This window comes from Sciurus carolinensis, chromosome 2 (genome assembly GCF_902686445.1).
Source record: "Sciurus carolinensis chromosome 2, mSciCar1.2, whole genome shotgun sequence".
In the NCBI taxonomy this organism is placed as follows: Eukaryota; Metazoa; Chordata; class Mammalia; order Rodentia; family Sciuridae; genus Sciurus; species Sciurus carolinensis.
This window is the reverse complement of record NC_062214.1, coordinates 82,157,563-82,300,487: the sequence shown is the minus strand read 5'-3', so window position 1 is coordinate 82,300,487 and position 142,925 is coordinate 82,157,563. Positions and strand designations below refer to the sequence as shown.

Here is a 142,925-nt window from a genome sequence, read left to right as displayed (position 1 = left end):
GGATTGTGTCTTGCCATCCATCTCTGAGTCCCCAATGCTCAGCAGGGGGTTTGCTCATAATGTACTATTTTGGGATCTGAATTGTCAAAATCTCTTCCTATAAGGGGATAGAGACCTTTTAGAAGAAGAGAGAAAGATGGCGTATGTTTGTAATCCCAGGCTCAGGAGGCTGAGGCAGGAGGATCATAGGTTTAAAGCCAGCCTCAGCAACTTAGCAAGGCCCTTAGCAAGGTCTCAGTGAGGCCCTGTCTCTAAATAAAATTATAAAAAAAGGGCTGGGGATGTGGTTCAGTGGTTAAGCACCTCTGGCTTCAATCCCTAGTACCAAAAAAAAAAAAAAAACCAAAAAAACAAAAACAAAAAACAAAAAAAAGAGAGAGACTGATAGCATTAGTCCAAACTGCAGCAGGTGCTGGGCTGTGGCTGCCTTGTCTCTGTCAAGATCAGCCCAGTGACCCTGGCCCAGGTTATCACACGTGTGCCCACCAGCTCAGCTCACACTCACGCTGGCCTGCTACCTGCTTCCAGTTTACCACTTAGCCCTCTGGCTACAAGGTGGGGAGGAGAGCCTCTGGGTCTTTTTGTCTGCCACAGGGCTTGATATCTGGAGAAGGACCCTGGACCAGGCCCAGCCTCCTTGGGTCTCACTTTAGACATCTGCAGAATGGGCATGGGTAGAGATCTGGAGCAGGCAGGGGAGTTTCAGTTGGGATACACCCTCCTGACATCCACTTGACTTGCTACAAGTCCCAGGAATCACCCCTCACATATCTCTGCCTTTCTTCAAACCCTTCCCCACCTTTTATTTTATCTGATCCTTATGATGACTTTGTGGGGGTGAAAAAAAAATCCTATCAGGAATTGCGTTCATTTTAAAGAGGGAGAAACTGAGGCCAAGAAGCAAAAACTAAGCCTGGAGGTCCCCCAGCAACCTGGGGCTAGACAGAACACTCTCCTGCCTGTTGGGCCAAACTTGCACCAGCTCTGAGCGTCTCAAGGGCCACAGCAGGGGACCCTGGGGATGCCACTGCTTCTGTTTGGCCTCCCTCCTGTGGGGACTGCTGGTCTCTTCTCCCTCTGCCTTTTAATTGCTTGGAAACAGAGCTGACGGCAGTGGGAACAGCTCAGCGGCTGCTGGTCTCATGACTGGAGGCTTTTGTTTGTTCACAGAATCATATTTTTACACTCTGGCTTCCGCTAATTTATGCCGCAGACCGAGCTCTCCCTTGCTGAAGATCGCGTTTGGGAGAGCGGAGAGTCGATTCCTGGTTTTATTTAGTCATCTTGGAGCCTATCAGAAGCCAAGCAGGGGATAAATTAACAACAACAAAAAGTAATAATAGCCAGGCTTGGTGTTTATTTTCTGGCGGTTCCCTCCTCCAACGGTCCCGCCGTGCTCCCCTAGAGCATCCGCTGAAGGAAGCTTTGCTGGGAAAATTAAATGGCTTCTCATTTAAGATGGAGCTATCAGCCCTGCACTAGTCACAGTTTGGCATCTATGGGGGCTCATCTTGGCTCAATACCAAGGGGCGTGGAAGGTGGGGAAGCCTCAGAGCACTGCCCACCACACACACACACACACACACACACACACACACACACACACACACACAAAACCTGCTACCCTTGTCTGTGTGTGAAATGATAAAACTCAGGTGCAGAGCTGTATCATCCTAGAGGAGACTGGGCAATCACAGAAGGCTTCCTGGAGGAAAAGACCTGAAGATCTGAGAATGGGAGGGAGAGGTCTAAACCTGACCCATAGTGGGCAAGAGCAAAAATGGAGACAGAATTGCTAAGAAGAAAGAAAGAGGGGAGAAGGCCAGCAAGGGGACTGGGAGGCCATTTTGGAGACCTGATTTGTGGCATAATCTCTGCTCAATGCGTTTTGCCCCTCCAAATGAGGTTTGGAGCAGAACACGCTGCACCTGCTGCAAATACAGTGTGCACTGGGGCTGATGAGAGGGTGTGGGTGGAGACTTCAGTGACTCCTAAAAGCCCCAGTAGCGAGTGTTCTTTTAATTTGTAACTGAGCCAGGAGGGGTCTGAGTAAGGCCTGTGAAGGTCAAACTCATGACAAGGTCATGAGTGCAGGGTAGAGGGGAGAAGGAGCCAGCGCTAGGCCTCAGAACTGGCACGTGGTAGGAGTCCAATACGTGAGTCTTTACCTCTTCCTTTCCCCTCACGGAGCATGTGTGCTGCCCAATCACCTGCCGGGCCCACCAGAGACACACTTTCCAGTGGACACAGACCTGCTGTTTGCACCCATCCATCCTTCCACTCAGTCTCCCTTCCATCTCCACACCACATTCATCACCCAGCCATCTACACTCAGCCGGGGATTCAGCGCCTCCCCCATGGTGGCAAGGTGGACAGTGGAGCACGCCCAGTGACTCACCAGCACCCATTGGCCTCCTGCAGGCCTCTCAAGGTGGCATCTACCTAGGGAAAGTACCAAGGGCTTGGCCACCAGCCTCCGAAACAGGAGTCTGCTGATTGCGAAGGAGATTCATCTTTCTGTGACAGACTCACATTTACCAAGCTCACAGGGACTGATATTTATACACACCCTGATGCCAATTTATTAATTTATCATAAGAAATGCTACTCAAGTGGAGCGGATGTTTGTCTTGGCAAAACAGCTTCTCTCCCAGTAGGCAAGCCTACATGGGAAGTCAAATTATCATCAAAATGCTGAGTTAGTAATTTACAAGGAAAACTAAACTACACTTTTCAGGGGTCTGCATACTTGTGTATTCCTGGGCCCATCTTCTGTCCCTAAAAACAAGTAACAAAAGCAAATGAATGGAAACTCTTTAGGGAACCTGAATGGGAGGGCTGGAGTCGGACAGGGTTGTCAATTGTACGATTTGCTCTCTGGTGGTCTGATCCATCTGTCCCACCAGGGACCCAGGTCTGTCTCAGGTATCCTCCAGGTCAGGGTTCAACCAGCGGCAGCCCCTGCTGGTTTTTTTTTCTTTTCCTCTCCTGCTGTTTTTATACAGCTTGTGAGCTAAGAATGGTTTTTACATTTTTAAATGATTGGGGGGAAAGTCAAAAGAAGAATAATATTTCATGACATGAGATAATTATACAAAATTCAAATTTCAGTGCTCAAAAATAAAGTTTTAATGGAATCCAGCCACATTCATTCATGATGTCGTATCTCTGACTGCTTTTGCTCTGCAACTGCAGAACTGAGTGGTTGCAGGCCTCTTTAGCTTAGGAAGCCTCAAATGTTTACTATCTGGCCCTTCCTATGAGAAGTGTGTGGACTCCTGCTTGAGGCCAATCCCTTGCCCTTCTGGGGATTTTATCCCTTCACTGAATTGCTGCTACTCTCCAGCTCTGTTGACCCAAGACTGTCCACAGGTCATTGGGATCATGGAAGCTGCCTACATTTATTGGAAGGAATTTTAGGCAACCTCTTGGTGTATGAGCATGCATTTGCACACCATAACCACCGTTTGAGGATGTTATTAACTCAGCCCACGGCTGGTATACGGGCACCTCCATGCACTGACGATGCTGGACACTTCTTTCCATTTTCCATTCTCCAACTGTTTGTCCATTCACCCCCAGCGTTCCATCCAGCATCCCTTCATCTGCCAGTCAGCCCCCTCGTTCATTGATGGAGTTGCCTCCTTTCCATCTCTTGAGCACCCCCAGTCACCCACTTTGTCTCTGGTCTAACCAGGTGGGGTATGGTGGTGGCGGTGATGTATGTGTGCACATGTGTGTGTGAGCACATGCGACTGCATGTGTAGTGGGAACAGGTGGGTGACTTCACAACTCTATAGATTTCCAGCTACATCTGAAACTTTGCTTAGAGGTAAAAGGCTGGAGAGAAAATCCTGGTCCCTGAGCACTGTGGTTTGGGTCCCCTCAGTGGGGCGTATTCCTCCAGTGAGAATTTTTTGTAATGGAGAATGAACAGCAAAACTGCGACCCTGCAGCTTGCTTGGGCTTTGAGAGTTTGGATCAGCGAAGCATCATCTGGTGTTCTTAAGAGGCAGCTGTGTGGGAGAGAGAAAGAGAGAAAGAGAGAGAGAGAGAGAGGTGGGGGGGGGGGGAGCAAGGAGATAGAAGGAGCCCTGGGGAGGGAGAGAGGGAGGCAGAGGAGAGAAATTCATGCCCTGTGGGAAGTGTTCAAATACTAGTGGCTCAGGGCCCACAGATTCATTCTTCGAGGGCTCCTTTGTCCTAAGCCTGGGTGGCGTGGGCGGGCTTGTCTGGGAATACCCAGGGGCAGCGTGGGCACAGCTGAGCAGTCAGGCAGCCAGCATCCTAGGGCATTGCCTCCCATGTTCCTCCTACCCAGCTGGGGACTTGGGTTTCTGGATCCCCTGGAAGGGCTGGGGATACCGCATAGGATTCAGCATGAGCTTCAGGGGCACTTGGAATGTTGGGCCCTCAGAAGTTGAAAAGGAAGGGTTCCCTGCATTCTCTGTGGCCCTGGAGCTGGCTCAGATGTGCCTCAGTTGGCTTCCATTGGCCTCGGACAGACCTCAGGCTGGGCAGCACAGACCACACAGAGGCGCCTGGGTGAGGAGGCCTGAGCCCCAGCGTCTGAGATCCCAGCTTCAGAAGCTGTTCCCTGATCCAAACTTCTTCAGAGGCCAGGGGTGGAAGACTGGCATTAAACAAGCAAAGTAGAGAGAAAACTACCTTTAAAACAAGATGTGGACTTGAAAGCATAAGATTGCCTTTCCTTCTTCTGGAATAGATCTCAGATGCCAGACGCATCTGTCCTCCCACTTTATGAATGGAAAATTAACGTCCCCGGTTACAAAGAGCCAAAAACAACAGTCTGTATGGGTCTCAGGCCTCCTGACCTTCCAGAACTTCCATTTCCCTAGAAAGGCAGCATAGCATATCACTTCAAGCTCTGGTGTCAGAAAGACACAGGTCCAATGCTTGCCTCTCTTCTGGGACTGTGTAAGTTTCAATCTCCTTTATGAATTTGGAGAACTGATCCATAGGTTGATTTGAGGAATAAAAGATGTATTACTTGTAAAGTTCCTGGTCGCTAACATGTCTTAATTTCAAAAAGACTCTTCTATGCCCCTTACACCCTGGGATTAGAGGGTACAAGGGAGGAGGAACAGAACACCACTGTGGAAGGTGCTGTGGGCGTGACGAAGGCAAGGGACCAGAGGCAGCTTTACAGAGGTGGCAGGTGCACTAACACCTGAAGGCAGAGCAGTTGTTGGATTGTCAAGGGGGGTGGGAGAACATTCCAGAACACTCTAGGCAGAGGGCCCAGCTCAGATGAAGGCAGAGGGGAGTGGGATCTTCCCAGATGGGCAGTCAGGAGAGGGTTCTCCCTGCCAATGAAAGGTCCTAGGCTGGCCTGCCATGGGCCTGAGCTCCCCACCACCCTCCCTCCAGTATGAGCCCTGGGAAAGCAGACTGGCTCAATATTTGCTGAAGCCAAACACCATTTTGCTTCAGCAAATTTCCTGATGGAAAAAATAATTCTGTAATGAGAGCCCAAGCTAAATAGACTTGGCGCTTGGAATTATCTAGTCTCACTCTTTGCCAGGAGAGATAGAAATGGGGTAGGAGATAAAGGGGATTAACCCAGGAAAGAGTCCAGGAATGAGCATGTGTGAAGCCTATGTCATTGTCTCCTCCTCCAAAATGTCTCCCAGCTTTCACTTCATAGGTGCTATACTTCTAATAATCTTCCAGATGCTGGAGAACAGTAGGATTGGAGTGGGCGTGCTGGGCCCAGGACTCACAATGACCCCAGTCTGCTATTTACCCCTATCTGCTCCCCACCAGGTTGGGAGGGCCAGTGATATGCCTCTGCCCACCCTGGCATTTACTGAGCCCAGAAGAACTGCAGGTACTTGCTCAGATCTCAGAGAGCTGGGTGGGAGCTCTGAATATCCTCTGTGGCCAGAGCCTAGAGGAAACCCCATGGGAGGCAGAGGGACCTGGAGTGTCTGATTCAGAGGGCCCATGGACTAAATAATGTCACTGTGAAGCTCCATGGAGATGTAATCGGGTCTGACAGTCCTTGACTAATCTGTGTTTGTCCTCCTCAAACCCCTGTCACTCTGCCCTCTGCCTGCCCAGCCACCCACAGCCCTGGGCACCACCTCAGCTGAGACAGTCAGGAGGGGCAGGAACAAAGGCAGGAGCACACCAGAAACCCAGCTCCAGGGCCAGAGAAAGACGCTACATCAGATACACAGATCCAGATGGGCCATGGTCTCCAGAATTAAGTTTGGGAAATTTGGGCTCTGTCTGTCTACCCACCTGCCTCTTCTATCCCTCCCAGCCCCAGAAACCTCTGCAGATGGGTGCTCATGTCCCCTGCCTGGAGTCAGAGAGGAGGGTGTCATCCACCCTGCAGATGCAGATTTGCACTCATAACCTGTCACCTCACAGAGTTGCTGTGATTGTGCAGGATATTTTTGTGGGTGAAGGTGTGATGTCACAGGTACAGGGACTTCCTGGTGCCTGCAGGGAGCAGCAACTGAGGGAAGGGGCCGTGATTACTTAGCTCAAATAGCTGGCACCAGGGTAGTCTCCAGGGTCACTACAGCTTCCACTTTGCATTGGCTAGTCTGTCATTCAGGGGAGGGGAGTCAGCATTTCCTGACATCCCAGTGTGTTTAGACCTGATCTAGAATGCTCTGGAGACAAGGCTTGAAAACAGAAAGGTCCTGGACCAGATGGTGTACAATCAGATGCCCAATCCTAAGTGTCATGGGAACTCTGAGATAGGATTGTTCATGGTGGTGCAGTGGTCAGGGAAGGTCAGGAGGAGAAGGATTGGACAAGAGAAGGGCATTCTAGCTCAGGGATGGTGTAACCAAAACTCAGAGGTCATGAGAACAGTGAATGCTTCCTGAGGGCTTACTGAGAGCCAGGCATTGTTCCAAGTGCATCTGCATGTCCGAATTTATTTAACTCTCACAACTAAGGCACAGAGAAGTCAAGTAACTTGTTCAAGGTCACACGATTAAAAAACAGCAAGGCTAGGATTTGAACCCAAGGTACTCCATCTGTCTAGCTCCAGAGACCATGTTTGTAACTGCTCTGCTCCTCAGGACATTACTTGACTGGTAGAAGGGTTTGGGGTGGAGGAAGCTGGAGAGGTAGAAGTCTGGAGGGTGTGTGTGTAAAGGGACTTAGATATCAAAGAGAGGATCTGAGAGCCGATCTGAAGTGACAGCTCTTGCATGTCACCTGTACTTTTTCCTCCTCTATACCACCACAACTTCTAGTTTCTGCCAACTCAGAGGAGGAGGAAGAGATGGTGCAGGTGATCTGAGATACCTCTTGTTTGTCTGTCCAGCCTCTCTCCTGCCTCTTCTGGTAAAAGTTCCCATTCTCAGAATCCTGCCAATCACAGAGCAACTCCCTGCCTCACCTGGGATAGGCATATGATTCAAGCCAGGCCAGTCAGCATCCTTCCTGGGATTTGTGCTGGTAGCTCTGGGCAGAGGGAGTTCTGCAGCAGCCAGTGGGTGAAACACTGGCCTGCAGAAAAGGTGGCTTGAGAAAAGGAGGCCAACAGCCATGGGAAGCAGAAAGGAAAGACTGAGAGGAAGGCCTTGAGGCTCAGGAGTCTTATTTCTGGCCTTCTGAGGTGAGTTGCTGCTCCCTTTCCCACCACTTGGTGTTTTTGATCCAGTGACATCCCCTTTGTGCCTAGCTTTGTTTCCATCATTTTCTACCATAAGAACCCTAAAAGCCTGTGCTACCTAGATTCTGAAGGAGAAAGGATTCTTGGGAGCATCTCGTGAACTTTCTGTGCAAGAACCCAAGTGCCGCTGATGGGGATCCACTCACCTCCATCAAGATGGGGAGAACCCTGGGTGCCCTTTGTTTTTGAATCTAATCTGGCAAAGCTGGGGTCAGGATGGATGTGACAGTCCCTGACCCTGAGGCACTGAGCTTGACAGGGAGACAGACCTGGGGACTGTAAGCACCCCACATAACAGAAGAAACTGGACTGTGGGGAGGTGCCACCCCTGAACATGGAAAGAAGTCACTGTTCCCTGATCACAAGCTGTCTCCGTTCAAGTTTTTCAGGGAGTAAGGGGAAGACTTCAACTGGTTGCCCAGGGTTCACCTGCCCTGCTTGCTAGAAATCTATCCCTGCTCTGCTCTGGGAAAGAGCTCTGAGTGGAAGTGCCAGCTTGAGCAAGGCATAGCAAATACCATTTCCTGGTCATCCTGGTCTGGTCAACATCCCATCAGCAAGGCCCGCTTCCAGACTCTTTAGGGAGGTTCTGGAAAAACACCAATGGTACAATGATGCAACTTCAACCCAGAATCATCTTAACTGTCTTCCCTTTCCCTGGAGCCAATCCTTCCTCCCAGGATGCCAGCTGAGTTTCCTTTTGGCCCCTGCACACCAGGTGCCTATGCTGATGTTGGCAGCTTCCTATTCCAAGTCAAGGGACCAGGGGTCCCTTCCTCTGTGTGCCTTGCCCTCAGCTCTGTTCCAGGTGTTGGCCTGATTTCCTTATGTATATGTCTCCCCCTACCAGAGGCAATGGTCTTTGTGGGATAGATGCTGGAGCCCAAGCCTGGGCAGTTACATTCCCCAGGTCATTTGCTATGCCAGACCTTCTCTTCCTCCTCTAAGCTCAACATTTCTCTCTCTCCTTAAAATTAAAAAACAAAACAAAACAAAACCCACATATTTCCTGAATCCTGGCACATTCGAGTTTGGCGATTGTTCACTGAGATGTGGTCAGCTGTTCCCAGTGCTGGGGCAGGTCAATGATCGGGGAGGGGAGGGGAAGTCAGGCCCAGGGAGGGAGGGAAGCCTGCGGTAGGCTCGGCAGCAGGCCACTAAGAGAGGAAGCTCTGTGACTTCCTGCCATGTTGCATTTCATGCTAGGGATCTAGGTTCATTCAAGAGCCGTGATGCCAGGAGAACAAATCGTGGCAACACGCTCCATTTGGCTTTTGGACTTAAAGTGTAACCCAAAGGGCAACTGACAGATTATGAATAGCTCTCCCTGGCTGCCTAGGCTTGCTTCCAGCCTCCTGTGTGCATGCCTCTGTGTGTGTGTGTTTGTGTGTGTGTGCATGTGGGAATGTATGTGAGTCCCTGACCTGATGTGTGCTGAGCACACATGTGCACACAAGCACGTATACCTGCTAAGACTTGGCTACATCTGCCCATGTCCTCTGCTCATGGCAAGGGCTAGTCCCCAGCAAAGCTGAGAAGGTTGAAGATTCTGAGGCTGCTGTTCCTAGTCCTTGTCTCTTCACCAGCTCCCCTGTCCTTTCCCTCTGCACTGTTTTCCTGCCAGCTACCTCCCTGACTGACAGGTGCCTACTTTAATTTTCATGTAGGGATTTATGAAAGATACTAGTTGTAAAAGCAATCTTTTCCTTAAGGCCTTAGAAACCAGATGTGATACTTCTTAGTGTCTGGAAGTTACTGTTCAGGAAGAAAAATACCAGAACATCTGTATCTTATCTACTGGATAACCTCCAATCCCTGGGGTATGTTGCCCTAGGCTTTCCCTAGCCTGGCTCCAATCTTACCTTGCTGTCTCATTAGACTTTCTAGATCCTCTTTTCCCCAGGTAGGAGAATAAAGCATAGGAGAAATTAGCCCGAGGCCATGGGAGGGGTTCTTGTGTTCATTTTGGTCTCTTCCAGTAACTTCCTCTGTGACCTTGAGCAAATCTCTGCCTTTCTCTGTATCTCAATTTTCTTCTCTGTAAATTAGATACTTTAGACAACATCAAGCTCTCAGCTTGAAGGACTATCACAACCTCCAAGGGTGGCACTCTAATTTGTTTTATTATTACTATTATTTTCAGTACTGGGGATCAAATCCAGGGCCTTGCACTTGCTAGGTGAATGCTCTACTCTTGAGCTATATCTCCAGCTCTCTGATTTCTTTTAAATCATTGTATTAGTTTCCTGTGGCTGCTATAACAAATTACCACCAACTGGATGGCCTAAAACAATGGAAATGTATTCTCTTGCACTTCTGGAGGCCCAGTCTGAGATCAGTAGCACTGGGCTTAAATAAGGATTTTAGTACAGACATGTTCCCTCCAGAAGATTGAGGGGAAAAGCCATTTCTTGCCTCTTCTGATTTCTGGTGGAATGCTGACATCCTTGACTTGTGGTCACATTGCTGCAATCTATGCCTCCTTGGCCATATTGCCTTCTCTGCCTGTATGCCAAATTTCCCTCTGCCTCCTTCTTATGAGGATATATGTGATAGCATTTAGGGCCCACCTGGTTAATTCAAGATGACTTCCTCACCTCAAATTCTTCACTTAGTCACATCTGCCAGAGACCCTTTTTCTAAACAAGGTAATATTAACAGACCCCAGGGAATGGGACCTGATATCTTTGGGGCCATATTCAGCCTACTCCAAGCATAACCGTGAAATAATTTAGAAATGTCATCTACCACTAAAGGAAAGATGGAGGCTTTTATATTTATCAAAGTGTGGAAGGAATTTAAAAGAAGCAGTAAAAATGACCTGTAAGTGTCCTTCTGGGTCTATTACTGTGCAATTTTAACTGCCATGTGCTGAGGGAAACACAAGTTAATTGAATTTTGACCAAAGAAAAACACAATCAAGGACTGAAATTCATTGCCACTAGATAAAACCCATCTCAGGGACGTGGTGTGAGGTAGCCCCGTGGATAAGATGCTCTCTGGATCTCAGAGGGTCTTTGCTGCAAGGCTGTTGGCTGTGATTAGGGCCTATCACAAGGGACCCCTGTGTGTCCCCATGCTTGCTGCACAGCTACCTGCCACCTTACAACAATGACCTGGGGTGGAGTATTGCAGGGAGGAGATTTGGGGGTTAAACATTCTTGGCTCTGCATTTGCCAGTTGAGTTTGTTCCAGCAGTTGGTTTCTCCTCTCTAACTTTGGTATTGCCATCTGTAAAATGGGGACCATACTCCTGGGTGATTGTGACAAGTAAGATTAGAGCTGTGCCCAGGAATGGTGGTCATTCATTATTCTGCTGGGGAAAGGATTCTTAGAGCCTGGGTTTGTAAGCAACAAAGCTGGCATAGAAAAGCCAGGAGGAAAGGCTGGGTGGAGTTGTGTGCAGTTAATGGCTGAGCAGAGGCGCCATTGAGGAAGCAGAATGCCGTTGGAGACAGGGCGGAAGGAAGCAGGCAGAATTACATCCTAATGTCTTGAGGGGTCCACTAGTTCCTACATGCCTCTCCTGCTCACTTCTTCGGTCTTTTCCCTCCCTTAACCTCCAAATCTGCCATGCCAACCTCACCTGCCCTTTAGTTTTATCTGGCTGTGTGCTAAGCTCCTTCCTGCCTCTGGGCCTTCCCACAGCATTTCTCCAGCACCCGTAGGCTAAGCCTACTTTGGGGTCTCAGTTTAAATATCCCTTTTTCAACGTAGTTCTCCTACAAGGAGGCATCCCCAGCTATGTACTCACTGGCCCAGGTCACCTGCTCATTAATACTGGGCACGTGCCTATCTCTGCCCCAACAGCGGCAGTCAGGTACTGGAGGGACAAAATGCAGGGCTCAGGGGCTGTGGCAGGGAGACCTTTCTTAGAAGAAGCTCTGAGTAGATGGGCACCATGAAGTGTGTCCAGATACACAGAAAGGACAGGGAGAAAGCCAAGGTCAGCTGGTAACACAGGCTGGGTGACTTATGAGTCCACACCCCCCTTTGCTAGGGGTGCGTGATCAGGAGGGGAATGATTTGCCTAAAGCCACTCAGCACAGGGCTGGTCTCCCCATCTCAGCAGAGGGTTCCTGCCAGTGCCCTGGGCTGCAGAGAGAGGAGATGGGCTAAGGAGAACGGGGTGAGAATTGGCAGTCCAGGGCTTGGGGCTGGGAACTGAGGGAAGGGGAAGACGGGGCTGTGTGAGGTTCATGGCAGGAGTCTCTTCCTGGGCCATCTTGCTCCCTGGGCACCTACTCAGAGCATTGCCTCCTCCTCAGCCAAGCCAGTCATTCAGGAGCCACTCCTGGGAGACCCTGGGTGCCCAGACCTCAAGCATTACAGGCTGCTAGGTGGAGGTCTCTATGGGGAAGCAGGGGGGCTGAGGGAGACTTGGAACCCTCATTGCTCAAGGCAAGAGAGTCTGGTGTCCTAGATGGGGCAGAAGATGATAAATGTGACATGGGCCATGAGGCAGTTGGGCCAGTGTTCAGCCCCTGCCCTGCAGCCCTCCTGGAGGCTGTGGCATAACTCTCCTATATGTTGGGCCTGGGGTTGGTTTGGGGTATAACTAATTGGCACAAATAAAGAGCTTTTAATGTGTATTAGGTTTTCTGTCCACTTTGAGGATCCATTCTGCCTTCAAATTCCTTCAAGTTCAGGCAGAGATTTATAATAGCCTGCCCCTCCCTCCAGGACTAATGATGGCCACTGCTGCCCCTCCACACCTCCCTCACCCTTTGGGGACCAAAAGCCCAGTGGTGGGTGAAGTTGGTCTGGTTATGCCCCTTATAGATAGAGGGAGGAGATCTAGAGTGGACGAACTGAGCCAGGGACTTTCTAGCAACCCCACAGTCTGACAGTGGTAGGCTGGAGCTAGATGGACCTGCTCTGCTCAGACACAGCCAGGATGATCAGAAACCTGTGCTGCTGTGGAAATCTCCCAGGCCAGCAAGGAGGAGAGGCTGCTGCAGGACTGGATAGTCCAGAGAGGGGCCTTGAGTCCAGCAGAATCACTGTGGTCTAGATGGCTGTCTTGTTCCCTGGGTAGCAGTAGGACTGGCAAAACTGGAGGAGAAAGTCACACAGGCCACCTCTGCTGGCCTTGTTAGCCATGGAGGCAGAAACTGACTCTATAGCATCCTGGGTTATCCCTCCTCTCTCAGGGACAGGGTGTATCATCCTGTTTCTGACCATGTGCTGAGCCACCTGAAGGTGGTTATCCTATTCCATCCCAGCATGGTGCTCCACAGCTACCCTATCCTTCAGGGAGGGCTGAGCCCAGAAAGTGAGACTGGGCAGCTGCCAGGAAGAGGCAGACTAGAGTTGTCATGTAAAGGATGGAGGGACTCTGGAGAGGGATGGGCACAGGGAAAGGATCCCAGGTAGGAGGGAAGGTGAGGAGGTGGAGCCCAGGCTGGGCCTTCACTCTCAGCAGGAAGGCTCCCCCAGCAGAAGCCATACAGGGGGAAAGGAAACCTGTCTGAGCAGGGCCCTGACTGATCAGCAAAGAACAGACTTTATCTTTCAGAAGAAGAGGGTCACCCTGGGCTCTCTCAGAGCTGGTGGGGACAGTTCCCTGCTTTTCTCTCCAGGGTTGCTAGCTAACTCCCTTCCTGGGACTGCTGGGCTCAGAGTCCAGCTCCTCTATACAGAAGTGGGTGTATAAATTTGAGTGGGTACTTCCAGCCAAGGACACTAGAAGTCACTAGGGTGGGGTGGGATGCAGAGACCAATTCCTAGGTCACAGTCTGTGCTCCAACCAACCTCTGTTATTGGCTGTCTCCTCAGGCAATAAGCGGTCACCATCTCTGGGCTGCACACTCCCTGTGACATCCTTCAGGATTTAAACTCCTCCTGGGGCCCCACCAGCCTGGCACTGGCTGCTGGGTATAGACAGCTGCTCTGCCCTGCAGCTGTTCCACAGAGCAGGCTCCCATCTTGGGGGCAGGGTCCAAGCAATCTCTGTCTTTTTATCTCAGTGTTTCTCTGCTTCTGGTTCTCTCCACGTTTTCCTCTGTCTCTTGATATCTGCTTTGTTCTTTTTCTTATCTTCCTCCTGGACTGGTGAAATTTCTGTAATTCTGTTGTCAATCTTTCCTTCTTCTTCTTCTTTCTTTCTTTCTTTTTTTCTGTGCTGGGGTTGCCAACCCAGGGCCTTGTACACGTTAGGCAAGGGCCCTGCCACTGAGCTACCTCCCCAGTCCTCTTCTTCCCTGAGTTGTTTCTTTTTCTACTCTTTCCTTCAGCCCCAATCATCCACAACCAATTAGCTCCACAGCCTGCTGTTCTTGTTGCAGAAACAGCTCTCACTGTCCCCTTAGGTCCACTGTCAAGGCTGCCACCCAAGTTCAGACACCCAGCGACCTTGGTCTTAAACTGCTACAGAACTCTCCAAGTGGCTCCTCTTTCTTCCTTGACATCACTGCCAAAATATTTTCCCACACATGGTGTTTCTTCCTGTCTCTTCCAGATCAAAACCAAGTACAGTTCCCTGGTGCTTTTAGTGCAAACCAGTCCTCTTACTACTCAGACCCTCTGTCTCTGTCTGGCTTTCCCCAGTGTGACTGGGAGCAAGGAAGAGGTAGACACATGGCCTCTCTGAGGTAGGGGGCCACAACAGATCAGAGGTTTTAGGGAATTGACCTGGCTCCTCCAGCTAGAGAGCATGCTGTAGGCTTGGCTGGAACACATCTTAGGCTAGGGACAACCTGAGACTGAGTCAGCTCAGCAATCCAGTAATGCTTCTCATTTGTGTGGTCAGTGCTGAGTGGAGGTAGGAGGCAAAATCAACGACCCGAGGAGACCCTTTTCTTGTACTGCTCTCTTGTACTTTCTTTCAAAGAACTCTGTTTTGATGTTGGCTGTCAGGCGTAAAAACTCAATGGAGTCACATTGAAAAACAGTGATGTACAATTAGAGCACTCACTACGTTTTGGACTTCTTGCTAAATGCTGGGATCCAAAAGGTAATGAAATACTCATGTCCTGTGTACAGTTGAATAATGTAAAGTTGCCCATTTTTTATGAAAAAAAAAAAGATCAAATATTGGAAATTTCATGTTTCACCTTAGTACTTGAGAAGACCAAAGATGGATAGGGGAGTTCAATAGGTAAAGAGGCAATGGCTAGATCCCGTGACAGCTCTGATGGGAATAAGTTATGGAAATCCCAAGGAGAGAAATGAGCTTGAGCCAAGACATAATTGAAAGCTTCCTGGAGAAAGTGCCATCAATAAGAGCTATAGGATGTGTAGGGTAGTCAGTTAAGAACGGGGGTGGGAAAGGAGACAGGGGATATGTAGGGCATAATACTACTTTGGACAGAGAAAATAGCATGCAGAAAGGTTTGGGACATGCTGTAGGCCTGGCTAGAATGGTTCTCAGGCTAGGCACAGTCAGTCACTAAGTCAGTCCAGAAATCTGGTAATGCCTCTCACTGTCAGGAAGAGAACCTGGCAAATTGAGAACCTGAATAAGTTTCCATGTGGCCAATGCACTGAGTTCAACAAAGAGACAGGTGAGAGCTGAAGCTTGAGAAAGAAGCAGGGCAGGATGTTCAGGATGTTTGACTGGGTTTCATCTTGAAGGTAATGGAAAGTCATTGTCATTTTAACAAGAGAATTATGTCCTTAGGTTTGTGCTTTTGAAAGATCATTCTAACTTCCTGAGTGGAAGCAGGAGATGAAGAGGAAGATTTTGAAGGGGGGAAGGGGAAGTTAGGAGGCTCTCAGACTAAGAGCTGGTAGTGGGTTGACCCTGGAAAATATGGTGAATATGGAAAGAAAAAGCAAGAATGATTGAGTGGAGGGATGGTGGAAAGTCTGGAATTTGGAGGCATTAGTCAACCCACACTCGAGGCCATGGTTTCTCTCCCAGAGTTCCTGGGGGGAGCCTGCAGTGTTTTCCCACACATTTCAGTCTATTGTCAAAGAAAACACCTAAGAGGATGGATTGTCTGGGCTGCAGCTATGGAGGAAAGCTTGTGTGTACCATAAGAGGTTGGGCCTGGGGTCACCAGGACTCAGCCCCTGGGCTTATCCCCTCAGAAGTAAGATGTCATTTTGCTCCTTTTTCAAAATCCCCAGTCTAGTCTTGTCCTGTGACCTCATGTCTTGGCTGCTGACCTCTGAGCCTCCTTTTTGTCTATGGGTCTCTGAGCTGGGGTTCCTACTCTAATAAAACTTATCTCTTGCTTCTACTGACTCAGAGCTCTTGATTCCCTGCTCTAGTTCTCCCCAGGAAGGAGTCCTGGGCCTCCCTATGGCCTGTCATGTCACATCCCTACCTCTAACTCAGCCACTTCTTCTATGCTTTTGAGCATCTGTTGGCTGGAAAAGTTTTATTTCTGTTCAAGGAGTTCCTGGATATAGTGGAGCCAAGAGGGACTGACTCAGAAACAGTGTTTCCTTTACTCTGGTCGTGGGTGGAGTTCTCCACTTCAGATAAACCCATCCCAGACCCAAGATGGGATGTCAAGTCTAAAGGCCCAAGTCCTGGCTCTGTGCTCCCACGGGGCAGATCCTAAATGCCAGCTCTTCTTAGGCACATGCCCTATGAGCCACAAAGTTCTTTCTTCCATTCTAGGTCAAAGTCAGGTAAACATTTCTTCTCAAATGCTCTGCCCCTGAGCTCCATATACATGGAGAGAGAGTTTCCATAGCTCTGGAGTTGGGAGACAGGGGTCACACTTCTCCATCACTGGGCCTCTGAGGACTAATGAATGATGAGCTCAGACCTGTGGAGAATACAACTCATCAGTTTTGTTTCCGGTGTGTGAAGCTATGAAAAGAGGATGGAGGGAACCATGGGTAGAGGGAGAGACTCTGGAGGAGGGGGTTACTGCTGAGAATCCAGGGTTCTCTGGCTTCCTCATCATGATCAGGCAATCACCCATGAGGATGCCCTGGGCTGTAGGTCAATTGGTTAAACCAAAGTGTTTTTACTATCTCACAAAACAAGGAGCCCAAAGGTGGGGCTGGCTCCAGGAGCTCCAGAAGCAGCTCTGGCTCTGCTTACACTCCCAGGTTCACTCCATTCTTTTGAGAGAGAGCAGCTCTTCCTGTATGTACCTTATTAATGTTTTTAATCAATGCAAAATCATTATCCAGCCCTCCCAAAAGTCTCTCTTTCACATCCCATTGGCAAGAATTGTTCCAACCCCTTCATAAAACAACTGGAAAGGGAAATGGGACTACTGTACTGTCCTAGAGAAATCCCTCACCTGCTAGAGAAAGTGGTTGTCCCTTAACTCAGTCAAGTGTTTTGCAAGTGGGAGAAACAACCAGAGGAGTAGATTTTGGGTGTGTGGTCAACAAGGTCAACTGTGGTAAGCTGGAACTTAACCTGACTCCTCCTCATCACTTGGCAAGAAGAAGGTGATTGTTTTTAGCAATAAAAAAGAAAGGGATTTGAGTCATGGCAGGTCAGGGGCTGAGCTGGACATTTGGACTCAGAATTCTTCCCAACTGTACTTTTCGCTGCTCACAGCACTTTTCTGTCCACTGTCTTGTTCAATGATCATAATGACCCTGTGAGCAAGGCAGGGAAGTGATTATCTCCATTTGACAGGTGAGGAAGAGGAGACACTGAGAGCAAAAGTGACTTTCCCAGATCCCTTCCAGGCATCCCTTTAAATCACTGCCTAGATAGATCAGTGTGTAATGTGGCTTATTTTTAGATCTCTTAGGGAGAGAGTTCATTCTTACTGGGTATATGATCTAGTTGTGGAGTTTACTGTCCAGGACTCAGAGAGTTTCTAAGCTATCCAGGACATTTTTTTCTCATCCACCTCCGGGAAAGAGATGCAAAGACTGCCTTCCCCACCTGGAGCACAGGCCTTTTCTATTATCAGTCAGGGAGCAGCTTCTTAACCTTGCATTTCAGGGAGTAGCACTGTCCTTGGTACCTGTCTCTGCTTTCTACTCTCTGCTGTCCTTGATAGTTCCTTTTTTAGTGGTGGAGGCTGAATTCTTAAATTAAGATCAGGAGGGAATAAGGGAAGTACAGTCTACCCTAATATCCCCCTGGCAACCCCATTGAGGACTTTCGCTGTGGCAGGCAAGTAGGAATGAATTAAAAAGTGATTTGCAAGTTTCAGACATAGCTCTCATGGCTCTGTTGGCTTAGCACAAGTCTACCACCCTGAACAGTGTGTTGTTTATGTTTCTGGTTCAGGGTTCAGCAAACTATGGCCCACAGGATAAGTCTGGTCCATCGCCTATTTTTGTAAATAAAGTTTTATTGATTCTTGGTCATGCTCATTTGTTTACTTACTTTCTATGGCTACTTTTGCTCTAGTAGCAGAGTTGAGCAGTTCTGACAGAGATTCTATGGCCCACACAGGTTAAATATTTATTACCCTGCCCCTTACAGAAAAATTTGCTAACTCCTGCTCTAGTTTAATCCATCATGGGCAGAAGACTTGTTCTGAGCATATTCCTATATTATTGATAATTCCCTTTAGTTCTATACTTCACACCTCAGTACAGAATGGGGTCCCTTCCTGGCTCCTCAGTTGCTGGATAAATAGACTTCCTTACTCATGTGGGTCCTAGATCAATCTCATCTTTTTAGATCCAAACTAACTCACTGGTGCTCTCTGGCCTCTTCCCACAGATGTTTCCCCAACCCTCCATCTTGGGCATAAAACCTTCTGCTTAGCTCCCCAAACCAAACCTCTAGTTTAGTGAACACCAGCAGTTAACCACTATTCTCCTCTAGGAAACTTCAACCTCTTTATAACTGCTTTCATTGTGTTAGGACTTTTTCAGTTGCAAACAACAGAAACCTGATCCAACTTTTCTTAATTAAAAAAAAAAATCTGCTTAAAATTTCAGAAGTAGATCTTATTGCTCTCAGCACATAGGTGATGCCATGGCCACTCTTGACTCATTCCTCCATATTGGCTTTATTCTGGCAGACCTTTACCATACAGTGGGTGAAGATCTACTAACAGCTTCATATCCTTTCAACATTCTCATGTCCCAAGGAAAGGGACCATCCTTTAGTTCTAACAAAAGAGCCCAGAACTGAGTCGTAGTGGCTCAGATGGGGTCATGTGATCATATCCGAACCCATCACCATGGTGGGGGAGCGAGATGTTGTGATTGGCCAGGTGTGGCATAGAGGGTGGGGTGGATGCCAGGAGACTGCTAGGTACACAGAGTGGAGGAGGAAGAGGCTCCTACTGGAAGAGGGGAGAGTGGATGCTGGCCAGGCAAGGACAACAGATAAACACTTGACACTTGCTGGGTTTGTGTTACTTCTTCCTGGTGGACTGCCATTTTCTCCTCTGCTTTCTTCTCAGGTGACTGTAATGATGGCCTCATCTCTTTCAGCTTAAAGGACAAAGCCTGTGCTGCTGCTTTGGCTAGAACATATCCTCTTGACTGCCTCTCTGGCCTCATCTCTCCTTTATCTTGAGTTTGGGCAAAACTGAATTTCTACCAGCAACTCCCCAAATGTCCCAGGTCCTCACCACATCTTTGCCCTTTACTTGCCCTTCTCACTTTGTCTGCAAGGCACACTTCTGTCAATAACCCTTCCCCTGGACAGAAGAACACATCCTCTCCCCTATGCTATCACAGCTCCTATTCTCATGTCCCACTGCCTCCAACCCTGCCCTGACCCTGCTTGGTGGCCCTCTGTTTGTCTTTGTCTTCTTTCTTAGACCATAAGCTCCTTGAGGACAGGGATGTTTAAGGCAAAGTTTGTTGAATAAAAACGTCTTCTCTGGGCGCTGGTCTTTGTGTGGCTTCTCCAACTCCGGCCTGATAGCAATGCTGTGTCCACTAACATCCCAAAGGTCCAGTGTGAGACCACAGGCCTCCAAGAAGGATGAAGTCAATTAGATGAATCCCCAACTAATTCAGGAGACGCTTAGTGAATGCTTCATGTGCCGAGTACCATGAAGGTGACTCAGGCATGTCCCTAACCTCAAGAAAGTCACTGTGTGCTAGAGAAATGAAGATATCTAAGCTGCTTGTCCTTCCCTTGCTCTCACTCCAATAATTAACTTCGTATCTGACACATAGTCAATGTTTAATAAACAGTTGCTGAACCAATAAATGAATAAATGAGTAAGTGAAGACGCTAATGTCATGGAAGGCACAGATAAGGTGCTATGAGAGTGTGGGCAGGAAGGACTGCCAGGAGGGGTCGTGTCGTCATCTCACATTCCCTGAGGAACTGTGCTGGCACCTAGGGATTCAGAAAGAAGGGGCATTTGTCCCCTGTTCTCAAAGTTTCCACAGCCCAGGGGATGAGACCAGATGAGAAAAAAAATCAATTCTTACAAGACAGTGTGGGAATTACTAGCGATATGCCAAGAGCTATGATAAGAGAAGGAGGGGGAGGAGGGGAGGAGGGGAAGCCAATGAATCAATTGATTGACCAACCAGTGTCCTTTGTAATGGGATCTCTATGTTCTCAGGCCTTCCCTGGTGTTTCTGAGGGAGTCCTAAGGAAATACAAATCCATTTGCTCACAAAGATTGTAATCAATGTGGAAGGACACTAAATAAAGAGTCCAAATACTTCATCACAGGTCAAAATCATGCCAAAGTAAGTCATAGAAGGGGGAGCTCAGGTGGACAGTCAGCATCCCCCTCTCCCACAGCCTCCTTGGCTAATAAACCATGTGCTTCTTTCATTTTATCCCATTTAATCCTGATCCCCAACAGAGCCTAATGAGGTGGATGGTGGTGCCCATTATGCAGTGATAATGTGTGGGCAAGGACTCCCTGGGGCGCCACTGACAATGACTTCCTTTAGAGGGCACTGAGGCAGGGGCAGCTGTGGGAGATGCTGCTGTGGATCAGGAGGGAGGTGTGGAAAGGCCCAGTCTTACGCAAGGGGAGGCTTCTTGGATGCCTGACTTGGTCCATAGGATTCACCAAAACAACACGGATAGCCATAGAATGCTAATCAGACTCAAGCATCAGGACCTAAGACAATAACTGTGATGCAGAAAACACACAAAATAACCAGGCAGCCTTTGTAATTAACTTCCGCTCCCTTCCAGCAGTCATTTGGAGTTAATGGTTTCTTAATTCAGTGCTCATTTGGTGACTTTAATTTCCAATTAATTTTGCCGATTTTCCTCTGAGGCATTCATGGTGTGATAGAAAATTCCTGCATGGTGAAGTCCCCACCCCAAGGGACCTAGAGGGAGTGGTGAAGAGAGGGGTCAAGCTGCCAAAAGTCAGAAGCTCTTGGATTCAGGGAATCCTCAGGAGTTCATGGTGCTCAGGAGAGCCTTCCTCTAAGGGGTAACAGCAAGATCTGATAAGGTAGCATCCAAGATGAGGATGTCCTTGAATTTCTCTAACTATTGGGGAGAGTTATGGGTGGGGGTAGGGGAGAAAGCCTGGTCACCCTGCTAGAATTAAGAGATGGATGTGAACCAAGGACAGCACCTTCCCTTCTGTCAGGCAAAGTGAGGAGGGTTGAGAGGGCTTAGTGTTCTGGGTCAACACCAGTGGCTCCCACTGGGATTGGGTGAGTGCATCCATGCCAGTTGCTGCAAGTATCAGTGGCTAACAGCTCACAGCTTCCCTCTTTTCTAGAATTCCCTTTGGCATATGGGATCTCTTCTAGTTATACTTCCTGCCACTTGGGGAGTGGTATAGGCAAAAGGCTCTAACCCCTCTCCTTAGCCCCTTCCTGATCCCCTCCCTCAACATGAGACTTATCTTGTGGGCAGTTGGTGTTGAGACCCAGTTGAGACACATACTTATCAAAATCTCTCTTTCTTCTCTGAGGATGCCCTCAATAAATCCCACCCTCCTGCAGTCTTGAGCTCAGCTTTTAGGAAACCCAAACCTCCAACAGTTCTTTATTAAACTCTGGTCCAGCCCTTACAGTGTGCCAGGGACTTTTCTGAGTTATTTACAGAAAGAAATTCATTTCATCCTCATAGCAATCCTACAAGAGAGCATACCTATTTTGAAATAAGAAAATGGAGACACCATAACATTAACAGATTTGCCCAAGGTCAACTAGGTAGTAAGTGCAGAATAGGAACATGACCCCAGGCAGTCTGGTTCGAGACTCTGTCCTTAAGTTGTGTGTTGCCCAGGAGGGAACTACTGGCCTCCACCAACTGACCTGGGCCAGGTAGCTGAAGAGCCTGAGCCCTGGGGGGTGAGTCAGAGGATAGAGGACCAGGGAGATCTGAAGCCCTGGAGCTCTTTTAGACAGACTCTCCCCACTCCCCTCTGGGGTTGGTTCTAAAGACCAAAAGCGTGGTGCCAAGGGACAAGTGCAAGCCGGACACCAGATTGTGGTGCTGACTGGGTCCCCAGCTCCCTGTGATTTGCATCAGCCACACTCTCCTGCAGGCTTCTGCCTCTCCAGCTCTGTGGTGTGCATGAGAGTTAGTGGCGAAGTCCTGATGAGCCCCAGCTTTATAAAGTGGAAATGTGACCCTTCCCAGGGGATTCCCCATCAGAGGGTAAGACTATGGAAAGCAGAGGAGGCACTTCCCACAACCTGCAGATGTCAGGGCTCCATCCCCAAGAAGGGTCCACAGGGCTACAAAAGAACCAGGGTCATATTGCCTATATATGGACCATTCGTTTGTCAACAAGCACTTGCGGGACGTCTACCTTAAGTCAGGATCTCTGCACATGCCATCATGTCTACCCAACGATGTTCCCAACAATGGAGGCACATCCACAGCAACTGCCATCAATTCATTGACTGTTGCTCTGTTTGCCACTGGAGGACCCATACCATGAAAAGACACTTTGCCCCAAACGCACAGTGACTTTTGGACTCTCCATGGGATGTTCCCATTATGCTCAGGGGTGTTTTCTGCTATCAAGTGGGGATGTTGAGGCTGTGCCGTGTCCTTGCTCTCCTATCTGAGGAGCCAAAGGAGGGGACACCACACCCCTGTGCTGCTGGTCTCCAAGCTGCTGGTCCACGGGAGCCACAAAATTGATGTTCTTTGATCTTTATTTCTCCTCCGAGGAAGAAAGCCCCTTCTTAGTCCCCTGAGGCAGGGTTGGGGCAGGGGCATGTGGTGAGGGAGGGCGAATAGGAGTGACAAATATTTTTTTCCTTGCCTCTCACCCTCACTTTCACCTTCTCCAGACTTTAATGAGACCACGTGCAAGGGCAGCCTCTTCCCCATAGGCCAGGGAGGGGGCAGGGCAGCATTCCATCTGCTGTTATCACCTCCCAGAGTTCCACCCACCTGCCCACCAAATCTCAACCCTCAGAAGGTTCCATGGCAAGAGTTGCTACCGGATCAAAGCCTCCACTGGGAAGCTCTGGGCCCAAGGCCCTGGAGCATGAGTATGGCTATTACAGGTCCTAAGCCCCCAACTGTCAGGAGCTGCAAAGTCCAGCCAGCCAGCCAGGGCAGGGTTTTTTCTTTTTTAAATTTTTATGATGCTGCTAGTAAAACAAAGAGCATCTTTGTCAAGCAGAACAACTTTACTCTTAGACCCAGGACCCCAAGGTGGCAAGTCATCTCACCCATCCCAGGATATGCAAGCTCTGACAATGACCCTTTCCCATTCAAAAACCTTCAGAGCCTTCAACCCCTGCTGGATGAAATCTGAATGGGTCACTTGGCATCTAAGGGCTCCCATGCTCTGGCTCTGAATCATCTTCCCTCTTCTTATAGAACTGGTGGAACCTGGAAACCTACTCTTTCCCAAACCTGCCATACCCCAGGACCTTTGCACTTGACATTCCTTCTGATCCCCCATCTCCACCTGTGGAAATTCACTTTTTCCCTGGGGAACCAGGGACTTAAAAGAGACCCTGGCTCTAGGGTCCTGACACCAAGACTGCCAATACTCCTCTCTCCCTGGTACCCATGCTCTCCTTTACTCCCTTGGCTTTTTCTCCCTGGATCCCACTGAACATGGTTGAATTATAGTTATCAGAGAGTTCCATGTCCTCTCATATCCACATCGACCAGTGATGCTCAAACTTTGGGGTCACCAAATCAGCTGGCAGTCTTGTTAAAACACAGATTGCCGGCCCCTACCTTCAGAGTTTTTGATTCAGGAGGTCTGGAGTGGAGTTCAAGAATTTGCATTTCTAACAAGCTCCAGGTGGTGACAAGCTGCTGGCCCAAGGAGCACACTATGGGAACTGCTGACCTAGATTTGGGTTCAGAAATTAGCCTTGTATCTCTGTCTCCCCCGGAGTCTCCAACCCACACACCCACTCCCCGATTTTGTTACCCAGTGATGCCTGCAGTTGCCGAGGGGATGCAGGGCTTCCAGGAAGCTGCCACTCAGAGCCCTAGGGAAGGGCTGAGGTTTTATTATTACAACAAAGTCACTGACAAGAACATAAAATTCTCTTTAGGGAAAATAATCACTGTGATCTCTAAAGTAGCATATTGTAACAATATCAATAGTGGTGATAATAATAGTAATAACATGATTATAATATAATGTCATCTGCCCTAATGTGCTAAATCCAGATTGATCTGAGCATTATAAAAGAATTACTGACACACACAAATGTTCAAAAACTCTAGCTTAGACATGTTTGGGGCCATTCGAGTGACGGCAATGATGGCAATGACTATAATAACAAACACATTTGCACACAGCTTCAGGGTTTCTAAAGTGCCTCTCACCAGTTTTATTTCAGCAACAACCCCAGGAAGTGGGCGAGGTGGGCAAGCTTCTCTGCTTGCAACCGAGGCTCGCATTCGCTCTTTCTATTAGCCTTCACTCAGTAAGCATGTATGGGGCACTTCCTGTATGCAGGTCTGCGAAGGGGTGGCCAGCACCCCAACAGAGCAGGTTCCTCCTCGGGAGGTGTGAGCCACCTGAGAAACTAAAAAGTCTGAAACAATAAGTAAAAGAGAAAAGACAAAGCCAAAGATTGGATTTAAAAAGCAGAGCGCCTGATGGGTCTTCCGGTTCTGATAAGAACTAGAACTGAACCACTGAAAAAGGCCCCAGTTCTTTATTTAAGAGGGAGTACATCGAAGGCAGAGATAAGGCTCCAGTGGGAGGAGGTTTTTTCAGTGCTGGTTTCTTGGTGTGGCAGGGTCTTGCAGTAAACAGGTTGATTGGCGTTTGACAGGCTGCACCCATCTCTGGGAGGCTGTTCTTGAACTTGAGTGGTGGGCAGTTCAGGGTGCCAGCATGAAGTGGGTGCTCTCACACCTTGGGGTTTCTGCCTCGGAGTTCCCAAGACAGCGACTTTCCTGCCTATGGCTCAAACATTGCTCAGTTCAATCCACATGGTTCATAGATGGCTCCCAGCACAGGTCAGGTGCTGGGCTAAGATTGTAGATAAGACACAAACTAGATATAAATTTAATATAAACAAAAATGCAAATTAAATTTGGATTTCAAAGAAACCACGAGTTCTTTTGTGGGATAACTATGTTGCACAAATATTGCATGGCCATACTTACCCTAAAAAAATGACTCATTATTCATCCCAAATTCAAATTTAATGGTGTGTCCTGTGTTTTTATTTGCTAAATCTGGCAACCCTACTGCAGAAGGAAGGAAGGGATAAAAAGAATAAGAAATGTTTTTCGCCCTCAGAAAAAAGATCACACTCTGGTAGGAGATAAAAGACCAAACAGATGATTGCAATCCATGCCATCAGTGGTGTGGCAGTGGCACTTCCTGAATTTGGATGTGTACAGGAATCACCTGGGGATCTTGTTGAATTGCACATCCTGATTCAGCAGGTCCACGTGGTACTGCAGCTGCTGATCCCTGACCACACTTAAGGAGCAAGGGTGATGAGAGAGGCAGAGAAGCTGGGGTTGATCAGAGGGAACCTTGACCTTGGAAGAGGCAGTTGGTACCTGGTGGGCTGTGGCTTGTAAGAATTGGGGGAGGAAGGTACAGGAAGTGTTCCAGCAAGAGGGAGCATGACTTGTAGCATCCCAGAGACAGAAGACCCTGCAAACCTGGGAAAGGCAGCGGGTAGAGTGTGGATGGAGGCTGAATTTGGGGTTGCAAGCAGTGCTGGACTCCGGCTTCACAAGTTAATTAGATGGGGTCCCTGTCCTCAGACCCCACCACCAGCCCATTTTATGGGGGGAGCAGGACCACAGACTGACCCGCAGAATCTGTGGTGGTGACATGGTCTTAGGGTGATTCAGAGCTGGTGTCGGCACTCACAAGGCCTCTCCTGGTCTTCTTGGGGTTTATCAGAGCACCTGATTGCTACTGTTCTGTGTCCATCATTTCCCACTTCCTCAGTAAATAGATGCCTGCATGTTAACTGAGCACATGAACTCTCAGAGCAAAATCTACATTTCCTGGCTTCTCTGGGTGTGGTCCTGCTGCCTGGTTCTGACCAATAGGGTGACCTGGATATAACCTAAGAATCAGCTCGGGTACGGTACAGGACGCAGATCCCATTCTAGGTATTCCAACTGGCAAGTGATTTCGTTGAGGGGGTTGGGTACTTACAAAATCATTGGCAGGGTTGGAAGCTTGGAGGTTATGGGATGTTACTAGAATTTCTGGTCACAATGTGGAAGTTACAAATAAGGGGTCACTGTCCCAGCTGCCACCAGATGGCTAGGTGACTGCCAGACAGGGGATTGAAGGATCTAGCCTCTGTCAAAGCTTCCACAGGCCAGAGGCAGCAAGTCTGGTGCTTCAGTGACCTCAGCCTTCTTTCTACCTTCCGAATAGCAAGCAAGTGCAAGTTATTGGCTGGAACTAGTCACGTACAAAAGCCTAGTGGCAAAGTAGTCTAAGAAATGCAGTACTGAGCCAGGCACAGTGGTGCACACCTATAATCCCAGAGGCTCAGGAGGCTGAGACAGGAGGATGGTGAATTCAAAGCCAGCCTCAACAACTTAGTGAGGTCTTAAGCAACTCGGTGAGACCTGTCTTTAAATGAAATATTGAAAAGGGATGGGGATGTGTCTCCGTGGTTAAGTGCCCCTGGGTTCCACACCTGGTTACAAAAAAAAAAAAAGAAGGAAAGAAAGAAAGGAAGGAAGGAAGAAAGAAATGCATATGAAGGTTTCTAGGCTTTGTAATAAAGTGAAAGCATAGTTGGGTAGGCGGAGAGCATGCTAAATGCCACCTCATGGCAGTCACCATCACCCCTTCCTGTCATCTGGGATAAGGACAAGGTACCAGAGAACCATGGCAGTGGTCACAGAAATGCCACAGGAGTTGGAACCTTTTCATGGATGAGAAATAAACTTCTAATTTTTTGTAGTCACGGTTGGAGTGGCCAAGCCCATGTCTACTCTTCAGTGTAAAATGAGTCACTTCCAGCATGTGAGTGTTGTATTGACTTCACCTGGCCAGCAGGAGACAGCAATAAATATTCCATTGTCAGACAAAGCAATATTCAAGGTTGCGGCCAAATGAGGGTCATTGTGACTGTGGTCAGGGAGGTGGGAGAGAGCTGAGAAGGGCAAGAGGTGTTTGAGAAGACTTCAGGAGGAGGCATTGCTGGACATGGAGCGGAAGCCACTTTCCTCTCCCCTCTCCAGAACTGCATCAACTTGCAAGCTGCCCTGCCCTGCCCAGCCCTGCCCAGCCCTGCCCCTCCGTCTCTGGGTAGGAGGAGGCAGGCCTGGTGCCCACAGTTACCAGGGAAGCTAACTCTCCAGCCAGGGCAGGACAGGGGCCAGCAGCATGTCTTGGGGAGTGGGATGGAAAGCAGTTAGAATTACCCCACAGGGAACGATGTCTCTTGAGACATTTCTCATCTGTGTCCTGAAGACTCTGAGGGCAAGGAAGGGGATGAACATACTCGAGAACTGCCTCAGGATCATGAAGTGGCTCCTACTTCTGGCTTGCCCCCTCCCTCCTCTGCCTGTGGCTCCTCCCCAGAAAGGAACACTGTGTTCACCCTTCCAGTGTACTTCCAGTTCCCCTGCAGCCTGGAGAGTCAAGGAGCATTAAGTTAACCTTGGGTGCATTTAATTTCATTAGTCCCCCAAGTCAAAACCCAAACAAGCCAGGTGTAGTGTCACACACCTGTAATCCCAGAGCTAGGGAGGCTGAGGCAGGAGGATCACAAGTTCACAACTAGCCTTAGTGATTTAGCAAGGCCCTAAACAACTTAGTGAGATCCTATCACAAAATAAAAAATAAAAAGACCAGGGATGTGTCTCAGTAGTTAAGTGCCCCTGGGTTCAATTCCTGGTACAAACAAACAAAACCTGAAAGACTTACATAGTAAAAATGTCATTTTTCCTTTACATATTTAGCCTTCTCTTGCCTCCTGATCCTCTCTTTACCCTTCCCCTCAGCATGTCTCTGCTCTTTGGGTGGAAGAGGGTGTACAGACACTGAGAGTCAAAATGAGCCACATGCGCCCATACAGCAAGTTCAGAAAGGGATGGTGCCAGGCAAGAGGCCAGCTGAGCAGGTGCCCAGCATCGGGCTGCCCGGTGGACTAGCAGCTTCCTGTAGTGTTTTGGAGACAAGCCCCAGGTCACCCTGAAACCCACGGGCAGGCAGCAGGTGGGTGAATGGACAGCAGGCTGGAGGAGTTGGCAGCGGGCACATCCCAGATCAGGGCCTTGGGCCTCAGCCAAGGCTGTTTAGATGGGGTAGAGGGTGTGGGTGGTGATTTACTTATCCTCTTCTGCAATGAGCCCCAGGGCAGGTGCCAGCAATTTGCCAGTCCTGAGTGATGCAGCCAGGAACCACTGAGTGGCCTGGAAGGGCAGGAGCCCCCAGGCCCTTGTGGCATGCTCAGCAGCTGAAGGAAATACAAAGTGACGGTAAGTGACAAAATCGAAAATGTAATTAAGACAGATGGAACTAACTGGCGGGGATGATAAAAGCCATTCCCCAGGCTCTGATATTTAAAGAGAGGTCACAGGACGACCCCATCCTGGCCACACAGCTGGCAAAGAGGAGGTGAGGGAATGAGTTTGAGGATAGGAGCCAAGCTCTGTGGAGAACAGTGAGCAAACTGGGCTTCAGCTGCACTGAAAGAGATTTAGGTCAGATACAAGGATGAACTTCCTGGAGATGAGGGTGGCTGAATATTGGCATAAGTGTAATGTCATCTCCTTTTCTGAAGGACACATACATCCCTCCTGTACAAGCTTGAATGCATGGATCTGGGCAACTGGAACTCACCAAGATCTGTGGAAATAAGAAACCACTCAACTATCGAGAAGCCTGCTAAGGTAGAGGTGAATGGCATTTGGGAACAGGACAAAGGATAGGGGGTTCAATGTGTACCAATCCCCAGAGGCCTCCTGCTGGTCAGAGCAAGCTGCATGCAGGTGGATGTCACAATGCTTGCACCTGACCCATGAGTAGGTCTCTGAGGGACCCCTTCTTTTTTCAGTGGCACTGTCCCTCAGTTGGAGCAGGAACACAGTATAACGACTATGCCCTGAACCCACAGAGGAAGCAACTGCACTGCCTGGTCTTGGGCTTTCCAGAAGCTCTGGTGTGGGAAACCCAGTGCCCGTGGTGACATTATGCCTGGATCTTCACAGGGAGTGGGATGCTGGGACCTGTGGGGAGATTCATGTAAAAATCAGGGAGCCAGGCACGGCGGTGCACTCCTGTAATCCCAGCTACCCCAGAGTCTGAGGCAGGAAGATCGCCAGTTCAAGGCCAGCCTTAGCAACTTAGCAAGGCCTTAAGCAACTAAGCAACTTAGACTCTGTCTCAAAGGGCTGGGGATGTGGCTCAGTTGTAAAGTGCCTCTGGGTTCAATCCCTAGTAGCAAAAAGAGAGAGAGAGAGAGAGTGAGAGAGAGAGAGAGAGTGGGGGGGGAGGCAGCTTAGCACCAACATCTGGGCAGACTTGCTCTGCCAACCATGACTCTCAGAGCCAGCTTAGCTTTGCTTTGACAGATTGGACTGGCCAGCTTTTTTGGCCCACATTCTTCCTACATCCTGTGCCAGTTCCCTGTACTGGCAAGTGGGACAGGCTGAGAAAGTGACTTCTTTATGTTTGGTGAGCTCCCAGGTTGGCAGGGAAGAAGAGACTCATATTCCAATTTAATGCAGTCATTCAGTTCCCATTTATTGAGCATCTACTCTATGTGAGGCTCAGGCAGGGCAGGGGATCACTGTGAAGCTCAAGATATTACATTAAGTTTATAGTTTTGTTGGGAATTGAAACTTACAAAGCAATCAGACATGGGCAAAATACTTAACTCAAGGGGCTGGGGTTGTAGATCAGTGATATAGCACTTGCCTAGCACATGTGAGGCACTGGGTTTGATCCTTAGCACCATAAAAATAAATAAATAAATAAAACAAAGGTATTTTGTCCATTTACACCTAAAAATATTTTTTAAAATGCTTACCTCAAGGTGATGTGTGGTTCATATGGTGAGAGCAGAGGAGCTGGCAGAAAAATATGGTGCAGCCTAAAGCGATCAGTGTGGACTTCTTAGAAGAGGCCTGACTTGAACCTGACTTTTGCAGCATGAGAAAGAATGGCTTGGAAGATCAGAAGAGCCAAATGCATCCTGGGTGGGCTCAATGCAGAAGTGGTAAAGACTATAGAGAGAGTTTTTCTGAACACTAGAACAGAACTAAGGTTAGAGAGTGACCCAGCAGATCTGAGACCACTGCAGGGTCAAAGGTTTCTCTGTAAGAGAATGACTTACCTTCCCCACTCTATAAGGTGAGATCCCCATGGCCTAGGACTCAGCCTTCTCTAGCCCTCACTCGTGAGTCTGTGGAGCAGGTTCCCAAGACCACAAGAAATGAAACCAGACTGAAATAAATGATACCCCTCTGCTGTGCTGATGTGAGTCAAATCACTCTGCACCCACTTCCCATGGCCAAGAGGTGGCAGGATGCATGTGTGAGAAGGAAGTCCCATTGCCTGTGCTCTCTCCGTGCACCAGGAGCCGGGTGGTAAGCTCCTTTGGCTCTGAGGCCAATCCCGCACACACCATCTTCCTCTATAACCAGGGAAGATGTAATGGAGACAGGTCGATTCTGCCATCCCTGGACTATCTTTCATCATAGGACATGTCCTTGTTATGGATACTGAGCATAAAACAGGCCAGCATCATCCGGGAGTTTGGAGAGATGCTCCATCATTTCAAGCACTCCATCCATCCATCCGTCACAGGCCCAGCATTTATGCCTGCAGCCAGAACTCTGAAATATCAGATCAGGATTTATCAGAGGTGTTAAGTCATAATTTATGCCACTCTTCTTTCCTTGTAGGGACAGTCTTTCTAAAATATCTGTCTCCCTAACTGGCCATTTCTAATGTCCCAACATATTTGTGTCTGCTCACCCACCTACACCCCTCTTTGGGGAGTGTTTTCTCCATTATCTCCCCCAACCCTGTGTGTCAGACTCTCACCTTGGGGAAGCCTTTGTCCCTGACCTAGGAGAAAGGATTCCATAGTATAAACTACATGGTGATGGGAAGATAAGTCCCTATCTTGATTTTCTGCAGATTCCCCAGGCATATGAGTATTCAAGGACAGGCATTCACTCATGATGGTTCTTAGAGGAAGCATGGCAATTTCAGGCCCAAGCTATGTATAACTTGGAGAAGTCACTTGGGTCTTGCTTTTCTTCTCCATAAAGGGACTTGTGGATGAAATCTATTACTTCTTCCCACTTGATTGATTGATTGCAATGCTGGGGGACAAACCCAGGGTCTTGCACACACTAGGCAAGTGCTCTACAACTGAGTCACATCCACAGCTGCTTCTTTCCACTTAAACCTGGGGAACCAGGGATCCTAGATGCATCCGCTCATTTAGGGTTAAGCCTGGCAAAGAGGGGGTGTTCCAGAGTTCCAGAGAGAAATCAGAGCCAACTACTGAGGCTGGATCCATGAAGATAAAGCTCCCAGGCACCCGTCACATTGTAGGGATCTCAAAGGAGATCTTCTTTGTGGGGAGGGGTGCTGAGGCTTCATTGCTGATTCCCCCAAAACCTTTTCCTCTGCTCTCTTATTTTCTTCCTCGCCCTTTTTCCTCCTTCCCTCTCCTTTTTCCTTCATCTAACTTCGGCTTTGCCATCACACTTTCCCACCAATTATTTTAAGCCACATCTTAAACTGAAATGTGAGGAAATAACTTTCTCTGGTTTAAGCGCCCAGTCTGTGATATTCTGTTATGGTGGCCCTGGAAGAGGAATGCATGGCATTTAATGGTCTCAGAGTCTATCACAGTGCAGGTAGCAATGATGGAGAAACACTACTGAGCTGGGCGCTGAACATCAAGGGAAAGTAATGGCACTCTTTGTACTTTTCTGCAGTTGTAGCTGGTTCTTTTGAAAGCATGAGCTCCAGAGGCCCTTTCAGAGGAGGTTGTCCTGGAATAAAGTGGTGTGAGGTAAGGATTGACAGAGAAGAAACTTAGGGGCTCCAAACACCTATCTTAATAAAATAATTAACATTGTTGTGACTATGCTATCTTAACATATGTTTAACATATGCTAACTGTGTTAAGAATAGAGTGTCTTTTGGTTACATATTTAATTTTTTGAATCTGAAATATATTCATGTATGAAATATTTCACAGGGTTCAAAAATGAAATAATATAAAGTGAAGATGGTAAAAGATTCTCTTTCACTCCATGTAAAATGCACCCAGTTCTCACCTCTCCTCACATGAACTGCTATTCATTTATTAGGAAGTCTTCTGGGGTGTTTTTACACCTATGTAAGTGAGCAAAATATATAGTCACACCTTCCCTTATTTTTCACAAAAGTTAGCCTTCTGCACATGCTATCCTGCTCCTTTATTTCTTTACTTGATGAAATATCTTGGAGGTCTTTTCATTTCTTAATAAGCTCCCTTGTTAATTTCCACAGTTGCATAGTATTCCATTGCAAAATTTGTTTATAATGCAAAATTCCCCTATATTCTATTGTAGAAATGCATAACAGGGGAAGTTAGACCCAATTAGGTACCATCATCAGGAGAAAATCATTATTAACATTATGATGCACCTTTAATGACTTTTTGAGAATAGTCATCTTGGTCTATTAAGTAATTTTCTTTCCTTTTTTAAAATGTTTTTTTAGTGTTGCTAATTAAACCCATGACCTTGTGCTACATTGTAGGCAAGTGCTCTACCACTGAGCCAAATCCCCAGCCCTAAGTAATTTTTAAAGTTACGGTTCCTAATTCTTTTTCTGTGACTTTTTAATAACACATTTTTAGATTCTTTACAGTAGACTTTGATGTATTTTAAATTTAGAACTTACTTCTAAATTTAATTTTATCAATCATGTATTTTTAAGATGGGGTTCAGTTACTATGTGCAGAGGTTTAATGTTATCACTTTCATTTTTCATTGAACAAAATTAAATATATCCCATACGTTTAAAAAAAAATCCTCTTGCATCCAAATAGCTGTTGAAGTGTTTTATAGGAAAGCATACCTGCAATGGAAGGCATTTGAGATAAAAGATCAATATGACCATAGCAGTGGATCTCAGACTTCTGTTTGCATAAGAATCAACTCAGGATGCACAAGGCTCCCTGCCCCCACCTCCTGCCAGGATTTTGATCCATTAGATCTGAGATTGGACCAGTAAGCTGCATTTTAGCAAGTTGATTCTCTTCCAGGCATCCACAGTCTTCTCTTTGAGAAGCCCTGGTGAATGGGAAAGGAAGCAAGAGCTACATCCTACACTGAAAATACTAAGGTTGTTGCAATTAATCATTAAATTTAGCTCTGAGGTTCCTGGCAGCTCAGACCAAAGTAGAACCAAAAGGATATAGTGTTCTCCCTGCCAGAACAAAAGGCCAGTTTTTCAAGAGATATAAACATGTTTCCTGGCATTAAATTCTAAGCGGAATTTATCATGGGAGCCATTACTTAAGGTACACTGAGTTATACAACAGGCAGCATCTTCCCTGAGTCCCATAGAAAATGCAGACACGTTCTTCACAGTGGCTCTGCAGAAGTCACAGCCTGTCCCCAAGCACGGCTCAGGACAGTGTTTCTGAATGCCAGAAACTCAGTCCACCTGGGCTAAAAAGGTGAGAAAACACTCCAGCTAAGAGAGACAATATGAACATCTGTGACACCACAAGAAATTCAAATGGGGTGCTCAAGGTGTCTGGGGAGACAGAGCAAGGAGCTATACCCCACTCCTGGGGCTCCTAAACTCAAGGGGAGCCAAGGCCTCCTTCAGCTCTACTCAGGTACCTCTGGATTCCAGAAATGTTGGAATGATCTGTCTTGCCCTTCCCACTAGAGTGAGCAGAGAATGACCACACCGGGAAATAGTAGACCCCACACACCTGCTGAGGGTTCAAGACTTCCATCCGTCTCTACTTGGACAGGAATCAGCTCTCTGGAACCTGCACTGATGACATATATTTCTGAAAAGCGCAGATTGCAAGATTTTGTGTGAAGGACAAGCTGGCATGGGCTGGAAAGCCCCTTTTTCCTTTCCTCAAAGGTGGGTGTCCTACGTGCTTGGATTCTCTGACTCCTTCACATAGGTTACTTTATGAGAGTACACTGGATTGCAGGCCCAGCCTTTGGATCTCTCTCTTCAGTACGTGAAAAAAGGACCCAGGAGTACCTCATTTGCCAATTTGCACGGCTTTCCTCAGCCCAGTTGCAGGCTTGAGAATGAGTCCAGGGGCAGAAGGAGCCCCAGCATGGGCATGCCTCCATCCAGCACCCAAACTCCCCAAACTGCAGGTGGCATATTTTCCTTCCTTTGCAACCAGAGGGGACTGGCAGCTCCTCCACTGTTCTGGCACTGTTAGATGAGGATTCGTGCCAGAAAGGGCTGGGGTGGAATGAAGAGGACGACAAGGGCAGGAAACTAGGAAGAAATGAACAATCAGAGAGCTCCTACTTTGGGTTCAGAACTGTGGAGGCACTCTGCAAGCATTTGTTCATTCTTTCAATTACTAATCCATTCACAGATTACTTCAATCAACACACGAACACACAGTGAACATCCACCATAGTCAGGTCTGGTCCTGCTTTTCAGCAATCCATAGAATCACAAAGGCTCTGAAGGTGACTTCATTTGCCTTTTACTGGCCCTGTCAGATAGATATTATTTCACTTTACATATGAGGACTCTTGAGATCAGAGAGATTAAGCAATTAGATCCAAGTTTACCTCTGTATGTGGTAATGCTGGAAAGCAGCACCTGGTTTTCAATTCTGTCACTACCTCCTCTTCCTACCTATGGTGTGTCTTCATTAGTAGAATGGAGTGCAGTCTCCTGTTTTCAGGGTGGTTGTGGAAACAAGAACAATGCTGTTAAGCACTGCTGTGATGTAGATGCTTGGGAAGTGGTTCACGATGCAGCAGCTCTTGTGGCTCCAATTCTGTGCTCTCTCACTTCCTCACATGCTTGCTGGAGATAGGCCATCACAAAGTTGGACTTAGGAGCTGGGAAGGAACAAGGGAATTAAAGACTTGGGATAACCTGGGTGCTGTGGGAGGTACCTTCATCACCAAGTAATAAATGAGCACCAGTTGTATGTCCTCAGGATCTGAGAAAGAGAAGATCCAGAACATACAACCCCCCGCCTCAGGAACTCTCAGCATAGTGGGAATGGACACAAAACAAACACATGAAGTAATGGGGGGCAGAAGCCTAGTTGAGTGTCCACAGCATAGCACTAACAGGGACTCAGAAGTAGGCATGAATAACCAGGAAGGGTCCTGGAGAAGGAAAACCCTGATCTGGACTCCCAGGGTCTACATGGGTGAGGAAGAGAGAACTGATAAGAAGCTCTCAAGCAGGCCCAGCCATCAGGCACCCCGTGTTCTGGAAAAAATGTTATTTTGGAATAATTAGGAACTTTGAGAAGTTGAAAAAATAACAAAAACATACCAAGTACCTCTCACCTGGCCCACCTGCCCCAAAGGTGTGGGGAGAGGTGAAAATAACTGCACAATAACAAAATTAAAAAGTTGACATTGGTGCAGTACTGTGGGGGTTTCTGCCACATCCCACATGGATGAGAAAAGGGTTAACTGCCAGAGGACGATGTTGGCTATAAGTCAATCAATTAGCCATAAACTTATCTAATCAATAAATACACGAGAGTCAGTACTCTTTTTATTATTTATTTATTTATTTATTTTAATGTAAAAGGAAGAATGCTTTCCCAAGGAGCTGGAACAATTTATTAATGTGGATTTTTAATTTTTAATTTATTTTATTGTAAACAAATGGGATACATGTTGTTTCTGTTTGTACATGTAGTAAAGGCATACCATTTGTGTAATCATGCATTTACATAGGGTAATGATGTTTGATTCATTCCGTTATTTTTTCCTTCCCCCTCACCCCTCCCACCCCTCTCTTCCCTCTATACAGTCCTTCCTCCATCCTTGCCCCCCCACATCCCATTATGTGTCATCATCCGCTTATCAGTGAGATCATTCGTCCTTTGGTTTTTTGACATTGGCTTATCTCACTTAGTATGATATTCTCCAATTTCATCCATTTGCCTGCAAATGCCAGTACTCTTTAAATGAGAGGGGGCAGGATGGATCAGGCCATACCAGATCTGGCCTCTAACAACATGGACTAGTCCAACCCTCCTTTATTTATAGTCACATAGGTAAGGCAAGGAGGGATCAGGAGGGGCTTCTTTTGAGATGAACAGGATGGGGTGGAGTTAGGGGAACCAGTGTTCTCAGGGAAACAATCAAATAACCGGACAGGGAACCACTTCCACACAGCACCACATACTCCCTGGTAATCTGGGATAGTCCTCCGTGGCTGCCAGTTCCTAGGAGTCAGGCCTCTATCTCCCATGGCTCAACCACATCTGATCCTGTTAGATAAGGATATCTACTTGTAGATAGTACAATTAAGTAATCTATAGACCTTACCTGGATTCTGGTACTTTTTGCATGCATTCTTTTTGTGTATGTGTGTATGCCTAGTTTTGTGTTTATTCTTATACAAATCCATATTACCATCACTAAAATTAAGGCACAGAATGGATCCCTCAGTGCAAAGTGCAAAGGAGCTTTCTCAAGGGAGGGACTTTTTTTTTTTTTTTTTTTTTTTTTGTCCTAGGAACTGAATCCAGGGCCTTGTGATACTAGTCAAATGCTCTACTGCTGAACTGCATCTACAACCCTTTTATTTTTACTTTGAGACATAATCTGGCTAAGTTTCCCAGGCTGGCCTTAAACTTGTATTCCTCCTGCCTCAGCCTCCCAAGTAGCTGATATTACAGTCATCAGGGAAATAGCCACCCCTGTGCTCTGCTCATGGGGCTGGAAAGATCTTCCTATCTTGTGCTCCTCTGTCCAGTGAGGTGATTCCAGGGAAGGCAAGTTAGAGCCTGTGTGTCCAGGAAGAGACCTCCTGGGGTTGTCTGTAGCTCCATTAATAACCCTCTGTTAAGAGGCTCATCTTACTACTTTGTCACAGAAAGAGAAATAAACCTGAAGACTTGGTCCTTCCAAGGTGAGGCTTGGACAAGCACCCGGAGATTCAGCACCACGGACAGGTCACAGGTGGTTGGGAAGGCCATGACAGTTCATAGGCAATGGAGACGACTGTGTGCTGCTTTGGGTCACCTCATAATCTGGAGATGGACCAACCCTGCATGAACTGACCCTTCCACCTTTCCACAAGGTTGCTGGACAGAGATGTGAGAGAACATTTCAAGAGTGCAGATCCCTGTGTTCCATTATTCAAGGCTCATCCTAAGTCTTCTGTTGTGAGTCTCTCTCCTTGACTTCCCCACCTTGCTGGCTTCCTCTGAATTAATTTACCCCAAGATCTGGCAGCACCATCTGAGACAGCCCGGAAGCACATCGTGTGCTTTTCTCTGCCTGCTCCCACAGATGAAGCTGCACCCCCAGCCAGAATGTGAATGCCTTGAGGCAGGACCAACTTATCCTTCATTTGTCTTTTCTATTTTCTTCCACCTATGTAGCTCCACACAGGGCTGGACCCTCAGAGTCTTTCTGGAGGACATACTAGCCGGAGACTTACTGTTCTCAGCTTTAATTCTTCTTCCAGAATTCCACAGTAGGTATCTTTTCTGTCTCAAAATGTTGGGACAGGGAGGGGGGGGTGCTTATTCAAACTTTAAGTCACCTTTCAGAAGTCTTCAAGTCACTGTCCTCCCTTTTCTCCCATAATCTGTAAGACCCTTGCCCCTCGGAAACCTTTATCATTGTGTTTTTGTCCCTGGAAGTCTCTGTGTATCATGGAGTTGGCCTCACCAGGGAACAGTTTCCCAAGTCATTTCCCCCACTGGCATCATTGAGAAACCTTGTCACTAACACTGTGCAGCACCACCCTGTTGGTTCCTTAAGGACTAAAGGACTTATTCTCCCAGCTGCTGGGGAAGTGGTTGTTTGACAGTTCTCATCTCTTAGCACCTCTGGGGTTGCCTCAGTTGAAGAAAGCATCCTTACCTGAGGTAACACCCCACTCCCGGGGCATTCCACACCCACTGGCTGACCAGTGATGGTTGGTTCTCCCCACACATGGGACAACTCTGAGGGGTCATTCTGACTTCGGAGCCCCCATTAAGACTGCATTGCTGCTTGGCTTCTCCCTCTGCACAATCCCACCTCCTACCCTCTTACACAGGCATTGGTCCTAAGACCACTCTTGAATATACTCTCTGCATGCTAATCATCTTAGCATCTGCTACCAGGTAAGCCCATCCTGTGACATCTCTAAAATGCTGACCCTGTGGGATTAGGTTTCTTGCTAATGCCTCTGTCTGCCATCTGGCTTTGAAGGCCCAGGCCCACCAAGCAGAGAGCTGCCTTGCATATCAATTTCCCCCAAGTCTCCTAGAAGATTGTGGCCACCACTTTCTATAACAGTACTCAGCCATGCCTCTAGAAGTAGATCTTCTCTGAAATTCCCTGAGAAATAGTGAAATGAACTTTGAAGGCAAGCAGATCAGGATTTGGGCCTCAAATCAGCTAGGTGAACTTAGGCAAGTTACCTAATCTCACAAAGCCACATTTTCAGATCCGAAGCTATTTATAATTATAAAAACATCAAATGAAGGAAGGAGGGACTGTATAGAGGGAGAAGAGAGGTGGGAGGGGTGAGGGGGGAAGGAAAAAATAACGGAATGAATCAAACATCATTACCCTATGTAAATGTATGATTATGCAAATGGTATGCTGTTACTCCATGTACAAACAGAAACAACATGTATCCCATTTGTTTACAATAAAAATAAATTTAAAAAAAAAATCAAAAAGCCTGGCATGGTGGTGCATTCCTATAATCCCAGCAGCTGGGGAAGCTGAGGCAGGAGGATGGAGAGTTCAAAGCCAGCCTCAGCAACAGCGAGGCACTAAGCAACTCAGTGAGACCCTATTTCTAAATGAAAGACAGAATAGGGATGGGGGTGTGACTCAGTACCTCTGAGTTCAAGCCCCAGCACCCCCCCAAAAAAACCCCAAAACATCAGAGACCCATTGGGAGGACTAAGTGATACAAACAAGTGAAAATGTTTATAAAGCATAGTGCCTGGTATATAAACATGTACTCAACAAACATTCATTCCCTTCCCTTCTTTTAATTCTGGGGGTACTTTCTAACTGATTGCCAATTAATATTTTTTAATTGACCTAGTATTGAGACTCATAAGCACAGATGTGATATAAGTCTATCAAGAAAATTTAGAATGTCCCATGGGATGATCAGGAAGGTGGGGTAGTAGTCATCCTACTTAGCTCTCTTTGTATGTTAGTCTTGTTTTTTATGCTGTTAGAAAATTCTTGGCATTTAACTGAGATTCCTCATGGTACAAGGAATGGCCGGTGTTTTCACTTTACCCTAAGGAAAATGGAGCCCAGTCAGACCACCTTTTATGTGGCTAGCGCAGAGACTCTGTTCCCTGAAGACACTAGGGCCAGCTATTTTTTCTAAACCATGGGTGAATGGTTGGAGAGGAGGTGATGCCTGAAATTATAGCTGCTTGGAACACTGCTGGGTGCTGGCATCTGGGAGAGAGGACGGGAGTAGATGATCAGCTTGTTAGAGAGTTTTGGAAAAGTATAACTTGTCCCTAAAATACAGCATGAAATATCCTGCTCTCTTCCCCAAACGCAGTACTCATCTGCTCCTCCACCCTCTCTCTGCTTCCCCAGCCTTACTTTCTTGAACCCTTCTCCCTTGCTCCCAGGCAAGCAGAAGTGGCCCTGACCTCCCCAGGGCTGGTTTCACTTTCTCAGGCCTGTTCATGGACCAGGCGTGCTAGGCGGGAGCTGGAGGGGACACGCAGAGCCTGGAGCAGGAAGCCACACACCTGGTGTGCATTCTACCCCAGCTGGGTCTTTTCTGACAACCTTGGACCAGCACGTACTGTCCTCAGTGACACCAACACGCTAGACTCTGAGAATGCTGAATTCAGCCCCAATTAAAGGGCCATCTCAGGGCAGGCTGCCGGCACCAGCAGCTGCTATTCTGGGACTTGGAGAAAGCTCTCCTTCTCTCCTCTCTCTCTCTCCTCCATCTCTCTCCCTTCTCCATTTCCACTATTTCTCTAGATTTTTCTCCAGAGTATGCATTTCTTTTCATCTCTTGATTTCTCTATCTCTGTACATCCCCATCTCTGTGACTATATCTCCTTCTACATCACTCTTACAGAGTCTATTTGACCAACATATTCACACCTCCACTGCCTCAGGCCCTGACAGGGCTCTGGGGAAGAAGCATCTACGCTGGCCCTGCTCACCCTGCCCAGGAACCCCAGGGATTGCTCGTGAAGGCCAAAAAAGGATTCACATTCGAGTCATTCCATATCTTGGAAATGACTGGAAGCTGCAGTTTATCTGCCCCTAGATTCTCAGGTTCCTGCCTTTAGGGACAGGGGACTTCTCTCCTCCACCACAATTCCAGTTCCAGCAGCAAAAGAAGGATTGGCATTTCTGGGATGGATCAATGGCAGTGAAAGTTCTAGAATAGCCAAATGGCCCAAAGTGATGCCACCAACTAGCCAGGCCCCAGGGAGACATGGCCCAGAGTCTGTGGCATAGAACGGTTTGGTCTCACTGGATCTTGCACTCTGTATTGTGATTTGGACTTGAGGTCCTGCCTCTTGAGAACAACCATAGATAGCCCACTCTCTTAAAGAGTCCCAGTGGGGAAGAGTTAGGTTTGGGTGTGTGTCAGGTGGTTCACAATGAGGAAATGAAACCACAATACATGAAACAGAAGAAATTATAACTTACAGGTCCCAGAGAGGGTGGGGAGACAACGGAGGCTGATAGGAAGTCCAGAGGCAACAGGAAGCTCAGCCAGTGGTTGGGGAATGTGGAGGGAGAATGGCGGGAGGGAAAGATCATGATTAAGTTCCACGGACCTTTTAGGTCTTCTGTTGGGGGTTGTAGATTGGGTAGTTTAAAGCAAACACAAACAAAGGAAGAACTCATTTACATGGCTTTGGCATTGAGCATTAGTTTTTACCATAGTCAACAACTGTGAATTGTGTTGGACTTTGGGTCACTGGGACAAGGAACACACAAACTAAATCACAAAAACATGGGGAGAGGAAGTTTTAACTAGATCAGAGGTCATGAGGTATATTTGAGTTTCAAATCATTAAAGTCAGTTCTAAGAATGGATGGAATTAGATTAAGCAAGTTTATAACACTGGGTCAGACCAGCAGGTCATCCTTCTTGTCAATCAAGAAGTTCAGGATTCACAGACAAAACCTCTTCTCCCTTTTCTCCCACTTATCCTCCTCAAGCAGGGAAGATGGCCTCCCTGCAGGATCCATGGCAGGTACCACACTGGGCTTGGGAGGAGTCTTATCTCCATCCTCTCTGCCTTTCAAATCTTAATATCTTGCTAGGCCTTTTCATTCCTCCTTCCTGATCATCCAATCCATCCACCATTTCCTCCCCAGCTCCTGCCATCACGGTTCTCTGTCCTGTGCTCTTGGCACTGAGCTCTGCCACCATGGTGCCTGCTGGCTGGATTTCACCTGTCCTCTGCTCTTTGACACTGAATGTGAAGTGGATTTGGTACTGGGGAATCCGCTCTGAGGTGCTTTATCACTGACCTACTTTGTCAGCCCCTACCCCTTACTTTTTTTTTTTTTTTTTTTTTTTTTTTTTTTAACACAGAATCTTGCTAAGTTGCCCAGGCCAGCCTTGAACTCCTGATCCTCCTGCCTCAGCCTCCTGATTAGCTGGGATTACAAGGGTGCACCAGCATGCCCTGCTGAGTAGTACCCATTTATGAATTTTCTGAGGCCCTTTTCCTCAAGGACCCTCCCCTGCTAATCTTCCCTTCCTGACTTTCCTGTGTACAGGAATAGGAGGTACATGGTAACTTCCTATGTATACTGTTGAATTATTTTTAGAAAATTAGTAACTTCTATGTGCTGGGCATTTGGAGACAATTTCAGATATAATATCTTATTTGAATCATAGATCAGCTTATTGAAGCTGATTTCACTAATCCCATTCTAAATTTGAAGTCCAAAGAGTTAACCCAAAGTCAAATTGTCAGAGCTAGGCTAGGAAACCACATCTCCTGATTCCACAACCAGGGCTTGCTTGTCTTGAGACATAGCTCCTGCCTGTAAATAAGGGGGTAGGGGAGAACACTTCTGCAGAATGCAGTTCTTGTTCAAAAAATACATGCTTAATTTGAGTCCAAGATGCCTTATTGGTTTTTTTTGCAGGGTGGGGGGTACCAGGGATTGAACCCAGAGACACTTAACCACTGAATCACATCCTCAGTCCTTTTTCATATTTTATTAAGAGATAGGGTCTCACTAAGTTGCTTAGAGTCTTGCTTAGTTGCTAAGGCTGGCTTTGAACTTGTGATCCTGTGCCTCAGCTATGAGGCATTGGAATTACAGGCATGCATCACCTCATCCGGTGTCCTTATTGCCCTTAACAGATGCTTGAGAGCTAGACCCAGTTCTTCAGGCTGGGATACCAGTACTCTGAGCCAGACTTGGGTTTTCGGCCCTTGGCAGAGCAAAGAACTGGCCCCCACACACCAACAGCTCCGGGTCAGTGACAAGTCCTCAGTCAATGGGAACCTGGGGGTGATAGGAAGTTTAAGGGAAGACAGGATGCTCCCTGAACTGGTGTCAGCCAGAGACTCAAAGGCGAAGGCACAAAGGGTAGCAGGTAAGACTAGACCCACCTTCTGGTGGGAGCAGGCAGTCAGCTCAGCAGGGCTTCCTTTGAAACTCCCTGGGGGAGGAACATGCAACTTGGGGCCTCCCTGGCGAACAGTTGCCCCTCAGGTTGGAAAGTTGCTCTGATTCTGCCTTTCTTCAGTGACTTTTTCGAGTTGCCTCTGCTCTTTGTCAGTACACTGTCATGCCAGGCTGTGCCAGATGAAGAGGAAGCAGGCAGAGTGCAGGCTGTGCCAGGTGGCTCAGCTCCAGAGGGAAGAGCAGCCCCGCCCTGGTGCCAGGGGCCTCAGCAGCTGCTGTACAATGTCAGGGACCACAAGTCTGCCTGGAGCCCTGAACTCTGAGGGCCCCTGGCTCCAAGCAGTCCTGCCCTGTGTTTCCTGGTTTCTAATCAACAGACAGCCTCCCAGTGCCAACTCTTAGACTGCAGAGGACCTTGGACCTAGGACATCTCTGCCTGGGCAGCCACATCTTTTGGGTGACCAGGTCCTGAAGATACTCTCATTCACTCCCTCTCTCTTTGGTTCCTCCACCTCTGCTGGCTTCAGACCTCCCTCATCTCCCCCATGATCTTCTGACTTCTGGTCTGCACCATCCACCCCAGAACCACTTTCTGACGTGCAGATCAGGACCCCTGGCTTCTACTTTCTTGCTTCCCCTCATCCTTCACCTAACACCCAGGCTTGGTGACTGGACTCCTGTCCACCTCAGTAGCCTTCTCTCCTCCCTCGCCAGTATGCCCCCGGCTCAGCCACATGCACTCATGGCCATGTCCTTGCGTCACAGCCACCATAAGTCTTTCAGGAACGAGGTGAGGTTAGGTGAGTAGGATTCCCCACCCTCCCCGCCACTCCTCCATACCTACCCATGCTGTGCCTGCAGCTTCACTGTAGCATGCTCTTTTTTCCTCCCTCCCTCCTCCCTCCCTTTCTCCTTTCCTTCCTTCCTTTCTTTTTTGCAGTGCTGGAGATTGAACCCAGGCCTTGTACACACTGGGTATACACTCTGCCACTGACCCACACCCCTAGCTCATCACCTTCTCTTTCATAGTTAACCCATGGGGCTGCTGTGGCTCCTGGGTGGCAAAGGGGGTTCTGGCCACAGAGGGAGCAGACTCCAAGAAATCCAGGATCTCTCCCAGTCTCTGGACAGGGCCTGGTACCTGGAAGCGTCTCAGGAAGGGGCAATGCATAGAGATGAATTCACTCTCTAGGTGTTGGTTTTGGAACAGTGTAGTATGATATGTTGCAAAAACAAACAAACAAACAAAAAAAACTAAAACCCAAATACCTATTTCCAGCCCCCACCTTGCTCTGTACTATTTGGAGTAAGATAGGGGCTGATAATAGGTATTTGGTTTTCCTCTGCCTCAGCCTGAGCCTCAGTTTCCCCATCTGTATAATGAGGGATTATGCTGACTGCTTTCCCCACTCCCAGTCAACGCTAAGCCTCTATGAAGTGTGATCGTGTTTCTGGCCCTCTGGCTGCCAGCTCTGGCCTGGTTCCTCCCGCCGCTCCTCCCTGGCCTGAATTATGTGTCAGAGCTTCCCACCTGCCTGAAACCCTGACCAGTCCCTTGGATAGTGGTAGCTAATGAGTTGGTCTGCCTGTTTCTGCCAGCACCTTCCACTTATTGAACCTGCCAGTGAGGATAATGAGGCCTTGGTGTTGAGAGTCATCTTTTCTGAAAGCTCTGCTGGGGCAAGGCTGGGTCCCTGCCCGTCCGATGGAGGAAGCCTGACCTGTCTTCAGGAAATACACAAGCTCATGCACGCTCACGCACATGGCTCCTCTCCTGGCAGCTTCTTTGGGCCAGTGGGAAGGAAAGCTGACTGCATGTATTCTCCTCCCTTAGAACCTAGAGTCAGGTGAGGAGAGGGGAGGAAAACGGCTCCATGCAAAATTAACCAGAGAGAAGAAAACCTTTCTACTGCAGCATACAGAAAGCAAGGACGCAGGGCAGAAGCCAGCCTGATCTGTGCTTAGAGAGCAAAGCTTCCTGGATACAGTGCCAGAGAGGAGGCAGCAGCCTCTGAGCTAGACGGCATTCTCAAACCTGTATCATTGCTTGCTGCTCACTCCGGCCTCAGCTCCAAAGATGCTGGCATAATGCATCCTGCCGAGAAACCAGGAGGAACCCTGCAGCAGATGCTCATGGAGTCTGTGCCACAGCTGGGGTTGGAGGGTAGAGGAATGCTAGGTCGCCAGGGCTTCCAGATACCACCCATCACAGACAAGGAGGAGCTCAAGTTTTGCTTCCCCCACTCTGCCTCCTCCCCCTCTGCCCCTCGCTCCAGCAGAGAAGGCTTGAGGGAAGCGTAGAAAGGTGGTGGGTGGATACAGAAGGGCTGCTCATCACTGCTTTGCTTTCCCCCACCTCCTCCCACCCTGCCCTGCAGAAGCTAGAGACAAAGATTAAGAAGCTGGAAGTTGGAAGCCAGAGCTTCTAGTCTGGGAGTTTGCCCTTGGTGCCTTTGTGACCTTGGAAAGTCTACCTCTTCTTTGGATGCCTGGGTTTCCCTTCTCCAGGTTAGGAGTACTAATTCCTACTCTGGCGATGACCACAGGGATGGATAAAACCTTTGATGTCATAAGGCCATATACACAGAGGAGATATTTTATTTACTGATACCAGAGAGGTAGTTCCCAGTGTGCTTGAGGCCTCATTGTGGGGGACTTGTGTCCTTTCTTGGTAGGCATTTTTTGGTCTAGATTTTTTAAATTTAATTTTTATTTGATCTTTCTAGATGTACATGTTATTTTGACATATTATACATACATGGAATAAGTATACCTTGTTCCAATTAGGATTCCTTTATTGTGGTTGTACATGATGTGGAGTTACACTGGTAGTGTAGTCATATATAGGGCTAGGAAAGATATGTCCAATTCATTTTACTGTCTTTTCTATTTCCATCCCTCTCCCTTCCCTTCATTCTCCTTTGTCTAGTCCAGTGAACTTCTAATCCTTCCCTCCCTTGTTGTGGGTTAGCTTCCACATATCAGAGAGAACATTCTGTCTTTGGTTTGGGGGAACTGGCTTATTTCACTTAACATGATATTTTCTAGTTCCATCCATTTACCAGCAAATGCCATGATTTCATTCTTCTTTATGACTGAGTAATATTCCATCATGTACATATACACCTAGGTTTTGAGGAGCATGGCCAGGGTCTGGCCTCTGTCCCCCGCATCTCAATGCCCAGCTTCATGTTCCCCAGCCAGCATTCCCAGCAGTCTCAGAAGCCCCTCTGGGCTCATCCTAGGGCAGCACTGTCAGGGAGGTAGAGAGGACAATGTTCCTGGGCCTTCCCTTCAGAAACTCCCCCCTGGGTAACAGAGCATAGTAAGAGATCAGAACAGCACAGAGTGTGAGCAAGAGCTGGTTTAGAGAAGGGAGACGGTGATGTGGGCTGGAGGATAGTAGGGATGTGAGCTGGACCTTCCAGGATATAGCAGCTATTGCTTTGAGCATGGGCCTAGTGGGTTAAGATCACATGGTTCTCCAAAGCCAGGAGATCAAAACTCCAGGGTACATTCTCACCCACCTCTTGTAGTTCTAAGGGACGGAGCCCCATGCATAGACGCCAACAGTGGAGCCGACAGCAATTGGCAGGGAGTTAGAGTGGAGGCAAAGGTGACACTGAGGCCCCAGGACCTCCCCCACTTCTGCTCTGTCATAGCAGCTTTTGCTCTGAAGGAGGGAATGCAGGGCTGATGAATGGGTGACTCATACATAAGTCCCTGAGCAGCTGTCTGCTTCTGCCAGAATGGAGGCCACAACCAGGCCCTGGAAGCACAAGGCATCCAACTTTCCATCAGTTTAAAGAGGTCAGAGAACCCTGCTCTGTCCATACATCTCCCAGGCCTATCCATGTAACTGACCCTCAGAACTCAGCTCTCCACATCCATGGGCCATCTGAGCCACGTGGGGCCGATAGGGGTAGAATGAAGATTGTCACAGCCAGTCTAGGGATGAAGAAACTAGGTCCCAGGGAGAAAGAGGGGCTTTGCCTAAGCATCAAGATCCAGGGTTATAACCTGGGCCTCATGCTCTTCAGTTCAGTTAGTGTAGACAAGCTAACCAAATAACCTAGGTCAGTGTGCACGAGTTACTTAGATTATCTGGGACTAAAGTATCCATTTTGGAAGAAGACGTGTGCTGTGGAGATGCAAGATAGCCACAGGCTGGGCCCTGTCCTGGACACTGCGTGGTGCCTCATTTAGTACTCAAATCCACTCCATGAATTAAGTGTCCTCAGCTCCAGAAGCTTGGAGAGTCTGGGCAGCTTTTCCAAACCTCCCAGGAGGAAGGAGCAGAGCCAGGGACTCAACCCCAGTCTCTCTGAGGCCAAAGCCCAGCATCTTTTCAGCCACCACCTGGCAACCCCAGACAACCATCTGCTCTGTCAGGAGTAGCTGGGCCCAGGGGGAAGCAGTTGTGTGGCAGGACGGGAGTGCGGCCCTACTGCCAGCCCCTTGCTTCACTATGGCTTCTCACTGCCTCTCCCAGGCCCAGGGCCAGAGCCTGGTACCTCTGGAACTGGCTCAGAAAATACCACCACCAGTGACAGCAGTCATTTCTACTCTTCCTGCTTCCGCTTCTACCGACACGGCTAGTTTCCCACACTCAGCATTTCACACACGCACTTACTCCTTTAATCTTCAAAACGAACCTTTAAAATGGGTCCTTTTTTAGTCGCATTTTACAGATAAGGAAACTGAGGCTCAGAGGAGTAAAAGTAACTCTTCCGTCTGTCTCCAAAAGCTTGTATGTTCTGCAACCTACAGGACATACGGATTTCAGGTGGAAAGGGAGACATCTTTCCAACCGTGGGAGTTGCCTGAGTGGAGGAGGTAAGCCCCCAGCCCCCACCCCTGCCGTGAGGCTCTCCTGGTGAGGATGTGGGGGGGGTGCATGCAAAAAGACTATTTATAGTTACTTTTTAGAATTATTATTCAATTTATTAAGGATATACATTTTTAAACGTAGCTATTTTTTTAGGAATGAAGTTTCACTCACCCATCTTATAGTTCTATTTATAAGTGTAATAAAATGAGAACAAGACCTTCAATTTTCCTCCAATTAAAGTTTGATTAACTCAAGTTGAAAAAAAACTAAGTTCCTTTAAACAATCAGTGCCATTTACAACTAAATTAAATTTGCTTAAACCATTTCAGCTGCATTTAAACATTTAATATATTTGATTCTCCTAAGTAACTTCCATGTCTAATTAAACAAGCAAAACCTTTTCATCATGTACTTGAAAAACTGCTGTAAAGCTAATAAATTGAATTTATAAATAGAGTGACTTTCACATTCTCTTAAATATTTCAAGACTGTTGGCAAAGTCAGTCAAATTCTCCCATTCCTTACAACTTAAAATTCCATGTCTATGGGCTTCCGGTTGTGGCTAGCTGGAGTAAGCACTTCACCCCTCTTCCATTACTTAGGAATGAAAACATATAATGCTGTCTAAGGACTCTCAGGTAATAGGTAGACTGGAGGAAACGAACACTCACCGACCAATCGGCCCATGAGTTTCCTCTTTCTGTTTTTTCCCCTCCCATATCTCCCACTGCACAGCAGACCCAAACTAAAACAGCTTGAAAAGAAATCCTCTCTTTCTGGCCAGAGGACTGAGGACAGGGATTCTGCGGAACAGAGAGTAAGGAGAGAATCCCAATTCTTTCTTTTACCCTCCTGAGCATGCCCCAAGAAAAACCCAATCATGAATTATTCCAGTCCTGTTGGTGACACAGGACCTAAAAACTCTGAGAGAAAATCCTTTCTGGAAAGAGGGCCCTGTGGAGGAATTCTGCTAGTTTTGTTTTCTCTTTTTTATCTGACTGCTTCACACTGGAGGTAAACCAGGTCAGGGGGAAATGTGTGACAATGTGAGAGGGCTAAAACCCCAGGTTCTAGCCTGGGTCCAGGAAAGGAGCCTCTGAGAGCTGGAGTGTGAGGGGATTCATGGAGAGCTACGGAAAGGACTCCTTTAGATCTGTGTGTGACATGGATTCGCCCTCTGTATGTGTATAACAGACCAAAAACAGAAGGCAAGCCAGAACTTCTGTGTTGATAACATCAGAGTAAAAATGTCCCACATTACTCCATATACTAAGAACCAAAAAATCTCAACCACTCTCAGAGGAAGAGACAATTAACAGAGCAAGGCCCCAAGATGGTCCAGATGATGGAATTATCACACAGAAAATTTTAAACAGCTATTCATTGTAGTCCATGAAGTAATGAAGAATGATCTTGGAATGAATGGTAAGATAGAGGTTCCTAATAATGAAATAAAAACTATCTTAAAAAGAATCCAATGGAAATTTCATCACAAAAAAATACATTAACTGAAATAAAAATTCACTCAACCGGCCAAATAACAAAATGGAGATGAAAGAGTCAATGAACTTGAAGTAGATCAATAGAAATTGTCTAATCTGAACAAGAGAGAAAAAGAATTGAAAAGAAGTAACAGAGATTCAGGGACTTGCAAGACAATATCAGGAGGTTTAATATTCAGCCAGTGCAATGGCACATGCCTGTAATTCCAGTGGCTCAGGAGGCTGAGGCAGAAGGATTGAAAGTTCAAAGTCCAACTCAGCAATGTAGCAAGTCCCTAAGCAAATTATTGAAACAAAGGGCTGGGACTCCTCACTTTATACCCAAAGGGCTTAAAATCAGCATATTACAATAAAGCAGCCACATCAATGTATACAGCTGCTTAATTCACAATAGTTAGATTGTGGAACCAACCTAGATGCCCTTCCATGGATGAATGGATAAAGAAACTGTGGTGTATATATACACGATGGAATACTACTCAGCCATAAAGAATAAAATTATGGCATTTGCTGTCAAATGGATGGAATTGGAGAATATTATGCTATGTGAAATAAGCCAATCTCCAAAAACCAAAGGCTGAATGTTTTCTCTGATAAGCAGATGATGATACACAAAGGGGAGGGGGGGAGGGGGTAAGAGAAGAATGGAGGCACTTTGGATTGTGTAGAGGGAAATGGGGTAGGAGCGGGTGGGAGAAGGAAAGATGGTGGAATGAGACAGACATCATTACCCTATGTACACATATGATTACATGAATTGTATGAATCCACATTGTGCACAAGCATAGAAATGAAAAGTTGTACCCCATTTGTGCATAATGAATCAAAATGCAGTTTGTACTGCCAGGCCCCATAGGACCCCTGGCCGGACTGACTGAGCCTCGTCTCCAGGATCCCTCAGCCCGGCCGATCACTCCCTGCCTCTGGGGCCCTCACATCGACTGACTGCTCCCTGCCGCCAGGACCCCCAGACCAACTGACTGCGCCCTATCACCGAGACCCCAGACCGACTGATTGCACCTGGCCTCCAGGATCCCACAACCACACCAAACACACCCGAACTCCAGGACCCCTGCCGGACCAACTGCATCCCGTCTCCAGGACCTCCAGCTGACCACGTCCACCCCTGAGCTGCAGCTCCCCATTTGCCAACACATTTGGAAGCCAGAGCGGCCATCTTGGATAATCCTGGATGCCGTAGCTCCGATCTTTGGGTGGAGCAAATCCCACCCTGAGACGCCTGCTGGAGGCTTGAAGCTCATTGTCAGGTACCTCTCATGCATCAGGCCACTGAACACTGGGAGGTTTCATTAGTATATGACTGTTACACAGTAGATTTTCTTTTTTCTCCTTTTTAAAAAAATTTAAGTTTTTATTTCTTTACTTTTTTTGCTTTCTTTTCCTTTTGTTTACCTGTTCCTTCAGAGTCTCTTTCTCCCTTTTTTGCATGCTAACATCCGATTTCTTTTGATTACACTCTCACCCTTTCTGTTTTCTAGAACTTCTGTATATTCTTTTCTTATCCCATTAACAGCCACATTCTATATCCCTCTGCATCCTCTTTGTCCTCCATTAGAAACTGAAGACCTTATTGCAAACCTGTTTGTGTTACCGAAGATAATATTTGAACTCATTTTGTTTATTATGACAATTTTGTTATTGTCCCCATAGGGGTTATTTGGTCTAGGATTGCATAGTGTCTGATTTGGGCACTGCTAATATTGATCTCCCCTTAAAGAAAGGGTTTTGGAAACCTATAGGGCCACTGTAAGCCTATAGGGGGAAATCTGCAATACCCCAGATCTGCACTGCTAGAGGGGAAGATACATGAACAACATGAAAAAACAAGGGAAGAAAATGGTCCAAACAAATCTAGATTCTATAGTAATAGAATCCAATGACAGTATGTTAGAAGAAATGTCAGAAAAGGACTTCAAATTATACATGATTAAGATGATTTGCAAAGCAAAGGATGAGATAAGAGAGCAAATGCAGGCAATGAATGATAATACCAATAAGCTGAAAGAGCACCTGCAGGAAGCAAAAGATCGTTTCAACAAAGAGATAGAGATTCTCAAAAAAAAAAAAAAAAAAAAAACAAACAGAAATTCTTGAAATGAAGGAGACAATAAACCAAATAAAAAAACTCAATGGAAAGCATCACCAAAAGACTAGACCACTTGGAAGACAGAACCTCAGACAATGAAGACAAAATATTTAATCTTGAAAATAAAGTCGCCCAAACAGAGAAGATGGTAAGAAATCATGAAAGAATCTCCAAGAACTATGGGACATCATGAAAAGACCAAATTTAAGAATTATTGGGATTGAGGAAGGCACAGAGATACAAACCAAAGGAATGAACAACCTATTCAATGAAATAATATCAGAAAATTTCCCAAACCTGAAGAATGAAATGGAAAATCAAACACAAGAGGCATACAGAACACCAAATGCACAGAATCACAACAGATCCACACCAAGGCACATTATAATGAAAATGCCTAACATTCAAAATAAAGATAGGATTTTGAAAATGCAGTCTGTAAAAATAAAAACAATTAAGAAAAATTAATCAATTGATTTAAAAAAGGGTTGGGGATGGGATGCGGCTCAGTGGTTAAGCACCCCTGGGTTCAATTCCCAGTACCAAAAAAAAAAAGGTCTAATATTCAAGTCATGGAGTTCCAGAGTTCCAGAAAGAGGTGAGAAAAAGTTTGGTGCAGAAAAAAATTCTTGAAATAATGACTGAAAACTGTAAATTTGGTGAAAAGACATAAACGTATAGATTTGAGAAACTTAGTAAACCACCAAAAATGATAAATTCAAAGAAAACCTGATCTAAATGTCTTAAGTCACTACAAACAAGAAATAAAGAAAAAAATTCTGAAAGAATCCAAAGGAAAACAATGCATTACATATAGATATGTATATAACAATATATAATCATATATTACAACCAAAGTGACTACAGATTTCTCATCAGAAACCATGGAACCCAAAGACAGTGATATCTCCAAAGTGTTGAAAGAAAAGAATTGTTAACCCAGAATTCTATATCTAGTGAAAGTATCTCTCTTGAGGCAACATAAATATATTTTTAGATGCATGAAAACTAAGAGAATTATTGCCAACATGCCAACTTTAAAAGAAGTGTGAGAGGAAATTCTTTAGGAGGAAAAGAAATTATAACTGAAGGAAACTTAGAACTTTAGGGAAAAAAGAAGAAAAACAAAAATGTTTGACTCTCCCCTGAAGACCCATGTGTTAAAGGCTTGGTATCCAGGCTGGTGCTACTTAAAGATGGTGGAATTTTTAGGAGATGGGGTCTAGAGAGTGGCCCTTAGGTCACTGGGGTCATCCCCTCAAAGGAGATTGTGGGACCCCAGTCTCTTCTCTCTCTAGACCCCAGTGATGTAAATGGCTGAGCTCTGGCATATATCCCACCATACTGTGCTGCCTGGCTAGAGGCCCCAAACAAGGGGGCCAACTATTCATGGACTGGAACTCTAAAACTGTGACCCGGATATACCACTTCTCAATATTAATCCTAAAGAATTAAAGTCTGTGTATATAGCACTATGTGCATTCCGTGTTTATGGCAGCATAATACACAATCGCCAATTATGGAACCAGCCTAGGTGTCCCATCAGTGGTTGATTGGATAAAGAAAATTTGGTATACATACACAATGGAGTTTTATTTAGTCATAAAGTAGAATGAAATTATGTCATTTGCAGGAAAATGAATAGAACTTGAGAGCTGTTAGTGAAATAAGCCATACTCAGAAAATTGAAGGTCGTATGTTTTTTCTCAAGTGTGGAAGTTAGAGAGGAAAAAGAAAAAGAAAGGTGGGGGATCTCATGAAAATAGAAGGAAGATCAGTAGAAAATAGAAGAGGGGAAGGGAGGAAGGGAAGAAAAGGGGAGGTACTGGGGAACTAAATTGACCAAATTATATTACTATATCATGTGCATGAACAAATGTGTAAAAACAAATTCCATGAGTATAATGTGTAATTATAATGTGTAATCGTAATGCACCAATAAAAAATTGGAAACACAAAATGCACAAATATAGATTATTTGAAAAATCACAAAACATAAAAATGAGCAAATGTTAGAGAGCTTTTAAAAATGACTATTTAAGCCTATAATTCTGAATATAAAAAAGCATATTTACAGTTCATTAAACAAATAAAAGGTTTTAAAAGGTTTTACAAAGCCATAAAACGTATCTTGTTTTAAAATACCTGTTAATTTGCATAATGAAATCTGAGATAAAATTTACTAGAATGTTAACAGTGACCATCTCTAAGTGGCATGATTTCTGTGGTTTTTAAAATTTTAATAAATACATATTTTTTCAATCCAAACTACTGGTTTGTGGAACACTAATGCATGTATAATTCTAAAGCACAAAATAATTGACATGAAGGTTAAAAAAAAAAAAAGACATTATCAGATTAGATGTTTTAAAAAAGACCCATTACGTGTTATCTACAAGAAACTCGCTTTAAACATAATGATATTAGATAGGAAAATTAAAAGAATAAAAATATACCATGAAACATTAACTTTATAAAAAAGCTGGAATGGCTACATTGATATCAGGCAAAGTAGACACCAGAAGAAGGAAGTTTATATTTAAGAATTTTACACAATGATAATCAGTTCATGTTGAAGAAATAACAATCCTAAGTGTGCGTGTATCCTCCAACAGCACCTCCAAGTATGTGAAGCAAAAAATGGCAGAACTGAAAGGGGAAATTGACAAATGCAATTAAACTTGGAGACTGGCACTCATCTGTGACAAGCTGATAGAAAAGTAGAGAGAAAATAAATGAGGATATAGAATACTTGAGCAAAAACTATCAACCCCTTGATAAGCCGAAAAAGTATGAAATTATAAACTTTGCTCAACAAATGTCAACAGCAGAATGTATGTTCTTTTCAGATTGCTCCAATATAGAACATATTCTGGACCATAAAACAAACCTTAACAAATTTAAAATAGAAATGACAACAAATTCTGTTCTCTGACTATAATGGAATTAAACTAAAAATGGATAACAGTGAGATACAGTAGTCTCCTTTTATCCATGGGGGATGTGTTCCAAGACCCTCACGTGAATGTCTGAAACCTCAGATACCAAACCCTATAGATGGTGTTAGGCACAGTAAGATATTAATACTAATAGCTAATAATAAAATAGAGCAATTATAACAATATTTTGCAATAATATTTATGTGAATGTGCTCTCTTTCTCTCTCAAAATTTCTTATTTTACTGTACACTGGACATCCTGGGCAGGAGAAAGACTGAAAGACTTCATTTGCTACTCAAAAGGGTGCACAGTTTAAAACTTATAAATTTCTTGTTCCTGGAATTTTTCATTTAATGTTTTCAAACCATGATTGACCACACCACCGGTAACTGAAGTCACAGAAAGCAAACTGCAGAGGGGGGACTACCATGTCTGGAAAATCCCCCCAATAAAGTCATGTGCCACTTAATGACAGGAGTACATCCTGAGAAATGTGTCATTGTGTGACTTTGTATTGTGATGTGATAGAGTACTTGCACAAACCAAGATGGCGCCAGTCCTAGGCAATATAATCTTAAGGGACCACCTTCATGTATGAGGACTATGGTTGACTAAAACCTAATTATGCATCATGTGACTGTAATGGAAATTAACACACTGCTCAATAATCCATGGGTCCCAGAGCCATGAGGTTGAAGAGCTAGGATACTAGCCCAGGAAATTGGGTCCACCCTTTTAACTGCCAGGCCACACAACCTCTCAAGGTTTTTCAGTGCCTTGAACTAAGGTCTTTGGAATTGCACTGTATTTATCAGATAAGCATTTAAAGACGTTCACACCTATGGCAGAGCACTGTTTGTAAATACAGTCAGGTATGGTTTGGAGGGAACATGAGGTGGGAGGGGGAGACAGGACAAGTCTGCACTCTACCCCACCCAGGAGGCAATATGAAGTGAAGAGTTTGGATTCTCGAGATCTCTAAATGTGTCATCTTAAAAAGAGAACTGTCCTTTTTCACAGAGGTCATTTGCACAGTCTTTCTAAAGTCTACACAAGCCAGATGAACTAGCAGCTCCAGAGCAAAGAGCAGGTCTCCACCATCAGAGAAGGACCTTCTGAGGACAAATCCCATAAACATGATGGTTTCCCAGGGCGTAACTAGCAGGTGGCCCTGAGGTTCCTAAACCTCCAGTTTCTCATCTGTATAATAGGGATGGTATGAGTTCTCTTGGGGCAGGCCCTGGCCTTGGGCTGAGCTACCTGGAGAAAGGGCTGGCAGGGAATCTGAACCCCTGGCTCCAGGTCGCTGCTGAGAGCCTGCTGGAAACTGCAGGTCTCTAGTTTGCAGTGAGGCATGGAGAAAGATCTCAGCATGAGGAGTGGGACTCCTGCCTCCAGGACCCGCAACAGGGACCTGGTAGGGCACATAAGACATCCTCTGCAAAGACTTTGATCAACAGTGGTGACAGGGATGGCTTCTGTTCGCTTTGAAGCAGCAGAAAGATCAATTCTCCTTCTTATCTCAGCCTCTCCCACAGTCTAGTCACGTGCTGCTGCTGCTCTCTGTCTGAGAATGTCAGAGCAGAGGAGGAAATGCCTCCCTGCCCAGCCCCCACCCCTTCCACCCTGGGGCTGAGGGGCATGAGCAGAATCCGCCACTTTGTAACCTCTGCTTGGCCTGTCCTCAGAGGTAAGAGGAAGAGAAATGAAATAAACACCTTTGCTCCAGGAAATAAGACCTTCCCGGACTCTTTCATCCAACTTTTTGCAAGGATCCCCCCTCTTCTGAGCACTCCCTGTCTATTCTTCAAAGTCTGGCTTTAAAACCTCACCTTTTGCTGAGATCTAAAGATACTGGGCCAGGAGGCAGGAGACTGGATTCTAGTTACAGGTCTGCCTTTGATTTGCTGTGTGACCTTGAGCAAGTGACTGCCCCTCTCCGAAGTTTCATTTCTCTATAAAGTAGAGTTACTGTGGATGTTTTTCAGGGCTCAGTTTAAAAGTCTGTGGTTAAAGACCAACCTGTGGTCAGGATCAGAGTTCAATGTGGGTCTAGGTTGTAGAACTGTCCCCCTCAGAAGAATTGCCCCTGGAACCTTGGCCTCACTGGCTCCCTTTTGTCTTGACCCACGGGTTTTTCTATGCAGTCCCATGAGTGCAAAGGGCTGCTCTGCTGGTGGACTGACAGCTCTGCCCAGGAGGGGCAAGATCACTTCCCACCAGCTTGCTCAGGGACTGCAGAAAGCAGAGGACAAGGTGTGCAGGGTGAGAGTCAAGAAGGGAGCAGGCAGGGGAAGTTGGGAGTAGGGACAGGACAAATGTCCTGACCTCTTCTACCATGGCCACACCAGGTCTGTGAGTGTGGTTGGGGTCAGGGGTTTAGCCCACATGGTTGTGGCCTCTCCCCAGCTGCTGAATGAAAGAGTGTCACACTCAGAGGAAGCCAGGGTCCTCTACTTGTCTCCTGGCTCCCAGAGACAAAGAACAGGGACCACTGAGTCCTGCTTCTCTGCACAGATCAGATGAGCTAATACCGTCCAAGTACCAGCTCCGAGAGAATACTCATAATAAGCCTCCAGTGTCTGGTCTCCAGGACCTGACAGGACTCCTTGTCAAGCCAGATACAGACTCTTCAGGATATACAGGACAGAATAGTTCCAGAAAATGCAAAGAAGAGTGAATGAAGTGGGAAAAATTATTTCCTGTCTCCTTGCATCTGCCTGGTGACCGGGAGTGTGCCAGGTCAGATCTGGAACCTTCTTTCTGCCTCTAGGACCAGAGTGGGTGTGGATATGGGTATTCAGTGCCCTCCTTCACCTCCCTAATCCCAGCTCAGCATGTCTCCTCCCATCGCTCCAGGCACCTGGGATCCTTCTCTGCCCTGTCCCTCATGAACCCTGCCCTCCAGGAAGTCCCCACATCAGCCTTCCCCCTAACCCCTCTTTGTTCTCCTCAACTTGAGATCTCTCCAGGAAAAAGAGTCATTTGTGAATCACTGCTGTGACCAGCAAGTCTCCTGGTGCCATCCCTGACACCCTGCCCCAGTGTCTGTATCTGTAGGGTAGTGTTTTGGAGCATAAGTTTTGCATAGAAGTCAAGTGCCCTGGATTGACTTTGTGCTGTGTTTGGGGAAACAAAAGGACAGGTTTGTTGCATGTAATATGCACATTTTGTGGAGCTGGGTACTTGTGAGCTAACCTTGAACATTCTCTTCCCCCATAAAGCTTATTTATAGGATTGTCCAGCCTCAATCAGCTCCTCTGGTTCTCTGTGGCTGCTGGGCCAGGCAGTGTGGCACTGGGTCAGCTGTGATCACTGAGGTTGCTGCTGGGCCTTGAACTCACTCAGCTGGGCATGTGGGAAAGGCCAGAGCAGCAGGAAGCCCGTCCAGGCAAAGAAGTGGCCAAGGTGCTCAAGAGCTCAGGAGTATCCTGCATGCACTGCTTTGGGCACTTGCATCATTCGCATATGCCATGCGACTGCTTTCAAGTTTAGGAACACACAAGCAACCACAAGAAGCAGGCTTCCATGCTTCAATATTCACTCCTCAGCATATTCAGATCCTCAGAAACACAAACGTCTGATTGAGGTCAAGAATCAGCAGCAACTTCAGAGATCACAGCTGATCCCATGTTCCTTGCTGCCTGGCCCAGGAAGCCGCAGCAGACCAGGGGAGCTGACTGAGGCTGGAACACCCAGCCTCAGCAGGGAGAGGAAATTCAAGGTTAGCCTGGGTGTGTTCTGGAGCAAATAATAGCACAGACAACTTCCATTTATTGCATGCCTAAACACTTTACAGACATTATTTAAACCACATAACAAATCTGCAGAGTACTCCATTTTCAGGTAAGGAACTGAGTCTGGAAAATATTAAATGACTTTCCCTGGGCAAGACATATAACTGGGCCATATGACAATTAAGTCATAAGACTGGGATCTGAACCCAGGTTCATTTGACATTAAATCTTACGCTTCTCTCTCCTCCGTCTGATCTACAGGTTCTGCTAGAAAGGGGAGAATGGAACTCATTTATCACCCCACCCCCGAGACCCACACTTACCAAACAGAGTTGTTTGGCTTGTTAGAGATGAGGCTTCATCTCACAAAAAGAGGTCACCTTCATATCCCTGGACTTAGAGTCCAGAACTTCCTGGTAGAGAGTGGAAGTGAGGCAGTAGAGGGAAATGACCAGGTCCTCGGTGGAGCCGAAACACTTCTTAGCTTGAATGGAGGGGATCCACCCTGGCGTTCATGGAGCCCTGTTGCTTGTATATGAGGGTCCTGTGGCTTGTTCCTGTGGCTTCTGTGGGAGACGGCTTCGTGGGTTCTCTAGGGCCAAGGATGCTGGGAAGTGACCCAGGTGAGGCGGTCACGGGTGCCCTTGGACACACACTGCTGCTCTTGCCTGCTCTAGGAGGCTCTACTTGTTCCCTTCCCTTCCAGATTTAAGTTGCAGGGAAAATGCATTATTTTTTCATTAAAAATTCATTTTGGAATGGATAGCCTTCCAAGATGTAATTAGCCACGTTATTTCTCTCCATTAGCAGTCCCTGGTGTTTGCTGGAATTTCTTGTCCGTTTTCCTCTCCATTTCACTCTTTCCATCCTCGTTACAATCTGGGTTGCTGCACTTCTCTACCCCTCCCGCAGCCATCTCCACATGCTGTTTCTGGACTGAGTAACTACCTTAAAATATGGAGAAAAGTCCTAGCCAAATTCCCCTCCCTACAGGGTTGAAGGAACACAGTCCCTGGGTCAGAAAGGGACTCAAAGATGCCCACCAGTGCCAACAGAACAGGGGAGGCAGCTCCTCGTGATGAGAGATTGCCTGGCTAGTAGTAAAACTGGCCAGAGCTAGGAAGATTCCTGGCTCTCCAGGTCCTAGCTGGGTGATCCCAGGCAAGTAACTTAACCTCTCTGAGCTTCTGTTGTTGTCATAGGGTGTTCAAGGATGGCACTCACATATGTGAAGCACTTCACTTGAGGTATGTAGCAGATGCTCAATAAAGGAAGCTATGGTTGGGTTGTCCAGAGGCAAGACGGGGGTTCTGAGGTCCAAATGAAAGGGAATATGAGCAGCAGGAAGGCACAGCCTGAACTGCTCTGTGGTGCTCCAGGGACCTGAGTCGGGGAAGGTAGCAGGGAGAACATGAGGAACATCATGGGGAGCAGGGTTGGGTGGGCTGGGGTGGAGAGGGCTCTCAGGGGCTCAGTCTCAGCTGCTCACGGCTAAGGGCCTCCCTTGTGGCCCTTAGGGTTTATCTTTGGCACCGTTGATGGCTGGCTGGGAGGCAGGGTCCCCAAGACCTAGGAGATGGCCCAAAGTACATCTATGGCCCAAGCACATAACCTCCTGGCATGCCATGCAATTCAGGGAACTTCCGGGTGGCTGGGCTGGCTTTTGCTCTGGGAACCTGCACCACCTCAGTCTTCAGAAGACAGCTGTCTCCACACGCCTGCCCTCCTCCTGCTCCCCTCTTGCTGGGGACACATGATGTTCAACTGTCTCCAGCATCGTCTTAAATACCATGCTCCATGGGGGTGAGGGCAGAAAACCTGAGGCCAAAAATCTAAACTTATCCCTGTCCCCTACAAAGAGGGGCAAAGACAAAAGTACAGTTTTAGCATAAAAGATTGCTGGCACTTGGCAATGAGATAAAAATCAGAGTGCATGTGATTTATATCAAGAATGAGAGTGCCCCAGACTTAGACAGTCCTGGGGAAACCTCCTTTGAAATGACTGGCACCTGTTAGCAGGAACTCAGTTGCATGGCATTTCACAGCGTTGTGTCATGTTGCATTGACACAAAAGAAACTGGAGGTAACTTGGTGTTGAACACTGGCCTTACCTGCTTTTATAATAATCTGATCCCTTAGATTCCTGGAGACACAAAGAAACAGAAACTGACAGGCTCATGGGATCTTTGAACTTGGGCATGGATATTACTACGGGCCTGGCGGAAGCAGGCAGGATCTTGGGAAGCAGTTGGCATCTTGACTTGAGTGTAGATCACAGAAGAAAACTTTAATGGAGAGGTCTAGGGACTAGACTCAGCTGTTAGTAATAATAACAGCGATGCTGAGGATAACAGTAACGACCATGCACTGCGTGCCTCTGTGCTCCTGAACCACTCTGGGCTCTTTACATACACGGCCTCACTTGCCCTTTGGTTCTGGGAGGCATTGCCATCCCCCACGGCACAGAGATCAGGGGAAGAGATGGTGTCAAGGGAATGACTTCTGTTACCGCCTCCAGGAAGGAGCCTCATTGTGTGGAGGACAGCAAATGGCATAACAATGCCTGCCAACAGGAGCAGCAGTCTCACAGCGTCAACCCACTCCACAGTTGTCAGATGTCGCCAAGAAACACACCAGTCACACAAGCACTGGTGGAACAATGCTTTACTCTCCTCTGGGGAGGAGACAGAGCAAGATCAGTAGTGGGTGTCTGTCCCCTATGGCCAGGGTTCTCAGTTCACTGCTGACACGGGGGCCATGGTGGTCTGCATACACCCTTCTCCTGCTGCAGGTAAAGGACCCCTTTCCCTCCCCTCCTGGAATAGATGGAACAGTGGACCTGGCCCGATGCCATGTGACGCACAAGCTTAAGCAGAACAAAGGAGCCTGGAATAGGGAAGCGATGTTCCCACACCAGCTGAGGGTCCTTATCTCTTGGTAAGAAGGATTTCAGGCTCACAGCCACTCCAATGAGACCAAGCACACCCAAGAATGCACACACAAGACTGCCTTCCACAGCTGGCACTCCTATCATTTTGTTGGTGGAGCAGGGTCTGGACTTGAACCTGGGTCATTCTGACACCAAAACCTATGAGCTTCCTCACTGCATGAACCTCTTATCTGAGCGAGTGAGGTCCTCCCCAGGCACCTTTGAAAGCTGCCCTCCTTTCTCACAGTGCAGCCTCATCAGCTGACAGACGGCCAGATTCATCAGAGAAAGATGGGCCAGATGGTCATCTCCAGGACTTCAACACAAACACCAAGAATATATTATTTTTTCCAGTACTGGGGATCAAACCCTGGCTTCATGCATGTAAGGCAAGCACTCTACCAGTCCCTAAGAATAATATTTTAAAACCTGGGATTTTTGTGCCCTAAAGAATCTTCATGTATGCAAATTTAAAGAAGGAAAAAAATATGTTCCCACCAGAGATGAAGAAATGCATCTAAAGCCCTTGGGTGATTATGTACATAAATGGATATGGCAAGAACGATTTAGTCCCAGAAAAATAAATATACACTATACATCCCTTTTAAGAATCTGAAAAAGAAGGGTGGGGACAGATCAAACCCTTTTTGCTTCAGTGCAGGTCCTATGATTCTGTTTGGATATTAAGCGTCCATGTGATTACTGTGACATTTTTGTAATGCACCTATGTGATGCTGGCTAATTGGGGAAGAGTTAGGACCTCTGATTTGCACACAGGAAGCCAGAGGTTAGAGGAAGTTCAGTAGATGATCCACATCCAGCAACATTCAGATTTAGTGCTCAGATTTTTTCCAGCTCCCTGCCCAATCTCCATCTGCTCTGGGAATTTTATAGTTAACTCTCCATTGTCTCCATTATTAATTGGGAAGAACAGGAGCATCCGTCACCCTGAGTGGCAAGGAATGCTCACGTGTGTCTCCCGTTCCAGACATTTGCCTTGGAAACTTCTCGCAGACCTCAGAAGGAAGCCATCCTGATTTGGGAAGAGTCTCATTCATTCACCCCTTCCCAAATCACCTTCTGCACTCCAGGAGTACAGGGAAAGCAGGTCAGAGGGAAGAGGCGCTCAGCACCTTCCTAAATCAAGATGGGGCAGTGGAAGGAGGCTGAAAATAAGGCGCTGTGATATAAAAGTCCTCCTATAGCACTGCGGGCCAGCAGAACAGTACCAGTGAATGAGACAGTGAATTGTGTCCACCAAGGACTTCCATATGGACACTGATTCATTCTGTTAATAAGGATGTGGGAGCCAGAGGCTGACTGTATTCTGATTTCATGGCTGAAAGATCTGTGGCTCAGAAGGAGGGGAATATCCAAATTTGAGGTCCAAGTCTAAACTCCAACTTGGAGCTCCTGATTCTAATTTGGTTTGTCTCATTACTAACATCTGCTAATGACTAAGGATGCCTTCCAGTTACAGGGGACCCAAGTAGAAACACAAGCAGCGCTTAAGAGGCAGAATGGTCACACTGAAGCCAAGGGGAGCCAACTCCCTGGATCCATCTGATAAATAAGGGACACCTACCAAGTGCTGAGTGCAGGATCTAACATTATCCTTGGCCTAAAGGAACTCACGTAGAGGGGAGATGGCACCTGCACTAATCTCTGTAATACATAGAGGAAAGTGAGATGAGATCCAAGGAAGCATCATTCATTCTTATTCAATTAAATCATCTACTCAGTCAGCACTCTGGCCAACTGTCTGAGGTTGGCAACTATCTTAGATCGAGCAAGACTTAGGCTCTGAATACTCAGTAAATATAACTGGCCTCCAGAAGCTACCATTCAAATACTAAATCTGAGTTACTTAAGGAGATTTATCAAAATATAGTCCCAGGCTCCCAACCCAGACATACTGATTTAGAATCTTTGAAAGTGGTCCTCCAAAAATATGAAACATGAAGTCTAATTATTCTCTAGATTTGGATACTGGTCCAGTGAAGTAGCAAACTAAGGAAGTCCAGAGGGAGAGCCAGGGATAAGGAGAGAGGCTTCTTGGCCCACCTCTCCCAGGAGACCCACCCTGACCAGACCAGCCCATACCGATCCCCACATCTGCTGAGTCCAACCCCTGTCGCACATGCCCCACGTACTGCAATTTTTCTGGGTGACTAGTTGTTTTGGTCCCATATCCCGTGTGTCTCACCTCTGAGGGTGAGTGCTCCCACGTTCTGAGGTCATTGTGATGAGGGTTCCAGGAACTTTGTGACACACAGTAGTCTAGCTCTGTTCAAGTTTGGTCAGGCGAGGCCCCAGTTCTTCTTGGGAATGCAACTCATCTTATAAGTGGAAGGACACCTTCCCCTGCTAATTAAGCCTCACTTGGGCTCCAAGTGAGTGCTGGTCAGAGGCTGCTCTGAAGACTGTTAGCAGGGGCCATGACCACCCTCTCTCCTGAAAACAGCCTCTCTGCCATGCTATCAGCCTCCTTCATCCTGGTGTGTGTTCTTCGGCTCCAAGTGCAGCTCTTCCCAACCTCTGGTTTGCTCTGGGGCCCTTTCCCCTGCTGGGTGGGAAAGGCGAGATTCCAAGCTGACATAGAAGGTGGGACGCAGGTGGTTGTACTTGATCTTACCATCAACAGGACTGAGACACCCATGTCTCCTCTTACTTTATCTCTAAGCCAGTGTTACTTTCTCCCCAGATGTATCATTCTAACTTCATTGAGTTTTAGATTTGCCAGTTCTCTTCTGAAAATGCTGGTGAATTTTCTCTGGTACTTTTGCCAACAATTTTGGTATGCTACCACCAGGTGGCAGTAGCGCTCTTGTTAGTAAGCAGTTCCAAACCCAGTTAATAAGATACATCTATCTATTCCTTAAAAATCCGCCTCAGTCACAAAAATTTTCCACATGGTACTCTTTTCAAAAAATCATAACTAATTATAATGCCCTCAACCAATCTCAAATCTCATTAATCATAGTGATTAAGAGAGTGATGTATAAAAAAATGCAAAATGGACACCTCTTGCCCTGAGTTTTAAATGTTATTGCTTTACTGCAGATCATCCCCAAGTCTTGATTTGAATTTTTTATGTCTTTCTTCAGTTCTTTGAATTTAGAGGGCTAATAATAATAAAATAAGCTGTCACACAGCATTTATCCTGTACAATGACTGTCCTAAATGCTTTATGCATTCATTTTCACCATAGTCCTATGTGATAGATGATGCTGTTATACTCATTTTATAAATAAGAAAATGGAAGCACAGAGACTTAGGAACTTGCTGACAGTCACACAGTCACACAGCTAGTAAGTGCAAAGCTGGCATTTAGAGTCATGCAGTGGGCTGTGAAGTCCACCTCATACACCAGTGAGTCTCCCAAGTGTGGAGATGGTCACCGATGACGACATGGATGGAGTCTGTGGGGTGGGGCAAGGCGTCCCAAGGGTAGGCCAGTGTCAATGTCTCTGTACCTTCTTGGCCCTCTACGTCCTATTTTAATTCAGAAGCTAGAGCATGAATGAGTTATCAAAGAATGTGATTCCCAATCCAACCCCATCAAACACACAGTGAAATTATTCCCGTTTGGGGCCTGTGGGCTCTTACCTTTCATTTCTGGTGCTGTTTTACCTCCTAATATCATTCCTCTCATGTTCGGTGGCCCAGCATCACCACCAATCACCTGGGAGTTGTAAGGGATGTGTCATCTTAGGCCATCCCCTGAACTTTCTAAATCAGAATCTGCAGGTAGGAAGACCCTCAGCCAGGCGCAGTAGCATATGCCTGTGATCCCAGTAACTGGGGAGGTTGAGGCAGGAAGATTGCAAATTTGAGGCCAGTCTGGGTAATTTAGCAGGACCCTGTCTCAAAGTGAAACAAGAAGGGCTGGGGTTGTAGCTAACTGGCAGAATACCCTTGAGTTCAATCTCCAGTACTGCAAAAAAAAAAAAAAAAAAAAAAAAAAAAAAAAAGAAGAAGGAAAGAGAAGATCCTCAAGTGGTTTTTATGGAAATTTACCTTGACTCACACATGCACATATTCAGGTATGCAGGGAAGTTGAGGGTTTGAATATTAGATGGTCCAGTCAGCTGCTGCGCTCTGCCCCTCGGCGCATCTCTGTCTGTAATGTGACATTCAAGATCCTCTTCTCTTCAACAGGAGGGGACACCCAAGGGAGAGAGGAAGCTTTCCCTACTCCAACAGAAACCCGAACTCCTACTTATTATCTTACAAACCTTTGAATTGCTTTGCAGGCAGAGCACTTGCTCCCCCCACCCCCCACACACTCACACACAAGCATGTACATACAGGTGTGTGCACATGTGCATGACACACTCACACCTTATCTAAACTAGAAACCCTTCTCTGTGATGAACCATTCTACATTTCCAGGAAAGATAAACTGAAGCACATGAATGTGTTTAATTAGTGCACATCTTGTGTTTTTCCACTATCCAAGCAGTTACATTATTATAGAAAATTTTGAAAGTACAAGAAGAAGGAAAAGAAAATTTAATTCCTATTATTCAAAGTGGATCACTGTTGTTTTTGATGGAGGGGATGTTTGTGTCATTTTTTCCAAACAATTTTTATAGTGGCTAATGAATTTTATATTAGAGGTGGTATCATTTTTATAATATGTGACTTACTATGTAGGTCCTACTATGAGTGTTGTGGTAGTACTATGGAGTACAGAACACAGAATATCAAATATCTTATTCTGTATTTTGCTTTTCTCTGTTAACATTTGTATTTTTCCGGATTATTATTCATTCCCTGTGAACCTCTGTTTGTGTGCCTCACAGTATTCCACCGTGTATATCAACCATAGTTTACTTAACTATTCCTTTATTGCAGCACATTGAGTGCTTGTCTTTTCATTTTGGTAAGTAATGTACAATGAAAATTATTGTGCATACAGGATTTTTTCTATGTATTTGCAGTAATTTCCTCATGAGTCAGAAGCTGTGAGCTTTGATTTCTATTGCAAAGTGTAGAGCATGTTATTTAAAATTCACTTTGAATGAAAAGAAAAGCCAAAGGCCCTCACAGAGGGCTGAACGGCTTGTTCTTGCCAGGTGAAGAGAAAACCTCCCATTGACAAGACAGAGTGGGACAGCTTCTTCGATGAGAATGGTCACTTGGCCAAGTCACGGGACTTCATTTGTGTTAACATCCTGGAAAGGGTACGGTCTGCCAGCTACCTTGACCTTGCCCTGGAACTGAGGGCAGGGGGCTGGCATGGCATTGGGTGGAACTCTTCGGCAGGGCTCCCACCTCCCACCCCCCACCCCCAGGGTCTGCACCCCTTCGTGAGGACCGAAGCCTGGAAGTTCCTCACAGGCTACTACTCGTGGCAGAGTTCCCAGGATGAGCGGCTCACAGTGGACAGCACAAGGAGGTAGAACATTTCAGATCCTCTGTCAGAGGAGGGTGGGTGGTGCTACAGGTGGCAGGCACTACCCACCCTAGCCTGCAGCTTCAGTCTTCTTCCCCTATTTGGACTTCTCATTCTGAGGGATGAGAACCCCACCCCACTCCATGTTCCCCTCCCAGACCCCTCACGCAGCAGGTGCAGTCAGGTCTGGGCCAGCACCTCTGCATTGGTCATGACCCAGGCATGGCCTTAATCCCAGCAATCTTCTCATGATCCATCCACCACCCCCATTCCATCCTTCCCTTAGACTTATGCTAACTACACCTGAAGCAGCCCTGGGACTGCTTCTTCCACCTTCTTCCCTGGCCCCATCCCTGGCCCCACCTCCCAGCCCCATGACTGTTCTGCCTCCTGGGTCCAAGTTTCTACCTCCTGACCAATGCCCACATCTCCTCCTGGTGCCCAACAGGAGATTTGTAAACACCCCTAGTGGATAACTAGTAACATTTCAAATGGCCCATCCTCTCCTCCAAGGCCTGTCCTGGTCTGGGCTCCTCACCTTGTAACCACACTGACTGGCTGGCTGGCACCCTGTTTACTCACCCCCACCCCTGCCCCATCACAGACCATTTGCATCCCCTTTGCTCTTGGTCTACTCTTTCTCTTCCACCCAGACTGGCCTCTCCATCATCTGTCCTCTCAAACTCCACCCTTCCTTCAAGGCCCAGATTGGACAGGGCACCTCCTCCAAGAAGCCCTATCAGACAAGGGAGCCAGGACAGGGCACTTTGCTAACACAATAGTCTTTAAATTTGGATGACCTCAGATTTGGAAGCTGGGCTAGGCAGGGAGCTCAGGTCCCCAAGAGTCCAGGGAAGAGTCACCTATGTTAGTTTCCTAAGGTTGCTAAAATATAGTTCCATAGACTGAGAAGTTGCCCACAACAAGACAGTTCATCCCTCATAGTTCTGGAAGGTGGAAGCCCAGATCAAGGCATTGGCTTCCTCTGAAGGCTCTGGAAGAGAGCCCTTCCTCACCTTCCAGGGTCTGGTGGCTCCCATGTTCCCTGGTGTGTGGCTGCTTCACTCCAGTCCATTGGACATTAATGAACTGATTTGTGCCCTACATGGTCACATGACCATCTATGTGTAACTCTTACAAGGACACTTGGCATTGGATTTGATGTACCCCCAGAACATCCAGAATGATCTCATCTTCAGATCCTTAAATTGATCACATCTGCCAAGAACCTTTTTCCAAATAAGGCCACATTCATAGGTTCGCTAGGAAGTGGACATAATCTTTTTGAAAGATACCCGTCAGCCCAGTACACCAACAAATCACATTTTAATAGTAAGCACAAATCAACATCTCATCCAGTCCTCCCAATTCTGAGGCATTGGTGCCAATATCATCCCCATTACACAGATGAGGAAACTGAAATTTAGAGAGGGAGCGTGACATTCCCAAGTTTTGACCCCAGCAGAAGACACACAGTTATTAAGCTGTAGAGCCAGGATGCAGGTGCAGAGGTTGCAGAGCTCAGAGTTTAAACCATCTCTGTGCTGTGCTTCAGGCCCACATGAAAGAATGTTCGGGGCTGGCACAGGCTGAGATGAGGGGGAAGCATCACAGGTAGGGGCAAGGTGGGCCAGGCTGCCCTGCATCCTCCTTGGACCCAGAAACTATTTATTGCAGCTGCTCAGAGTTCTCTTCCCTCTAACCAAAAGGGGAAGGCCACCTTGCTCAGTCTCGATTCTGTTCTCACAGGAAGAACTATGATGCCTTGTGTCAGATGTACGAAAAGATTCAGCCCCTTCTGGAAAACTTGCACCGGAACTTCACTGAGACTCGGAACCACATCGGTAAGCAGCCAAGAGAGAACTGGGCAGGGAGAGGAGGAGGGCCAAAGCCATTCCCGCCCCTTCTCAGTCATTGCCAGGGCTGGATGGTTCCTGCAGTCCTAGAAACTGCTTTGATTTGTGTCTGGAATTTTTCCAGCTGGACTTAGTTATTCCATGGGGTGCCCCTAGACACACAGAACTTTGTTCCCTGCCACGCGCTGTCTCCACCCACCCAGCCTTGAACGAGGTTGGATTTGAATTGGTTGGGGTCAGGCATTCCTGGCAGAGGGTATGGCCTGGTTAAGGTTTTGGAGGAGGGGAGAAACCCAGACAGCTTGTGGGGTGAGGAGTTGAGTATGGTGGAACTGACACCCCTTTCATAGCCCTCTCCCCAGGATGTCTTAGGGCCTGCCCTCTCGGGCGGCTCATCCATGGACCCTCTGCTCAAAGTGAGCTTGTGCCACCCTCTTTGCCCCCAACCTAGCATACGACCTCCAGAAACTCTATAACAAAGACCCCCTGGGGAATATCCTCATTGACAAGAAAAGGCTGGAGAAGACCCTGCTCCTGAGTTATGTCTGCAACAACCAGGCAGGTGAGCCAGAGAGCTGCTCCTGCCCACACTTCTCAGTTCCTTCCTGGGACCAGGCCCAGCCTCTCCTCACAGTGCCCTCGCCTCTGTAGAATACCAGCGGGGCTTCCATGAGATGGTGATGCTTTTCCAGCTGATGGTGGAGCATGACCACGAGACCTTCTGGCTTTTTCAGTTCTTCCTGCAGAAAACGGTGAGGGCTGCGCTGGAGCTCAGGGACCCACTCGCTCCCCTAACACCCCCTCCAGCTTGGGCAGGTATTAGCAACCTCTGCCATTCTCCCCAGCCCCTAAACAGACTTTTGAGACACCCAGGAGCTGGGGAGTGTTCCAGAGGGGTGACAGGCTTTGGAAGGAGAAGTGGGTGGAGCAATGCTCTGAGTCTAGCTGTCACCAAATCTTGAAAGAGTGAGTGTGGCTGGCCAGGCCCAGTGATGGCACCCTTTCCTGGCATTCCCCTCCCCAGACACGGCTATCCTCCTTGCCAATTCTCTGTGGCTCTCCAAGGCCTCCAGAATAAAATCCAGTAGCTTTAACCAGGCAGTCAAGGACTCCCCTTTGGTCTTGGCTCCGCACTGCTTCCTCTACATGACTTACACTCCAGATACCTGGGGACTTCAGAGTGCCCAGGTACACCTACTGTGCCAGGTTGAGGGGTTTTGAAGGTGCTGGGAAGCCTCCCCTCATGACTTGTGAGAGGCTGCCAGAGCCCCCTCACACACCCTCCGCCCCTGCAACAATGTGCTCGCTGCTCTTCCCTTGTCCCGATTGGCTCTGATCGAATAGTATGTGTGCATGGGGATGATGGGTCTCACTAGACTATGAGTCACATTTGAGATGTCTCTGCATTCCTGTCCCCTCCACACACACAGTAAGATGCACACAGCACATGCCTGGTCGCCCACAGATGTACACATGTACTTATATACAAACGGGCATGCCTGCCACGCAGACCACATAGACGTAGACATAACTATGGGTGTGCCCGCATTCACGCACATACTCATGCAGAGACATGTGCCTGGCCTGTCCAGACACACAGAAGGCCCCCAGAATTGGAGCTAGGGGAAGTGGGGCTGACGCTTTGGGTGCCCTCAAGCTGAGGAGGACTCGGTTTCCCTCCCTGCACCCACCTCGTGCAGGAGCACAGTTGTGTCATCAACATCGGGGTGGGCAAGAACCTAGACATGCTCAACAGCTTGATCACTTTCCTGGACCCCGTGTTTGCTGAGCACCTAAGTGAGTGGTCCCCACCTCCTGTCACCTCATTCCAGCAGCAGGGCAGGCATGGGAGGGGCCCGGGCTCAGCCATGGCAGCTGCCCTTGGTCCTGGGGGAGGGTGGGCTTGATGGATCTTCTGTCCAGGCCCTGGGAGGTCTGCACTGTTGAACAACAGCCCCAAACAGTCTCCAAGGGCAGGTGGAAAAGTCACAGCCAGGGTTTTCGAGTTTCTCACAAGTCTTGCGTGCTCTGTGCTGTGACTTCATCTGTGTGTGTTGGCTTCATCTTGTGTGCTGTCCCCTCTTTCCCCTGACCTCAGCCTCCTGGGCTGGCACTGCTTCTCTCCCCACAGAAGGAAAGGGTGCGGGGGCCGTGCAGGCCCTTTTCCCCTGGTTCTGCCTCTGCTTCCAGCGCGCCTTCAAATCCTTCGATGATGTTTGGAGGCTCTGGGAGGTGAGGTGCTCAGCTGGGGACACCAGGGGGAGGCTGCACCTCTCCAGCAGCAAAAGCTGCATTTTCCTTTCCTCTCCTTTATCCTGGCTTTGGAAGGAGCGTGGTGGCTTGGGGCTTAATTAGGCCAGCAGCCCTGCTCCCACCTTGTTGGAGGAAGCTGGAGCTTCAGTTTGCCCATCCTTTCATCCCGAGCAGAGGCCCCACTGGCTGCGCCTTCTGCAGGGCAGGCAGCACAGAAGGCATCCTCAGGTCTGTGTGTGAGGCCTGGCCTGTGTCCAGCTGCATGCCACTCTGCCCCTCCACTCTCGCTCCCATGGTTGCCCCTTGCTTGGCATTTCCCACCACCAGAGTGATGTCTCCTCTCTGAGTCTTCTCTCCTGGAGAAGGCAGACCCCCAGGGACACCCACAGTCCTCTGACAGTTCTCCGGGGTCATTAGCAGGTGAATCTCCTTGGGAAAACACTCGTCACTTGTCACTGCCCTGCCCAGAGACTGACAATGCCTTTAGGATCCAGCCCAACTGTCAGCCTGGTGTTTAGTGCCCCATGAGTCAACTTCCACCAGCCTGGTCCCTCCCTCCTGGACTGTTGGTCTCCATGCCCAAGTCCATGACAACCACAGGCCTTTGGTGACACCCTTGGATTGTTGAGTTCCCATCAGCTCTTGCTTTGCCAAGTTCAACTCCCCTCAAATGCTACAGGGTCCCAGTAGCCCATCCCAGCAGTGAATTCCCTGAGGCCTTTCTCTCTGAAATCTCCCTGTAGCCAGCACAATGCTCACTTGTGCTGATCACTTTCACAATGCTCAGAGCCTCAAGGATGCCTGTGAGCACTTGCCCGAGGGAATGAGTGACAGACATCAGCAGACCCAGGGATGGCTGGCCCTGGGCATGTGGTTGGTGAGTGGCTCACCATCCTCAGGGGGTCTGCAGTCAGGCAGCAGCGTCCAGGCTGAGACCACTTACCCCCACAGGTTTTGCTGACAGGAAAGCCCTGCAGGAACTTTCAGGTGCTGGTGGCCTACAGCATGCTGCAGATGGTGCGTGAGCAGGCACTGCTGGAGAGCATGAGTGGTGACGCCATCCTCCTGGTGAGAGCACCCATGGGCCAGGACTTGCCCAGCCTCCGGAGGCCCCAACACCCCAGGGTCATGGGGCACTGGCCTTCCATGCTGCCCTTGCCCTTGTAGGAATAGTGAAGAGACCTGAGCACTGAGCACTATACTGAGGGCTTTTGCTGGACTAGCTGGTTTAGGCCTCTCAACAAGCCCAACACAGAGGCGCTGCGATGATCTTATCATCCCTAGTTAGCATGCAAGGATCCTGAGACCTTGAATGGTTTAACTTAGACTCTGCTGCCTTGTAGTTAACCCTGGGCCCTGGGCCACTCCTGTGGCAGAAGGACTTAGAGATTTCCAACACTTTTTAAAAAGTTAGAAGTCTTTGAGAAAAAATCCTAGCTGTCACCCCAATTATAAACCAAGATCTCCTTAGAAGTGCCTGCGACATTGGAACCCCAGAACTCCCTAGAGCCCTGTGTGAAAGCTGTGTTGACCATTCCCCCGAAACGGGAAATTTCAGGTACTACTCCAGGCAGATTGGGGGAAAGGTCAGGGGGCCCCTAACAACTACCATGAGGAGTGGCCTTCTTCCCTTGCGCCCAAGAGCACAGGGAGACATGTTTGTCTAGACACAAGACACACGCACCCCACCCCTGCGCCTCCCCGCAGGCCTGCAACAAACTCATCGACCTTGATGCCGATGAGCTGATCTCTGCCGCCTGCATGGTTTACGCCGAGCTCATCCAAAAAGATGTAAGTTGCCCAGTGATGTGTTCACCTCTTCCCCCTCCTCCCCATCCTCCTCCAAGAAGCCTTTCCTGACCTTCCAAACACATTCAGCCTCGGTCTGTGCTATGTCCTCTGCCACCAACCCAAGGAAATTGCCCTGCATGGTCTTTTCTCTGTGCCCGTGTGTAGCTCCACCTCCCTGGATAGACTGAACTCACCACCTCTATCAACCATCCCCTGTGTCCATCCCTGTGGGTTTGGGCACAGGCCTGGGCATCCAGGGGCTCGGGAGAATGTCACTGACTGGATGAAATGAAGGAGCGCAACAGACCAATGTCTGTCTCCCTCACCCCTGCTGGAACTCTCTGCTTCTCCAGGTTCCTCAGCCATTGAAGGATTTCTTTCACTGAGAATACCAACACCCACAGTGGACAGATGCCTTCGATGAACAGGATGAAGGTGGTTCTCTGGTCCTGAGGTCAGGATCAAGTCTGACAGGGTGTTGGGTAGGAAGCAGGTAATACAGTCATGATACAAATAGTCTTTGAGTAACAGTTTTTGGTGGTAATATGTCTCCTTTGACTTTAGGAGCTGGGGACACATGGGGTTGCACGATAAGAAGAAGATCTGGTGGGTAGACCACTGTGAGGCTAGAGGTGTGCTGGGATGAGATTGTGTGGGCCAGTAACGCGTCCCCCACTGAGGGTTTTCCAGGGCTGCAGTGGATCCATATCTGGAAGCAAATGGTTAAGGGTAATGCCAGCCTTGAGACACTTCCAGGCACTTGTGGAGGACAATACTGAACATATCTCACAGAGATTAGCCTGCTCCTGGGACTCAGGTCCCAACAAGGTTGACCCCTGCCATTGCCCCCCACCCTGATCATTCCCAACACATCAATCAATCACACAACTAAGTTATTTTCCCAGGCTTCTTCACTGTCAGTGAAAGACCAGCAGGCAATTCCCCTCCTTGTTTCAAATCCCCCTCACAACTGCACCTTCATTTCTCAGCCTGCACATGTCTCCTCAAGTTAACTATTTCTCAGCCTTACTCATTCTTCAGGAGAAAGCAGTCTGCCCTTGCCCAGGCAGCCAGTCTCTACCTGGGGCAGAGGCATGTCCCACCTGCTCCCCTAGGCCATCCTATAACCCCAAGCCTCACAGCCCAACCTGTCCCATGCCCTGTCTGGCCACTCTGTGGGGTACCCTGAGGACAGACATGGAAACACGCCAGGAGGGGCTGAACCTGTAAAGGATCTAGGGCTAGCAGGATGCCCCCTAGCTGCTCAGCAACACACACACACACACACCACACACACACACACACACACACTCAACTATGCCATGCCGAGGAGGGCTGCTGGATGAACAGGAGGGAGCCTTTGTTTTGCTGCGGACTCTGGTCACTGGGGGTAAGGCATAACCATCCTGATCACGCTCTAGTCAAGCACCCCTCCCTCCTGCTCCCATCCTGTCACTTTCAGTGACTGTCATGTGAAAGATACTATGTCCCTAATTATTGTTTGATCTCCTCTTCTCAGGTGACACTCTTCCATTCCTGGCTGGCTCTGAGTCTCTTAGCTGTTGTCTTTGATGGGAGTTAGGGGGTACCAAAGAAGGGGGCCCTGTCCCACCCATGACATCTTCTCTGCGGGATTAAAGAGTTAGCATTAACTGGGTATGGGTAGCAGGACACATGGGTAAATTCATCTCCTCTCTCTCTAATTATTTTGAGACAGGGTCTCACTAAATTGCTTAGGATCGCACTAAATTGCTGAGGTGTCCTTGAACTTGCAATCCTCCTGGGGCCTCCTCAGCCTCCTAAATGCTAGAATTACAGGTGTGTGCCACCACACCCAATGGTAAATTCATATCCTGTGTTGTCCTTAGCTTTGGGTTCCCACGACAGTGTCTTTAAATGAGGATTCTTACACAGAATGCAGTTCTTCAAGAATGAATCCATGTTTGCATTTTACCGAAGAACCAGGGAAGCAGAGTAAAAGACATCTTGCTAAACTAGCCTTGGCCTTGGGAAGAGAAGAGTCAATAGAAACATTAGATACACATTTTCTGATGGTTCTTTTAGCTTGGTGGCATTAGTTGACCCATAATTTTTGGTTGGAGTACATACACAATGCCAAACATCTATTTAGTTCCAAACTAAAAAGACCCCAAGAACTCACTTCTAGAACAATGGTTTTCCAAGCCTGTTTTTAAAATCACTGGAACCCTATTGGTATATTTGTCTTTCTCAGGAGCCCTGTGGATAGTTTGGGTGGAGATCCCAGAGCCCTCTCCTCTGTGGTCCCCTGTTGAACCTCGAGTCCTTGTGGTACTCATGGGACTGCCAAAGAACCTCTGGCCAACTAGGGAGCATGTTTGAAAATTTCTGTTAGGTCTTTAAGATGAGGTGGATTGAGTATGGACACTGAAACAATCCAGGTTCAGAAAAATCCCAGGTGAAAAAGTGATGAAGGAAAAGATCTGAGAAGAACCAACGCATCTGCCCCACTTCCAGCCCAGCAGGTTGTAGACTAAGATCTCCCCTCAGCCCTGTGCATAGCCTGAAGCCAGCATGGGTTTCTGCTTACTTAGTTTATCACTTGTATAGTCTGGTGTCATGTTTCTTTTAGTAAGGTCCAGTCAGGGACAGAACCGTGGGAAGCATTGGACTCCTAGAGCCTAAGTTTGCTTCATTAATAAAGGTCTAAATAGTTTATTTTAACACACATTTATTGAGTACTGTCTGTTATGTTTATACTGCAGTAACAAAATGTCTTCAACTGAGTAATTCATAAACCAAAATTTCTTACTCGTGGTTCTTCAGGTTGGGAAGTCCAAAATCAAGGCACCAGCAGATTCAGTGTCTGGGGAGGGTTTGCTCTGCTTCGAGAGGGGATTGTTTCAGTATTCTCACATAGCAAAATAGAGGCAAGGTCAATCGCTTTATCCTCTTTTATAAAGTCACTAATTCCATTCAAGTGGGTGGGGCGCTCATGACAATCACCTCTACGGAGACCCACCTCTTAATATTATCACACTGAGTATTCCATCATAAGAATTTGAGGGGGACACCAACATTCAGACTATAACCAGTACTAACTGAGCTTCCTGCTGTCCTTTCGCTGCATGTCCCATGTGGGTAAGGGAAAGGGTTCCTGTAGGAGGGATGGTCTGGCTGTGAAATAAAAGTTAGGAAATTTATTTATCAGAAATAACGACAGAAGACAGAATTATCTTAAAGGCATGATCGATTGAGCCGTCCATAAGGGTCTGGCTCTAACAAAGGAAGGAACCCAAGCTTGGTTTATTTATAGCGGTATAGATCAAAAGGGGACTGGTAGGAGCTTCTTCAAGGAAAAAAGGATAGGGGTAGAGTTAAGCAAGCCATTTGTCTCTAGAAGGTCATTCCCACATCCAGGGCTTGCATTTGAATTTCAGCGGTGAACCAACACAGGATAGCCACATGACTCAGGCAGTTCCTGAGGCCAGATCCCCCTAACTGCTCAATCAAGCTTGGTTCACATACAAGCCATGGATGGCTCCCCGAACCGTCCAAGTATTGAGATTCAACAGTTTGGACAAGAAAGACACGTCAGGTGCAGTGACACAAGCTGTATTCCCAGCTATTCTGGAGGCCGAGGAAGGAGGATCGCAAGTTCAAAGCTAACCTCAGCAATTTAGCAAGGTCCTAAGCAACTGTCTCAAAATAAATAAATAAAAAGGGTTGGGCATGTGGTTCAGAGGTTAAGCGCCCCTGGGTTCAATCCCTGGTACCAAAATAAATAAAATGACACCAGTCCTGTTCCTGTGACACTTGAGAGTTGAATGGGGACTGCATCACTGCAGTGATGGTCCTGGGGCTGCTCTTACTCTGTCCACCTTTTGACCTGCCCACAGCCTCACTAGGGGTCTGCCATATCACCCATGGTCCATACCCAGTCTGCTCTCTGGTTCTTCAAAGGGCAGACCCTCATCTCACAAGCCACCCTCTTCTTGGCAACTGAGGACTCACAAGGGCTGGACTATTAGGGGTAGGGCGCATGTTGCAGAGGCTCCATCCTACTCCCTTTATCCCTTGCTAAGCCTGTTAAGTTTCAGGAAGGACAAGATATAGTCATATCCACTACATCTTTTTTTGAAACCAAGTCCAGGTTGCTACATTGGACAGTTTTTTTTTTTTTTTTTTTTTTTTTTTTTAACTTTCCTACTCCAGGATCAAGGTTGGGCTGAGGCTCTGGGGTTACAAGGAAATCAGCCTGCAGGGATGGGAACGAAGGAGCTGAGATTGTCTGGCAGTTGTGGCATGGGAGTGGCAGCAGCAGAGCCTGGGAGACTGGAACAGGCCGCGCGTGTGATGGGGAAGTGGGGGCAGCACTGGCTCTGGGAGCTGCACGGAGTTTGCCTCCCTTCCCTGACCCTTCCCTTGCAGCATCCTCTCTCAACCTGCTTCAGTGGCGGAGAGGTGGGGTGGAGCAAGACCTAGGCAGAGAGAAGTGATTTCCTGATTAGTGCCAAGGGCTGCCTTGCTTCAGGTCGGCCATCAGGCATCTGCCCAGAAGGGAGAAGATTGATTTCTAACACCTCAAACAAGAGCACTTTTCTCCACCTGTCCTTCCAGATGCTAGTGAGCCCATGGTGGGGAAGAGACCAGCAACTGAAAATGACAGGAGCTGGTGACTGGGGTAAGAGAGTAGAGTCTCCAGCAGTAGCTTTTAGTCTGGGCTGTACCTAAGAAGCACCAGAGGAGTCTTTTTAAAATAACCAGTGCCCAGGGCCCACCAATTAAATCAGAATAGCTGGGGGTGGAGCTAGGCTGCTGGTATTTTTTAAAAGCTCCCCAGGTGGTTCTCAAGTGCAGTCAGAGATAAGAACCCTTGAGGAAGAGCAAGGAGCTAATGGAAGGAGATTAGTGATCATCTCCTCTGACCCCTTCCTTCCAAACAGAGGGAATCCCAGGTCCACTTGGGATGGGAAGTGTTTTAATAAGCTATTTCATTGCTGTGACTAAAAGATCTGACCAGAATATTTGTAGAGGAAAGTTTATTTAAGAGTTCATGGTTTCAGAAGTCTCTGTCCATAGAAGGTTGTTTCCATTCCTTGCTCAAGGTGAGGCTGAACATCAAGGTGGGAGAGGTTGGCGGAGGGAAGCAGCTCACATCATGGTGATCAGGAAGCAGAGAGAGACTCCACTAGCCAGATACAAAGATATACCCAAAGCCAAGGCCCAATTCCCACCTCCTCCAACTACACCCTACCACTTCAGTTACCACTCAGTTAATCCCATCAGGGGATTAATTCATTGATTGATTTAAGACATTTACAACCCAATCATTTCTCCTCTGAACCTTCTTTCATTGTCTCACGTGAACTTTTAGGGAACACCTCACAACCAAACCATAACAGGGAGGCACTTTCCCAAGGTCTCACAGCAAGTGGACTTTTGTGCAGAAAGGACAGGAGTCGCTGTGCAGGGCACTGCCCTGAGTAGTAGGGCTGTCTCTGGAGGCACACACCCACACCCCCCCACCCCTGCCCCTGCTAGTGCCTCCCCTGGACTGCACCAAAGTACCTGCTGCCATCTCCTGGTGGTTCTGGACTGCTCCCCGCAGGTCCCCACCTTAAAGCCTTCAACTGAATAGCTCTAGAATTAAGCATTCCAGGTTCTTTTCAGAACCAGCGCATTAAAAAATCTTTAGGGATTAATAAGTGCACAAGTCTCAAAGGCCTGACCCTCACCTGCGGTGATATGCAAATGGTACCCAAACACCCACAGTGCAGCATTCAGAAGATAGGAGCAAATGGAATGCAAATGTATGCGATCATTATGCAAACAAGGGCAGCCCCCGATTAGTGGCCGCCATCCTTCAACCAGACAGCAGCTGTCTCTTTAGGTATAAGTATGGAAGACAGGGAGGGCTGAATCCACTCCTGTCAAAAACATCTGAGGAAGGGTCAACTCTCAGGTCAAGAGAGGGATTGTTTGGACAACTGGCTTGCTGATGCTCTGCTCTGAGAAACCTGAGTGGAGGTATCTGTCAGCCATGCAGAGTGTTCTCTGACTGAGCTCCTTGTCCAAGGCCCAGGTCCAATGGTAAGCGCTGAGCTTTGGAGCAGAGACAATGGTGGTGATAGGGATGGTGGAGGTGGTGGAGGTAATAGGAAAGATAATGGTGGAAATATGGAGTTGGAAATACAGTCCCCAATTTATGATGTTTCAATATACAATCTTTCAACTTCACAATGGTGCAAAAGTGATACACATTCAGTAGAAACTATGCTTTCAAGTTAGAATTTTGACCCCTCTCTGGCTTAGCCATACACAGTACTATACTCTCCTGTGATACGAGGCAGTGGCAGAGAGCTAGGGCTCCCAGTCAGTCACGGAATCTTGAGGGTTAACAACAAATACTCTGCAGTGCAGTGTAGCTAAGGTAAGATGCATGGTAGGTTACATTTATTAGATGCATTTTCAACTTAGGACATTTTCAATTTATGATGAATTTATCCAGATGGAACTCCATCATAAGTCAAGGAGAAGTTATATATTTGAGAAGATGTCAAAGGTAGAGGTGGAGGTAGTGAAGTTTCTGGTAACGGTGGTGATGTGAACAAGAGATAATGGTGACAATGGGTGAAAATGAGCTTGAAGGAGACAGTTATCTTGGTAATGGTGGGGACAGTGCAACTTACCTCAGTAGTGTCATCGTGGTAGTGATGACAGTGATGGAGGAGGTGATATTGGTTGTGATGCTGTGGGTGAAGAGATGACAGAGCAATGTTAATACAGTCATTGTGAAAAGGATGCCAAAGAAGGGGTGAGAGTGGTAGAAGTCATGAGAAAGAAGAGATATATTTCATATATAATATATTTCAGTATATATTAGTTCAGGGTTCTCCAAAGAGACAGAATCAATAGCAATGCATACAAATACATGAGAGGAGATTTATTATGGGGATTGGCTCATATGATTATGGCAGCTGAGAAGTCCCACAGCCCATCTGTAATCTGGAGATCCTGGGATCCTGATAATGTGGCTCAGTTCAGGTCCAAAGTACACAGAACTGGAGTAGTTGATGGTGTATCATTCCAAGACTGAAAGTCCAAGAACCAGGAGGCTGCTGTTCTAAGTCCTGGGGCCCAAAGACCAGCAAACCCGGAGTTCTGATGTCCAAGGCAGCAGAAAAACAGTCTATCCCAGCTCCAAGAAGAGACCAATTTGTCTTCTGTGTTTGTTTTCTCTGGGTATCAGAGAAACTAATTAGCTGGTGCCCATCCACTGAAGGTGGAGATCTTTCTCACCTTGTCCACTCAGACTTACATGCTAATCTTCTCTGGAAACATCCTCACAGACACACAATGTTTTACAGGGTTCTAGGTATTCCTTATAATGCAGTCAAGTTGACACCTACACTTAATCATCATGGTCAGAAAGACACTGCAGGAGTCAGGTGCACCATTATCGTCTATCCTTTAACCCATGAAGCAGTAGTTGAGGACCTCTCCAGAGTCTGTGACTTCCCACAATCCCAAGATCTAACCCCTAGAATGACTTGCTGCCTCCATCCTATGGAACCTGTATTTTCACATTGTGTACTGCAGAGGGCGCTCCTCCACACTTACGCAGAACTCCGCTGGAAGGTGGGGCTGCCCCAGGGAGGAGGCACCCTGCCCAGGTTGTGAGAGTCACTGGGCAATCTCTGTGCTCTGGCTGGGGTGGAGGGGATGAAGGCAAGAAGCCTAACTGTCTGGGAAGGAGCTGTTTTAGGAGACAGGGAGAAAGATTCTGTTCATGACTCTCAGGGATTCCAAGCCTTCCATTCTGGCTGGGAAGGAAGCTTGGGGCTTGGGGAGCCCTGGGGAACCCCCTGGAAGTACCTCTTGGCAGCCCCAGAGTCCCGCAGGCAGGTGTGTTGAAGACCATGCCCTTGCCTCCACATCCCCTTTCTTGGCTCAGCTCAGATTCCTCCCCTAACACACATACACAGGTCCAGCATGATTCACTGTGAGTGGCAATAATCACCCAAATGATTTGTGTGATTAGTGGTCCAAATGATGGCCTGTATTTACCCAGGGTGGCCTAGGGAGAGAAAGGCCCTCAGCTGAGTCATCTCTCACTATGGTAATGAGGGTGGCTGGGGAGGATATGTCCTGGGGTCTCCTCACTGGGCCCACTGGTCATCGCCCACACATACCATGCACAAACATACCCAGGGAGCTGCTGTTCTCACCAGTTGGGGTTCTGCTTGGAGGCACTGGGAACAGCTACTCCTTAGTCATGCCCTCTGGCCACAGGGCAACCATGGGACCAGTGCTGGTCACTGGCCATGGTCAAGGTTCTATGGGGCTGGAGTCAGAGGCCACCTCTGCATCTCTAGTCAATTTCTAAACATGACCTGTGTGAAAAGTCACTTTTCACAGTGTGAAAAGCCATCCAAGGACCTCTCCTATGTCGTCCTACACCCAAGACCAGTGATGTTCAATAGAAATAAAATGTGAGGTCAGCAGGGTGTTTCTAAATATTTGAATAGCCACGTGAAAAAAGTAAAAGCAGCTGAAAAAATATTTAACCCATATATCCATAATATAATTGTTTCAACATGTAATCAATATAAAATTATTAATGAGATTTTTACAAATGGGGGGGCGGGTGCCACTGCCAGTCTTTTTTCTCTGGGCCAGGCTGCCACCTACACCACTGCTCACCGCTGCTGCCTTCTCCCAGAGGTCTTTTCTGTAGAAGCAGCTACTGCCGGCCTGCTGCTGTAGCCCAGAGGTCTTTTCCCTGGGCATGGCTGCTATCTACACTGCTGCTGCCGAGGTCCCTGTCGTTGACACTGCTGCTGGCCTGAGGTCGCCTGGAGGTGTTCTCTCTGGGTGATGCTGCTCCCGCAGCCATAGCCACTGCTCCTGCTGCCGCTGCTGATGCCACTGTCCCACTATAACTGCTGCTGACCTGCCACCCACTGCCACTGACTCCCACCAATATCACTGCCACTACTGCCCAGAGGTCTGCTGCCAGGGAGACTCCAGGTTTGGTAGCATGTGGCCACATCCATCTTGGGACACTGACCAGGACCTGGGGGACTGGGGTGCCAGCAGGTTTGCCGTCACCACCATCCCAGGTATAGCCACCTCTGTCTGGGTACTCCAGCCAGGACCTGGAGGTCCAGTGTTAGGGTGCCTACAGCTTTGGCTGCACCTGGGATCTTCCTACTGGGAGTGCTGGTGGCTGCCATCTTGCTGCTGCTTCTCAGGGTCGCTTCTTTATGTGAGATATCCCTGGTGGTCTCTCTGCAAATTGGAGCAGCAGTGAGATTTTGGGACTGCAATGTGGCCAAGCCTGGGGTATCTGAAGCCCAGATCCGTGGGATAGTGATTAGGTCTGCAAGGGGCGGTCTGGGTCTAGCAATCCCGTGAAAAGTCAGAAATAGGGCTGAAAAACTTTTGAACAATGACAGAGTTCACTCTTCCTGTGGATTTCTACTTCTAGCTCTCTCTTCCTCCCTTATGAACATCACGTCCTACACTACTTCTGTTCTCTCATTGTCCATCATTTGAAATTGTAAACCTTTTCAATTTTCTGTTTATATTGTAGACTGTGATTGAACTCATCGTTTCTCTTTATTGCAAGAAAGCAATAGATGCCTTAGTGGGAGTTATTAGGTTTAAGGCTATATATTCTTTACACTGGATGCTATTGATACTGGTCTCCCCCTTAAAGGCAAGGTATTAGAAACCTGGAGGAACAATAAAAGTTTACAGAGTAGAATCTATATTGCCTCAGATCCATACCAGTAGATGGGAAAACACACAAATAATACGAAAAAACAAGAGAACAAAATGCCTCATACTAACCAAGATGCTCCAATAACAGAACCCACTGACAACACAGTAGAAGAAATGTCTGAGAAAGAGTTTAGAATGCACATAGTTAAACTGAGCTATGAAGTAAAGGATGGTATAAAGAATGAAATCAAAGAGAAAGTATGGGAAGTGAAAGATCACTTTAATAAAGGATTAGAGATTCTAAGAAAAAAAAACAAGCAGAAATCCTTGAAATGAAGAAATCAATAAACCAAATTATAAATTCAATGGAAACCATCACCAACAGACTAGCCCACGTGGAAGACAGAACCTCAGGCAATGAAGACAAAATATAATCTTGAAACTAAGGTTGACCATGCAGAGAAGATGGTAAGAATCCATGAACAGAACTTCCAAGAATTATGGAATAACATGAAATACCAAACTTAAGAGTTATCAGGATAGATGAAGGAGCAGAGATACAAACCAAAGGAATGCGCGATCTTTTCAATGACATAATATCAGAAAACTTCCCAAATCTAAAGAACGAAATGGAAAATCAACTACAAGAACCCCAAATGTACAAAATTACAGCAGATCCACACCAAAGTACATTATAATGAGAATGACTAAAATACAGATTAAGGATAAAATCTTAAAGGCCGTGAGAGGAAAAAAAAAAATACGTATAGGGGGAAACCAATTTGGATCTCAACTGATTTCTCAACCCAGACCCTCAAAGCTAAAAGGTCCTGGACCTGGAATAATATATTTCAAGCTCTGAAAGAAAATGGATGCCAACCAAGAATTTTATATCCAGCAAAATTAAGTTTCAGATTTGAAGATGAAATAAAAACCTTCCATGATAAAAATTCTTCTAGGCTGTGCAGCTGAGGCATAAAGTTGGTTGTGTACTATGTTCTGTATAAGTTTGTCTTACCGTTTCTCTTCTAAGAGCTCTTTTTAAATGTGGTTTGTTATTGTAGCACTTTTTACAACAAAACTGTACTTGAACAGTTCCACACTATACACACTGTATGAAACTTGTCCTCTAAATGGGTTTATTTCTATGTGAAATTTCATATCCTACAGTGTCATGTAAATAAAGATTAAATTCCACCCTTTTAAAAATAAAAAAATGCTTTTGATAATATGTTTTCAAAACCTGGTATATACTTTATGCTTTTAGCATGTCTTATTTGGGACCAGCCACATTTCAAATGCTTAGTAGCTGCATGTGGCTCCTCTTGGATAGTCACTCGTACTTGTTATCTTCTGGCAGCCAGTGCTCACTCGTCTGCACAGACTGCCTGAAGGCTGATGGGTCTCCCAGGAGTCCTGCAGTAGCTTTGGTTGAGTGGGTCTCTCTACCTGAGATCTCAGCCCTTAGTTCTTCCAGTGAGGAATTTTCTGGAACCTCCTGGGGAATCAGTCAATTCCAGGCCCTAGCTCACAGCAGGATGGACAGTCAGTTACTACATGATGGGAGAGAGGGCTTTCCAGCTCACAGAAAGTTGCCATCTGGCACAGCCAAAGGTCTGCACAAAGAAGTAGGCCAAGGGTGTTGGGGTGGATGGTCAAGATTCCTGGGGCTTCTTCTGTATGTCTCTTGGAGGGTCTAGGCAGCTCCCACAGAGGGATTTATAGGATTCATTGCTTTTAGAGATAGGACTGTGAGTCAGAGGTGGACTTGCTTCTCACTCCCATACACCCCTTGCCCCTGCTTCTGTTCTCTGGACACCAGGGTATGAGGACTGAGCTGCAAACCCTGCGCTCCTACAATGCCAGCTCATAATTCCCAGACCTCTGAGAAATGACACAGGACTTTTATGAACATTAAATAAGGCTGCTCCCTCTGGGAAGATGGTGCCTTTGTGCCAAGCAGAAAGTGCCCAGTGTGAGCTGGATTTCAGTACCCACTTCCCCTCGCCAAAGGACCAACACACAGACCATATAGCCATACACAGCAGTTCTGCATAATTCCCAAGGTTGAGATCAAGTCACACTTGAAAACCATAAAGCATCAGTGATGAGACCTTTGTATGAGACATCCCCACTTCCTGTTTCCTCCTCCTCTCCTGACAGAGGCCCAGAGCTCACAGGGGGCTGAATGAAGGACACACAGGCAGGGGCTCAGGGGTTCAGAGAAGAAGAGGACCAGGTCCAGGTACAAAACCTGGGTACGGGTCATCTGTTCTAGGGACCAGTAAATATAGCCCTTAGAGAGGCAGGACAGAGTCTTGTTTTCTAAAAGAAAAAATTTAAAAGACCACTAAGGCCAGAGTGACCTGCTCAAGATCACATAACCAATAGGTAATGGTGGGTGATGGGAAGAAAAGTCAGTGCTGCATAGGGGCACCAGGCAGGCAGGGAAGTCCTGGCCCTGACCTTGGGAAGTCATTTCACCTTTCTAAATATCAGTTTTCTAATCTATAAAATGAAAATAATAGCTAGGGCTATTCCTAGAACTAAAGACAGCAGTGTATGGAAAGTACTTATTGATAATTGTAGAAACTGGAATGAAAACCCTAAATTTCTTGCTCGGGAAGCGATGTGGGTACATCACAGAGATCCATGAGAAGGAAACCTAGGATGCTAGAGAGTTGTCAAAATACTAGGCCTATTGACCAAAGGAAGAAGGCTCAGGGAGAGGCACCTCCATGGTTCTGAGGGATGCTGAACTGTAGCACTGGACCCCTTTCGGGACCAGGCTGAGAGGCCTGCCAAGAGCTCAAGGCCTGGTTCCTCCTCATGAGCTGCCCTTGGCCAAAAGGCATCCAAGCCCCCAGCCCCTGCTTAGGAAGCCTATCCAATGATCGTGTGGGTGCATAGGCTAGATTCTCTCACCTCCATCTGGAGGCAACTCTGTAGGCCACCGCAGCCCCAGAGCTCCACAGGAAATTGATTGCAACTACATAGCTGTCCAGCTGCCCATGTGCCCACCCTGCTCCTTTACTCCCTACAGGTGAAGGGCACTCCCCAAGAGCACTCCCCACTCAGATTCTTGGGTGCAAACCTTCATTGCAAGTTTCTTCCCAGATCTGTTAGTTTTCTCTGGCTGATGTAACAAATTGCCCCTTGATAGTTTACAATAGCATGTATTTATTTTCTTATGGCTCTGGAGGCTAGAAGACTGAAATCAATTTCACTGGGCTACGGTTAAGGTGTTGACTGGGCTGGTTCTTTTTGGAAGTTCTTGGGGAGAATCTACTTCCTTGCCTTTTCTGGCTCTGGATGCTGCCTGCCCTCCTCAGCCCAGTGCCCCTTTTTCCATCACCAACCTCTTGCTGCCACTGTCATATCTCCTATTTTCTTCTTTGACCTTCTTGTCTCCCTCTGTATGAGGGCTCTTGTGATTACCTTTAGGACTCCAGGGTAATTTTCCCATTTTAAGATCCCTGACAAGCACATCTGCAAAATCCCTTTTGCCATGTAAGGTAACAGGCTCTGGGGATTAGGAGGTGAGGAGGGGGCTGTCATTCCATCTACTACACCAAGGAACTCAATCGAGCAGTTGGCTATCAACAGTGGGCCTCATCTCCCGCCAAGTGTCTTCTGTTGATACCTCCACCAAGAGGCAGTCTCATTCCATTAAGGACAGTAGGCTGGGTCTGGCCATGCAAACCTACTCTGGAGCCAGTGAGCACCCTATTCCTGAGCGAGTGTGATGTCAGCTTTTAGGAAGGCTTAAGCTGGAAAGCTTTGAGGTCCAGGGATGCCTGGCTCCTCCACCTAAAGGCTCTGCTACTCCAAGAAGTCTTCCCCACCCAGCTGGAATAGCTGTCTCCTCGCTGGCCTTGCTCTCTGCACTCCCCCAACCCCTCCACTCAGGGGCACACCCCACAGCCTGCTGTGTGCATCTGTTCTTGCATGTCTACATCTCCCCCAAACTATGAAATTAGGTCTTTCTCATTTTCCTACTCCCTGTGATGCCTAGCATGGGATCTGCTCCCCTGGAGAGCAGGGCCTTGTCTGCCTCCAATCAATCAAACACTTGCAGAATTGGGTCATGCCAAGCAGATCCACAACTCTGGAGGAGCAAGATGGAAGAGCAAGGTGGCAGCTGAGTGCTTTGGCTGCTCTCTCTGACTCAGTGCAGAATGGGTTGCCCAGGGGGCCCAACTTCGCTCCACCAATCCAGGTCTGGCAGCAGGTAGAGTGACATGCTGCTACTCCTGCAGGGTCACCTGCTTGCTCTCCCCTGCTCAAGGTGACACCATAATCACTTCTCAGTTTGCCTTTTTCCAGCCCCAGGTTCCCACAGTTCTGTTCTCCATGCTTTTCACAATAGTTTGTAGTCGCTGTTTCCTTCTCTCCCATTCTCCCCATAACGCACTTCTCTCTGGCTCCTGCCCTTTTATGCCACTGCAACTGCCCTTCCTAGAGCCACAGACAATACACTGCTGCTCAATCCAGAGGACACCACTCAGTCCCTACCATAGCAGGCTCTCTGCTGTTCCTACCCTGGCACCTATGCCCTCTGGCTTCTTGGGTCTCTCTTTATGAGGGCATTCTCAGGCCTTGAACTGATCTTGGCCCACATGTGAGTTTTGACTGGTATGTCAAGGGTATTAACACCCAGGATCAACCCTCAATGGGAGGTAGGGGAGCTGGTGGGTAAATACCTGCTTCTCACCCCTAGATGGGACAACTCTGGCCTATTCAGCAGAGTCAGGGCTCCAGAGGAGCAAGCCTGGCTGTCCATAGCAGTAGCCTGCGCATCAGCAAACTTACCTGTGGCCTCTTCCCTCTCTCTTTCCTGCTCCCTCACAGGCTTCCTGGGATCATCTCCCAAGCAAATGGCTTCACCCAAATCCTCATCAAAGGGCTTGTTTTCAGGAAAACCAAACAAAGCAACACATCAGATCCAGTTCTTTCCTCATCACCTATAAGATCAGGTTCCTTCACTCAGAGGATTCACGGTCCTCCATGGCCCTGTCCCTTCTGCCTCTTCAATACCACCTCTTGCTTTTCCAGCCTCAGACATAGATTCAGGCAACACTGAATTGCCTATTGTTACCATGCCCTCAGTCCCCAACAACAGTGAGGGCCCCTCTACACCCTGGTTCTGCCTCTGCCTCCCTCCCACTCTCTCTACTTCTGCTCTAAGACAGCCCTGGTGTTTCATCTAGGAAGCCTATTTTCTTAGGTATGGCAGTCAGTCCTTGGGTCACCTGCCCCACCCTAGGTGAGCATTGCTGTGAAGTCAGCTACAAGGAATAACCAACTACATTGGAGTGGGGTGTTGACCCAGAGCCTAGCCTCATGGGCCATAGTGTGCTGCTCTGTGGCTGGCCCTGTGGGTAGCCACTGGAGACCTCACAGACTCCATAGGCCCTGCAGGCTCCATAGGCAGGCAAGAGGCCTTTCCCTTGTCCAGGGGGGTGCTGAACTCAGTTTGTACTGGCTCAAGAGAATCAAATCTCTTCCCAGTCCAGTGTCCAGTATCATCATGCTAATAGTCTGAAATCAGCTACCTGAGCGTACTTACACCATGGAAACTGGCAAATGCTAAAAAATCAGAGGTTTTATTTTCTTCAGAATTACTATCGTAGGAGCATTTACATCATGGAAATTAGCAATCCGTACAAACTGGAGCTTTTAATTTTTCCTCAGAGGGCCACATGGCCTTCATCACCCAACCCAACACACACACCAATTTCTTGCTCCCAGTATGATGAGCCCCTGAGCATGTTTGTGGGTTTGCAGCATTTGTTCCAGGTCCCAGCTATGAGGCTGTCTCAAGGAAGACAGCAGATTCAGCCGACTTGGGGGAAGACCAGGTGCTGGGCCTTTCCCTGGCCTCTGTTCCCCATCCAGGTAGTGTGGTCTGGAAGGAAGTGTACCTGCCTGAATATCAGAAGAACTCAGTTGTCTCTGAAAGTCAGTCAAGGAAACCCAGGCTGGGCAAGGGAGGGGATCTGCTTTTTCTTACCTGTGACATGGATGGGGCAGGCTTGGCTGATCCCTGGGCACAAGTTTAGTGTCCTTTTTGAGAGTCTAAGTTACTCAGATGCAGAAAGCCAGGAAGTTTATTGTGCTACTTCTACTTATAAAAAAGTTTTGTTGTTATGGTTTTATAATGCTCCAGGGCCTACTCAGGAGTCCTGGTTGCTGGTGGCTCTCTGTGCTATAAGGAAGCAATCCCATCCCTGCCCTCAATCCCATCTTTGGTTGGGTCTGTAAGTGAGGAAAAGGACTGGGGTAGGTCAGTTAAGCAGAGGAAGAGCTGAGGAGGTGGGAGAAAGAAATGTCCCAGAAGAACTTCAATTGTTCTGTCATGATCTTCTCGATCGCCCTGCCCAAACTGTCAGTAAACTTGACTGTGCTTCTGATCTCTGTGAATGGGTGGAATTTGGAGGGGGGAGAGTGGTGGCAGTTTGAAGAGAAAGATGAGGGACTGGCCCCACTGGTTACACATGGAGGGGATAAAGTGTGTTCAGGAGGAAGGTGGGGTCAGCTGGGGCAGAACCACAGACCTCCAGGGTGGATGGGTGGGCACCAGAAAGGCAGGCCCTTGCCTCCCTGTTCCTCTGGGGATTGGCTTGGTTGGGCAAACCAGGACCAAGTGCCTTTATCTCCCATCATGAGGAAGAAGAGGGATGTTCTGATCCCATGAAGAGGAGAAACAGAGGTAGAGTAATTTGGCGGGACAAATCCAACCCCTAACGTCACAGAATGGCAGTGCCGAGAAATTGTCCTTTGGATCTAAGCTTTGCCAAGTGTTGGGCTACAGGGTCTTGGTGCCCCCAAGGTTAAAATGACTCACAGGCCAAGCTCATGGTATGTGGAGAGGAGACCCTCAGACCTGGAAGAGTTTCTGCCCCATCAGCTTGGTAATACGATCAGGATTTTCCTTCATCAAAAAGACCCACCAACCACTGTTTCATACAAAACTAGCTGCAGAGACTGAGCTCTGAGGGCGAGGACCCCAGGACCAGGGCCAACAACTGGACTCTCGCTCCTCCCTCCCACTCTGGGCCCTCACTCCCTACCAGCTAACTAGCCCACAGCAAACAGCTAAATATAGTCTCCTATTCTCTCACTCCTAGAAATCAGCCACAAACTGTCCATCAGCATTAATTTCTCGGCTCAGTCATTCCCGTTATGAGCAGCTGCTGCTCCTGGAACTCTTCTGGGCCGCTCTCAATCCCATCTTTGGTGGGGTCTGCAAGTGAGGAAAATGAGAGGTCAGCTTTAGAAGGTGAGAAACTGGCATGAACTTTGGACTTAGATTAGCATTCAAATCTTAATTTTGCCACTTCCTACTGTGACCCAGGCAAGTTACTGAACCTCCTTAAGCCTCGTTGTCCTCATCTGTACAATGGGGTTAATATTACCTAGCTCACAGGACTGCTAGGATGGTCAACCAGGATAACAAATATAAAGTTTCTCACCACAGCCTCATGTAGAGGAAGGACTAGTAGATAACTGTTCGTTCCCTTTGTGGAAAATCATTCTGTGCCCATCCTATAGTAGAACAGAAACTATAATTACAATGCCTGCCCTGGAAGTGGCTTTATTAAGATCTATAAAAATGAGTGGTTTGTTACAGATAGTATCTGTCCCTATGCCCTGATTCCTGATCTTCCTTTTTATCGCTCTGGGACTGTCAGATGTGCTTCCTAGGGGAAACAGATAATTCACACACACACACACACACACACACACACACACACACACACACATACAACCAAACTCAGATATTGTCAGCTAATATGTGTAACAGATACATGAACACACACAAAGGTATACCTACTCATACAAACACACGAGCACTCCCAGATATTCACCATCGCAGAGGTGTACTCACACAGTCAGACACACCTAAGCAAGCACAAACTCACATGCAGATGCACACACCAGAGGTGAACTAAACTACTGATGTACAAAGCTCTGCAAGCTCATAGACACAGACGCATAATCACAGACACACAGGCTGCCATGAGCATTCACACACACACACACACACACACACACACACACACAAGGACACGTGCACATTTTCTGGCTCAGGGTGCAGGCACACAGACCCATTGACTGACTGAGGCCCAAGAGAAGGAGGAATGGGCCGGAAGCTGATAGCCCTATGGCAAGGCCTGGCTCTCAGCTCTGCCATCAGGTCTGGGCCCTGGTATGTGAAGAGGCTTTGGCGCCCTCTGCTGACCACAGTGCTGCCTGCAGCCCACATAGAACCTAGCAAAAGAGCTGGTTTGGCAAGCCCAGGGAAGCCTGGGGAAGAGAGTAGGTGGAAGGAAAAAAACAGAGGGAGATGAGAAATGAAGGGAGAAGAGAAAAAAAGAACCTGGGTCCTTTCTGTCCCCAAAGACGCCAGGATAGAAGATTCGGCTATGTGGCCACTCACCAACCACAGCAGCTGCTTACAGCAGTCATCTCCCCAGGAGCTTACAATGACCCCTGAAAACCTTCAGTGCACAGCTACTAGTAGTATAAAAGGCACAGACTCCCCCCACCCTGGGGTTCCTCAGGGTCTGGCTACAATGCTTTAAGTCTACATGACAGAAGCACACACTGAGCCAGGATCCTTTTCTACCTCCCCTGGAAGGGTCAAGGCTCAGTCAGACCCTCCATCCTGGAGGCAGGAGAGTTCGGTGTTGAAGAGCATGGACTTGGAGCCAGACTGACTCAGGAAATGTTCCCTGATGCACCTCACCAGCTGTGTGACCTCAGCTTCCTTTCTTTTACAGTGCTGGGGATTGAACCCAGGGGTGCTCTACCACTGAGCGACATTCCCAACACTTTTTATTTTACTTTGACACAGGGTCTCGCTAAGTTGCCCAGACTGACCTTGAACTTGGGATTCTCTGACCTCAGCTTCCCAAGTAGTTAACAGGTGTGTGCCACCAAATGATCTTGGGTTCCTAACCTCTCCAAACCTCTGCATCCTCATCTGCAAAACAGAGGAATTAATACAGTTGCCATCAGAATGAAATAAAAATTCATGTGGATCACAGCCCTGGACCTGGCACATAGTAAGCACATAATAAATGCTGGTTATCTTTATGACTGTTGGCAAGGTTGTTACCCTTGCCATGGGCTTCATGAGAGGTAAAGGACATAGTTTCATCAGAGCTTCTGCAGCTGGCAGCATCCTGGGAAGTAGAGGAATGGCAGGTTGGTCAGAATCCCATCTTTGCAGAGGGCCACAGGAGCCTCACCAGGTTCTTGTATTTGTTTCTTGCTATAGTAAGTCCTGCAGACAGTCACAGTCCTGCAGGGAGCAACAGTCATGATTGCCTGGCCCTCCTTCTCCTGGGCAGCCCCTCCTGGCTCATCTCCAGGGCTCCCCTCTCATTTCCTCAGGTGAGGCTCCTCTCCTGGGCCAAGCTGAAGGTCCAGGGCTGTGCATATGGCTTGAGCTCCATCAGGACGCCCCCTCCTTTGGTGCTTTTAGACTTATGGCCTCTGATAGTCATTTCTCTCCCATGACAGAACCTCTGGGTTGCTCAGAGGCTGTCAGTGATCTGTCTTATGGACTAAACTAGTCTGCAAGGAGAAGTCCGAATGAGGCTGGCTATAGCAGGAAGCAAAAGCAAGAACCTGGTGAGGCTCACAAATCCCTGGTTCCAGTATATCTGATGCCCACCTGTATCACACACCCCCAGGCTCCATTATTGGACTTTTACTTAGATTCTATGAAATGCTCCAGGATTCTTCCAATAAATCCCTATTTTTGTGTAAGCTAGTATGAGTCAGGTTTCTGTCATTTGTAACCAAAAGTATGAGGACTTGCTCCTCAAGCCATTGTCCCCTCCATCATCTTCACCAGCATGTCCTCATCTCATGTTTTTGCATATTCTCAGCCCCTAAAAGGTTCCATGGCTCTGTTTTCCTCTTTTGCTTTGAAGAAAGATTTTTCAAGTGTAACATATCTATTGTAGAGCCTCAATTTGTTGGCTATAAATGTGAAATTGTTTTTTAATGACCCCTCCCAATGGTGCTGTGTTCAAATCCCTGCTCCTGCTGGGCGATGGGGATCCTAATGATATTGTGGTTACATCCCACCATTCTGATGTCTCTTTCATCTATTGGAAATCTCCTCTCAGGCACCAAGACTCCTGCTCATCCCCTCCCTCCATCTGCACCTCTGCTCAGACTAGAGCTGTGACTCCCAGAGGCCCAGGGCATCCTGCCCTAGACTCATCCTTCCTCTGCCCCTTCTAGGCCTCTCTGGGACTGGAGATGGGGGCTAGAGTGGGATGTGGAAGCAATGCTCCACTGGCTGTCAAGCTTCTCTGGCTGTCCTGCCCCGTGCTTTCTGCCCAGTGACTTTGTGGAGAGCCTGTGCATTCTCCCAAGGCCTGGAGGGAGTTCGCTCAAGTCTGTCCACTTGAGTCCAGCTACCTCGCTCAACACTCTCATTCTGCCCAGCCACCTGTTCCCCAGTCCTTTCCCCTACTCAGGCAGCTCAGAGGTACATCATGGAGTCTACAGACTATGGGGGAGGGGGAAGGTGACAGGCTTGTCTCCCCTTATAAAAAATTCCCTGTGGCTTCAGGGAGGAAATCGCCCTCACCCCATGAAGAGGGGAGCAAGCAACCTCTGCCAGAGACACTGAGCTGCCCTTTCCATATGGCCCACGACTGCTCCCCACTCCTATTTCCCTGCTAGTCCCTCTCTGAGGTGCTACCATCCACCTTCAGGCAGCCCTCTGAATGCCAAATGCAGAGTCCCTCAGGCTCTTCTGACTTCTACACTTAGCTTTGGGTCTCACCTGCAATTCCAGAACGGGAGAGAGTCCCACAGGACATCTTGTTATGCTACAAAGAGCCTCCTCCCTCCCAGAGCCCAGTGAACTGATCAAAAGCCTATCAAGCAGGGAAGACCGAGTGGGCCCAGAAGCCAGGGAAGGCACGTTCCTGAGTCAGCAGTGCTGGAGATCCCTTATGAAATGTGCATGATCCAAATTGAAGGGACACTTGAAGGTAGATTCACAAATTCCAGTTTCTGAGACAGCAGAATAATACCATGAAGAGTCACTAGGTGAGATCTGGGCAGAATCTACTGCCCTCAGATTAGGAGGCCAGTTTGTGAGATGTGGGGTCACAGAGAGTCCATCATTTGGAAACCCCTCTTAGTGCTGTGGATTTTCTGTGTTTGGAAGGAGCTGACTGGGAGGCCTGAGAGAGGGAACCACATGGTTGCTTTGCCAAGTAGATGATGAGGGAGGCAGAGGACAGAAGGGTTCCTCCCTGAGTCAGGTCCTCCCAGAGATCACATCCTTCCTTCCCTCACAGGAAGGGCTTAAGTCATGTCTTAGATACATCAGTCACCTAGAGTAACAGCCTGACAACTCCGAACACAGGGCATGTAGAGCTGCCCCTGCTGCAGAGGTGAGGTCCCCTGCTGGGCTGTCCCAGCCACCTCCCACCTTTTCTCCCTGAGCTGGTGATGGCCCTCGAAGGCTCTAGCAACAGTGAGACAAGAACAGGACAATGCTTGAGAAAGTGCACACTCACACATGCATGTGCTGCGGCAGGTCAACTACAGTGATGAGTAGGGAAGATGCGTGTCACATACGTCAACAGTCATCTGCTGATAACCAGTACATCAGCCTAAACTGTGACAGGACAATTGGTAAAAACATCCAAGTGGATGGTAAGCTAAAGAGAATTCACTATTATGCCATCATTATTATTGTAAAATAATAATTATTATTAAATAGTTTGATGATCAAATAATAAAATTTTATTAAACACTCATTTTTTTAAAGGAGTACACAGAAAACCAACCACATACATGCACGCATAGCCCTGCACGCACATACGTACACTTGCAAACACACATACCTTTGAAAACATTCTGCATCATGAATGAGAGCCAGTGTATCCCTTAAAGGGCAGAGAGAAATAATTTGAAAAAGATTTATCACAGAAACATAAATAACTTTCAGACCACATCTGCTTTGTGTTTGTTTAATGAAATCATGAATGCTAAGAAACGAGAGTTGAAAAACAAGATGGAAAGACTAAAATGAGAAGCAGGTAGAAATATAAAACAAACTATATAAAGTAAGGAAGACTGGGCGTAGTGGCATGCTCCTATAATCCCAGTGACTCAGGAGATTGAGGCAGAAGGATCACAAGTCCAAGGTCAGCCTCAGCAACTTAGAGAGGCCCTAAGCAAGTAAGTGAGAGCCTGTCACAAAATAAAAATTAAAAAAGGCTGGGGTTGTTGTTCAGTGGTTAGGGGCTCCTGAGTTCAATTCCCAGCACAGAGAGAGAGGGGTGGGGGAGAGATTGTAGAGAAACTAAAAAGGTAGCAGAATTTTAACTTGCATTTAGATGTAAAGAACAGAACTGAAACTACAAAAAATTGAATCAGGAAATGCGGAACACAGATATGAGAAATTCTCTGGGAATGCAGAGGAAAAGCCCAAAGGGATTAAAAACAAAACTAAACCACAGAGAACCTAGTAGGTATTTGGGCCTAAAGAAGACAAAGCAAGAATCAAGAAGCAAGGAGAAGAAAATATTCCTGAGTTGATGAAAAGACAGAGTGTACATTATTTAAGGGGTTCCTTGTTATCTAAACCAAATAAACAAAAAGAAATGAACACAGACCAGGTGCAGTGGCACACACCTGCAATCCCAGCAACTCGGGAGCTGAGCCAGGAGGATCACAAGTTGGAGGCCAACCTGGGCAATTGAGGAAGACCCTGTCTCAAAATAAAATTTAAAAAGGCAGGGCATGGGGATGCACCCCTCTAATCCCGGTGGCTTGGCAGGCTGAGGCAGGAGGATCATAAGTTCAAAGGTAACCCCAGCAATTTAGCAAGACTCTAAGCAACTTAGTCAAACCTTGTCTCAGAATAAAAAATTTAAAAAGGGCTGGGGGTTTGGCTCAATGGTTAAGTACCCCTGGGTTCGATCCCTGGAAGAGGAGGAGAGGAGGAGGAGAGGAGGAGGAGGAGGAGGAGGAGGAGGAGGAGGAGGAGAGGAGGAGGAGAGGAGGAGGAGAGGAGGAGGAGGAGGAGGAGGAGGAGGAGAGGAGGAGGAGGAGAGGAGGAGGAGGAGGAGGAGGAGGAGGAGAGGAGGAGGAGGAGAGGAAGAAGAAGAAGGAGAAGAAATAACTCTTTAAGTACCTATGGAGAAGGCAAGAGGGAAATATCTACAAGAACATTTCCTACAATGTCTAATTTGAAGAGGGGTTCTACTGAATATTAAGTATTTATGCTGGGGGTGGGCTTCTGTGATCAATTAAACTTGGAGAAAGCTAAATTTAGCAAAACAAGACAAAAGTCTACACTGAAGTTTTCTCAGGATTTTTGAAGTGTTCATGCATGTTGTTAAATTGGCAATATAAATAGGCATCGTCTTCCAAACTTATTTGACTATGAAACTCTTTTCCATAGATTACGTGGTACTACTGGTACTCAGTGGAATATACTTTGGAAGCCACTCTTCTTTGGAATTTTGAAAAAGCACTGTTGTGATCTAAAATGTTAACAATTTTCCAGGTGAATTCATTCATGAAGACAAGTGAAAAAGACTTTCCTACATGCCAGAACTTAAGATATTTGCTAGAAATGACTCTACCTTTCATGGGAAGAGGAGATACATCCAAATCTATACCTATATCTATATCTATATCTATATATGTATCTTTATCTGTATCTGTATCTATACTATATTTATATCTAAATCTATATCTACTCAGAGAGGTACTCTTAGAAAGCAAGAATCCAAATAAGTAAAATCAATGCAGAAAAATCATTGTATAAAAGATCTGGAAGTAAACATTTCAAAATTGTTAAGCAGTGCTGGGGTTGTGACTCAGTGGTGGAGCCCTCGCCTAGCACGTGTGAGGCATTGGGTTTGATCCTCAGCACTACATAAAAATAAATAAATAAAATAAAGGTATTATTTCCATCTACAACAAAAACTTTTTTTAAAAATCTGTTAAGCATATGCTTTGGGGTATATCTGTCAGGGTCTAGTCAGGAAGCAGGAAGCACACCATCCAGCAATAATGGGGAGCCTTACCGTCCCTAGGGCTTCTCCATAAAACCCTAGAAGGACTGAGTTGGGAGGGCTTCCAAATAGCCAGACATGTGGAGGTTCTGGGAAGGTGTCGAAGGGAGGGGGTCCTAGATCTATAGCCAGGTTGGCTAGAAGTTCTGGGGCCCCTAACTTTCAATGGGTTTAGATGTGGGGGTGATCTTGTGGGATAGAGCTGTCAACTTGTGGGATCTGATACTACTAAGTACAGAGTGCTTGGTGAACTTGGCCAAACTGAATTAGAGCTACTGCAGAACTGATTGTTGGTTGTGTGTAGGAAAATGTCACACATTTGTTCACAGAGGCGTTCTGTATTGTGGGAGCTTAGTAGGAGAAACTGAGTTGTTTACCTCTGCATATCCTAAGTATTGTCTCTCCAGAAAAACTAAGAAAATAAACACAAAATAATAAAAGAGTAAAGTAGTCAGTTATAAAACAACTATAGAAAAGTTAATAGCTTTCTCATTTCCTAATACATGATTGTTAGAAAACATGATTTTAAAGAGGCTGTAGCCAGGTGAGGTGGAACACACCTGTAATTCCAGTGATTCAGAAAGTTGAGGCAGGAGGATCACAAGTTTGTGGCCAGCTTCAGCAACCAGGGAGGCCCTAAACAACTTAGCGAGACCCTGTCTCAAAAAAAAAAAAAAAAAAAAAAAAGACAAGAAAAGAAAAGTGCTGGGGATGTTACTGGATTTAATCCTACTACAAAAGAAAAAGAAAAAGAAGGCTGTATTTGTTATCTATTGCTGTGTAACAAGTTACCTGAAACTTAGTTTTTTAGACTAACAACATCCAATATCTCACATATTCTGTGGGTCAGGGATCCAGGTAGGGCATAGCTGGGTCTTTGACTCAGAGTCTGTCACAAAACTACAACAAAGCTGTCAGCCAAGGCTTAACTGGGAATGTTTTGCTCTCAAGTTCAGTCACTTGGTTGTTGGCTGGATTCAGTTTCTCTCCACTTGAGGACTGAGGACCTGAACTCCTCGCTGGTTATTAGCAGGAGGCCACCCTCTGTTCCTTGCCATGTCGGCTTCCCATAAGGTAGTTGACATTGTAGCAGCTGGCTTCATCAGAGCAGACAAGTGAGAGGACCTCAGAGAGAGACTGACCATCCTTTACAACCTAATCTCAAAAGTAACGGCCCATCCCTTTTGCTATATTCTGCCCATTAGAAACCCACACACAAGCGAGGTTGTTGGGGGGATTACACAAGAGGGCGACTTCCTGAAGGCAGGGCTCAGAAGCTGCCTGCTGCATTTGTTTGGCTATGTTGCAGGGGGAAAAAAGGTCTAGAGTTCATTTTAAAAAATCTTAAAGGGTCTGGGGTGGTAGAGCACTTGTTAGCACGTGAGTTTGATTCTCAGCACCACATATAAATAAATAAATTAAATGAAGGTCCATTGATAACAACAACAACAAAAGACTCTTAAAGATTACATAGGTAACAACAGCAAAGAACAATTTCTAAAAAGAAATTGTTAATTCTCATTCAAGAGTCAATCATTGGAACTGTGGATGTAGCTCAGTGGTAGAGCACTTAACTAGCATGTGTATGGTCCTGAGGTCATTCCCCACCACCACAAAACAACAACAAAAGAAAGCCACAATTATTAAAGTAGGGTAATCAATGCAAGTGAAAGAATGATCAGAATAGCAAGCCCAGTCAAACACACAAAAATATTTGATTATGATAAATGGCCTTTCAGATCATTGAGAAATGATGAATTTATTTATGATTCATGTTGAGATCATTGCTTAATTTGTTTTAAAGTTATGTTCTTCCCGCACCACAGATGAAGATAAAACAAAGAATTAAGTATAAAAAAAAGAAATGAAATCATAAAATCATAGAAGACAGTTTAACTGAAAATATACATTCTTAGCAAAGGCAAAGGTTATACAACAAAGAAGTCTGAGGTCCTGAAGGAAAGATTAATAATGTGATAGCTTAAAAATCATGCACTTTGGTACATCAAGAAAGCATCAAAAAGACTGATGCAAAGACAGATTACTTGCATAATGTGTGATAAAGAGTGATACATGAAAAGCTGCTAAATATACTACATCTTATAAATCAATACTAAAATGATGAATAGTCACAACAGAAAAATATTCAAGGAGTATGAATAGGAAATTCATTATTCATCTATTGTTCAACAAATATTTGTTGAGTACCCCTTATGTGCCAGACAGAAGGTTCTAGGTTCTTGTGACATAGCTATAAATAAGACAAAGGTCCTGCCTTCGGGGAGCTCACATTCTAATGGAGAAAAGACAATAGAAAAGTAAAATATGAGGTCTTTTAGAAGGTGATACACAACACTTGTTTAAAAAAAATAAAATCAGGAGTAGGTGGGCAGCTCATGGGTGGAGACATGAGTGAAATCTGGAACAGCAATTGAGGGCATGGACCAGGCAGCCCTGGTGTTCTGGTAGGCCCAAGGAAAGGCTGGTTGGTTTGGAACAGCCAGAACAAGGGACCAAATGTAAGGACTCTGTAGGCCATGAGGAGGACTTCCTCTTCTATTCCAAGTGAGATGGGGCACCACTGCAGGGCTTTAAGCCCAAGAGTGAAATTTTGACTTATGTTTCAAAGAATCATTCTGTTTTGAGAATAGGTGAAGGGCACAAAGGTAGAAGCAAGAAGGCCAATGGGGAGGTCAACAAACACAGGACGTGAGTTTCACTCTCACAGGTAACCAAAAAAAGGCAACTAAAATGCATAGTTTGGTTCTCCATATTGTGGGTTCCACATCCATAAATTCAACCAACTGCAGGTCAAAAATTTTTTAAAAGTTGCCTCAGTACTGAACATGTACAGACATTTTTTTACTTGTCATTGTTCCCTAAACAATGCGGTATAACCCCTATTTATATAGCATTTGCATTGTATAGGTGTGATAAATAATCTGGAGATGATTTAAAGAACACCGGAGGAGGCCAGGTGCCATGGTGCATGCCTGTAATCCCAGCAGCTCAGGAGGTTGAGGCAGGAGGATCGCGAGTTCAAAGCCAGCCTCAGTAACTTATTGAGGCCCTAAGTAACTCAGTGAGACCCTGTCTCTAAATTGAAAAAATAAATAAAAGAACACAGGAGGATGATGCAACTAGTACACTAGTTTATATAAGGAACTTATAAATCTGCAGATGGTGGGGTAGGGGATGCTGGACTAATCCTTTAGGGACACCAAGGGCTAACTATTTGCTTTATGTTTAACCTAGCCAACTTTTAATGCTATTTTTTTCTCCCACATTTTTATTGGTGCATTATAGTTGTACATAATGATGGGATTTGTTGTTACATATTCGTATATACAACACAATATAATGATATAGTATGGCCAATATCATTCCCCAGAAATTCCCTCTTCCCCCCCTACCTCCCACCCCACCTCCTCTACTGATGTCCATTTGATTTTCATGCCATCTGCCCCACCTTTCTTTTCCTTTTTCCTCTCTAGCTTCCACATATGAGAAAAAACACACCCACTTGACCTTCTGGGTTTGACTTATCTCACTTAACATAAACAGTCTCTAGTTCCATCCATTTTTCTGAAATGACATAATTTCATTTTTATTTATGGCTGAATAAAACTATATGTTGTGCATATAGACCACATTTTCTTTATCTATTCATCTGTTCATGGACACCTGGTCTGGTTCCATAGTTTGGCTATTGTGTTAATGTTATTTGAAAAAAAAAACAAGAAACAAAACAAAACAAACAAAAAAAAAAACAGTGCCCTATACTGATAAAAATGATAGCATTCTGGGCAGGGAATGGGGATCCCCTTTCTGGGGGCAACTGGTTGTTTTGTGCCAAAGCCTTAAGAACATTAAAAACTTCTCACCAAAAATCCAACTTCCCACAAATTAATCTACTGGACTAGCAATGGCTAGTGCTTACTGAGTGCTTAGATGCACCAGGCTCTGTACTAAGTGCACACCACATGCCACCTCATTTAAATCCTTATCATTCCCATTTCACAGAAAGAAAAAAGGCACAAGTCACATTGCTTACAAATGAGGAGGGCTAGAACCAGGCCCAGGCCCCAGGGCACTGTTACCTAGCAGAGGTAGACACCGAGACTTCTAGTGCTGGTGTCCATGAGTAGCTGCCGCTTTGGCACGGTTGGGGTCCCCACACAGCGACACCATCACTTCTCTGATCCGATCTGAGGGTGATGTTCAAGAGTGCTCATTACAGCAACACCTGTGATAGCTACGACAATACAAAGAAATCAGTACAATGGTTGTTCATTCAAGTATGACTTTTTCCAGACAGTCATTTAAAATCTTGTCTCAGAAAGCTACTTTTGGATGTAGCCAGGTGCTGTGACAGGGAGTATCTCCTTAGAAGTTGCCAGCTGCTGTGATTGTTCTATTTCTTGATATAGGCAGCGATTCCAGCAGTGTGTTCCCTTGGGTTCATTCATCAAGCTGTACACTGAGGAGCTGTATACTTTTCTATATGTCATATGAACATTCTTTAAAATTTCCTTCAAATAAGTTGTCAGGTGCTTCTTCTCCTAGGGGAACATAGGTCTGTGAAGCAGGTCTACTGGGGTCAGGGAGCTGGTCCTGGGGATCCTTCTCAGTTACTTACACTGATGGTCATCAATTGTTCTAACGGGAGTTTGCTACCAAACTTTCCTTGTCAGAGAAAGTCAGGTTCTTCTAATACTACAGGAAGAAAATGCACAGGAAATGGCTGACCACCTGGGCAGACAGAAATTAAGGTACCTGCCACCTCCCCACATCCATCTCAACCAGTAGGATGGGCTTAGTCAGAGCTGCTTACAGACTTCAGCTCTCAGAGCAGACCTGGAGGTCTGACTGTAGTTTCAAGACCCAGGTTCAGTTCTGGAAAAGATGAGGTATTGACAGGGGAGGGGCTGAGGCCCCGCCTGCACCAGCCCTTCAGCTCCCAGCACAGGGCAGCTAGGGGGGAATCAAATGTTTGACCTCCTCTTTGGGAATGTCAGAGCCCCTGTGATCGAGGTGAATCGGCACTTACCCTGACACCTGAAATGTTCCTCAGTGATCATTACAAGGGCCATAATAGGACATACACCATTGTTTTTTGAATGAATAAGGAAAAGAGCCATTAAACTTACAGAATTTTTTTTTTAATTCTTTATTCTCAATTTCCTAGAATGAAAATATTTCTTTTGTAATCTGAAATAAAAGGTTATACAAAAAAACAGAAGGGAGAGATTGCCAATATCTCTTTCTCCCATTGCTTCCTTCCTTTCCCAGACCCATCTGGGCGAAGCTAGCCCTCACTGAGGGTTTCTGGAGATAGGTAGGGGTGGGAGTCATATACACTAAATCACAGGAAATACCACAAGTAAGAAGTTTTACTTTATCCAATCCCGTAGCACACAGTAGGAGCTTAACCCATACCCATGACCTCATCTCAACTCACCCAACAACTGCCTTCAAAGAAACCCTTTGAGTAGACTCCCCAGCTAACTTGTGTCCTGGAGGGTGCAGCCCAAGCACGTGGGCAGGCCAGCTGTCAGCAGAGTCCTTGCTTCTCCCAACACCCACCCCATCCTCACCCAAGACCACCCGCCCTTCTTCAGTTCCACTACCTCCCTCCACCAGGGGGAAAGAAGCAAACTCCAGATGTTCTGCAGCAAGCAGAAAATGTCACCTCACGAAAGTAGAACAATGGTAGAGTCACCAGTGGACAGAGGTGATGGACGGATGAATGGACAGACAGACATTGAGACTGAGGATGCAATGCCTCTCAAAGGTCAGTCAGAGGTCAGTGCAAAGTCTGGCTTCACTCCACACAGGCGGTCACTTGTGTCACCCTGGGAGCTCTTGGGAACCTGACAGGTCTGATGACTCTCTAACTCCCCTGGCCAGTACAAGGCCTGGCACTCAGCAGGAACCCAGGAATGTGCTGTCTGAGAGCATGAATGGACTAATGAGGGAATAATTGGGGGAAATATCAGCACCTGGAGACAGTGAGTGAGTGAGAGGGATGGGAAAAAACAGAAACGGGTGGAGGCAGATGGAGACAGCAAGACACGGAAAGGGAGACGGAGACAACGAATGAATGAGAGGACAGGGGAGAGTACTGAACAATTTTTTCAAAACCAGAGAGCTCCAAATGAAAGTTAGAGAAGCAAAAACTAAAGTGGGATGGGGCAGAAAAGACTTCCCTTAGCCTTGCCAGGGTTTTATCACTCAGAAACAGTGGGCTCCTTGCCTTAGTTTTCCTGCTAGTTCTATGGGCATTTGTGGGGCTGTAGCCTAAAGGCCTGGCACCCTGCTTGATTTTGCCAGCTCTCTCCCTGGCTCTGGGGATGCTATTGCCTCCTTCCCCTAATTGCTTACTGGCCGAGATCCATCCTCAGCAGGCCCCAGCCAACAACCATGCAAAACCCCTCCACCACCCAAGGCAGATCCCTTTCCTCACTGGCTCCTCTTCCTGCAATAATGACCCACGCCTGCCTCTAATCACCTGGGCCCTGAGTCCAGAAGGAGATGGGGAATGTCACCATTCAGCAAACCCCAGAGTCCAGGGAGAAGGCCAGAGGGGAAAAGTTCTGAAGGTGCTGAGAGGGCCTTCTGCCTTCATGGAATCTGTCCTCCATGCCCAAGCTGTTATCTCAACTCTGGTTTTTCCAACTTCCCCAGAACCCTAAGGTAGGGGTCCAGAAGGGCCAGGAAGGGGGAAGTGGCCAGGCCCCCAAATTCCCCTGGGTCCTAGAGAAGGTAGATTCCTCCACCCCCATTATCTGCCCCTCAAAAATACTCTGACCTCCCCTCCCCCACTTCCTGCCTTCTCCAGGAGCTCCAACCCCAAAGAGAGACACTTTCAAACCAAAATGCCCCAGCCCCTTCCTCGGGCCCCCTCCACCACTGCCTTGGCTCTGGGGACCAAAGTTCCCCCTGCCTCCCCCACCATTGCGCCAGATGTGGCTGCGGGGGAGGGGTGGGCCCAGGGCCCAGCTGGCAGTGGTCACTCGGTGGTCCTCTCCCTGTGGAGTCAGCGCTTTCTGTGCCAGCTCGCCCTGCCTCCTCGCTCAGCACTTCCTCCAGCCCACTTTCCAGAGGCAGCAGCTGGGACCGCACAGTCGGCTGCTGGGACTGGGGCTTCATTCCCAATTCAGCACAAATCCCATTAGCAGCCTCCCTGAGTTGCCCACTCAGGTGCCCATGCCTGCCCTCAGAAGTTTGTGACCATGGGGAACCCCACCAGGTGCAGTCTGGGAGTCAGAGGGCAGAAGTGACCCAGTGCCTGCCCTCACCCCTTTCCTTCAACCACAGAAAATTTTGACCCACACAGTCAACCTCCTGGTCCTTTTGTACAATGTAGAGGGTCATCCGTAGCTCCAATCCCTCTCTGCTCCCACAACCCTCTGCTGATGAGGCCCATGCTTCCTTGCTGTCTCATGGATTTATTCAAAACCATCTCAGGGTCACAGGACACTATCTGCTCCATGCCAGCAACACAGGCACAAAGTAGGTGCTTTAAAAAGGGTGCACTATCAAACTCTTTCAACTTTACACAACCAGCCCTCCAAGATCCTTGGAAACTGGTTTCTAGTGCCAGGATCTGGCAGAAAGCCTTAACCACATATCTAGGTCTTTAAAATGTGGGTGTGAATCCTAGCCTATAGGGACAGGGCTGAGAGAAAAGCTGCCCTCCCAAAGACAGCTGTCCCAGCCCAGTCCAGCGAGTCCAAGCCCTCATCTGACCCCATGCTCTATACCCTGGTCTCTTTTAGACCCCCACACTGCAGGTTTCAACCTAAGGGTGTCAAGATACCTCCAGCTACAAAGGCAAGTTCTGCCCTACATGTGGAGAGGTAGAGGCAGGCAGGCAGGTGCTCCTGGGCTCCCAGAGTTGCTGGCCCTGGCCCAGCTGGGCCTGTCAGCCATTGCAGGCCTAGACTGGAAGCAGAAGGAGGCTGGACTCTTGGAGAAGGGAGGAGGGAAGAGGATTGACCCTGCCCCGCACAAGCTTCACCCTGGGCAAAGGAGAATGAAGACCCATAAAAACAGGAAAGGCACAGAGGAAATGGCATGGGGGACCATGCTCCAGAAATAACCCCTCCCTTGTCTCACAAGTCAAGGGGAAAAGAAGAAAATAGTGGCCACATGATCTGGCAGTGTGCTGGGTACTTCTCATAATCCTCTCACTCTAGCCTTCCATGTCTGTCCCAAGAAAGGTATTATTTCCTCCAGGGTCAGAAGGAAGACTGAAGCTCTGAGAGCTTAACAGCTTCCCTGGGGAGTGGTCTGGTCAGGCCAGGCCCATTGCTCAAGTCATCCTGTGGACCCCAGTTCTCCTGCCTCAGCAGGGACGGCTGGCAGGGCCACAGTACTGGCCCAAGCTCTGTTCAGAGCAGAGTTTATTCAAACAGAGCCTAACAGGAAACTTGGCTCTTCTGACTCACTCTGATTCGACCTTATTAAGAAAAAAGAAAGAGGAGCTGGAGCCAGCTCCGGGTAGGGTTTCACGCCAAGAGTTGGCTCCCAGAGCAGAGACGGCTGAGTGGAATGGCCTGTGCCCTGATCTCCCCACACCAAAGCCCTGAGGAAAGCCCTGCCCCCATCTAGCTCACGGAGAGGGGTCCTGCCTTCTCCACTTTCTGCCAACAGGCTTCCCTACCTGGCAACCATTTTCTATTCTCCTTCAATTCCTCTTCCCTTCCCCTCCATGCCTGGGGGTACCCTGCGGCCTGTTTCCATTCCTCCTCCTCTTCTCTGCTGCCCATCTGGCTGGCGGGAGGGCCCTACAGGACCCCAGGGATTCCAGGCAGCGGAGGCCAACACTGCAGGGGGCAGGCATGAGGGAGGGAAGGCTTAACCCTCCAGGTCCCGGCCCTCAGTGAGCCCAGGCCTCAGCATCTTGTTTCGTGTACTGGCTCCTTTCAGGAATCCGGTCTGGAGCCTGAGACCAAACCACATGCTGAGGAGCTAAGCGTTTGTGATCTCTGGCCAGGAATGGTGTTAGAAGCTCCCCATCATCCTGGCTGGATTATGGGCATTTAATGTCCCAATTCATCTGAATCAAGCCTAAGTCCTGAAGAACAGAGCAATGGGCAAAAAATAAATTAATTAAATAAATAACAACGACAATACAAAATTGCCTGGCAAGAATGGAGGGGAAGGGGTCCTTGTCCCAGAGGAGCATCCACTCTGTCTCCTCCCAAGGTGAATTCCAGGAGTTTCCAAAATAGAGGGAGAATCTGCAGGGTCTTCCCACCTTGTTTATAAGCATAAGGGGGCAATTTCTTCTCTCCAGTTCCCAGGAACAAGGCTAGAGAGGGCAACCCAGATGGAGCCTGAGAGCAGCATTCAAAGTGTGATTTCTTGGACACCAAAGAAAGAAGTTCAAACTTCTGGGACTCCTCCGCTCACAATCCCCAGTGGTAACAAAGAATCTACAAGAATCTACCAAAGTACAAGAATCTACCAAAGTGTGTGTGTGTGTGTGTGTGTGTGTGTGTGTGTAAGGAATAGGATTTATTCAAGTGTAAAGTATAGAAACAGAACTCTTGCACAGGCAAAAGGGGACCCCCAGGGGGACTGCCCTCCCAAAGCACTTTTAGACACCATGTAGGCTAATCCTCCATAGAAGCAGCAACTAGATCAGAGAAGGGACTTACCCAAGATCTCAGCCACAGTCCTCCTGAATCCCTCTTCTTGTCGTTCAACACTTACAGGCTTCTCTTCCTCACCAAGACCCCATCCCATAGCAGAGACACCTGCTGGGTTTCGTTTTCCTTCTATATACATTCAGGTTATTCCTGGGCTATACAAAATCAAGAGACGAAAGACAGAAACCACTCAGGGTGTGCAAGAGTTGGTCTCTCCCATGAGTTCACAAGTACTATTGAGAACAGGCTCACACCCCACACTATAGACTGGAAAAATATGGCTGGAAGGTGTGCCAAGAGAGAAAAGTTGAAGTTCCATCACCTTTGTATTCATGCCCAAGAGAAGAGGTGCACCTGGGGTCGAGAATTAGAGGGTGGACCCTGTTCAGCATCTCCCCAAGGAGGTTCATCAACAAGAAGGATGTCTCCTAACACTGGCTTTGGAGAACAAGGGTAAAAGGCAGACAGGAGTCCTGGAGAGAGGCAAAACCAGTAAGTAAGGTAGAGAACATGGATGCCATGCCCAAAGCAGAGTGGTGCTGACACACAGTCCTTTCCTGCGTGCCAGAGACCCACTTACCAGGCCTGAGTCCCCAGAGGGCACCCCCGCCCCGTCCCTCACTCCCTGCCTCACTCCCTTCCTCGGAGGCAGGTCTGTGGTTTGGCTGGGAGCTCAGGGGACCACGGGAGTACTGCAGCTGTGGGACAGGCCACATAGCTAAAACCCGGCGGGCCATAGGGCCCCGCGGAGGAGGCCCCAGCAGGCGGACCAGGCGCCCGAAACCTCCCGTCGCTCCCAGCCTGTTGCTTATTCATTCAGAGTGGGAAAGCGCCAGCCCAGCGGCCAGCCAGTGTGGGGTTGGCCATGTAAGGCCCCCAGGCGGTCCTGCTCGCTCGTGCCCTGCGGAGAGCCTCGTGCAGCCCTGGGCACCGCCCCTGCCCTGCCCTGACCCCTTGGCCTCGAAATGGTGTCATCGGAGGAGTCGTCCCGCTCGGGACAAGGCCAGGATGGACAAAGCTAGAGCTGGGGCAGGCAAGGAACCGTCCTGTCCTCGAGGCCGTGGGAAGAGAAGTACGCACGGGGGGCCACTTCTGAGATCCTCTCTGACCACCGGGCCTCTGCAGAGGGGCCACCATGGCTCTGGTCCAAGCCGGCTGGCAGCTGGGGGCCCTGGTGTGGGGCGCCTGCCTGTGCATCCTGGTGCACGGGCAGCAGGCACCGCCGGGGCAAGTTTCGGACCCTGGGCGCTGGCGGCAGCTGATTCAGTGGGAGAACAACGGGCAGGTGTACAGCCTGCTCAACTCGGGTTCAGAGTATGTGCCCGCCGGGCCTCAGCGCTCGGAGAGTAGCTCCCGGGTGCTGCTGGCGGGCGCACCCCAGGCCCCGCAGCGGCGCAGCCAGGGGGGCCTCCGGCGTCGGCAGGCGCCCTCTCTGCCACTGCCTGGACGCGTGGGCTCAGACACTGTGCGCGGACAAGCGCGGCACCCATTCGGTTTCGGCCAGGTGCCCGACAACTGGCGCGAGGTGGCCGTCGGGGACAGCACCGGCATGGCCCGGGCCCGCACCTCCGTCTCCCAGCAACGGCACGGGGGCTCCGCCTCCTCGGTCTCGGCCTCGGCCTTCGCCACCACCTACCGCCAGCCGCCCTCTTATCCGCAGCAGTTCCCCTACCCGCAGGCGCCCTTCGTCAGCCAGTACGAGAACTACGACCCCGCGTCGCGGACCTACGACCAGGGCTACGTGTACTACCGCAGTGCGGGCGGTGGCATGGGTGCAGGGGCAGCGGCCGTGGCTTCGGCGGGGGTCATCTACCCCTTCCAGCCCCGAGCGCGCTACGAGGAGTACGGCGGCGGCGGCGAGGAGCAGCCGGAGTATCCCGCCCAGGGCTTCTACCCGGCCCCGGAGAGGCCCTATGCGCCACAGCCGCAGCCGCAACCGCAACCACAGCCGCAGCCCCCCGACGGCCTGGACCGCCGCTACTCGCACAGCCTGTACAACGAGGGCACTGCGGGCTTCGAGCAGGCCTACCCCGACCCCAGCCCCGATGTGGCGCAGACCCCCGGCGGCGGCGGCGCCGCCTATGGCGGCGACCCCCGCCTCGGCTGGTATCCACCCTACGCCAACATGCCACCCGAGGCCTATGTCCCGCCGCGCGCTGTGGAGCCGCAGCCACCCTTCCGTGTGCTGGAGCCTCCCTACCTGCCAGTGCGCAGCTCCGACGCGCCCCCGCCGGGTGGGGAGCGGAACGGCGCACAGCAGGGCCGCCTTAGCGTGGGCAGCGTGTACAGACCTAACCAGAACGGTCGTGGTGAGTATAGTACCTGCGCGCCCGCGGCCTAAGGCTTCTCTGCCCTACCCCATGGTTTACTGCTCCAGGCGGCCAGACCCCTTCTCCATCCCCTACCAGAGTCCTCCCCTGCGCTGCTGAGTGTGAACCCCACACCACACCTAGCCCCAGCCAGCCCGTTGTGCTTCACCTCCCAGCCTGCCCCACATCCAGGCATCATCAGTCAGTGTCAGGAGTTAGCCAGGCAGGTCTAGGCTCTCACCGTGGCTTTGGAGATAAGGGGTGGAAGCACCAGCCAGGCTTTGGGGCACTAGACCTACCTTGGGTCATCTGGGGACAAAAGGAAGGAGCCCTTTTTCCTAACTCTTTCTCATTCCAATCAGGCACCTCCTCCCATCACTGAAAATGCCCCTGTGCCAGCTCACAGGGAGAAGCCAGGAGCAGAGAACCGCAAGGGTTCTTCAAGGTCAGAAAGGCATTAATTGTGCCCCTTCCCCATAACTGGGCATGCGCGACCTTGCCCTGGCTAAGCTGATCTGAGAGGAGCCTTTGCCCCAGGTAGGAATTCAGACAAGATGACTGAGAGCCCCCTGATGGGGAGTATGTGAGGTTGGCACGGGAGAGGCCAGTGAGGCACTGGCATGGGCACAAAATTTAAGGGGGCACCAAAAAACTTGGTAATTGAGATAAGTAATAATTAAAAGCATTTTTTAAAGAAAAAAAAATAACGCTTTCAATTTCACGACGAACAAGTATATCCAGATATTAAATAGAATCAATAATGATGCCTTAGGGTGCCTGAGGCAAATTCAAACAACAACATGGGTCCTATCTTTATATAGGATATATAAATTTGGATATTTGCTCACAGATTTTGTGCATTGATTTTGATTTTTTTAAATGTTGCATTAAATGTTACTTATCTTGGTTACTGGGGTTTTTTTGTTTCTGTTTTTATTTTAGTGCCCACTTAAATTTTGTAGCCTAGGCCAGGGCCTCACTGGCCTCACCCTAGTCCAGCTATAGGGGAAGGTCCCAGAAGGCAACTGTAAGGAGGCCTCCTCTGGCTTTGGGAGGAGAAGGAGTGAAGATGTGACCTATTCTTGGAAAGGCTAAGCCACTTACTGCACATAAGGGCACAAGGGTGGAGCCAGTCTTCCTGTGTCAGATGGGCAGACTCCACAAGTGCTCTTAGCAAACTGGGCTAGGGCTGGATGACCATGGGCCCATCCTCACTGTCTAAGTGTCCTCTTGCTACTTCTGTCCCTGTGGTGCTATCAACTCTTTGGTCCAGGTTTTCTACTCAGTCCCTGAGACATATGCAGTCCACTCTGCCCTACCTCTTTCAGACTGCTGTTAGTGCCCTCTGTCCATGATTCTTTGCTCCTCATCACAGTTGCTGAACCATGCATGGCCCACGGTGGAGCTGGTGCCACAGCTGCAGTCTCCACTCCTCAGCCTCTGTCAGCATGAGAATGGTGCCCAGTGTCCAGCCAAGATGGCCTCAGTGAAGGGCTACTACTGAGGGCGCTGCTGGAGCCCAAAGCCAGGGAGACAAGTGTCTCCTGGATGTGCTCTTTCTCACACATCCAAGGTGCAGCACTTGAGTTGATCACTGAACCCCACTTTTGAGAACTGCAGGAGTTCAGAATAAATCAGATGGGGGGCCTTTATGTAATGTGATGAAGAGTATATCCATCCATCCCTCCTGGTTGTCACCAGAAACTTGAAGCATCTTGCAGCTGGCTATATTACAGCTATGCACCAACTGCTCCAAGAGCCCCTTAAAGGAGATGTTTACCTATCAGGTACGCCATCTTTGTGACAGCTATTCCTACAATGCAAGACCTCAGTGTGAGGCTCAGCCAGAAGGGCCCCACCTCTGGGCAGAGGGGATAATTGAGACCTCAAATGCCACAATACTGGCAGAGCCAGGCCTGGGACTAGGCATCTGAACTTCAAGCCAATCAGTTTTCTAGGGCCCCTCTTTGACCTATAGGCTATTAAGGAAACCAGTTGGTTCAAAGTAGGGTGGGGCAGAGCAGGGCCATATCTGGAGTGGTGGTGATGGGTGCTGAGCAGGGCCTCTGGTCACTACCCCTGAGCCCCACAGTTCATTTTGGGTCAAAGACATTTCTCCCCTGAAGGCAGTGTCCTAGGTGTCAAGCTGAGCAGGCTGAGATGCATCCAGTCCAGACTCTGTTCTAGGGCATGCATAGCAGAAGAGGCACCTCATTGTGATTAGGTGAGCACCAGCAGCAAGGGAGTATGGGAATCCAGAAGAGGGGCCTCCCCGTTAAGGGGCTGGGGCTCAGGAAGAACTTCTCAGAGGATGAGGTGTCCTAGCATTGCCACACGGGACAGTTGTCAGCATCCTACAGGTGACCCCTCTCCTAATCATGAAGAAAATGGGATGTAGCGGGGGCATGCTTGGGGCTCACAAAGAAGCCAGCATAGGAACATTAGTCTCCCCCATCATTGGTTCTTCCCTCCCCACCCTGCTAGGCTGAGACCGTGGAAAATCCCAGCCCAGAGAAGTCCAAGTCCTGTACTTGAGATCAGACCCCCAGGCCTGGTGTGGGAGCCCAGGGCGGATTCTCTGAGACTGACTTCATTCCTCCTGGCCACACACCCAGGGGTCTGAGGCCCGGCGCTGGCAGACTGTGTGTGTGTGTGGGCGTGGATGTGTCCTCACAACACCAAACACATGTGAGCACCACCCACGTCCCTCCATGTGTGGTTGGTTTCCAAGTGCCTGTTCTGTGCCCATTTCTGCTTTGGTCGCCTGTACCCTCTTCCTTCCCACCCTGGTGCTGGGGCTACCCAGGGTTTCCTACAGTACCATTGTCTCCAACTCTGATACATGTAGCTGGAAAGGATGAAAGGAGGAAACGGAGGCTCTGAGAGGGTTACATCCAGAGCCAGTTCTCATAGCACATTCTCACAGAGAGGACTGGAGGGTGGCCGACTGCTTCCCAGGCCTGCTGTGTCCCGTGCACGGAGCCGGCTCCCACGTGGCCTTGCCCTGTACTGCTGTTGGGCCCTCCTTTTCAAACATCCTCCGCAGCTCCCGCCTCCCACCACCTCAGGTTCTCTGAGCTGGGGTCTTAGTGCAGAGATGATTCTCAACCCCAGAAGACCGTAGCTGTCCTCTAGGGCCTCCCCTTTCGACCTGGTCTCACTCACCAGCTCTAGCAACCCTGTGAAAGAAACATGGAGCAGGCTGCCCCAGTTGTCCTCCTGGGCCATCTCTGATGGCTGTGCTGGCCTTGCCTGGCATGTGTCCTTCATCCCTGTCTAATCAGAGGCCAGGAGGGAGCCGTAGCTGCCGCCTTCCTGCTCCCCTGGTCTCAACTTCTCCCTCTCCAGACCACCCTGTATGTAGGGCACATGAACCCTTGTAGTGCTGACCAGTTTACTCCTCGGCTGAAGAAGATTCTGTGACTCCCTAGGGCCTTGAGGACAAGATCTCACTGCCTCAGTGTAGGCACCTCCTTCCTCTCCTTTCCTTCTCCTTCCTTTTGGAGGCCTCTGTAGCTCATGTGGGGATTGTATTGCTCCTGGGGTCACATGCCACATTTCCCTACCCATACCTAAGGGTGCTTCTAGGTAACTCCCTTTCTCTGTCCAGTCTTCTGTGCCCAAGAGGCCAGACTGGGATCCTCAGTCCCTGAGAACAGCCCTGGATCTCTACCCCCACTTCCTCCCTGACTACTGGGCCCCTAGCTCACCTGGGCCTTCTGGGTTCCCTACCTCCTCCTCCCCAAGGCTTGGAGTAAATTCAGAGAAGGATAGAACAGGCCTCCACTCAAAAATTCTAGAGTTACAGCACTAAGGTACAGCTAATAACAATTTGATCATTTACTGACGAGCATTTTCTGATCTTAGTGGCTTAAATGTGCAATTTCATTCCTGCTCACAAGCCTCTAGTGATCATAGCGCTCCTGGTGCAGAAGCAATGACTGAGGCCTAAGGAGGCCACTCAGTGGGGTACAGCTGAGCTGGAATTCAAAGAGTCCAGGCCTACTCTCTGCAATGCACTGAGATGGCCCAGGAGGATATCATGCTCAGCCTGCCAGGCAGGGCAGGGTGTGAGCTGGGCCCCTCCACCACCACTGCCTCTCTGGACCTCAGCTCCCCGTCTGCCTCCAGGGGGAGAATTCTGGTTCCATTGACTAAACTTCCTACATTATCTCCTCTAATTCCCAAGTCCACACCAGGTACTGCTATTTGTCCCATTCTATAAAGTGATACGGGCTCCCTTGCTGACTTTTAACAGAGAAAACAGGATGAGAGTTTGCATGACTCCCCATCTGGCATTCTTAACCATGCATCATTTAAATTTTGTTTCTGTGTACTATTGCTTATCTGGCACACTTCACTTATTCCCTCATTCATTTGATCATGAATTCCTTGTCAACAGATATTTGGCTACTATATTCTGGGCACAGTTGTAACAGGGTGAGACAGGACAGTGGACATGAAAAACTGGAGGTGAACAGTCTCTCCCCAGCGTGGGTTGGATCAAGGCCTTGGCATCCTCATTCTAGGCTCCAAAACGTGTATAGCCCTGTCACTGCTCTTGATGCTGTATGGTTGGAGTCCTTACAACAGCCCTAGAAGACAGTACCACTAGTGTCCTCATTTTGCAGGTGAGAAAACTGAGGCCCTGAGAGGTTAAGTGGCTTTCTCTGGAGCCAGAGTCACAGTTCAGGATCCCTCCTTCCTTCCCTGAAGTTGTCTTAGTTGCTTCTACAGAAAGAAATGGAATCTTCGGGTTAAGAAAGTTACCAAGGGCCAGACAAGTGAGCGGTGGAGAGAGGGGGGCCTGGGTGTCTGAACAAACACAGCATCTCAAGCAGCCTCTTTAGGAAGCCTCAAGTCAGACTTTCTGTCTCCTCTCTCATCATCCACTTGCAAGGCACCTCCTCTGGCCTCAGCCTGGCCCATTTCTGTGGGTGGAGACAGCTCCTGCTTTAAATAATAGTAACAATAGTAGCAGCTGCCATTTATGGGACAGACATTGTGCCAAGTATTTATCCTCTTTTCTTCTCATCTAATCCCCCCAACAGTCTTGTGAAATAGTGTTATCATTCCCATTTTACAGATGAGAAACCAGGCTCAGAGAGCCTTGAGAACTCACCCAAGGTCACAGGGCTAGGAGTGGTCAAGCTTGGACCTAAGAACCCCGACCCCTCCACTGGGCTGCACCACCCTCCCTCTGCTCTGCCCTTCAGGAAGAGTACTTTTTATACCCTGTGTCACCTGTTTCAGTGTTCATGGTCCCTCTTATATTCCTCCCTCCCCCAAAATTTAGATTTTTGCCTTGTGTTTGCACACACCTCCCTCCTGGTCATGGTGGGGAGACAGCATGGGAAGTCTTTAATGCCTTGCTGGACTTGGCCAGGGAGTTCTGGCCTCTTGTCCCCCCTCCTTCCTCTCTCCTGACCCCAGGGATCCCCATTTTAAGTTCCCCTGGTCTCAGAAGGGCACCCCTCCCCAATAGCTCCCAGCCAGTGGCGTCCACCCTGCTTCCTTTCCAAGCCAAGAACACATGGAAATCTCCCCAGGGCAATGGCTCAAATGGGCAGGAGAGGAAGGGAACAGAGAGGAGGCGGAGGTCGGCTCAGGCAGCCCACACCTGCTTCCAATTCCTGTGCCCAGCATTCCTGTGGAGCAGCAGGACTGGGAGGTGGGGGATGGAAGGAGAGGCTCAGCCTTGTTCCCTCCGCTGGCCCTGACCTCACCACCTCCTCACCGCGGGCAGCTGGATCCAGGGGCCTTTGTGTGTGCAGTCTGGATTACAGAGTGAGGGTAGGGCCTGGATCTTTCTCCCCATTGGTAGTGAGCACCCTGGAAACTGGGCATTTCACAAATACCTGGAAATGTGGGTGGGGAGGGGCTCAGAATGTCAGGGCAGGAAGGGATAGAGGCCTTTGCCATCAAAACTTTGGGAAATAGCCCACCCTTCCCCGTGCTTGTGGGCCAATTGGAAACATGGGTCTTCCAAGCCCAGAGCAAATTCTTTTTCAAAAGAAAGGACTTTTGCAATCAATTGCAGTCTCTGTCTGAGACTGAGGCCTAGCTTACATGGCAGAAGACACCAGACCCTTTGGAGGTGCAGGCATGTGCTCTCTGAGGTCATGCAGGTACCAGACCTCGAGCTGGGTGCAGGGAATTCAGGAATGCCCCAGGCCTGTCCCTGCCCTTGCCAAGGTCTGAACCCACCAGCAAGAGATCAGCCTCCTTGGATACAGAATGACCCAAGCCCTTCATTGTGTCCAGCTCCCAACTCCTGCTGTTTATGTGTGGGATAAGCTTAGCTGCTGGGTACAGGCAAAGGGTAGTGCCACCCACCCCTTCCCCAGACCTCAGGGGCTCTTGTCTGACTGAGAGGGCAGATATCCTCTCCTGAGGAAATACAGCCATTCAATAAGTATTTGTTAGTGCCTTACTATGCACTGGGTACTGCTTTCGAACTGGGTATTCATTAGTGAAAAGAAAGACAAAATTCTTGCTCTTATGGATCTGTATTTTATGTATAAACATAATAAACAGGTACGTAGTAGAACTTGATAGATGCCATGGAGGTTAGTAAGAAGATCAGAGTAGGGGGAAGGGGCAGGTTGCCTAGGTGGTCAGAGTGACATTGGAGCAAAGACTTGAAGGAGGTATACGAGTGAAGCCTGCAGCTGTCTGCAGGAAGAGCATTCCAGAGGTGCAAACCTCCAGTGCAAAGGCCCTAAGGCAGGAATTCTCTGGATTTTCAAGTGTGTTCCATTGTGGTTAGGACAAAGTGGAATAAAATTAGAGGCATAAAAGGAAGAGGTAACAGGGCCCAGACCACACAGGGGTTTGGGGGTCACTGTGAGGACTTTGGCTTTTACTCTCAGTGCACTATGGAGCCACTGCAGAATTTGACTGGGCAGTGCCATTTAAACAGGGGTCCAACGGCTATGCTGGGAGTGGGCAGGCAGGAGTCAGGTCTATAGATCGAGAGTAGCCTCCCAGGGGCCCAGGCACAGTGGGAACAATGGGGGTAGTGGGAGATCAGATTCAGGGTATATTTTGGAGATGGAGCTCATGGGATTTCCTGATGGATTGATGTGGGTTGTGACAGAAAGTGAAGGGCCAGGGATAGCACAATGGTGTGTGGTCTCTGCAGCTGGAAGGATGACCTGAGCTGAGATGGGAAGCTGCAGAAGGAACTGGGTTTGTAAGAAAGATGAAGATTTCAGATCATTGAGAAAGATCTCCAGGGACAGGGCGGGAACCTGAGGGAACTGAATGAAGCGAGAGGAGAAGTGAGGATCAGGACGGCTTGGAGGACAGGGGCTGGGTCACACTGGGAAGAGATGTGAGTGATGTGTGCAAAGAGGTGGCAGCAGAGCCAGAGGAGAAGGTGCTGAGCCCCCAAGGGTGACAGTGTCCCTTCTCTCGCTTGGCCCAGCCTGCTCCCCTGGCAGCCCCTCCACATCCCCTCCCTGCACACAGAGGCAGGGCCATCCCTGCTGCTGGACTGTCTCCCAGTCGGTGGGGGGTGGCAGACAAGTGCTGTAAGAAGGTGGAGGGCGGCGGCGGACGAGGGGAGGTCAGGATTGACAAGGTGGGCTTTGGTTCCCTAGCATGAGAGAGAGAGGGAGAGAGAGAGAGAAAGAAAGAGAGGTTGTGTAGCAGGGAATTCCTGAACCAGGGCACAGTGGGTAGAACCAGGCTAAGGAGCTGCCTCCTGATCCTTAGGGTCAAGGCCAGGTAAAGACCAGACCACAGAAGGTCTTAGCTGCCACCCTGAAACATCCAGACTTGATTCTGTAGGCAGTTGAGAGCCATTGAAGGTTCTAGGCCTGACGTTATAGCGTCATAACCCATTGGCCCAGATAGGGATGGCCCCTTCATGTTGGGGCAAAGTGGATTCTCCTAGGCAGCTGTGGCACCTCTGGGCTGGTGTGGACAACTCAATGTTCTGATTATTAGATGATCATTTCCTAGGTTTCAGAGCTGTCAGCTCTGCCCTGCAAGCCCACTTCTGGCTCATCTTTATTCAATGCTGTGCTCGGTAGAGCTTTCTGCTTTCCCCCCACCTAGGGGCTCCTCTAGAGTCTGGCTACACTAGTCAAAACATCCCGCTCAGCACATATTTCACAACCAACTGATCGGTTCCTGCTGGACTTTGTTTATCCTCCAGCCCTGGGCTCAAGAGATTAGGGCTCCTTTGCATTCCCCCTCCCTCATCTGCTCCTGGGGAGCTAGCGGCCTAGCTAAGACAGATTTCAGAGAGGAGGTTGATTGAACCCACGGAAGAGGGGAAGCCAAGAGGGAAGCAGGTGAGGCGTGGGCAGTGACAGGCTTGTAGCCACAGGGCCCTCCCTGCTGAGCAGTGGAGAACAGATTTCTAATGAAGCAGGAAGGATTTAGGTCAGACAGTGGGAGAATTTCCTGACCGATGAAGTATGGGCTGTGGAGGTCATGAGAGGTCCCGGGCTCTTGCCCAAGGCTAGGGAATGGACTGAATAACTCTGAAAAAGTATTTTAATCTCCAAGTGTTTATGGATCCATCCAACCTGTGCTCAAGGGCCAGTTAGTCCAATCTCCCCATCATTCAGATAGGGAAACTGAGCCTAAGAAAGGGTAAGGGACCTTGGCTACGGGAAGATTGGATAGGTGACCCTGAACACAGGCAGGACAAGGTAGTGAACTTAGCTCTGGGATCTTACCCAGGAGAGGGCCTCAACTGGATCACACCAGGGAAGACACTGAGCCCTCCAGCAGTGCCAGACCCAGCCTGGGCAGAAGAGCAGGCTGGGCTTGTCCTGGGGACATTGGCCCCAAGAGTCAGCATGGTGGGTCCTCTGGGTTCTAGGTCACCTGCAGAGGAAGCTGCGGGGCAGAGCTAGAATGCAGAGTTCTGGGCCTTTACCCTTGGCTCAGAGTTTTCACTGCCTCTGCCCACTGGGGCCAGATAACATCCCCCAGACCAGTGGCTAGCTGCCTATGGAATGACCTTAGGACCCAGTCATCTCCTATCCTGCCCCTCTCCAGCTGAGCAACCTGGCTTTGGCCATCCCAAGGATCTTTGCTGCCCTCCAACCCAGTGTCCCCACCATCCTTGCCTGGGCTATGGGCAGCACGAATCCTTATGGCCAGCACATTCTTTCTGGGGAAGAGTGTTCAGAGAGGGCTAGCACAGGGCTCCAGGTCATAAGTGAGGTGGGGGGCAATCTGAAATGGATAAAACACAGGTGTGCAGAAGTGAGGCCTAGGAAGGGACCCTGTCAGTCCAAGGCCACATGGAAAGTTTACAGCAGGGGAGGCTAAGTCTCCCTCCTGGCTGCAGAAGGTAGCACACTGATGGTGACCAGGGCCTTCCTGGGGAGCTTGAGAGAGACCATCTGCCCAGCTTTCGGGCAATCTGATCAGCCCTCCGTGGTGCTAGGGGCTTAGGAGGAAGCTGAGCAAGGCAGAAGGTGACCCAGGGTTAGGAAGAGTGAGATCTGTCCTCCCAGCCTGGGAGGCGCATGCCAAGCTGCTCACTGTGGCATGAGTGCGAGCAGAGGGTCAGAGGCTGCCTGGGAGTTCCTCCCGGACCCTGACTAGATGGGACATGGAGAGGCGCTCTGGGGCTCCTGTTTAGCAATAACAGGCCATGAACCTTCTTGAAAGACCTCAAAAGTTTACCTTGACTTCAAAACCAAGAAACATGGACTCTGTAAGTCTCATTTATAGACTTTAAAAATACATGTCCATCTCAAATGCACTGCTGCCACTGGTGTTCGGGGGCATGTCTGAGGGTCGGGAGGAGGGTGAAGGCTAAAATCAATAAGACGAGAGAAGCCTTGCATGGGTGGACCATGGACTGCTCAGTTTGCTCTGAACTGAGAACTATGACTAATTCAGTTCTCTACATTTATAAATACAGGAGTCTCAGGGAAAAGATCCCACCAGAACCCACATTTTTGGAATCTCCAGTTCCAGGCCAGAGGGTTGGATGACTGTGTATGCTGGAAAAGACATCCCAGCCCCTCCTCAGAATTACACCCTGATGACTGATGACTCCCCCTCTGATTGGAGCAGGCAAAGGCCCTCCCCCTCCCCCCACAGGATCTTTCTATTAAGTGTGCGCTTCCTGGAATGAGGGCTGATCACACTCTGATTATAACTTCATATTGACCATCCTGCCTAGAGGGCGTGGTTGTACCCCACAAGCCAGCAACAGCAGACTGCCCCCCCAGCCCTACACCCACAGCGTCACTCAAGTCTTCCCTTATCCCCTTCCAACATCAACCCTTTCCCCCCAGCACCCCCTGCCCCGCCACCTCACGCCCAAGCCTAAGCCTGAAGGACTGCCTTCTGATGGAATGTCCCTTGGGAGAGCAGCAGGGAGAAGGAGGCATTGTTTCCTCCTGGAAAAACATACCAGCAGAGGGAGGTGGCCTGTTGTTCCCTGGGACCTCGGCAGGGGATCTGAGAGTGAGGTGGGAGGACTCAGTCTGAATTCCCAGGGCAATGAGGGTATGACAGGGGTGGGGGACTTAGCCAGGATGGGGGAGCTTAGGGGAGGGAGTCACAGGAGGAGCTGGTGGTGGTCAGAAAGAAAAGGATAAGATAATGGATAGAGTAATTTTGTTTAGGTACTAGAAAGGGCATATCATTAAAAAGCAGATCAATGGTTACCTGGAGTGGCAGAGAGGGAGGATTTCCTTGGAAAGGAACTACAGAGATGGTGGTGGCAGTTCCTAACTTTATAGGGATAGTGGGTACAGAGCATAAACATTTGCTAGAACTTACCAAACTATGCTCCTAAAATCTGTGTATTTGACTGTATAGCTTATACCTTTTAAAACATTCATTTTTATAGAAGGAAAAATAATAAGAGTCCTGGGAGAGGGTCAGGACTCAGGAGCTCCTCCTTGGGCTGCCCTGACTCACTGTGTGACTATAGGCAGATTCATTGCCCTCTCTGAGCCTGTTTCCTCTACATTTCCAAAAGCACTGTGTGTGCCCTGGTATCTTGGGGTTACAGATGGAGCACACTTATGGAGCCACATATTGAGCCACTAATCATTTAAAAAGCTTGCCTGACAGGCCAAGGGGGCTTGGGCCAGTCAGTAATCCCCAAAGCCATGGTTCCTGAACACTGTGGATTGTCACTGAGGCCCTGCCCTCAGGGAGCCCTTAATCTAGAGGGGAGGAGACACAGTTGAATTTGATTACATCTAATTATAGATCAATACCATGGGTAGTGAGAGGATAAATGTGTGTGACCTGGGATATCATTGCCAATCAGGGAAGACTTCCTGGAGCAGGAGGCCTCTGCTTGAGCCTGTGTTTGCTCAACAGTAGGAGGAAGAGGATGACCTTCTATAGCCAGGATTAGGGCTCAGACTGTGGCCAACATCCCTGAGCTGTGTGTCCTTGGTCTCTTCCAGAATCCCCACACGTAATATTGTACAGGTGTCCCTCCCCAACCACTATGGCCCTTTCCACAAACCTACCCACTCTGTTTTAATCAGAAAGGATAGATGATGGTATAAACAAACAAACAAACAAATAACTAAAAGAAAGGATAGATGATGTTAAAGCGAATTCCTTTTTAAGTTTTTTTTTTTTTCTTTTTCTTTTTCTTTCTTCTTCTTTTAAAATACAGAGTTTTAGCCCATCATCTGTGGACAGAGATGGAGGACAGTAAGACTGACATTCAGAGTTGTGAATGGATACCAGGTCTCAGTGTGTGACCAGGGCCCAGTCTCAATGTGTGGCCAGAGTTAAGGCTCAGTGTATCTCCAGGGTCAGGCCTTGGAGATCAGGATCAGAGCTCAGCCTAAAACCAGGATCAGAGTTCAGTGTGTGACCAGAGGCAGGGCTCCATGTGTGGCCACAGTCAGGGGTTAGCCTATGACCATGGGCAGGGCTCAACTGGAGACTGACACCACAGGCCCCAAGTACCCCTGGCGGCCTCTTAGTGTGTCTCTCCCAACATCCCGGGATTGTATAGCCAGCTTATGAAATGGCCTGGAGAGGAAGGGTCAGGCCAGAAAAGTTTTGTGGAGCCATCTGTGCAGTATTTATTGAAACCGGGCCTGGGGTGGGGGCGGCAGACTGTCTGGTGCTGAATGCTGGGTCCCATGAGACTTCAGCCTAAGTTGCCCCACCCCTGTCTATTGCTGAGGCACTGGATGATAGAGAAGGGAACCGTCCCCTTCTCTCTCTCACCCTTCCTCCAGAAGCTTCCAGGAACCAGAGGGTAAGAACCAGCTCCCAGCTGGTTTGAGGGCCTAAGGGTCCCTTGGGAAATGACTGCAAGCATTCCAGGGGGCTCAAGTAAGAGAACCTAGACTGGCCAAGAAGTCCCCCATTAGCCAGGAGCCACCTCATCCTCACCCACCCTGTACTCCAAGTTTCCTTTCCATTCCAAGTAGGTGACATCACACTGGCTGCCTAGACCAGGCTCCCCTAGGAGGCCCAGGCCCCAGGGGGAGCAGGAATAGGGTCTGGGAGCCCCAGGTTTGTGTGTGCATGCAAGGAGACACCTCTGTCAAAGCCTTAGAGGACTTCCCTTTCTTGGCCTTATTGTCTGAGCCTAAGAACTAAGGAGAGGGTTTTGGCAGCAAGAAAGGGGACTAAGAACTCCCCCGCCCCCATGACTAAAGTCCCCTTCCTTTTCTGCCTTTCCACTTCAAGCCCAAGCACAGAGGACTTGAAGAAACCAAGAGGAACTTACAGCCTCTTGTCATCACTAGCCTGACAGAGTCCCTGAGGCCTGAGAGAAGGGACTGGAGGCCCCAGGTCCACTCCCCCTTTAAGCCAGTGGCCGAACTAGAATAGAGTGCAGGACTCTAGGAATAACCCATTGACCACCTCCCCCCACCCCACGCCCCATCACTCCTAATATCAAGATCATTTCTTCACTGGGCACAGTGGCGCACACCTGCAGTCCCAGCACACAGGAGGCTAAGGCAGGAGGATCCTGGGTTCGAAGCCAGTCTCAGCAATTTAGAGAGGCTCTAAGCAACTTAGTGAGACCCTGTCTCTAAATAAAATATAAAAAGGACTGGGGATGTGGCTCAGTGGTTGAGTGCCCCTGGGTTCAATCCCCAGTATCAAAAAACAAAACATAACAAAAGATCATTATTTTCTAGCTGGACACAGCGGTGCTCACCTGTAATCCCAGCTACTCAGGAGACTGAGGCTAGAGAATTATAAGGCCAGCCTGAACAATTTAATGAGACCCTATCTCAAAATAAAATTTTTAAAAGGACTGGGATGTAGCTTAGTTGTAGAGCACTTGCCCAGCATTTACAGGGCTCTGGATTCAACCCCGGGACAGGAAGGAAAAAAAAAAAAACTATTCTGTATTCCACTGCCAGATGGGGTCTGGACACCTGAGTTTGGTTTCCACTTATTCCTAATAATAACTGGATTAACTGGGACTAATCCATGCACAGCGGGCGGGCGAGGTGGAGGGGACAGGGGCAGGAAGCACATACCCTTGGCTCTGGTGCAGCCTGGGGAAGGAGTGGTCACAGGGCTGGAAGAGGGAGGGAGCTGGGGCACTTCTTGAGGTTGTACACCAGATGTTTAAACGGGGGGGGGAGGTGTGGGCAGGTCTGGGGGGCTGATGGCCAGAAGTGGTAGCAGGTGAAGGGGAGACAGGAAGAGGGGCCGTGCCAGGAGGGAAGCATCCTGGAGTGGCTCAGAATTCTGCCTGGTCAGCAGCTTGCTCTGGGGAACTGTTTTCCTTCCCGCCCATCCCTTCCTGCCCACCACCTGCTGCCAGCCAACATCCACCTGGTTTTGCCCATGAGCCTTCTGGGGCCCTCTTTGGGCCAGAAGCCCAGGGCAGTTCTGGTGGCTCACAAAGGACGCTGGCTGCAAAGGCGAGAGAAGCAGAGGGCATTGGGGGCTGGTGTCTGAGGCCTGGGGAATAAGGACATGGAAGGAGTGCTTCTGTCAGGAAATTACTTGGTTCATTCAGTCCTGCCTCCAGGCCTTTGCTCATGCCAGGCCATTCTCCCTGCCAAGAACACCTTTCCCCTTTCTTATGCTCCAAATTCCGCCCTGTCTCCCAGTTCTTGCCTGTGTCCCAGTTCTTCCAGGAGATCTCAGTGGCTCTCAAAACACAGAACTCCAGGGGTGACCTCCTGCTGCCCAAATTCCCTGATCCCACTCCTGGGCCCAGGACCCTCTGCCCAGGGAGAATGGCAACTAGTGTTTGGGGTCAGTGGGCAGCCTGACCCTCTCAATGCCGTGTTCTTTCTCCCTCCCTCTCTCCCACTGCCTACTCCAGGTCTCCCTGACTTGGTCCCGGACCCCAACTATGTACAGGCATCCACTTATGTGCAGAGAGCCCACCTGTACTCCCTGCGCTGTGCAGCAGAAGAGAAGTGTCTGGCCAGGTAAGGAGACAAAGAGGAACTATTGAACCTCAGGACAGTCCCTGGGAATCACCCATAAGTGCTCACACTAAGCTGTTGGCAACCCTCATGACCCTGACCAAGTGCCTGAGCCTCTAGGGGCTTGTCATCTATGTCTGTGAGCCTTACCTGCTGCAAGTATTCAGGCTGGGAAGGGAACGAGCAGATGTCCAATCTGCCTGTGCATCACTATACAAAGAACTTTGCTTTTACTGTGCATGTTGACCATTGTGTGTTGCCCCATTAGGAAACTGAGGTACAATGAAAGCAACTAAAACCATTCAGATCTGAGCTGCCCTGTGAGAAGTCTCCTCTAGGAGAGCCATGTTTCCATGCTCACACAGGACCCAGGGAAGTCCTGTAGGGTGGACGGGCCTGTAAGGAGGAATGCAGGATTATGGAGCAATGACAACAGAGGACACTTGTGTCCCATGGCTGGCCCAGGCTTTCTCTGCCTGGTCACAGCAGGGGCAGAGGGCATAAACCTGTTATGCATTGTACTGGAGAGAAGCAAAGGAGCCCAGGCAGTGAGCTTGGCCAATTCTGCATTATTCAAGAATGATTCTGCCTCCTGCAAAACTTGCTTCTAAATTAACAATTCATATCCTGCTCAAATGTGTGTTTGGGGGACATCTCCCTGTGTTAAATGAACTAAAGATGACACTGATTGCTTTTGTTGACATCCATGTTGAAGCACCTGTTTTTCTTTAATTACTCGCTTTGACGTTTGAACTCTTTGGTTTTTTTTTACTATCTAGGAAATCCTTTGGAATCTCAATATTATCTCATTTCTAGAACTTATAGTTCACTGCCACTCAGAGTAGCTGACCACAAACAGTTATCCATCTGTGACAGGATGAAGAGTTTGCCCCAGAATATAACTCAGTTTATTGCTTTCTTCGAGAAAGACTTTCATAAAAAGAAAAGAAAAGGTGTCAGATGAACTAAACAGGGTGATTCATAGTGTAGTTGATTTACATTAGGTGCAAGTTCCTTTTCTTATTACAGACTCACATCAAACAGTGCACAAATTGACCCTGGTCCCAGGACCACACAGTCAGCCTGCTCATTCAGGTCTTGTCTTTGTCATTCAGTTGTCCTTGGGAAGAGGGCATAATGTTCCTGCTATCATTCCCCTCAGCGACGAGGAACTTATGACCTCAGTGGCAGTCCCTGTTGTTCCAAAGGGTTTTAGTCAACGCCAAACTTCAGGGTGCCCAGACCTGAGCTCCCAGACAGGAAGGCGGAGGCAGCCTGCCTTCTGTCCTGAAGAACCTCCTCATCTAGTCAGAGAGTGTCACCTTGCCTGTGCCCCAGTGACAGCAGAAGCAGGGTGAGGGCTGGGGCTAGCAAGATCAGAGGAAGGAAACTTTGCTGTGCTGAGACACCCAGGGAAGCTGGGTGCAGGATTTAGAGACCCAGAAAACCCTGCAGGGCTGGAGCCCTGAAGCGGACGGGCCCTCCAAGACGTCTGCGGTGTGGGCTGTAGACTCGGGCCAGGTCATGCTGCAGGCCGGACCCAAAGCAGGAGAGGGATGTGCTCCAAGTCTCGCTGTGAGCGTGCGGCCAAGCTGGGCCTAGAACCTAGACTGTGATGGTTTCCCACGGTGTGCTGAGCTGAACAGAAGGGCAGGATTTAACCGAACACAGAGAAGGAGGATGTTTTGTTTCAACCCAGACACAGATGGATTCCAAGCCTCCCCCAGACAAGGCCGAGGGCCTTAGGTTCTGGCAGACAGAGTCTGAGCTGCCTGCTGTCCAGACATACTCTCAGAGAGAGCTAATCCCTACAACTGGCCACCTCTCGCCTCTGGCCTTACAACCCAGACCTTAGTGAGTGCCAGGGAAGCGCCCCTGAGGCCAGCCAGGACAGCTGTCAGCAGTCAGCTGCAGGGAGGGGAGCCGGCTGCCCGCCTTCTTGTTCCTATTGCCTCTATGTGCACGTGTGTGCGTGAGTGTGCGTGTGCATGTGTATGTGTGCGCGCATGTGTGTGTCTCCTCTCACTGCTGCCCTCTCTCCTCTCTTCCTACAAAGCCAGCCTTCTTTGGGAATTTGAGGCAGCAAGTGACCAGACCCATGCTCCCTGAAGGGAAAAGGGCAGGTTGCTAGCCCTGAAGCCAGCCCTCAAGGAAAGGTAGCCCCATTATCCCTGAACAAGAACAGCATGCATGTGGCGTGAGGGTGTGCTGCAAGTGAGACCTCAAGGGCAGTTCAGATTCCTCTAAGTGTGGCATCCAAGCTCCCTGTGCAGGGGACTTGAGGTGGCCTAGGGGCCTGGGTAAGCATTGCAATTCTGAGCCAAATGAATAGCGTGGGCAAAGCATGAATTGGGGAACGAGGAAGCAGACTTGAAGCCAGCTCCCTGGGTGTGTGGGAGTAGGACCATACATGGGACCGGGAAAGTGCAGAGAATTTGACGCGAGGAGTTCGAACCTGATTTCTAGGCTCACACTGGAGATAGGGCGTTCTTGGGTCACCAGTTAGGGATCTGTCCAGAGGAGGGAAGACGTATAAGAATCTCTTGGGTAGGGTTGCTTATTTCTAAATGACCCCAGGGAATGTCCGCAGCTGAGTCACCTACAGGCATGAGAAACCCTCAGAAGCTCATTGCCAGGCCCATTGCCACTTTAGAAAGACCACATGGGCAGCTTCTAGCCATGCAATGGAGGCCAGACAGGAGGAGACAGGAGGAGACAGCCAGGCCTTTGTGGAGTTGGGAGGGAGGGAGAGGCCAGGGTCTCTCTACAGTTAAGGGTCCAATGCCAGTATCTGTAGAGGCTAGCGGTGGGATGGGAGGACCAGTGGTCAAGGGCTAGGGGCAGGGCCTGATGCAACCATTCTGGGTTTTGGTGTCACTATGCCCCAGTCCCACTCCTGTCTCTCCACTTGTCCCCACAGCACAGCCTATGCCCCTGAAGCCACTGACTATGACCTGCGGGTGCTGCTACGCTTCCCCCAGCGTGTGAAGAACCAGGGCACAGCAGACTTCCTCCCCAACCGGCCACGGCATACCTGGGAGTGGCACAGCTGCCACCAGTGAGTGAGCAGGATTTACCAGCCTCTCCCACCTCCTCTGGGCCAGGGGCCTTGGTGCCTGAGCTCCATGCAGGTGACTGTTGGAGGATCCCCTGGGAGGTGTTTCCGGCCACGAATCCATTACTGGGCAAGAGGAGCCTTAGCCAGACTGGGCTGGAAGATGGCCATAAAATGATTGGTCTTGGTAAGGGATGGAAATGTCTAGAGTACAGGGCCTTGCCCAAAGGTAGTCAGTAAAGGAAGGAGCCCAAAAAGGAAGTGAGGAACCTTGAGGAGGCGTTATACTAGGGTGACCTGACTAGGTGGAGAGCACCAGAGTGGGATTCCGGGTGACAGAAGAGCCCAGACTGGTCAGGAGACTATATCACTGCAGGTCATCTGACCCATCTCAGGAGGGGACAGGATGGGAGATCCAGGAAGACTAGTTCTCTTCCCTCTCCTCCTCTCCCCTGCCCCCAGACACTACCACAGCATGGACGAGTTCAGCCACTACGACCTGCTGGATGCAGCCACGGGCAAGAAAGTGGCTGAGGGCCACAAAGCCAGCTTCTGCCTGGAGGACAGCACCTGTGACTTTGGCAACCTCAAGCGCTATGCGTGCACCTCTCACACGCAGGTTGGGTCAGGGCAGCTGGGTGGCAGCACAGGAACACAGGCATTGGGCTATCTTTCCATCAGTCCATCCTTATGGCCACAGCATGTCTGCTGTCATGTCTGCCTTTTCATCCATTCCTTCACCCATGTCTGCCAAGCATCCTCTCCACTCCATTTCATTCCTCCCTCTGGCTTCTGTACCTCTGTCTTCTCTGTGTCTATCTGTCCAGTGGCCTCAGGATAAGGGGCAGACCCACCATAGACCAGGGTCCAGGGAGAAGCCAGAGGAAGGAGGCTCCTGACTGTTGCATGTGGGCAGGGTGTGACTCCAAGGGACGAGCAGCACCACAGCCTCTCCTCTGGTCCCTTTCCCAGGGCCTGAGCCCAGGCTGCTATGATACCTACAATGCAGACATCGACTGCCAGTGGATCGACATAACTGATGTGCAGCCTGGGAACTACATCCTCAAGGTGAGCCCTTTGGTCTCCTACATTCCTTCCAACCTGGTGGCCATGCTCAGTGTCCCCAACTTCAACTCCTGGACATGTTCCCTCTTCCCTAGCTGCCAGTCACATCTAGGCCATCACCTGAGGTTTTATGATTCCCATCTGAGGGCCTAGGTCTCAGGCAGACATCTAAAGATCCTCTTTCTCTAAAGACCCCAAGGAACCTTCAACCCAGCTTCAGTGATGCTAGGGAAGTGATGATGCCATCCCCCCAAGGTGACAAAGTGCCAATGATATATCCCCCTGTCTGCAGGTACAGTGCAGGTTTTGTACAACCTGGGAGAGATGAGAGGGCTCCTGTGACCAAGAGGCCCTTCCAGCAGCAACCCCTCCTGCTCCAGGGAGTGATGGGCACTCACTCCATTATCCCTTCCCTTAGTTGGGGGGACAAGTGGAAAAGCATGCTAAGGACGCACAGCCCAACTTGGTACATCCAGGCAGGCTGCGCAGGACCACTCTGTCAGGTCCTCACTGGAGAAGCCACGTCTCAGCCTACTCTATACAGATACTAAGTGAGGCTGGGGGTCACTCTGCCAGTTCACTTGGACCCACTTCATGCAGAAGTTCGGTACAGGGAGACAGTGGGGTCAGGCTTGCAGGAAGACAGGCTGGGAGAGAGGCTGCATCCAGAAAGCAAGAGCCAGAAGCAACTCACTGCAGCGCCATCCTGAGCTCCTCACAGTGGGCTCCATGTGCGTGAGCCCTGCCAGGCTTCTCCCCGGGCTGGGATTGTCCGGGGTACTCTTCTCCATCTGTCATTCAGCTACTCATCAACATGAATGAAGGCCTGCGTTCATTCATATACAGACCACATAGCAATACCCAGTTCCTGCCCATAAGGACCATGCTAGGATTTAATTCCACTGTATCTGTTCTTCAGTGTTCTGCAAATAATATGGGTCCCCACCCCAACAAACCCAACATGTCAGTGTTATATCCCAGTAACTCCTTTCCAGAAAAAAATCACAAGTCACGTTCAGACCATCATCTCAATGAATGTCAGGTTCCTTGGGCTCCAAGGCAGGAGATGCCACCCGGCATCAGACTGGCCCCTGATGGGTTATCTGCACAAGGATGAATGACTGTGAGTCTTGGAGTTAGTGGACCAGACATTGACTGTTCAGCCCCTCATGACTGCATCCTCTGAGGCAGGACCTGGCCTCTCTGACCCTAAAAGGCCCTGTGCAGGGTTCACCTGGCCCAGGTTCTGGCCCTGGGGAAGCTTCCCTCTTCTAATAAAAAGGGGATCAGATGATGTTTTCTTGAACTGCTGGCTGCCTCTTCTTTCCTCTCCATGTCTTTCTAGGTACCTCTGTCTCCCAGTCTCTTGATGTCACCTGGTCTTTCTCCATCCCTGTCTCCCTCTGTCATCTCCGTGTCTCTCTGTCCACCATTTTCCTTGGTGATCAAGTGAAGTGCAGCCTCCTTGACTAGGTTCCTTTCTCCCTGTTCTCCTCTCCAGGTGCATGTGAACCCAAAGTACATTGTTCTGGAGTCTGACTTCACCAACAACGTGGTGAGATGCAACATCCACTACACTGGGCGCTATGTTTCTACAACAAACTGCAAAATTGTCCAGTACGTGCTCACCCAGCACCCTTCCTGCCCCAGCCTCTTTCCTGCCTGGGGAGCAGGCAGAGCCACCTGAAATTTCTAAGACACCCACACTTGGGTTCACCAAACATAGCTATGGCTGGGCCCAGCAGGAAGTGCCTAGACCATGCCAGTGTTCCAAGCTGAGTGTTCATGGTGGGGCTCAGGCTGGGGGGTGCTGATCTGGGGCCCAGTGATGTGGCTCCCTAAAATTTCCTAAGTGGAAACCAGCAGAAGAAAGAGTGGTTCAGTGGAAGTGCAAGACAAGTGGAAGTGCAGAGAATTCTGTGACTTCTCTCTGTGTCCTTGGATAATTCACTTTTCCCCTCTGAGCTACTTTTCTTAAGGATAAACAGGTACCTCCCACATAAGCTTGGGATGATGACTTACAGGCCTGACATCTGCATGTTCAAGAGCCCAGCACATAGAGGCACTCAATGAATGGCAGCTCAATGAATGTGGAATCAGCCATTCCACATTCAGGGCCAGCACATAGAGGCACTCAATGAATGGCAGCTGTGACCATTAAACAGGCCCAGATTAGAAGTAATTCTGGTTAAAATGGACCATTGTCTGTCTCTAAGTCCCCATTGTGGAGGAAGTTAATAAAATCTGGGCCCAGGCTTTGTCACCTGGCTGATGGGCAGAATCCTTTGCTCCTGTTGTCCCAGGCTGGCTCTCCTCAGTGTCTTTCGTGATTCCCCACATGAAGCACTTGGCAGAGGGACCCCCTGCTTACAAGCTCACAAAGATCCCCACCCCACTTCCATTAAAAAAAGAAAAAAGTAATCCTGGAACTTTTAGCTTTAATCCATCAAGTGGGGACAGGTGATAGAGATTTCAAGGCCCAGAGAAACATTTTGCCCCCTAAATGTATGCTCATTAGTGGATGGTAGGTAGGAAAGGTTAGGCCTGTCCATTCAATGTGTGACCACAGTCAGTGCCTAGAATGTGGGCTCAGTGTATGACTAGGATCAGGGCTCAGTCTGTGACCAGGGTCAAGGCTCAATCTAGTGCCATGGTCAGGGCTCAGTATGTCACCAGGTTCAGGGTTCTATCTATGGCCAAGGTCAGGGTTCATTTAGAAACAGCTCTTTCACCCTTGGCTGCTACCACTAACCTGTTTACAACCTTGCAGCCCCACCCCGTTGCCACACACATGCCACACCATGAATATTAAAAATGGGAACAGCAGCCGCTCGTTCAATAATGAGTAGGATCAGGTCACAATTACCCAGGGCACAGAGGGTATTTGAAATCACTGACTCCTGCTCCAGCACTAGCAATTTGGTGTTTTTGCAGAACTGAGTTTCCAGCACCTTCCTGCTTCTGGAGGCCTATCTCAATCAGTCATTCCACATTCAGGGGCTAACAGTGGTAGAGGGTTTCTGGAAAGCAACTCTAGGGAGCTTGAAAGGAAGGAAAGCTGTTAAGGGCTAAGGAGGACAGGGAGCCTGCCTCACCCTCTATGTGATTTGGGACAGTATCCCAAGTCCCAGGGGCACCTTGAGCACCAAGAGGGCCCTCAGAAGGCAGATGAAGGAGCAACCGGGCCTCCCTTCTGCTCCCCCCGGGATCCTGTGGGCTACAGAGGCCGAGGCCCTTCCTTCCGAAGGCTCTTTACATAAGTGCTTGGAAAGACCCAGGTCTTATTAGAGCGTCCCCGTGACCCTGACCACAGGCGGCTGCTGGGCCAGCCTGCACAGGAAGCCGGATGGAGCATTCCCAGAAAGGCCAAGGGACTGACGCCTGTGGGTTTCCATCATGTTTCTGAAGAGGAAAAAGGAGGCTTTTTTTTTTTTTTAAAGGACTAGGTTAGAAAAAACAGCCAGAAAGTATTTCCAGACAGTAGCAGCTCTCCTGACAGCCTAGAAAACAATCTGGACTTGGGGTGAGGGCCGGGGGTATGCTGAGCCTATGCCCTGGGTGGGTGGGAATCCATGAAACCCCTTCTTTTGGACCTGGGCTCAGGACTTAGCCCTTTTCCCTTGAGTCCAGAGTCCTGAGGGAGCCTGTTCCTTCTCTACCTCATGGGGTCTGGAGTGGGGAAGGGAAGCCCCAGCTGGAGAGGCCTGGGGGCCCCACATTGCAGCCACCATTGACCTGCTCTCTTTCTTCCTCTAGATCCTGATCTCCAAGAGGGACAGACAGAAACCTCTCTCCTTCCAAACCAGGCCCTGCTCCCCAGGCAGCCTCTTGCCGAGGAGCCCAGCCCCACAACCGACAGGCAGGGGTAGCTGGACGCCAGGGGCATCCCTTCCTGCCGGCCTCAGGGAGCAAACGTGGACCGAACCACAGGGATTCCGGATGCCAGGCCCCATTCTGTACCTAACTCTTCTCTACATCATTATTTTGTCGGTTGTTGGTTTTTATTTTTTATATCTTGGCCATACCACAGAGCAAGATTGCCCAGGTCCGGGCTGAATAAAACAAGGTTTTTCTACTCCTGGGCTCCGCATGTGGCTTGCTGGTCAGTGTGGTCACCACTGGATTGGCTCCAGGGCTGTCCTCAGGCTTCATCCTTCCCCTGGCAAAATGTGGAAACAGCACCAACCTGTCAGGTGCCCAGAGTCTGAGGGTGTCAAGTGCATGGCAGAAACCCTGTGGGGTTGAGCCCAAGACCACTTCCTGGGAAAAGGAGCCTATCCCACTGGGTGAGGGCCCCAGCAGTTCTTGGGTGGCTCCAGCCCCCTGGGCCCTGCTGTGATGCCCACCCCTCCATCTGCCCTCATACCCCTCAGCCCTAGCCTCCCTCCCAAGGGTGCTCTCTCTCAGTCACTCTCTCCACAGCCACTTATTCCCTTGTTCTTGCCCAGCTGCTGAATGTCAGGCTTGGGGCTGGGGCACACACGGGAGAATCACAGTTCCTACCTCCAGGGCACACAACCACACGGGGACTGGGTGCATGTCACACCGAGGGAGATGGCACCTGAGGAGCCATCACATGAAAGGGGGCCTCCTTCCAGGAAGGAGGCGGAGGGTGTTCTTGGTAGAGGGTGTAACATTGAGCAAAGGCAGTGAGGAGGTCCTAGAGTCAAAGGTGGGATTGGGAGATGGAGTCACAGTTACCTCTTCTGCCCCAGCTATGGCATCCCAGGGGTCCTGAACACTGGGCTGGGCCAGGAGGAAGCAGAAGGAGGTACAGCCCCTCTTCCTTCCTCTCCTGCCAGCCCTCAGAATTCCTCTGCACCCCCTGCCTCCTGCCAGCTCCCTCCCTTCCCACCAGAGGAACCCTAGTGAGAAAGGGAAAGAGACTTGATCTAAGAACAAGATCTCTGGAATCCAGACCAATTCTGACTGTGATTCTGGCCAGATATGCTATAACTCTGGACCTCAGTTTTCCCATCAATAAAATGGGAATGTTCTCCTGTCTGGCTCAAATGCTGCCACGGAGAGCCAATTGCTGCTGCTGAAGGGGCCCTGGGTGAGCTCCGGGTGCTGGCTCCCGCACCTCAGCCAGCCCCTTTGGACTTAGATCCTGTAAGGAGATTCTATTTCGGGTTCTGACACTATCCTTGCCTCAGGGGCCCTGGCAGTAGGTCCTCTGATGGCATGAGAAGGAGGGCTTCCAGAGGGGCTCTGGCCCCAGCCCACTGCAGGCATCAGGCCCCTCTCCAGCCCAGGCATTGGCAGGGAGAGGGGCATGGCTACAGCCCCTCTTTCCCCCAAACCAAGTCTTGCTAGGATTTGACTCTCCTGGCACAGGATAGTTGCCTGCCACTTTTCCTCTGAGGCCCAGGAGACTGAGCAGGGGCTCGGTTACATCAGTGGCCCCGCGTTCGCTGCTCCTCTGCACTCCCCACCATGTGTGCCTCTTAGGGGCTGTCCTGTTGCAGCCCTGTCCCCTCACCTTTCTAGTTGCACCCAGGGGTGAGCAGGGAGGGGTCAGACAAGGTCACCCGATTGCAGACAGTGAGAAGGCCCCTATGAGGTGGAGTCAATCATCCTCAATTCCCAGGGCAGAAAACAAACCCAAGATGGGAACCTGTGTGGGGTCGCAGGAGCGGGAGCCCAGGTCCCTGAGTCCTGGGCCAGGGCCAAATGCCAGGCGTATGAAGTTTTCTAGGGAAGATCTGTAATCTAGCAGGTGCTCAAGGGGGATCAGGCCCAGAAAACAAGACCGAGTGGAAGGGAAGCAGAGCAGGGGCTTTTCCTGAAAGAAGCTCATTACATCCAGCCAAGGGGAGGTGGGGGACTCTCAAACATAGAGACTTACTGACACGTTGTTCCCATGTGCCTACAAACCCTCCGCCTGGAGGTCAGGCCCTCAGGGGTAGGGACACCTGGGCCAGTCTCCACATGCTGGCAGGACACCCTGAGACAGATCTCTGGGGTGGGGGCTGAAAAGGACAGAGGGCTCCCACCCAGAGAAAAGAAAGACAGCCATGATGCACCAGGACCCCGGTGGCCCCTGCCCCTCCAGGACGGTCTGAGTTCCCTTTTGGTGCAGCCTCACAGCCCTGCCTCAGGGCAGGGCTCACGAGGTATTCTGCCTCCCTACAGGATGGAGGGTCCATGCCCTGGGAGTGGGGAGAGAAGGGTTGCAAAGGTGGCAGTGGGCTTGGCAGGTGGGTGGCAGTCAGGAGGCCCACAGCCAAGTGGGAGGCAGGTGTCTCCTTACTCCTGTCACTGCAGAGAGGAACAGCATGCTCTGCTCTGGTCCTGCTTTTTACCTGGTTTTGGCCCCTCCTTAGTGCTCACCTGGGGAGAAGTGGATCCCCTGGACCCCTCCCCAACGCAGGCCCAGGGAGAGATATCCCATAGGAGGCCAGGAAGCAGGCCTGCCTGCCCCCTTAGTCTCCCATCTGTCCTTCAAGGACCAGTTAAAGCCCCAACTCCTGGAATCCTTCCTTAGCCTCTCTTTCTCCCTTCCTAAGCTGGGGTGCACCATGTAGGCTCACCCAGGGTTTTCCCACCCCCACCACTGCCATGGACACACATGGATTGGGAGGAGGCTTCCAGAATTTCTCAGGCCAGACACACGAAGTGCACATAACTATGGTCTCCATTTCTGACCCAGCACCTCCCTCTGGCCTTCAGAGACCATCAGCACATCTGGGCACTGGTGTGCAGGACTCGACCTGGGCTGTAAAGGGCCTCGAGTTCATTTGCCCAGAATGACCGGGTCCTCTCCTTACTCTGTCCCAGTGTCGAGGGGCTTGCCACCACTCCTGACACTGCGTGTGGGAAACCCTTGAGGGGCAGTAAGCCTCCTGCGGTGTGAACCACAGAATCCCTTAAGTGATAACCATTAGCAAGGACATGCGTGGAGATTGGAAAGCACAGAAAGAGAAGAGGAAATGCCAGTGGCAGGGACCTAGCTGTAGCCCTAACTCTCCCTTCCAAGGGGCCTGAGTGTCCCCACCTGCATCCTGAAGGGGCTGAAATCCTTGGCCCCCAGTACTAGGCCTAGTCTGGCAAAGAAGAGGGGACGGGAAAGAATAAGAGAGGCGAGGGGAGAGAAGGAAAGGGAGGGAGAAAAGGGGAGTGAGAGGGAAGGTCCAACCCGGACAGGAGGCAGGCAGAGGGGCTTGGCGGGCAGCCAGGCAGAAAGATTGCCGAGGCTGAGGCCCGGTTCCAGCTGGGGCATCACCCAGTTTGTGGGATGCCAAGATTGGGTTCTGAAGCAGGAACATTAGACCTCAAACCAGAAGCTGAGCCTGGAACCTTCAGAAAGGCTCACTGGAGGAGATGGAGACAGACAGTGCCCAGCTGCCCTGGGCAGGGTAGGAGGTCTGCAAAAACAGCATGATGGGACGCCTTAGAACCAGATGCTGCCCAGGCCACTGTTTTACCTTCCCGGCTGTCCCATACCCCAGACCAGCTCCAGGCTGTGTACCCTCTACTCAGGGCAGAGGCACCCCTCTTCTAGGGCCCTATCCTGTCTCTTCTTGATCCGCAGATAGTTGGGTCAGTGTTAAGGAGACATCTGTAACTAAGATGTGAATGGCAGGGACTGCTAGACTAAGAGCCTGATAATCCTCAAAATGACTCTGAGGAGAGACTTTCACAGGCTGCTTAGTTCAGGGTGAGGAGCCCACAGGATGTTCACAGACTCCATGACAAAAGAGCCTTCAATGTTTGACTCTGGAGAAACAGGTTCCCAACAGCTCCTTACCCCAAGGCTCTCCTCTGCACTGCAAATCTCTGCTTAATTTCATGACATCCTCTGCTGGCCCAATGTGTGGCCCACTCTGATACCTGGCCCCTGGGCCAGCTGGTGTTAGCTGTGATTCCCTTGGCACCTCCTAAAGGATCTTGGTGACACCCCTCCAGCCTTGGGTAGGGGACTACTTCCCAGCTCTGCCAGCAATCTCCTTCCCTTTGGGATCAAAGCAAGAGAGATCAAGTTCCTCTTGGACTCTCACATGCAGCCTCCGAGCCCCTGCTGATCACTCTCAGGGATGGACCCAACACAGCGGCTCCCTGTCAGGGCTGCATCCAGGTGCACCACAACCATAGAGTGTGTTGGAAAGTGGCCACACACCTCGTTACAAACTCCAGACTGAATCATGTAGGCAGTGCTGTGGGCAGACCTGGCCAGGGTTGGCACCAGCTGGCAGAGAGAATGGGAGGCACTGCCTGAATCCCAGAAGGCTCACTGGAGCCTGTGCTTGAGGATCTGGAGAGCAACCTGATCCTGTACCTAAGGGTGCACATGACACATGTCACCCTGAAAGTTGCAGCAGACTCTGAGAAGAATGAGAAAGTCCTGGAAGAATGGTAACAATAAATGCCACACACAGAAAATGGAGGAAGCAGGGATAGACTTGGGTCCTCCTTGACCCTGGCTGTAAAAAATAGCTTTTCTTACAAAATTTTTCAAAATCAAATTTAATCTGTTTGGAGCCCCCCCTGGATACCAAGTGGGAAATTTAATGTCCTGAGTCATTTTATTCCCACACTTGAGGCCATAACATCAGAGACTGACCCTATGATCCAGAACATCAGAAGGGAACCCTGTGGTCCACAGTTCCCCATCACTGTACACAGGCTGGTTGACTGAATGAACCTCCAAGGGTCTCTTCTTCCTGCAAAGCTTGGGAGCAAGGATATCACAGAGCCTTATTCCTCGAGGCTCACACCTCTCCAGAGCACTGCCAGGAGCAACACTGTCCTTGCGGCTGGCAGAGCCATGAGGCCACTGCCCGAGTCTGGGGAAGCTCTCCGGCCTCTTTCCTCAGCTTCCTCCCCACCCCCTGCCTAATGACTCACTCCTTTCCCCTTCCCTTTTGGATCACCATTCCATTGTCCCTCATGTGCCTTAGATCACAGAAGTCACCTTGGATTCTGGTCCTTGGGGTGGGCAAGCACAAGGAACTCCTATGGATGGGGAAGAGAAGAAGACACAGCAGAGAAACACCAAGAATCATAATGATGATAGCTAACTTCTCACACACTTGCCACGTGCCAGGCTCTGCTCTAAAAGGTATAAACAAAGGTTAACCACGCAATCCTCACTGTGACTCTATAAGGGAAGCACTATTTGCCCCCATTTTCAGATAGGGAAAACAAGGATCAGAGAGGTGATGTGACTTGCCCTGGTTCCCTCAACTAGTGAATGGGAGCCAGGATTTGAACACAGGCACATTTCTGGAGAGAAAGGCATCTTCCTCAGATCCTCAAAGGAATCTTGGGACCCAAATAAAGGCAGATATCTATGCTTGGGAACAGCCAGACCACTGTCCAAATTCTCATCCCCTTCCTCTCAGAAACAGCTGCTCAAGGGCTGGAGTTGTGGTTCAGTGGTAGAATGCTTGCCTGGCATGTGCGAGGCCCTGGGTTCGATACTCACCACCACAAATAAATAAATAAAATAAAAGATTCATTGACAACTAAAAAATATTTAAAGAAAAAAGAAAGAAAGAAAAAGAAAAAGAAACAGTTGCTCAAAAAGAGGTTGGGCGGTGGCACACACCTGGAATCCCGGCAGCTTGGGAGGTTGAGGCAAGAGAATTGCAAGTTCAAGGCCAGCCTCAGCAATTCAGTGAGGCCCTAAGCAACTTAGTGAGACTCTGCCTCAAAAAAAAAAAGGGACTGGGAATGTGGCTCAGTGGTTAAGCACTCCTGGGTTCAATCCCTAGTACAAAAGGGGGGAAAAAAAGAGGCTGTGTAAGGAGAATAAGCATAATTTCTCCTGGATGTAGTAGAATTCAGATTTAGAATGTTCTCAGTGGATGGGGGAGGGTCAAATTAAAGTAAACAGTCAACTAGTCATAATGTGGTAATAATACAAAAAGTGGGATTTGAGAGGAGTGTTAGTACAGTCATGAGATAACTTTTGAAATGCAAGAGAACTCATACCTGCTTGCAAGTTGGAGTGTTTCAACATTAAATAATTCTTTTCTAGGAATATATAAATTGCCAAATTTGACTTGAGGCATGAACAACACTCAAAGACCAATTAAAGAGAAGAATGTGTAAAAGTTGTCATCTCTAAAAAAGACTCAGACCTAAAAGGTTTTAGAATGAGTTCTTTCAAACCGGAAGAAGAGGTCATTTCTCTGCTCTTTAAACACTTCCAGAGCATATAGGGAAAATAAAGAATTGATTTTCATGCGTCTTCACTGATTTTATGAAGTTAACATAATCCTGACACCAAATTTGACAAAGAAGCCATGCTAGCTCACCCACCCTCATGTTGACAACCACAGACCAATCCTACTTCTGACTGTGGATTTGAAAGTGCTGGATAAGAGGCTAGCAACCTGAGCCCACACCACTGCACTGCCTGGTACAGATGGCATTTGGGTCTCCTGTACCTTGGATCTGTGCTAGGGCAACTGGGAGCTGAGACCTGGGTCCAAGTAATTTGGACATAACATCCATTTTGTGTGGTCCTAAGTGCCTAGGACCTAAGTGCCTAAGAAGCAGAGATGGGCTGAGGAGGTAGCTCAAGGCCCTGGGTTCAATCCCCAACACCGCAAAAAAAAAAAAAAAAAAAAAAAAGCAGAGAGTAAGAAGCAGCCAATCTGCAAAGCTAGCAAAAATACTGTACAAGAAGGCTATCAGGTGGATGGCTGCTGCTTGGTGACTACTGTGGTTAGCTGGAATATCCTGTGAGCATGATAATTTGACATTTCTCTTCTTTTGGAAAAGTACTTAAGTGGGGATTTTCCTTGTTTGTTTGTTTGCTTGCTTTTCTTTTTAATAGTTTGCTTTCTTCCTGTGCAGGGCTGGATAACATCTGATTTAAAAAATCAAGTTCTTGGGCTGGGGATATGACTCAGTTGTAGAGTGTTTGTCTAGCATGCACAGGGCTCTGAGTCTCAAAAAAAAAAAAAAAAAAAGATCAAGTCCATTTAGTCAGACATGGTGGTGCCTATAGTCCCAGCTATTCAGGAAGGCTGAAGCAGGAGGATCACTTAAGCCTAGGAGATTGGGACCAGCCTGGGCAATATGGGGAGACCCTGTCCTCACTGCCCCCTCACTGCAAAATAAAATCCTAATAGAAGACTCTCTTTGCTGTATCAGTATTCATACCCCCAAAAAGCTTGGGGACAGAACCTGCAGTGCCCTGGGCAACCAAACCCTGGGCCCAGAGGACCTGATCCAGCTGTCTGTGCACTCATGCCTCACAAGGAAGGAGCCCTTGGCCTCTGCCTGGGCCCCAGCAGCCTGGGAGCTTCTCAGCCTGAAGCAGACTGTCGCTGCTCCCCGAAGGCCACCAGGGGGAGCAGGTCTCTGGTTCCCCTGGACTATTTCAGGGATACATGACTATTTCCAGGGTATGTGACTTCAGAGGTCATCTAGAATCTGATTCACAGCAATTGTCCCTTTCACTTTTTCAATATAATTCAGATATATGAAGGAAGAATTTTCATACAGCAGAATTCACCCTTTTAGGTGTACAGTGTGATGTTTTGAGAAATATATGCAAAGCTAGAAATATAAAAATAGCCCCACAATCAAGATGTAGAGAAAAATCCCACCACCCTGAGAAATCCCTTCATGCCTCTTCATAGTAAATGTCCCAACCACCACCTCTGGCTCTTGGCAACCACAAAGCTATTTTCTGTCCCTGTAGTTTTGCCTTTTCCATAATTTCATATAAATGGAATCACACAGGGTGTAGTCTTTTGTATCTGGCTTCTTTCACTTAACACAACACTTTTTTTAATTTAAACTTTTAATTTTTAAAAAGTAAATTGACAAATTATAGTTGTATATATTTATGGGGTACAAAGTGACATTATGATGTAGAAGGTGGAACAATTAAACCAAGCTAATTAACATAACCCTGACCTCAAATATTTATCATGTTTTTGTGGTAAGAACTTTTGAAATTTACTCCCTTGGGATTTTGAAATGTATCATACATCATTTATTATATTCACTATGCTGTGCTATCTCGAGAAAAAACTTAGGAGACATAATGTGTTGTTGATTGGATTTGAGGTGTCCCCCCAAAACTCCTATGTTATTGCAGGAATGTTCAGGGGTGAAATGATTGGATTTTGAGAGCTGTAACCTGATCAGTCCATCCTAGTTTGAAAGGACTGTTTGACTGGGTGATAACTGAAGGCAGGTGAGGTGTGACTAGAGGAGATGGGTCACTGATGGCATGTCTTTGGGGTTTACATTTTGTCCCTGGCACTGCACTTCTTCTCTGCTGCCATGTGCTGAGCAGCCTCCCTCTCTCATGCCCTTTTGCCATGATGTTCTGCCTCACCTGGGGCCTAGAGCAAAGGAGCCTACTGATCATGGACTGAACCTCAGATACTGTGATCCAAAATGAGCTTTTCCTCCTCTAAGTTGTTGTCACGTATTTTGGTCACAGCAACACAAAGCTAACACATAATGCTTTTGCACACATCTCCTGCCTGACATAACGCTTTCAAGATTCATTCATGTTGCCATATCAGTACTTTGTGACTTTATCCCACTGCCTTGGACATACCACAGTTTGTTTTCCTATTTACCAATAGATGAATATTTGGGTTATTTCTAGTTTGAGGCCATCATAGAAAAAACAAAACAAAACACTCTAAACATTCACACTCAGGTGTCTGGATGGTGGGCATATGTTTTTATTTTTCCTGAATAAATAGCAGGAATGAGGTCACCGAGTCACACAATATGCATATGTTTAACTGCATAAGAAACTGCCAAACTGCTTTCCAAAGTACTATGACTATGGTCTCAGCACCACTGTCTCACCTTTTCTAAGTTTTCTAGCTGGTGTGTAGTGGTATCTCATTGTGGTTTTAATTTTTATTTCCTTAGTGAATAATAACATTGAACATCTGTTTTTGTGCTTATTGGCTATCACATCTGTTCTTCAGTAAGGTTTCTGTTCAAATTCTCCCAATAATTTGCCCATTTTTAATTGACTTGTTTGTCTTATTATTGAATTGGAAGAGTACTCCAATTCTATTCTGTATACAAGTTCTTTATCAGTTATGTATTTTGCAAATATTTTCTCCCAATCTATGATTTGTCTTTTCATTTTCTTACTAGTACTTTTTGAGCAGAAGTTTTTAATTTTGGTGAGAACTGATTTATCAGTTTTTTCTTTTGTGGGTTGTGTTTTTCATCTCATCGAAGACATCCTTACCTAAACGAGATCACAAGATTTTCTGTAAGCACTGCTTTAAATTGTGTCCCACTAATTTTGATGCACCATATTTGTTTTCTAAATACTTGGAGACTTTTCCAGGAATCTTACTGTTACTGATTTACTGTTTAATTTCATTAGGATGATAGAATGTATTTTATATGATTTCAATTATTTTTAATTTGTCAAGATTTGATTTATGGAGCAGAATGCGATCTGTCTTGGTGAAGTTCCACGTGTACTTGAAAAGAATGTAGATTCTGCTGTTGTTGGGTGGAGCATCCTATAAATGTCAATAGGATTATGTTGGTTAATGGTCTTGTACAATTTACCCATATAAGGCCCGATTTTTTCTTTTTCTCTTTTCCTCCCCTGTCCCCCACCTCTTGAGTCCTGGGGATAGAACCCAAGGCCAAATGCAGGCTAGCAAGCACTCTACCACTGAGTTATATCCCCAATGCTCCTGGTGGATTTTATGTGCTTGTTGAGAGAAGAGTGGATTTGTCCCTTTCTTCTGTTTGTTTTATCAGACTTATTTGTGTGTATCCTGAGACTCTGTTCTCCTGAGCACACCCATTGAGAGTTGTTATATTCCCCTTGATGAACTAACCCCTTTATGTGTTGTTCTTTACTTCTGGGAATATTCTGTGCTCCTAAGTCTACTTTGGCTGAAATTAATATAGACACTCAAGCTTGCTTGCTTGCTTTTTATTTTTTTTCTTTTGGACCAGGGATTGAATCCAGGGGTGCTAACCACCGAGCTACATCCCCAGGCCTTTTTAAAAAATATTTTATTAGAGACAGGGTCTCACTGAGTTGCTTAGGGCCTTGCTAAGCTGCCGAGGCTGGGTTTGAACTCGCAATCCTCCTGCCTCAGCCTCTGGAATAGCTGGGATTACAGGCCTGTGCCACCATGCCCAGCTTCGAGCATGGCATGTTTTTTTCCCCATCCCTTTTCTTTTAGCCTGCTTAGGCTTTTATATTTAAGATGAGTTTGTCATAAGCCTGGGTTACAGCTCCATCCCTTTTTTAATGCCCAGCCTATCTCTTCTATGGAGGGACCCTCTCGGCGCTCTTGCTCGCCCCCTAGTGGTAAGAGATGCTGCAGATGGAGGCAGTTGGCACTGCGTGTGGGTGGAGTTTGGATTGGTGGGAAGTTGAGTGATTCTCCTGGCCCTAGTTCTGCACAGCTTATGTTCTGGGGTATTCACAGTATTCCCACCCCTGTTGCCGGTGCCTTCCATCTCTGGTGGATCCAGGACAGGGGAGTTTTCCGGCCACTCCCACAGGGCGGTGGTATATACTGTTAATCCAGTTTCTGCTTCTCCCCCTGCAGCCCTGGGGCCAGTCAGAGTGCTGTGTCTTTGCTTGAGAGAACTGTGCTGAGGAAGCTGGTGGGTTGTGGAGCTTGTCCTTCTGCCACCACCACAGGGGCTTGCCTGTCTCCCAGACTTTCTCCTTTACATTCAGTGAAAACCTGTGGAAAAGAGCTCACCAGGGAGGCACACTCCTGCCTCACATGCCCTGCCTTGGCAAAACAGCTGGTCCTGCCAGTCTTTCTTGGGAGGGGCTTGTCACTCTGGAATTGAGTTCTCTAGTTGCCTGGATCTCAGCTCTCTGACAGCTTTAAGAAATCATGGTTCTTTGCAAATTATCTTATTGTTAGAATGGGAGTGACATCCTTCTGTGGCTTTCTACATATTAAGAAGAAGCCAACTCCTCTCTCTCACTTTAAGCACATGCAAATAATCAAAGGGTTTTCCATACACTAATTGTCCTTTGAGTGACCCCTAACACCCTTCAAGACAATGTCCACAGCTTACAGTGTCTTTGTGGCTTTTCTCATTCTTCCTTGTTGAGTCACATTTGCTTCCTCTGGTGTGGCTGATGTTCCCCAAGTCTTTACTGTTCTCCTGCATGGTTCCAAGTACGTTTGCTCATCTACTGTCGATTCCCTGCCCCCACCCCGCAACACTTCTTCTTTTTCCACCCACATCCAATTTTTCAGGTAATCATGTTAGACTCTACCTTTAAAATAGAACCAGTTCATTTCAAAACAAAAAATGGACTTGCCATAGGACCCAGTCATTGCACTATTGTGCATTTATTCAGGAGAAATGAACACTTATTCTCCTGCAATTTATGAAACACTTATGTTCATAGCAACTTTGTTTGTAACAGCCCCAAATCAGAGAATACTCAGATGCCCTTCAAAGGGTGAATGGTTAAACAATGTGAGGCATACCATAGGCTGTTTCTTGGCAATGAAAACAAATGAACTGTTGATACAAGCAACAAGGATGCTGTATCCACAAAAGCCAATTTCAAAAGGATGCACGTTGTATGATTCCATTTATGTATCAGTTGTGAGATGATGTAATGATAGAAGAGAGAACAGGTGAGTGGTTTTCAAGGGCAAAGGCTAGGAGGGGAGGGGGTGGCTTTAAAGGGATAGCACGAGGGAGTTTTGTGGGGATGGTTCAGGTGAACATCTGGATTGTGGTGGAGGCAACTCCAGGCTGCATAAGTGACGAAGCCCACACAGACCTACTCTGTGCTGTTTGCCTCACACTGAGCAAGTGGTATCATTTCCAACTCCAATCGATTTTCTGCTTCTCAGACCCTAACTGGGCATTGGATGATTCATCTCTATTCTGATACTAGCTACCTAGAGCTGGTGTACATTCCACAAGACTGCCCCCATTTTTAGAAGTCAGTCACAAGTACCATGCCCCCAGATTACCTATGCTTCTGCCTGGCCAACCACATATTTGGAGGTTCCATGATCCCTTTTCCTCAGATTTGATTATTGGCCAGAATCGTTCTCAGAACTCGGAAAAACATTAAACTTGTTATCATCACCAACTTGTTATAAAAGGCACCACTCAGAAGTATCCCATGGCAGAGATACAGAGGGCCTACTCCAGCCATGGCCCTGCCCAGCATCTCCATGTGCTCACCAATCCAGAAGCACTCCAAAACCCATTGTTTAGGGTATTTATGGAAGTTCCTTTGGGTAGGTTTGATTAATTAAAGCATTAGTCATTGGCTAATGAACTCAGCTCCAGCTCCTCTCTCCTCCCCGGAGGCCACAGAACTGGGCTGAAAGCTCCAGATCTAATCACTGAGACTTGGTCTTCCTAGTGGCCTGCCTGCCTCCTGATGCCATCTAGGGTTCTGCAAATAGCCACCATTAGCATAAACTCAGAGGTTTGAGAGGGGCCTGTTGTCAAGAACTAAAGACTCTCCTATCACTCAGGAAACTTAAGGAGGGGTTTTGGAGCTTTCTGCCAGGAACCAGGATAAAGACCAACTATATTCAGACACTTCTCCACTTAAAAAGAGGTTTCATTCTGATAAGTTAAAAAAAGATTATTAAGTTGAAAATCCTATTATCCCTAATCTATTGAATATCCTAGGTTAAACACAGAGTACACTGTAGGGGATCAGTTGTTGT

At 48.4% G+C, this 142,925-nt stretch overlaps 2 protein-coding genes and 1 long non-coding RNA gene across 3 annotated transcripts; 2 read left to right on the top strand and 1 right to left on the bottom strand.

Annotated features, from left to right (window-relative positions):
* The first annotated feature begins 63,179 nt into the window (after positions 1 to 63,179).
* Tbc1d21 (TBC1 domain family member 21) lies at positions 63,180 to 72,428 on the top strand. The gene is made up of 11 exons (XM_047539275.1): positions 63,180 to 63,239; positions 65,823 to 65,930; positions 66,042 to 66,145; positions 67,892 to 67,986; positions 68,450 to 68,560; positions 68,650 to 68,750; positions 69,699 to 69,795; positions 70,130 to 70,230; positions 71,203 to 71,319; positions 71,959 to 72,042; positions 72,396 to 72,428. Exons 1-11 carry the CDS (start codon positions 63,180 to 63,182, stop codon positions 72,426 to 72,428), a joined length of 1,011 nt encoding a protein of 336 aa, XP_047395231.1.
* A 16,506-nt stretch (positions 72,429 to 88,934) lies between these two features.
* On the bottom strand, positions 88,935 to 105,630 carry LOC124976919 (uncharacterized). Its single transcript, XR_007107083.1, has 3 exons — positions 105,491 to 105,630; positions 99,923 to 100,077; positions 88,935 to 88,996 (listed from the first exon to the last, which is right to left on the bottom strand). It is a non-coding gene; the product is annotated as an uncharacterized LOC124976919 (long non-coding RNA).
* A 675-nt stretch (positions 105,631 to 106,305) lies between these two features.
* On the top strand, positions 106,306 to 130,354 carry Loxl1 (lysyl oxidase like 1). The gene is made up of 7 exons (XM_047539997.1): positions 106,306 to 107,790; positions 122,054 to 122,162; positions 125,080 to 125,217; positions 125,677 to 125,833; positions 126,187 to 126,282; positions 127,781 to 127,896; positions 130,036 to 130,354. The coding sequence occupies exons 1-7, from the start codon at positions 106,617 to 106,619 to the stop codon at positions 130,040 to 130,042; spliced, it is 1,797 nt and encodes a 598-aa protein (XP_047395953.1). The 5' UTR covers positions 106,306 to 106,616; the 3' UTR covers positions 130,043 to 130,354.
* The last annotated feature ends 12,571 nt before the right edge of the window (positions 130,355 to 142,925 follow it).

What these genes read in the sequence shown, in the direction of transcription:
- Loxl1 (XM_047539997.1), top strand. Translation starts at nt 106,617, where the DNA reads ATGGCTCTGGTCCAAGCCGGCTGGCAGCTGGGGGCCCTGGTGTGGGGC. An exon ending in ACCTAACCAGAACGGTCGTG is followed by an intron (nt 107,791 to 122,053) that starts GTGAGTATAGTA and finishes TGCCTACTCCAG; the next exon opens with GTCTCCCTGACTTGGTCCCG. An exon ending in CTGGGAACTACATCCTCAAG is followed by an intron (nt 126,283 to 127,780) that starts GTGAGCCCTTTG and finishes TCTCCTCTCCAG; the next exon opens with GTGCATGTGAACCCAAAGTA.
- Tbc1d21 (XM_047539275.1), top strand. Translation starts at nt 63,180, where the DNA reads ATGACCACCCTCTCTCCTGAAAACAGCCTCTCTGCCATGCTATCAGCC. An exon ending in AGTTCTTCCTGCAGAAAACG is followed by an intron (nt 68,751 to 69,698) that starts GTGAGGGCTGCG and finishes CACCTCGTGCAG; the next exon opens with GAGCACAGTTGTGTCATCAA. An exon ending in CGTGTTTGCTGAGCACCTAA is followed by an intron (nt 69,796 to 70,129) that starts GTGAGTGGTCCC and finishes CTCTCCCCACAG; the next exon opens with AAGGAAAGGGTGCGGGGGCC.